This window comes from Bufo bufo, chromosome 4 (genome assembly GCF_905171765.1).
Source record: "Bufo bufo chromosome 4, aBufBuf1.1, whole genome shotgun sequence".
Classification (NCBI taxonomy): domain Eukaryota; kingdom Metazoa; phylum Chordata; class Amphibia; order Anura; family Bufonidae; genus Bufo; species Bufo bufo.
The window spans coordinates 324,371,789-324,515,967 of record NC_053392.1 but is presented as its reverse complement, the minus strand read 5'-3'; positions in this window follow the sequence as shown (position 1 = coordinate 324,515,967).

Here is a 144,179-nt window from a genome sequence, read left to right as displayed (position 1 = left end):
TCCTGTTTTTGAGGCTCACCAATGGTTTACATCTTGTGGTGAACCCTCTGTATTCACTCTGGTGAAGTCTTCTCTTGATTGTTGACTTTGACACACATACACCTACCTCCTGGAGAATGTTCTTGATCTGGCCAGCTGTTGTGTAGGGTGTTTTCTTCACCAGGAAAATAATTCTTCGGTCATCCACCACAGTTGTTTTCCGTGATCTTCCAGGTCTTTTGGTGTTGCTGAGCTCACCGGTGCGTTCCTTTTTTTTAAGAATGTTCCAAACAGTTGTTTTGGCCATGCCTAATGTTTTTGCTATATCTCTGATGGGTTTGTTTTGTTTTTTCACGCTAATGATGGCTTGCTTCACTGATAGTGACAGCTCTTTGGATCCCTTCTTGAGAGTTCACAGCAACAGATTCCAAATGCAAATAGCACACTTTAAATGAACTCTGGACCTTTTATCTGCTCATTTTAATTGGGATAATGAGGGAATAACACACACCTGGCCATGGAACAGCTGAGAAGCCAATTGTCCCATTACTTTTGGTCCCTTAACAAGTGAGAGGCACATATGCAAACAGTTGTAATTCCCACACCGTTCACCTGATTTGGATGTAAATACCCTCAAATTAAAGCTGACAGTCTGCAGTTAAAGCACATCTTGTTTGTTTCATTTCAAATTCATTGTGGTTGTGTATGGAGCCAAAAAATTTTGAATTCTGTTGATGTCCCAATATTTATGGACCTGACTGTATATATATTCTTGAATCCCAGGCAAATTATGTGGGGGATGTATGTAATGGTTGGGGACTTTGACCAGAATACTGAATAATGTTTTCAGTTTATGTAGATATAAACAAAAATACCTAAATATATTTATGTGTGTGTGAAATGTATGAGATCATCCGGTGACATCATACATCAGTACCGCACTGTGTGTATAAAAATATATTTACAATCTCAGTGAGGTAGAAATGTATGATGTAACCAGAAGATTTTGTACATGTCACACCAGGTATTAAGTAATCATTTGAAAAGGGATGAAATACGGATGTAGTAGAGTTAACACACATGCTTTATGAGACGTGTTATGTAAACTTAATGCAATTAAATACGTTAAGATATTTTATAAAATCGCTTTTGTTTCAAGATTACGTGATGAGTTAAGAAATTTGAGCTAAGAGGTTGTGTGTTAACCCTACTACATCTGTACGGAGTAGCAGCATAACTGAATATATACATTACTGAGTGTTGTAGAGAGAAATACAAAATTCATGTAAGCATTGTACCTGGGCATAATCGCCCACTGTAATCTTCAACCCGATCTGGGTGTAGGCGTTTGAGGTTGCAATACTTTTTTTGAATGGCATTGTGGTCGTGCCATATGCCGCTTTTTAATTTTTATTCCGCCCGGACAGACCATACAATGGCCTCTTTTTCAACCCTTTTCCGGGTCCAATGATATCCCCGCTCAAGAAAGCGCTGATAAATAAAGATGAAAGCATATAATCACAATTATTTTTATTATACAAATATTCAAAAAAATATCCACTACAAAAAAGCTAAAAGTAGTTACGTCTTTAAAGGGGAAATATTAGATTTAAAGTTACCGTTATAAGATTGGATTGTATTGTGATTATATGTATGTGAGGTCTGAGAAATCAGATATTGGCCAGCTAATTTGTGATGTACCTGTCTAGTTAAGTGACAGTACGGTATTGGGTGTACTGCTGGTTCCCCTACCCGTGGTGCACCCTGGGTAACGCTAAATGAACCAGCAAATACTTTTGGTCTGACAAAAAAAGCTCATTGACATAAATTTAAATCTATATATATTGTGTGTATGGTATATAATGTGTGGTATATATTGCATGGCAGGAAAATGGACGTGCTATGTGCATGTGATAGATATTTATCTGTTGTCCATATATACATGCTACTGACATAATGCTGCGAAGTAACAAGAATACTCAGTGCACCAATAAGTAGTATCTACTATTGGGGGGGGAAGGCGGGCAGCGGAGGAAAAAAATAAAAATAAAAATTGTATCAATGTAGTTCTTATTCGCATACACGAATATTTAGCAACACTCAATCTACATATAAATACAGTGGAATGCGAAAGTTTGGGCAACCTTGTTAATCGTCATGATTTTCCTGTATAAATCGTTGGTTGTTACAATAAAAAATGTCAGTTTAATATATCATATAGGAGACACACACAGTGATATTTGAGAAGTGAAATGAAGTTTATTGGATTTACAGAAAGTGTGCTATAATTGTTTAAACAAAATTAGGCAGGTGCATAAATTTGGGCACTGTTGTCATTTTATTGATTCCAAAACCTTTAGAACTAATTATTGGAACTCAAATTGGCTTGGTAAGCTCAGTGACCCTTGACCTACATGCACAGGTGAATCTAATTATGAGAAAGAGTATTTAAGGGGGTCAATTGTAAGTTTCCCTCCTCTTTTAATTTTCTCTGAAGAGTAGCAACATGGGGGTCTCAAAAGAACTCTCAAATGACCTGAAGACAAAGATTGTTCACCATCATGGTTTAGGGGAAGGATACAGAAAGCTGTCTGAGAGATTTCAGCTGTCTGTTTCCACAGTTAGGAACATATTGAGGAAATGGAAGACCACAGGCTCAGTTCAAGTTAAGGCTCGAAGTGGCAAACCAAGAAAAATCTCGGATAGACAGAAGCGACGAATGGTGAGAACAGTCAGAGCCAACCCACAGACCAGCACCAAAGACCTACAACATCATCTTGCTGCAGATGGGGTCACTGTGCATCGTTCAACCATTCGGTGCACTTTACACAAGGAGATGCTGTATGCGAGAGTGATGCAGAGGAAGCCTTTTCTCTGCCCACAGCACAAAAAGTGCCGCTTGAGGTGGGCTAAAGCACATTTGGACAAGCCAGCTTCATTTTGGAATAAGGTGCTGTGGACTGATGAAACTAAAATTGAGTTATTTGGTCATAACAAGGGGCGTTATGCATGGAGGAAAAAGAACACAGCATTCCAAGAAAAACACCTGCTACCTACAGTAAAATATGGTGGTGGTTCCATCATGCTGTGGGGCTGTGTGGCCAGTGCAGGGACTGGGAATCTTGTCAAAGTTGAGGGACGTATGGATTCCACTCAGTATCAGCAGATTCTGGAGACCAATGTCCAGGAATCAGTGACAAAGCAGAAGCTGCGCCGGGGCTGGATCTTTCAACAAGACAACGACCCTAAACACTGCTCAAAATCCACTAAGGCATTTATGCAGAGGAACAAGTACAACGTTCTGGAATGGCCATCTCAGTCCCCAGACCTGAATATAATTGAAAATCTGTGGTGTGACTTAAAGAGAGCTGTCCATGCTCGGAAGACATCAAACCTGAATGAACTAAAGATGTTTTGTAAAGAGGAATGGTCCAAAATACCTTCAACCAGAATCCAGACTCTCATTGGAACCTACAGGAAGCGTTTAGAGGCTGTAATTTCTGCAAAAGGAGGATCTACTAAATATTGATTTCATTTATTTTTTTAATTATAGCACACTTTCTGTAAATCCAATAAACTTCATTTCACTTCTCAAATATCACTGTGTGTGTCTCCTATATGATATATTTAACTGACATTTTTTATCGTAACAACCAACGATTTATACAGGAAAATCATGACGATTAACAAGGTTGCCCAAACTTTCGCATCCCACTGTAATTTAGACGTAGATCGAGTGTTGCTAAATATTGTTCTGCCATGCATGCAATATGAAATAAAATACAGTGCTGTAATACAATATTACTTACAGTGAAAATAACTTCCTCTTCTTTTTGAAATCGAATTTGCCCCATTTTTGATCACCGATTTTAATACAGAAAGAACGAAAACTCCACTGGTAGCAAAAGCGAAACCGAAACCAGGGCACATGACACGTGACAAGATTACGTCACTCATAAGATCGCGTCCTCACGCGATCATTCATAACATTCCCGATTTTCGGCTAAAAATCGGGAGTTTGAATAACAAGATTGATACCTGTTTCTTGCACTATAGCGAATATTCGAAAAAAATTATGTAGAATCAATCAATTTAGCTAATATAGTGGTATAATCTTCTTTGTCTAATAGTTGTAACTTTTTTTCTCTTGTGAACTTCAGATTTAAAAAAAATTAAGACGCTTAAAAAAAGATTATAGCACTATATTAGCGAAATTGCTCTATGTTTGTATTTTACGAATATTCGCTAAATTGCTATATATTCTTGTTTTAGAATATGAGGAATATTCTAAAAAACAAATATATAGCAATATAGCGAATATATTTGTTATTTAGAATATTCGTAATTTTTTTTTTATATGAAAAAATTATTCCTTCCAGCTAAATTTGCTTGTGGGCCAATGACTCATTGGCCCACAAGCGAGAAGCAGTGAGGGATCATGTTTTCAGATGTTTAAAATTCACGAATATTCAATATAGGGAATATACAGCACTATCTTCGAAATATTCGCAAATTCTCGAAGTTGCGATATTCGCTAAAAATATTCGTTATTTGAATATCCGCACTCAACACTAATGACTACATGTATTCAGTGAAAAAAACGCGCAAAGAATCTGATGGAGTGAATGCAGCAAAGTAGAGCCTCCGGCACTATGAGGGCCTGTAGTGCGGGCGATTCCAGCGTTGTTTAAAAGGAGAACTCTCCCCCCACTGACCTGCCAAGTCTCCAGAGCAGGAGCCAATGAGGTGCATCTGTACTGGCTGCCACACCTTCTCCTGTCATTCATCTCTCGCTATCGGCGTCAGGGACAATTATGATACTGTGATCCTCGCTTAAGTAACCGTAAGTTTTAGGGGACATTACGCCTCTTCAAATAAAGACCATGTCTAATATAAATCCTATTGCAGGAAAAAATCGCAGCTATTCATGGTGTGAAGCATACACGCTGCGCTTTAAAAGTGCCGATTCGGGAACAAATTGCTACAATAACTAGAAACATAGTGGCATTTGGTACACTAGTCCTGCATATCCATATCTACTAGCACACAAATACAATGTGTGATAGGACATGAAAGGCAGTGGTGATATTGAGAACCGCCACAGTCTTGTTGCAGGAAAAAACGCAGCTACTCATAGTGTGAAACATACACTATGCACTTGAATAATATTAATCATAGTGTAAAGTGTCTATATCGCCTCATTTATACAACGCTGGAATCGCCCGTGCTACGGCCCTCATAGTACCGGAGGCTCTACCTTGCTGAACGCACGCCATCAGAGGCTTGCAGAGTTTTTTCCACTAAATACATGTAGTCAGCCCTAAGAATATCACAGGCTGACGTCTTGCATGTCTTCATCACTACACACTCACCATCAGAGTGATGTAGCAATATATCTGAACAACACCCTCTATGATAGGTTGCTATTTGCTCCTGAGGAAATAACGATCAACATCGGCAGGGAAACTCATCAAGCAATATAGAGGGCCTTTCCATGTTCAGCTTTAACAGATTAACACCAGTGCAGAGCCGCTAATTTAGTGGAGAGGCGGGATATTTAAATAATATTACCAGAGTTTTTTAAAGGATAGACCACACATGAACTGGTTTGGACCGAACCCCCCCCCCACTATCCCTGTGGGCTTTATGTAGCTCCTACTTACTTTAAGGGAGATATGTTTATGGTGGTGTGAGCTGTGGAGTTAGTATATATATATACATTTTCTATACTCTGACTCGCACCCCAGCCTGATTGGTAGATTTGGTGAAGAACCAATTTTTAATAAATACTTAATAAAATGTTTTTAACGTACTTTAATCAGGCAGTTAACAGTTTGTACTTGTAGTACGCTAATTGGTTACCAAGAAGTAGTTAATCCATATACCTGATTACACCAAATATTGATTGAGGGGTGCTATATACCTGTTTCCGCCAAATACTGATTGAGGGGTGTCATATACCTTCTTCCACAAAATACTGATTGAGGGCTGCGATACAGCTGCTTTGACAAAATACAGATTGAGGGGTGCCATATACCTGTTACTGCCAAATACTGATTGAGGGGTGCTATATCCCTGTTTCCACCAAATACTGATTGAGGGGTGCCATATACCTTCTTCCACAAAATACTGATTGAGGGGTGCTATTGCTATATAGATTCTTCCACCAAATACTGATTGAGGGCTGTGATGCACCTGCTTCCACAAAATACTGATTGAGGGGTGCCATATACCTGTTTCTGCCAAATTCTGATTGAGGGGTGCTATATACCTGTTTCCACCAAATACTGATTGAGGGGTGCTATTGCTATATACCTTTTTCCACCAAATTCTGATTGAGGCCTGCGATATACCTTCTTTCAAAAATATTGCTCTTCTCTACGGACGTAGGCAGAGGGTCATTTAGAAAATGACAGGCAGAGGAAAAGGCAGACCGTTCCGCAGGATTGGTAGGGGTCAGGCAGGTGCACCAGGCCGAAGCCTAAGTGGGAAGTTGAAGAAGGTGTGTGCGATAACTTCACACACCAGAATTGGTTGAGTGGCTCAACCTTCGGCTTCTGCATCCTCCTCATCCTCTGTATCTGCACCCTCCTCACTCTCTGCTGTGTGCACCCCCAAAGACACCACCACCACCACCATAGCCCCTCCACTCGAGTCAGAGGAATTTTTTTCCAATCCATTCCCAGACGTTACCGATGCGCAGCCATTATTGGCATCGGATTAGGAAGAGGAGGTAGCAACGCCCGCCACCCAGCGGTCTGACGACAGTACCCAGCTCAGTCGAAGGAGTGTGGTCCCCGCTGTTGCTTCCTACTCCGAGATCTCTAATGTCAGTGGTGGTGAAGGTGACAACGATGACGTGTCGATGGACATCACGTGGGTGCCCACAAGAGAGGAAGAGGAGGGGAGTTCAGAGGGGGAGACAGAGCAGCAGATAAGGAGGAGAAGTAGGCAGAACTCGCAGTGCACAGGAGGCAAAAAGCAGACTGCAAATGTATCTGGAGCAAGCCATCCACCATGCACGGTCACATCTTGCGCTCCCAGGACGCCGGCACATGGCTCCGCAGTGTGGGCTTTTTTTAACGTGTCAGCTGCTGATAATAATGTTTCCATCTGCAGCCTGTGCTGTCAACGGATAAGTCTCGGTAAGCCCAACACTCACCTAGGGACGACCGCCATCACCGAGCTCATTGGGAGCAACGCCGTCAGAACCCACAAAGCCACACTCCTTGCGCCTCATGTATTGCCTCTTCTCCTTCTCCTCTGTCCTCCCATTTGTCCTCCACTCATCTTCCACCGTGCAGTCATCGCGTTCATCTGGCACAAGGAAGACTTCCATGGGCCAAATATTCGAGCGTAAAAAAATGATGACGCTGGATAATCCTCTTGCCCAACGGCCGACCGCTGGCTTGTCAGAACTGCTAGCCCCTCCAACTACTGCCATATAAATGGTGTACTCGGAGGCCTTTAGAAAATATGTTGCCATTGGCACACCGCAATAGAAGGTCCCCGGAAGGAAATATTTCTCCCAGAAGGGCATCCCTGAACTATATGGCCACGTTCAGCTGCAAGTTAATATATCTCTGGCACACAGTGTCGGTGCCGAGATACATCTGACCACAGACACGTGGTCTAGCAAACACAGGCAGGAAAGGTACATAACTTTTACTGCCCACTGGGTGAACCTTCTGACAGCCGTCAATCATGTAACCCGTTGCACCCGTGTGGATTTGGTGTTACCGCCACAAATTGCATACAGGCCTGCCTTTTCTTCTCCTCCTCCTCCATCCTCTGCCTCCTCCTTGGCTGACCCTTCCTTTTCCACTGCTACCGCCTCTTCCACTGCACCCCCAAGCTCCCCAGAACCTATTTGACGTGTCAGATGAGATGTTGCCATGCTGTGCTGCGGCTGTTGTGCCTGGAAGCCAAGAGCCGACTACATCGGTTTAACGGCCAATGTGGACGCTCTGAGAAGCGAGGAACCCCTTGACTACTGGGTTTTCAGGCTTGACATGTGGCCAGAGCTGGTGCAATTTGCCATGGAACTCTTGGCTTGCCCCTCGTAGAGTGTCCTGTCTGAAAGGATGTTCAGCGCAGCAGGGGGGATTGTGACCGATAAGCGCACTCGCCTAGCTCATGACAGCGTGGACTACCTCACATTTTTAAAAAAATAAATGAAGCATGGATCTCGGAGGCATTCAACACCTGTGATGACCACGTGTAATGGAATTCCTCATGCCAGCCCACACATATCAGCTACCTGCCAGAACAAAGAATGGTCCTTGCATTATGTATATACAGCGGCATAAAAGGCTTTTTCTGTCAAGGGAATGCCTAATTTATGGGGCCTGTACTGGCCGACAGTTACATATTTATCCTTTGAGAAAAAACGTAAGACGTACAGCGGCTCACCCCTGTAGCGTATGGATAGGTGCTCACCCTCTGGTCCTACCCTCAGGACCCAGAAGAGAAAAATGAAAAGATATGGAAATGAGGGGGCACTCTCAAAGGGGATCAGTTGATATAATCAGATATTTATTATATTATTAAGAACAAACCCTTAAAAATCATTAAAATATACATAAAACAAATGTGCAAAACGTCATTGGTGATGCTCCTACCACCAACTCTGGATGCGGATAGGAAAATGCCAACAATATGTGACAATATGATGGCTAAATGAATGTCCCAATAAGCGTTCTGTTCCACACAGGTGTAGGAAAAGCACTAAAGCCAATGACGTAGAACAATAATGATATAATCACTGCCGGCCCTGTGGCACAGTCCTAATGGGGCGATGATAGAGTTAATGTCCCTTTATCCAGTATTCTGAACATACAGAGGTATACGGCAGGTTCAGTACTCACAATCTCTTGTCGCTTGCGATGTTCCGGTCTTACCCTTCTGGCTGACTCTCCACAGCGCTGATTTTCCAGGCGGCCGTACACTCACAGCGTCCCGCGTAGTGTACACGGCCAAGACGTGGCGTCCCACGTGACCTGGTAGTCTAGGGTGCCGGCTGGACGCTGAGATGATGTCACTAATATGCGACTTGAACTCCGGTACAGTGCTGGAGATGAATCTCGTATGCCAGTATCTTTCAAATGAAGAGCTTTCTTGTTCTTTTCCAGAATCCACGCTCACTCTGTCTTTTGCCAGACGCGTTTCAGGGTCATGCACCCCTTCCTCAGTGGCCAACTGAGTGAGTGGATTCTCACTCCTTATATATGGGTTTTTGTCTTTCCCACAATCCCACTTTTCTGGGCTAATCCCAATACGTGGGATGGATTACATTATTGCTTGCTTATATCGCTGTTTGCAGTATAAAACACATTTAAATGAAAATTATGACCATAAATAGCATCCCATACATTTATTACTAATAAAACCAGGTCTATGGAGAAGACTGCACAGTCAGAATGACATTTTGAAGAGAAACGCATCAAAACCGCATCCAAAACGCAATCAATGTGAACTGCGTCCTACATGTGTTTTCGATATTTTGATGCTTTACAGGGTCTTACAGTGAAGCCTATCTATATGTATTATTTTGGCATATATCAATTGGTGGTTTTCTTGCCATATTCATTGATTGTATCAAAGAGGAGCCTTCCCGTGGGGAGGGGAGATCACAGCACCGATAGTCGGCAAACTGCGATATCCCATCTCCACCGGACGACCCCCCATCAATCATAGAAACCCAAACACCTCCATCTCGGCATTGAGGCCTCTGGGAACAATGGTGTCATATTCGAAGATTCTGCGGGATTCTTGCCTAGACATGTGTGCAATATGGTTACCCCAGAAAAGTGGGATTGTGGGAAAGACAAAAACCCATATATAAGGAGTGAGAATCCACTCACTCAGTTGGCCACTGAGGAAGGGGTGCATGACCCTGAAACGCGTCTGGCAAAAGACAGAGTGAGCGTGGATTCTGGAAAAGAACAAGAAAGCTCTTCATTTGAAAGATACTGGCATACGAGATTCATCTCCAGCACTGTACCGGAGTTCAAGTCGCATATTAGTGACGTCATCTCAGCGTCCAGCCGGCACCCTAGACTACCAGGTCACGTGGGACGCCACGTCTTGGCCGTGTACACTACGCGGGACGCTGTGAGTGTACGGCCGCCTGGAAAATCAGCGCTGTGGAGAGTCAGCCAGAAGGGTAAGACCGGAACATCGCAAGCGACAAGAGATTGTGAGTACTGAACCTGCCGTATACCTCTGTATGTTCAGAATACTGGATAAAGGGACATTAACTCTATCATCGCCCCATTAGGACTGTGCCACAGGGCCGGCAGTGATTATATCATTATTGTTCTACGTCATTGGCTTTAGTGCTTTTCCTACACCTGTGTGGAACAGAACGCTTATTGGGACATTCATTTAGCCATCATATTGTCACATATTGTTGGCATTTTCCTATCCGCATCCAGAGTTGGTGGTAGGAGCATCACCAATGACGTTTTGCACATTTGTTTTATGTATATTTTAATGATTTTTAAGGGTTTGTTCTTAATAATATAATAAATATCTGATTATATCAACTGATCCCCTTTGAGAGTGCCCCCTCATTTCCATATCTTTTCATATTTATCCTTTGACTGCCTAATGCAACTCCAGCCACAGAATCCAAATTTCTGTGCTGTCAGGTGAATGCCTATTGGCTGATTTTTGGTGCCTGTACTGGCTGACAGTTACATTTGTATCCTGTGTGACTGCCTAATGCAACTCCAGCCACAGAATCCAAAGTTATTTTCTGTCAGGTGGATGCCTATTGGCTAATTTTTGGGGCCTGTACTGGTCGACAGTTACATATTTATCCTGTGGCCACCTAATGCACCTCCAGCCGTAGAATCCAAAGTTCTTTTCTGTCAGGTGAATGCCTATTGCTTAATTTTTGGGGCCTCTATTGGCCGACAGTTTACATATTTATCCTGTGACTGCCTAATGTACCTCCAGCCACAGAGTCCAAAGTTCTTTGCTGTCAGGTGAATGCCTAATGCCTAATTATTTGGGCCTGTGCTGGCTGACAGTTACATATTTATCCTGTGACTGCCTAATGTACCTCTAGCCAAAGAATCCAAAGTTCTTTGCTGTCAGGTGAATGCCTAATGCCTAATTATTTGGGCCTGTACTGGCTGACAGTTACATATTTATCCTGTGACTGCCTAATGTACCGCCAGCCACAGAGTCCAAAGTTCTTTGCTGTCAGGTGAATGCCTAATGCCTAATTTTTTGGGCCTGTACTGGCTGACAGTTACATATTTATCCTGTGACCGCCTAATGTATCTCCAGCCATAGAATCCAAAGTTCTTTGCTGTCAGGTGATGCCTAATGCCTAATTTTTGGGGCCTGTACTGGCCGACAGTTAAATTTTTTATCTCTAGCTACATAATCACACTGTTGTCTCACATCTCTGCATCTCATTATGGTGGCGTATGAACCGCATTCACCATAAGGACCTTCTAATGTCACAGGCTCATGTGACTGTGCCCTCCATCCCGTACTGTGCCCCTCACCCCATACCGTGCCCCCTTATACCCTGCATTGTGCCCTCTTACCACACCCTGTGCAGTGCCCCTAGTCATTCCCTGTACTATGCCCTCTTATACCCTTTTATCCAGTCATGGTATGGCGGTGTTATCCGGTCAGTGTACAGAGGTGTTATCCGGTCAATGTATGGCGGTGGTATCCAATAACTGGATGGCCATAACTGTATCCCTTTCCCTGCCCATCCTTTTTTAGACCTGGCATGAGTGGGAATAATATGCAAATTGCGTTGCTAAGGACCTTTGCGCCACAATCTGTGTAAAAAATACGCCTAAGGCCTCATGCACACGGCCATTGTTTTGGTCCGCATCCTAGCCGCTGTTTTTGCAGCTCGGATGCGGACCCATTGACTTCAATTGGGCTGCAAAAGATGCGGACAGCACTCCGTGTGCTGTCCGCATCCGTTGCTCCGTCCCATGGCCCGCTAAAAAAATATAACATGTCCTATTCTTGTCCGCGCTTTGCGGACAAGAATAGGCATTTATATTGAAGGCTGTCCGTGCCGTTCCACAAATTGCGGAACGCGCACTGACGCCATCCGTGTTTTGTGGATCCGCAATTTGCGGACTGCAAAACACACCAGGGTTCTGTGCATGAGGCCTAACATAGACGTATTTCTATATAATAAGTCACCAGCTAATTGTATTATTATTCGGGGGTAGGGCTAATATCTTCATATTATATAGATTTTAGTGTATTATACTGTGCCCTGCATTTCCCAGTAGAAAATGATCTTTGGGAAACACAGTCCTCATCCCTGACCACCAGGACCAGGTAGTGCTCTGTCAGTACATGGCGGCCTCCCCTCTCCGCCACGCTGCTCCGCTGTGTACTGGTGCTTATTCTGACACATTAGGGCTGGGTTTACATCTTATTTTTGCCATCCATTTAATGCATACCAAAAATGTGTGCGTTAACAGATGCCTCAGACTGATGCCGTACAGTGGCATCCTTTCACCATACAGTTCCATGGTAGAAAAAAAAATTACGTTAACTTATGCATTTTTTTGGACTCTGCAGGATACAAAAACGTGGACTGCTGCACATTTGTATACATTAAACCTTTAAGATGCATAAAAATCTCCCCTGATTAAAATACATATTTTTTGTGGGAATTTTTGCCAACAATCCCCCTCTGGTATATCATTGTCCATGAGACTATTTGTGTACTTCTAGTAAGTGTTTGCTGTCTGCAAATATGACCTGAAGGTTTTTCAGGTTCGTCTGCCATTAACCCCTTAAGGACATAGGGCGTATCGGTACACCCTATTTCCCAAGTCCTTAAGGACCAAGGACGTACCGGTACGTCCTAACTTTAAATAGGCATTCCGGCGCCCCAGGGGTTAATCTGAACAGGATGCCGGCTGAAATCATTTAGCCGGCATCCTGTCACAACGCCAGGGACCGCGGGGATCAGAAACTTTAGAGTGCCTAAAATCTATATTTTTCACCCCCCCCCTGCACCCCTGCACGATTTGATGCCGGCGGGTGGTGCGGGGGGGTGTCGCAGGCGGTGGGGGCGTTGCGGGAGGTGGGCAGTGCGGCAGGCGGGATCGCGATTCCCCGCCCGCCTCCCCATGAATGATCGTTGGCTTCTAGTGGTTATACCAGGGTGCCAGCACATTGCTGGCACCCTGGTATAAACGGCTGACATCTGTGCAGATGTCAGCCGTTTAACCCTTTCCATACCGTGGTCCGTACGGACCGCTGTATGGAAAAAGTTAACTGTCATCGGTCAGGGAGCTCCCTCCCTCTCCATCGGGGGGCTGCTGTGCCTTTGCAGTCCCCCGATGGAGAGGGAGAGAGCCCCCCTCAGCCCTGTGCTTACCCTTCCCCGTCTGCGAAGTTGTGGCAGACGGGGAAGGTTCCCATGGCAACAGGACGCCTGCTCAGGCGTCCTGCTGTCCATGGTGCTGAACAGATCTATGCTAAAAGCATAGATCTGTTCAGTGTAAGTAAAATACAGTACAGTGCAATATATATTGTACTGTACTGTATTATACAGACATCAGACCCACTGGATCTTCAAGAACCAAGTGGGTCTGGGTCAAAAAAAATGTAAAAAAATGTGAAAAAAGTTAAGATAAAAAAAAAACATTTATCACTGAATAAAAATTAAAAAAATAAAATACACTACACATATTAGGTATCGCCGCGTCCGTAACGACCTGATCTATAAAACGGTCATGTTACTTTCCCCGCATGGTGAACGCCATAAAAATAAAAAAATAAAAACTATGAGAAAATGGAAATTTTGCCCACCTTACTTCCCAAAAAAGGTAATAAAAGTGATCAAAAAAGTCGCATGTACGCCAAAATAGTACCAATCAAACCGTCATCTCATCCCGCAAAAAATGAGACCCTACTCAAGATAATCGCCCAAAAACTGAAAAAACTATGGCTCTTAGACTATGGAAACCCTAAAACATAATTTTTTTTTTTTTTTTTAAATGAAATCATTGTGTAAAACTTACATAAATAAAAAAAAAGTATACATATTAGGTATCGCCGAGTCCGTATAGACCGGCTCTATAAAAATATTACATTACCTAACCCCTCAGGTGACCACCGTAAAAAAATAAAAATAAAAACGGTGTAAAAAAAGCCATTTTTTGCCATCTTACGTCACAAAAAGTGTAATAGCAAGCGATCAAAAAGTCATATGCACCCAAAAATAGTGGCAATCAAACTGTCATCTCATCCCACAAAAAATGAGACCCTACTCAAGATAATCGCCCAAAAACTGAAAAAACTATGGCTCTTAGACTATGGAGACACTAAAACATTTTTGGGGTTTTAAAAATGAATTTATTGTATAAAACTTACATAAATAAAAAAAATGTAATACATATTAGGTATCGCCGCGTCCGTGACAACCTGCTCTATAAAATTACCACATGATCTAACCTGTCAGATGAATGTTGTAAATAACAAAAAAAAAACGTGCCAAAAAAGCTATTTCTTGTTACCTTGCCGCACAAAAAGTGTAATATAGAGCAACCAAAAATCATATGTACCCTAAACTAGTACCAACAAAACTGCCACCCTATCCCTTAGTTTCTAAAATGGAGTCACTTTTTTGGAGTTTCTACTCTAGGGGTGCATCAGGGGGGCTTCAAATGGGACATGGTGTAAAAAAAAAACAGTCCAGCAAAACCTGCCTTCCAAAAACCGTATGGCATTCCTTTCCTTTTGCGCCCTGCCGTGTGCCCGTACAGCAGTTTACGACCACATATGGGGTGTTTCTGTAAACTACAGAATCAAGGCCATAAATAATGAGTTTTGTTTGGCTGTTAACCCTTGCTTTGTAACTGGAAAAAAAATATTAAAATGGAAAATCTGCCAAAAATGTGAAATTTTGAAATTGTGTCTCTATTTTCCATTAAATCTTGTGCAACACGTAAAGGGTTAACAAAGTTTGTAAAATCAGTTTTGAATACCTTGAGGGGTGTAGTTTCTTAGATGGGGTCACTTTTATGGAGTTTCTACTCCAGGGGTGCATCAGGGGGGCTTCAAATGGGACATTGTGTCAAAAAAACAGTCCAGCAAAATCTGCCCTCCAAAAACCAAACGGCGCACCTTTCACTCTATGCCCCGCTGTGTGCCCGTACAGTAGTTTACGGCCACATATTGGGTGTTTCTGTAAACAGCAGAGTCAGGGCAATAAAGATACAGTCTTGTTTGGCTGTTAACCCTTGCTTTGTTAGTGGAAAAAATAGGTTAAAATTGAAAATTAGGCAAAAAAATGAAATTCTCAAATTTCATCCCCATTTGCCAATAACTCTTGTGCAACACCTAAAGGGTTAACAATGTATGCAAAATTAGTTTTGTATACCTTGAGAGGTGTAGTTTCTTAGATGGGGTCATTTTTGGGTGGTTTCTATTATGTAAGCCTCGCAAATCGACTTCAGACCTGAACTGGTCCCTAAAAATTAAGTTTTTGTAAATTTCTGAAAAATTTCAAGATTTGCTTCTAAACTTCTAAGCCTTATAACATCCCCAAAAAATAAAATATCATTCACAAAATAATTCATACATGAAGTGGACATATGGGGAATGTAAAGTCATCACAATTTTTGGGGGTATTACTATGTATTACAGAAGTAGAGAAACTGAAACTTTGAAATTTGCTAATTTTTCCAAATTTTTGGTAAATTAGGTATTTTTTTGTGCAAAAAAAATAATTTTTTTGACTTCATTTTACCAGTGTCATGAAGTACAATATGTGAAAAAACAATCTCAGAATGGCCTACGGCCTGGATAAGTCAAAGCGTTTTAAAGTTATTAGCACTTAAAGTGACACTGGTCAGATTTCCAAAAAATGGCCTGGTCCTTAAGGTGAAAATGAGCCCGGTCCCTAAGGGGTTAAAGTGAATGGGGCCCGCGTTCGCGAATCGTCCCGGCCGATGTTCGTCCATTACTATACAGGATCCTAGGATGCTGCCATGGGTTGTAATAGAGCCTTAGTACCTATGTTTGTGTTTGAATGCCTATGGCTTATTTTAATCCAGTAGATTTTGCACAAGGTTGTGGTTTTGTGTTTTTGAGTCCTGACCCTCCCCACCACTTTTATCAGACTGTGACATCATGGTGGGCTCCTTGGCCCCCCTCCTCACTATCAGCTATGTACTTGGTCCGAGTGTCACTGTCACTACCACTGTGCCCACCGCCAATACTGTGGCTATAGGTGCTAGTATTACCACCACCACCACCACAAACATAGCTATGCATTATGTCCCCCGCCTCCCCCTGAACCTTCTCCTCAGGGCAGTCCAAACACTGACTGCTCTCACACAACCTCAACAGGGAGATTTTCTTATCAAAGGGCGTGGTGGGGTTTTTATGCCTCTAGGAGGAGGCAGTGAAGACATAGAGTACACTACTAAAAGGCTTCTCTCGGGCTGCAAGTAGGAGAAGCAAGAGAAGTGCTGTTTCCCCTTGATCCAATTCACGATTTTAGAGGTGACCTCCATGTCATCCTGCTGTTACTGAGAATAGAATTGAGCTATCAAATCCACAATCTCAATCTCTTTCTCCTCAATAATAATGTTGCACTTTTCTGAAGCCAGTGAAACCTATGGCCTAGAGGCCTATAACTTCTACTACTACTACTACTAATAATAATAATAATTTTGGCTGGATAGCTGGTGGTGCTACTACCCACAAACTGGCTTTGGGAAGACTCAGTATTTTATTTTTAATAAAAAGTCACAGGTTTGATACACAGTAAAACAAAGTATGGAACAGTTATAGTAAAATTGTAAGTGTATTGTCTGTCATATAAAGATAGAGGCACAATTAATTGTCCTTCCTCTTCTACAAACACAGTGAACACTGCTATTGACAATTTAGTTTGGGAATAATGCAGTGTTGGCACCAGTAAGATTTCTGCCTACTGTGTAATGTTTGTTTAAATACACAGAGTGAAAAATATGTTGTAAACCTAGTATGAGAATACTCCCACCCACAACAGCAATATAAGGATGAAAGAAAGGCCGTTAAAAGATTTCTGCCTACTATCTTATGTGCATTTAAATATGCAGAAACAAAAAACAACCTTTTTAATGTAAAAAAAACACATTGTAAACCTTGAATTAGATTATTCCCACCCACAAAAGCAATATAAGGCTAAAGGAAAGACAGGTAAAATATTTCTTCCTACTGTCAATGTTTGCAACTGAATGCTATTGGTGTGCTGTGCTAGCAATAAGTCCATGTAAAAACTTGAGGTTTTAAAAAAATAAAAACAAAGCTGTCTCTATGTTTAAATGAGGAAAAAAATATATTTTTCTTGTAGGTGGCTGGTTTTTGAGGTTCTCCAGCAGCTGTATGCCAGTCCCTGTATGCAGGTCTGCGCCCCAGCCCCTTACCCCATCAATGTTTTCCCTGATCAAAGTCCTTGCTATTCTACACAATAATTTACTTCTATTTGGTCCCTACACTGTCCCTGTAACACTAGAATAAAGGCTTGCTTGCAGCTATGTATGCTGTATAAGATTGTTTTCTGTCAGACACTGAATATACCCATCCACCCACATCAGTAGCTTAACACAGAATGATGTTATGCTCGTTCTGCAAGGGCACTTCCTTGCAGCCTGCCCCACTAATCAGTTGATGAGGTTCTTTTTCAGCATGTGAGCCAATCAAGGCAAGTCCTCCCCTTACTTTATCCCAGGGTTCATGTGAGCATCCTTCTTCTTCCTCCCTTATTGTTTTTACCGCCAATATGTGCATTAACATGTGCGGCTTCACTGTATTCATCATTAAAAAAGGCAAGAAAGAAAAAATTCCATGATTAAAAGAACACAACCCCAATTTTGGTGAATTTTATGGCGTTTTAACAAGTCAGAAAAACACAGAGAAAAAAAACTGCGTGGCAGCACCCTAATCAGCTCAGAATAGTGCAACAAGGACTTTTCATCAAAGCAAAAGAGAAAAAGATGACGGAGAAAAGAATGCTATTGGGTTAGACATAGTCACTAGTTACACTATTTAAATTACCTGCTTCAATTAAAGAGCATGTCAAGGTACTACTCTGTGGTCAAGAAACACAGTACATTACTGGTTTTGTAGGCTCTCAACTCGAATATGCCTGAAAACAAAATTATTCCACTGTTGCCTATAGAAACATTGAATACAAGTGGACCATTTTATCTTTACCCTAATAGATGCATTTATTTACATATTAATAATCCTGTGGTCCAAAAATCCTCCCTTTTTTGGGAGCAGCAGCAGTACAGTATGTAATGTGATGGATAAGCAGGAGATATGCGGCTGAGTAGGGGTAGTAGTAGTGACAGTAGGCAGTGCAGCAGCTGCAGCAGCAATACAGTTCAGAACATGATGTATAAAATAAAAATTTAACTGGGCCACGGTCTGCTATGTCCTAGTTATTCACTGGCATCAGCCCGATATGTGTGTAAAAATTGTTGCAGATCCCTCCATAATTCTTTTTTACATATGTGAAATTCAATTTTTGTCATTTTTGGTGTGGCATCTGAATATTATCTCAGACAGTACACCTTTGGCTGGACAAGACAGTACATTGATAGAAAACTATGCCAGTTCTGGCCACTGTTCCAATCTGCCTCCCCAGAAGTCCATGGGGCCAGGCAACAGGATATGTGCCGGAGAAAGGGCACTGTCCAGGTACAACTGAACCTAGTTGTTCATTCAACACATTGAAGAAACTGTTCCATCTTGTTCAGCAAACAGAATTGGCTGCTGCTATGGCTTCTGCCACTTGTTGTAGCGGTCACACTGGCAAAGGCAACAGGAGGTTAGTGACTTAGAGGCCTATTGGTCAGACATATGGGCAGGCATCTGTTTAACCAAATCTGTGGCAAGCTGGGTATTGTCCGTATCCTGGTAATACAAGAATTTTGCCTCCCTTTCAGTATCAGGAAAACACTCTCCCATTTTGCTTTCTTAACTAGGGTCTAAAAGAATGGCTAATGAGAAGCTTGTTAGCTTATAAGCAACCAAGCATGCAGCTTTCCATGCTCATCAGAATATACGACTCAGTTGTTTCAGGCTCCGCCATGGCAAGTGTCATCATCATCTTCATCATTAACCTTCTAAGCACGTGTCATAACATTTACTGTTAGCATGCTTTGTGATGTGGTGTCCTGGTGAATGTAATCATTGACAGCTTTATGCTGCTCGTAAGGCCAGTACAGCATATGCAAGGTGGAATTCCAGTGAGTTGTAATGTCTCAGATTAAGCGGTGCAAAGGCAGATCATGCTGTCTGGAGGGTTTTCCTAGCCACATAAGAATAACTGAAATGCATACACATTCTCCTGGAAATGGTGTGCAAATTTTTTATGTGCATCCTGAAAGATGCATATACCTCAGATGCAGTGCAACCACAGTGTTCCTGCCATTGTTGCTGACCATGTTGCCAGATCAGTTGTATGCTCGGTGACATTCTGCAGCTGCCAGTGATGTGAGAAAAATGTTTATGGTAAAACTTAATTGTAGAAACTTTTCAACAGGCTTTTGGGGAAAAAAATACGCAATTGCAAAACTTCTGCAGCCAAAATATATGGTGACACTAGAAAATATGCCTGTTGTAAAATTATCAATTTCAGTTTTTTGGGAAAAAATTTACAATTGGACAACTTCAGTGGCCAAAATTCATCCTACTTAAATACACTTATTTGTATACTTATTAACTGTAAAATAATTGCAACAGGATTTGGGGAACAAATGTGCAATTAAATATCCTCTGTGGCCAAAATATACCAGTCAACCAGTAAAATCCTCTAGTACATTTTTTTTTTTTTTCAGTAGTGAACAAGTGCAGAAAGCACTTTGAAGAGCTCAAAAAAGAATATAGTAAAGACATGCTGGAATTAAAAATGCTACGTCAGAGAGTCAATAAGAAAGAGAAGGAAATGGAGAAAAAGTACCTTCTCAGATTTAAACAAATGGACAAGTTATTATCGGAGCTCCAAAAGTTGCCCTAGAGGCATGTTTTGTTATTATGTTTGTTATAAAAACCGTTTTTCAGTTTGATACAGCGTGCTTTAGTTTTTTATAATGTAATGTTAAGGTGTAATTTTATAAGATAGCTGTAAGGCCACTTTATTCCAGGGTCAAACTCATCTTGATCAGAACAGACAGCAGTAGGTACATGGTAACACTGTAGTATACGGCCCACACATAACTCAGAAGTGTCAGGAAAGACTTCAGCATCAGCAGCAGGTAGATGTTAAGGGTCCAGTATAAGGCCTACACATAGCTTGGCCTAACTCGGCACGACAGCCAGCAGCAGGTTCGAAGTGTGCAGCAGGAATTTGTTCCCAGGAATGGGCCCCCACCAGACCAGGACAGCAGCAAAAATAAACCAAGACACCTCTGACAGCATCATGTTGTAAGTGTGCAGCAGGAATGGGCTAACATGAAAAAAATACACTATTTGACTTTCTAAAATTTTTGTTTAAATAAATAATAATTTAAGAAAAAGAAGTACAAAATTAGCTACACACGACACGACACGTTCCTCCGACTGCTAGAACTTTCAAGACCAGGCACATCGAGTCTGTGGCAGATAAATATTTTTAATAACATTTTAACAATAACAATTTACAACTTTTTAACAATAACTGTCCTTTCGGGCTACTTTGTTAGTTTGTCATGGAAATCCACTATATCTTTCATTATTTGACGATTCCTCTTATCCATCTTCCGAACCTTCTTCTAAACCCGCCGCATCAGCTTATGGAGAGCCAATTGATCCTTTAGAACAGGGGTCCTCAAACTACGGCCCGCGGGCCACATGCGGTCCGCCGAGGAATCTGATCCGGCCCGCCGGGTCTGTTTAACAGTTAACCTTTAAGCATGCTCAGGGCCTGCGCACCTCTGCTCTCCTCCTCCTGTGCCCTGGCTCCCTCCCTCCGATGTCAGCTCTGCTCCGGCGGTACGTGACTGCTCACTGACGTCACTCGCCTGCTCCTCTCAGGCGACGCAGGTGACGCTGGCGCGTGACCTACAGTGAGCGAGTTAGTGCCGCCGCCGCCCGCCCGCTGTCTGCTTCTCATATCACCGCCCGGAGCAGAGAGAAGAAGCCTCAGGCTCAGGGACAGCCTGGACAACTGTAGGTGCGTCAGTGTGGCACTTAACATTTTAATATTAACAATGGGGAGACAGTGTGTGGTGGGCATTTTTTACAATGGGGGGGGTGGCGGGGCCGATGCGGGGGACATGAAAATGGCGGCCACTTGTCTGTGGGGGACATGAAAATGGTGGCCACTGTGACAGTGGGAAAAAAAAAAACGGGCAGTTAGCTGGGTTGGCATGCTCTCATTTCATACTCAAAGAGACTTGGATAACAAAATGCCAGTCTGCCTGTCAACAGGTCAGTCAGAGTGACACTTGGATAATGAAATATCAGGATGCCAGTCTGCATTTCAATAGGTCAGAATCTGACCTATTGAAATGCAGACTTGCAGCCTGATATTTCATTATCCAAGTCTCTTTGGGAAACAATTGAGAGCATGCCAATCCAGCCAACTGCCAGTTTTCTTTCCATGGGGCAACCATGATAATAAAATAGCATCCTACTTATATACGCATTTCCTTTTAGGCCCGTTATATAGGGAGAACCCCGTCAGGGACTGATCTTGTCTTCATAGAAAAGACTGCAAGAGGTAAGTGTCCACGTGGGGGGGCAGAGGCCTGTAAGTGGGGGTTCTGGTTTGGAATGGCTATATAAGCAGGAAGATCCTATTTTAGTGTCATGGTTGTCCCATGGAAAGGATCTTCCTGCTTATCTAGCTATTCCAAACCAGAACGTCAACTGAAGTGTAAAATAGATTACTGATTAAAGGGGTCTCCTTGATAGAAATACTAAGATTTGATAAGCGTTTCATTTTCAGTGTTTGGATTTAGAACGTATCAATTTGGCCCGTTATATAGGGAGATATAACAGAACCCCATCAGGGACTGAGCTGGTCTGCATAGAAAAGCCTGCAAGAGGTAACTGTCCACACTGCCCCCATTGTCCTATAGGTGCAGGTCCCACCGCTGGGACCCGCACTGATATAGAGAACAGAGCCCCGAAAGTGAAGGAGGGCACACTGCGCATAAGCAGCCGCCGTCCATTCATTTCTATGGGGCTGCCGAAAATAGCCGAGCGCTGGCTCGGCTATTTCCGCCAGCCTCATAGAAATGAATGGGAGCATGGGCAGTGCATGCGCAGTATACTCCCATTCACTTTCGGGGCTCCGTTCTCTATATAGATGCGGGTCCCAGCAGTGGGACCTGCACCTAACGATATTCCCCTATTGTCCAAGATGGGAATACCCCTTTAAAAAATATAGTCCGGCCCTCCAATGGTCTGAGAGACAGTGAAGTGGCCCCCGGTTTAAAAAGTTTGAGGACCCCTGCTTTAGAAGCTCCTTCTGGAACTTGGCCATTCGTTTATGGCATTTAGAGATTACTGTATGTTTAAAATAAAATAAAATATTAATTCTATTTTGTTTAGCAGACAATTAGTGCATTGTGTGGAGTAGGTGTATAAACACTTCAGATTTACATCAAAATCCAGAAGTTACACATGTTTATGGTCATTATTGTGTTTTGGATTAGAGATAGTTCGGATACAGTTTAATGTTATTTTTTTGGGTAGTAACAGCATCAATAGTAACCTATAGTTAATATACATTATTGCCATAATAACCTATGATGCTGCGCGCTCCCGTGCGCACATTGTATGCCACTCCGGGACATATGGTATGCTCATGGACCGTATGTCTCGAAGGGCATACGGTGGTGTGCAAGTGGCGTAAGTGTCTAAGGTAGTTAAAAAATCTAAACTATAAACAAATATAATAAATCGAATATTATTTGAAAAAAAAAAATTTAATCTTGATTTCGATTATTGCACCCGGCCGTTGTCGTACTGGTGTTTATTTCTTCTTGGCCTGCCTGACCGAGGTAATAGTCTAAGCCCGTCTAGCCACAATTTTGTTTATCAAACTATTAGAGATCGGCTGAATATTGCTATATATTCTTCATATTGGAATATCTACGAATATTCTAAAAAACAAATATATCGCAATATAGCGAATATATTCGTTATTTAGAATATTCTAAATATTCTAAATAACGAATATATTCGCTATATTGCTATAACTTTGTTTTTTAGAATATTCATCATATTCTAAAACAAGAATATATAGCAATATAGCGAATATTCGTAAAATACACATATAGACTGCAATTTAGCTAATATAGTACTATAGTATTTTTTTTAATAGTGTAAATTTGTTCAAAATCGGAAGTTCAGAAAGAGTCAAAAAAATTTGACTATAAAAAAAAAGATTATAGCACTATATTAGCTAAATTGCAGTCTATGTCTGTATTTTACGAATATTCACTATATTGCTCTAACTTTTTTTTTTTTTATATTTGTCATATTCTAAGACAAGAATATATAGCAATATAGTGAATATTCATAAAATACAAATATAGACTGCAATTTAGCTAATATAGTGCTATAGTATTTTTTTTAATAGTGTCAATTTTTTCTAAATCTGAAGTTCAGAAGAGACAAAAAATTAGACTATAAAAAAAAGATGTTCGCAGTTTAAGGAATAAGATCAATGAACTTGAGGCTATAATGACATCTGAGAATATAGATTTACTGGCTGTTACTGAGACGTGGTTCAATGTAAGTAATGACTGGGATATAACAATACCAGGGTTCTCTCTATATAGGAAAGACAGAGAAGGCAAGAAGGGAGGAGGGGTGGCCCTGTATGTGAAAGATAGCATAAAATCTAATTTAATACAAGTTAGCGTGACCAATTTAGAGTCAGTTTGGGTTACCTTGCAGCTTGATAATCATAAGGTAACTCGTGTAGGTGTGATATATAGACCACCTAGCCAAGTCAAAGAATTAGATGATCTACTAGTTGAGGAAATAGCTAAAATGACATTGAAGGGGGAAATTATCATTATGGGAGACTTCAATCTTCCTGATCTTAAACTGGAAAACCAAAATAGCTAGTTCTGCCAGGAGTACAGATATTCTAAATTCCCTACTGGGATTATCTCTCCAGCAAGTAGTTGAGGAGCCAACCCGGAAGGAGGCCATTTTAGATTTAGTATCTGATATTACTGTAGGGGAAAGCTTGGGATCTAGTGATCACCAGTCAGTGTGGTTTACTATAAGTACAGTGACTGATTCACACTGCACAAAAACAAAAGTTTTAGATTTTAGAAAAACTGACTTCTCTAAAATTAGATTAGTGGTATATGAGTCCCTATCAGATTGGAACAGTTTCAATGGAGTCCAGGAGAAATGGGACTACTTAAAAGTGACACTATTGAAGGCAACAGAAAATTGCATTAGGCTTGTCAGTAAAAGCAAAAAAAAGGAAGAGACCACTGTGGTACTTAGCAGAAGTGGCCAAAATCATTAAAAACTAAAAGATAGCATTTAGTAATTCTAAAAAAAAAAAAACGAGGATGACAGGCAAATTTATAAGATTAGGCAGAGAGAGGCCAAACAAGATATAAGAGCTTCTAAAGCGTAAGCAGAAGAGAAATTAGCTCAGTCAGTGAAAAAAGGCGATAAGACATTCTTCAGATACAAACATGAAAAAAGGAAACTAAAACAAGGAATTACCAAATAAAAAAAAAGAAGGAAGGTATATGGAAGAAGATAAAGAACTAGCTGACTGCCTCAATGAATACTTCTGTTCAGTTTTTACAAAGGAAAATAAAGGAAAAGGACCTCAGTTAGGAAGGAAGACTAATGAATCTTTTGATGCATGTGTCTTTACAGAGGAAGAGGTTCTAAGTCCGCTGTCTAAAATTAATACAAACAAGTCACATGGGCCTGATGGGATACACCGAAAGCTATTAAAAGAGCTCAGCGGTGAACTAGCAAAACCATTAACAGATTTATTTAACCAATCACTGGTAACAGGAGTTGTCCCAGAAGATTGGAAATTAGCAAATGTTGTGCCCATTCACAAGAAAGGTACAGTCCTGATCAAAAGTTTAAGACCACTTGAAAAATTGCAAAAAATCATATTTTACATTGTTGGATCTTAACAAGGTTCCAAGTAGAGCTTCAACATGCAACAAGAAGAAATGAGAGTGAGAGAAAACATTTTTTGAGCATTCAATTAATTGAAAATAGCGATTAAACTGAAACAGGCTGTTTTTCAGCTGATCCAAATTTTAGGACCACATGCTTTTAAAAGGCCAAATCTGTGCAAAGATGTGGATTCATTGCCATTTTCTGTCAGGTAGTCACATGTTGTGATAGCAAAGGCAAAAAAAATTCTCCCTTTTTTTACGTGGTAGGGTTGTTGGACTGCTTAAGCAGGGTCTCTCACAGTTCGCCATCGCTGCTGAGGTGTCACCGCCAGTTCTGTGAGAAGGTCTGGCAGACGTTCTTCTCTACCTCTTGTATGACGTTCTTTGTTTTGGTTTCACTTTGTCATCTCCTTTCCTGCCAGGTGTCACTTATTTAGACTAATCGTCTTCCTTTATATTCCCTCCAATGCCGTCTTACTTTGCGGTTTATACTACTTCCTGGATGAAGTGTTCTCTGCTGGAGGCTGCTGCTGCTGTTTGCTCAGATAAGTATTTTCCTTTATTGTGTTTCCTTGCTGGCTTGATTCTAGGTGACCCTGACTCCGTCCGCATTATGTGCAGGGAGCCGGTGGTCGTGTCCCCTCACTATTATAGGGTTTTCAGGTGTCACACAGTCTTAGGTATGTGGGCATACAATTGTCTACCATAGAGACCCTTGCATGTGCATAGCAGTCAGGGAGAGCTTTTAGGGTTTTACAGGGCTCGCCTATATGCTCCTTAGTTTGGGATCAAGCCAGTCGGTCGTTTATTTATACGTTCCATCTATCTGCAACTTCATCTGTGACATTATAAACTGCCATAACCGTCTTAAGCATGGATCCGGTTTCAGCCTTGATTGACCGCATGCAAGGTCTTTCGCTGGAGGTAGCAGATCTCCGTAAAACTGTATCTCAGTTTCAGGTGACCGGTTCTGATGGCGTTCATGGAGTTTGTTCCGAGCCTAAGATCTCGCTTCCGGATACGTTCTCCGGGGGTAGTGAGAATTCTGTTCGCTTTAGAGAGGCTTGCAAACTCCATTTTTTCCTACTTCCCCATTCCTCTGGTGATGAGGAGCAGAGGGTGGGGATCATCATCTCGCTGCTCAGGGATAACGCTCAGTCTTGGGCCTTTTCGCTGCCGGTGGGGGCACAGCCCCTCAGATTGGTGGATGAATTTTTTGTAGCCCTGAGGCAGATATATGATGACCCGGATCGTATTGCTCTGGCTGAATCTAAACTGTGTCTTTTATGCCAGGTTAAACAGTCCGCAAAGATATATTGTTCTGAATTTTGGAGATGGGCAGCTGATACTGGTTGAAATGATGCTGCACTCCGAAGTCAATTTTGTCATGGTCTTTCGGAAAGATTGAAAGATGCATTTGCTTTTCATGAGAGACCAGCGTCGTTAGAGTCTGCCATGTCTCTAGCTGTTCGTATTGACAGGCGTCTTAGAGAGAGAGAGGATACTACTCTTTCCTGTCATATTCAGCCCAAGGACAGTGGGGCTGTCTAATTCAGTGCGCAGGGGTCTCAGTCTGTCTCAATCCCCTCTGAGGAGGAGGCCATGCAGCTGGGTTTGCTTGCCTCTGATAGTAGAGGATTCAGCTCTCAGAGGAGGGTTTGTTTCTGTTGTGGGGGTATAAATCATTTGGCTAATGTTTGCCCCTCTTTTTCTGAGGGTAATAAAAAAAAGAAAAAGAGAAACCCTCTAAAAACTTTCCTTTTGCTACTATTGGCAAGGTTGATGCGGAAATTGAAGGTTTGCAGTTTGCTTGTAGTTTCCGTTTTCTCCTACCTGCCAGGGTGGCGCTAGACAGCAAGAACATTGTTTGTGAGATTGTTGTAGATAGTGGAGCAGCTGTCAATCTCATTGATAATCAATTTGCAACAACGCATGGTTTCCAGGTGTGCACTTTGGAAAAGGATATACCTGTTTTTGCTATCGATTCTACTCCACTTTCTCAAAGATCGTTAAAGGGCATAGTTCACAATATCCGTTTGACTGTGGGTGACGCTCATGTTGAGGATATGTCATGTTTCGTCTTAAGCGGATTACCTACTCCTCTAGTGTTGGGGCTACCCTGGCTCACTAAACATAACCCCACCATTGATTGGCAAGCAAGGCAAGTTAATGGTTGGAGTGAGTTTCGCAGAGAGAATTGCCTCACGGCGTCTCTTTCAGAGGTTTCTACCAAGACTGTGCCATCTTTTCTCTCAGAATTTTCTGATGTGTTTTCCGAGAGTGGTGTCCAGGAGTTGCCCCCTCACCGGGAGTACAACTGCCCTATTAATCTCATCCCAGGCATCAAGTTGCCAAAATCACGATTATACAATCTCTCCCAACCTGAAAGAGTCGCTATGCATACTTATATCTCTGAGAGCCTGAGAAAGGGACACATCCGACCCTCGAAGTCACCTGTAGCCTCAGTTTTTTTTTTTTTAAAGAAAGAAGATGCTTCTTTAAGACCTTTACAATCGTAAAAACACAAATGCAATAGCACTCTGCAACCAGCACTCTGCCCTGCCTCCATGCTGGATGTTGAATGAGGCATTGGTGTACATTTTGGCCAAAGAGTAATAAGCCACTCACCACATCAAGGTCGCCTCTATGAGTGGTCCCTAACACTAGTTCCTACCTGTTTATGGGCCATGATAGCCACACAAAGTCCAGGGAGCGCAGGTACAGCATGCACGCCAGGCACACTCTGCTTTTAACCCCGTCCGGTGCCGTGACAGCTTTCATCGGATCCAGGGATGCAAGTACCAACATGCATGCTGAGCCCACTATATACTTCTCCTGGAGCCAAATGGCTACTGGTAGGCGCTGTAGAAGTAGACTCAGTTTTATACTGACTTTAAAACCAGCCTGACTAACTGGTCAGGTGTGCATGACTGCATGGAGATCGCCACGCCTCCAATATATACTACAAAGAAAAAATGTGGGGGATTCAGTCAGCACAACCCTGTATGCAGGTGCACATCGCTATGGCGAAATACACATACAATCGTAAAAACACAAATGCAATAGCACTCTGCAACCAGCACTCTGCCCTGCCTCCATGCTGGATGTTGAATGAGGCATCCAACATTCAACATCCAGCATGGAGGCAGGGCAGAGTGCTGGTTGCAGAGTGCTATTGCATTTGTGTTTTTACGATTGTATGTGTATTTCGCCATAGCGATGTGCACCTGCATACACGGTTGTGCTCACTGAATCCCCACATTTTTTCTTTAAGACCTTGTCTGGATTTCAGGGAGCTGAACCATATCACGATTCGTGACCCATATCAGCTTCCTCTGATCCCGGACCTGTTTAACCAGATTGTTGGTGCTAAAGTTTTTTCTAAGTTGGATTTAAGAGGGGCATACAACCTAGTCAGGGTCAGGGAAGGAGACGAATGGAAGACGGCCTTCAATACCCCTGAGGCTCATTTCGAGAATTTGGTTATGCCCTTTGGTTTGATGAATGCTCCGGCCGTCGTTCAACATTTTGTGAACAGCATTTTTTATCATTTAATGGGGAAATTTGTACTGGTGTATCTTGATGACATTTTGATTTTTTCTCCTGATTTCAAGACTCATCGGCACCACCTATGTCAGGTCTTGCTAATTCTGCGGGAGAATAAATTGTACGCTAAACTGGAAAAATGTGTGTTTGCGGTTCGGGAGATTCAATTTCTTGGTTTTCTTCTCTCTGCTTCTGGTTTTCGGATGGACCCTGAGAAGGCCCGCGCTGTGCTTGATTGGGAGCTTCCTGAGAATCAGAAGGCGCTGATGCGGTTTTTGGGTTTTGCTAATTATTACAGAAAGTTCATTTTGAATTATTCCTCTGTTGTTAAACCACTCACTAATATGACTAAAAAGGGGGTGGATTTTTCCTTGTGGTCGGTAGATGCGCTTAAAGCCTTTTCTAGTATTAAAGAGAGTTTTGCTTCCGCTCCTATTTTGGTACAACCTGATGTCTCTCTTATTGTTGAGGTGGATGCTTCTGAGGTGGGTGTGGGTGCGGTCTTATCTCAGGGTCCCTCTCCTGCCAAATGGCGACCGTGTGCCTTTTTCTCAAGGAAACTCTCCTCTGAAGAGAGAAATTACGATGTGGGAGATAGGGAGTTGTTGGCCATCAAATTAGCTTTTGAGGAATGGCGCCATTGGTTAGAGGGAGCCAGACACCCTATTACCGTGTTTACCGACCATAAGAATCTGGCCTACTTGGAATTGGCCAAGCGTCTGAACCCGAGACAGGCCAGATGGTCTTTGTTCTTTTCTAGGTTTAATTTTGTTGTTACGTTCCGCCCTGGGGTTAAAAATATGAAGGCAGATGCCCTGTCACGTTGTTTTCCGGGAGGGGGGAACTTTGAAGACCCGGGTCCCATTTTGGCTGAAGGGGTGGTAGTCTCTGCTCTTTATCCTGATTTGGAGGCAGAGGTTCAGGCAGCCCAGGCAGAGGCTCCTGATCTTTGTCCTACTGGGAGGTTGTTTGTGCCTCTCGCTTTACGACACAAGGTTTTAAGGAGCACCACGATACTGTCCTTGCTGGGCACCCGGGGATTAGAGCCACAGTGGATCTCATTGCTCGGAGATTCTGGTGGCCGGCTCTTCGTAAGACAGTTGAGGGTTTTGTGGCAGCCTGCGAGACCTGCGCTAAAGTGAGAGCATCTTACATCCTAAAAGTAGGGCATCGGATGATGTCCAAGTGCATATCATAGGGACCTATGACACAGCACGTAGAGAAATTTGGGCACTCCTGGAAGAACATTGGGATATTTTGAGATCTGATTCAGATGTGGGTGACCTGATGGGGGAATACCCTCGGGTTACATATCGCCGTGGCGGGTATTTAAGGGACAAACTGGTCCATAGTGTATTAAGCTCCCCGATCAGTGAAACCTGGTTGACCTCGAGAAAACCTAATGGCATTTATAAAAGTGGCAGTTGTGTGGCCTGTAAGGCATTCTGGAAAGGGGGTCAGTTTACAGGCTCTGTCACTGGACGCAGTTATAACACCAAGTCCTTCATTAACTGCAGAACAGTGGGAGTGGTGTACTTGGCAACATGTGTGTGTGGCTTACAGTACGTGGGAAAACTTAAACGTGAATTTAGGAGACGCATAGCGGAAGACCTATTAAAGTTCAACAATCGAGGTGATACCCCTATTGCACAACATGTTGCGACCAACCACCACACAATGATGAACTGTGTAATGTTTCAGGGTGTGTAACATGTAAGAGCACCACCCAGAGGGGGCGATATAGACACTTTACTCCTCAGAAAGGAGGCTCAATGGATTTTTACCCTTGACACGATTAAACCTAAAGGTCTTAATGACTCAATATCCTATGCATGTTTCATTGAATAGTAGTGGAGTCTTTAGATTTTTCCTTTGGTGTGTCATGTGTATATCATTCCTTTGTCATTTGCCAGGTCAGGTGGATACTGATTTGGAACATATACATCCCTGGGGTTCCACTGTCCATGAATCGGTACCATGATTGCGCATAGTGCATGTTTTACACTATGATTTGTATTATTCAAGTGCATAGTGTATGTTTCACACTATGAGTAGCTGCGTTTTTTCCTGCAACAAGACTGTGGCTGTTCTCGATGTCACCACTGCCTTTCATGTCCTATCACACATTGTATTTGTGTGCTAGTAGATATGGATATGCAGGACTAGTGTACCGAATGCCAATAGTTATTGTTGCGATTTGTTCCCGAATCGACACTTTTAAAGCGCAGCGTGTATGCTTCACACCATGAATAGCCGCAATTTTTTCCTGCAAAAGGATTGATATTAGACATGGTCTTTATTTGAAGTGACGTAATGTCCCCTAAAACTTACGGTTACTTAAGCGAGGATCACAGTATCATTATTGTCCCTGACGCCGATAGCGAGAGATGAATGACAGGAGGAGGTGTGGCAGCCAGTACAGATGCACCTCATTGGTTCCTGCTCTGGAGGCTTGGCAGGTCAGTGGGAGGAGAATTCCCTATTTATACCTCATAGTGCCAGAGGCTCTGCCTTGCTGAACGCACGCCATCAGAGGCTTGCAGCGTTTGTTTCACTGAATACATGTAGTCAGCCCTAAGAATATCACAGGCTGACGTCTTATATGTCTTCATCACTACACACTCACCATCAGAGTGATGTAGTAATATATCTGAACAACATCCTCTATGATAGGTTGCTATTTGCTCCTGAGGAAATACCGATCAACATCGGCAGGGAAACGCGTCGAGCAATATAGAGCGCCTTTCCATGTTCAGTTTTAACAGAGTAACACCAGTGCACAGCCGCTGATTTAGTGGAGAGACGGTCCATTTAAATAATATTACCAGGGGTCATATCCTTTACTCCGGAATCTACAGAGGAGATTGGAGTTTTTTAAAGGATAGACCACACATGTACTGGTTTGGACCGAACCACCCCACTATCCCTGTGGGCTTTATGTAGCTCCATACTTCAAGGGAGACGTGTTTATGGTGGTGTGAGCTGTGGAGATAGTGTATATATATACATTTTCTATACTCCGACTCGCACCACCAGCCTGATTGTTAGATTTGGTAGAGAACCAATTTTTAATAAATACTTAATAAAATGTTCTTAACATACTTTATTCAGGCAGTTAACAGGAAACAGGTATATGCCACCTCTCAATCAGTATTTTGTGGAAGCAGGTGTATCGAAGCCCTCAATCAGTATTTGGTGGAAAAAGGTATATAGCAATAGCACCCCTCAATCAGTATTTGGAGGAAACTGGTATATAGCACCCCTTAATCAGTATTTGGTGGAAACATGTATATGCCACCCCTCCATCAATATTTTGTGGAAGCAGGTGTATTGCAGCCCTCAATCAGTATTTGGTGGAAGAAGGTATATAGCAATAGCACCCCTCAATCAGTATTTTGTGGAAGAAGGTATATGGCACCACTCAATCAGTATTTGGCAGAAACAGGTATATAGCACCCCTCAATCAGTATTTGGCGGAAACAGCTATATGGCACCCCTCAATCAGTATTTTGTGGAAGCAGGTGTATTGCAGCCCTCAATCAGTATTTGGTGGAAGCAGGTGTATTGCAGACCTCAATCAGTATTTGGTGGAAGAAGGTATATAGCAATAGCACCCCTCAATCAGTATTTAGTGGAAGAAGGTATATGGCACCCCTCAATCAGTATTTGGCAGAAACAGGTATATGCCACCCATCAATCAGTATTTTGTGGAAGCAGGTGTATTGCAGCCCTCAATCAGTATTTGGTGGAAGAAGGTATATAGCAATAGCACCCCTCAATCAGTATTTTGTGGAAGAAGGTATATGGCACCCCTTAATCAGTATTTGGCGAAAACAGGCAAAAAAAAACTGTGAGGTAGAAACCAATTTTTCCCACTTTAGGGGAATAAAAAAATTCCTTCCCGACTCCAATCAGAATAACTCCCTGGATCAACGACCCCTCTCTAGTAGCTATAGCCTGTAATATTATTACACTCCAGAAATACATCCAGGCCCCTCTTGAATTACTTTATTGTACTCACCATCACCACCTCCTCAGGCAGAGAGTTCCATAGTCTCACTGCTCTTACCGTAAAGAATCCTCTTCTATGTTTGTGTACAAACCTTCTTTCCTCCAGACGCAGAGGATGTCCCCTTGTCACAGTAACAGTCCTGGGGATAAATAGATGATGGGATAGATCTCTGTACTGACCCCTGATATATTTATACATAGTAATTAGATCTCCCCTCAGTCGTCTTTTTTCTAAAGTGAATAACCCTAATTTTGATAATCTTTCAGGGTACTGTATTTGCCCCATTCCAGTTATTACTTTAGTTGCCCTCCTCTTGACCCTCTCCAGCTGTCACGGCCATGGTCATGGCCGTGACTCCATTACCGCATGCGGTTGCCTGCGGTCTGGTTTAGTTGTTCAACCACAGGTGAGGGCTGCTAGTGTGTAGCCTCACTTGTGGTTGCCGCGGGCAACAAGTAGTTGGGTATTGTCGCAGTAGAGCAGCCTGAGCTGGTGCTAGGCAGCTTGCGGCAATGTGCATGCGGTTGCACCTAGCAACCTCTCTGTTAGGTGTGTGTGTGTATGTTATGCACTTTGTATGTCTGGTGTGCACTAGGTTTATGTTAGGTGTGCACTGTGACACTTCCCCTTCACTGTGGCTGCCCGTGGCAACGTTTGGTATGTGTACATGTGGTGGCAGTGTCTCGGCCTTCTGGCTGACTCCCAGGACATGGTTGCCACCCATGTCGTTGCCTGCGGTAACAGCTACAGTGTGATGTGCATTTGGACACTTCCCCTTTAAGTGGTTTCACTCCCTGCTAGTGTTGGAAGGGTTAATTCCCTCTCCTGTGTGTGTCTGTGTGGGTGTGGCCACTTTGGGCTATAAAGCCTCTTTAGAGATCTGAGGCTGAGGGGTTCTTCAGCCATGCTTTGCTGGAGAAACCCTCCTGGTATTTCCATCTGCCAGTGGGGGCCACCCTTGTGGTCATAAACAAATTGTTATGTATTGTTTATACACGATGTATTGAGGATGTGTTTGTGTGTCATGTCTATTCTTTGCAGCGTATGGTTTCCTGGTGTCCTGTGTGGTGTGTGTGCTCTGTCGTTTGTGCTTGTGGACAGCAGCACTGATACTTGGGTCCCAGGCCCTGTGTCTGTGGCAGGTGGGTGTTAGTACTAGTTGCACTTACCTGCCATTGCCATATGCCTGTTTCCGTTTCCCCTGTCTTTATAGTTTGGCCATCTTTAGACTCCTATTTCTCCATGTCCAGGAGGAACAGGTAGTCTACCCAGCTCCTAGCGTAGGGACCGGCGGAGGGCAAGTAGGGACCCGAGGTTCCAGTGCATGAGTCCTCCTACCTTCAAGGTCAGCTCATGTCACTAGGAGTTAGGGTCAGATTAGGGAGGCAATAGGAGGTGACCTGCTCCCTAGTTCTGTGGTTCTGGCCAAGACGTGACTACCATCCTCTGTCATCGCACGGCTGAGGGTTTTCCCCATCCTCAGCCGTGACACCAGCTCTGCTATGTCTGCCTTGTTCACAGGAGCCCAGAACTGTACACAGTACTCCATGTGTGGTCTGACTAGCGATTTGTAAAGTGGTAGGACTATGTTCTTATCACGGGCATCTATGCCCCTTTTGATGCAACCCATAATCTTATTGGCCTTGGCAAGCAGCTGTCTGACACTTGTTTTCACAGTTTAGTTTGCTGTCCACTAAAAATCCTAAGTCCTTTTCCATGTCAAGGTCACCCAGTGTTTTATCATTTAGTATGTACTGGTGACTTGTATTATTCCTTCCCATATGCATAACCTTACATTTGTCAGTGGTAAACTTCATCTGCCACTTCTCTGCCCAAGCCTCCAATCTATCCAGATCCATCTGTAGCAGTACAATGTATTCAAGTCTTACTAAAAGCCCTCAGTATGTGTGTTAATTTGGGGCCCCCAATGATTGGATTACTCCATACTCCTAGAACCATTAATCTGGCCTAGCCAGGATAGCATCTCTTAAAAAAACAACTTTAAAAATTTACTAACAATAGAGATTCAACTTACAGGCCTATAGTTTCCAGGCTCGCTTTTTGACCCCTTTGTGAATGTTGGTACCACATTTGCTATGTAGAACACCAGCTAGGTAAAATACCTAAAAAATATTAAAAGACAAGAGCATTAAAGACCTACAATATGGGTTGTACAGCACAGGACAATATTTATCGGGCATGGTATGATAGGGAAACCTTATATTTGTCATTTATCTGCACACAGATTTTTAATTTATTAAAGGGAATTAGTAAGTAGTTTCGACTATACTCATTAGGGGTTGAAGAGAGCAGTAGAAAGACAACTTTTGTGAATGTTTTTCTCATTAGTAGTGTGCATTTGAACGTTTTATTCAGCCAGACTCTTCTCTTTAAAGGAGTATTCCCATCTTAGACTTTGATGGCATATCCAAGCATCTGCGCTCGGCAGTTCTCTGAACTCTAATGGAAGGTTATGAAGAGAGACAAGCATATACAGCCACCTTTCTATACACTGCAGCTGGCAAACAGGGTCCTGTTCTCAAGATACTGTAGATGCAGGTCCCATATGGGATATGCAATAAAAGATGAGATGGGAATACCCCTTTAAGTACACTAGAGACAGAGCTGTAATGTGCAGGAAAGCACTATAGCTGTCATTCAGAGCAGAAGGGAAGATGCAGGGAGCAGAGTGCACCTCACAGTGAAGCTCTATCTCCAGTGCACTTGAGCAGAATCTGTCACAATAAAAATTCATATTCACACTGCTCCTGATGATAAAAGGTCCATAAATGTTATGTTTGTACTGTTCCCCCCTGCCATTATCTAGTGCTGCCAGTATGTGCAGTTCCTGGATGTGCCCTGCTTGTTTATCAGTTTGATGATTATCTCCCCATCTCATCCACCAACTAATTTAATAATAATGTTTTGTGTAGCCATGTTAAGTATGGTATACACAGTAGATCAAATTAGCAAGCCATAACCATGAACACCAAATTCAGTTAAAATAGTGAGAGACATTTTCTGCTGCGTAAAAGAAGAAATTAAAATATGTCAAATGCACTGTCAGTTTTATATTATTAAAATCATGCTCAGGTAACTGGGAAACCGGACAAGTTGACAAGTGGTGTAACTCATGCTGAAGGACTAACACAGATTATGCTTTGTAGACATGACTGAATAATACAGTAATCCTATAATTATTTTTTTCTGAATACTATGGTAGATCAGGTCAGATCATAAATATTCATGATGATTTAGAGCACTAACACCAAGTATTACCTCTCTAGTTACCTCACCCATTGGCACTGCATAACTGTGTACTCATGTAATTTGCCTTGCCTTGGTGGCAGAGTTGAGATCTAATCAAACCTTTCCCTGATCAACCAGAATTACATGCATGTAAATGTTTGACCATTAAGTATACACACACTTATTACATACAGTATTGACACAATCATAAAATATGATAAAATACATAGAAATACGGGTTACAATTGGTGGTACATTATATGTTAAAATCTAACTATGGCAGTGACTTATGGAAAACATTAACAGATTAAATACTTTACCCGTTCTGAAAACCACCATCACAGGATGGTACCTTTCCAAATCATTACTTAGTCATATTTCCACCCTTCTTCAGTCAAAGTGATAACATCCAAGGGTGACAACAATCCAACCATCAAGCAACAGACCAAAAAAGCTTATAGAACATGAACAATGTGGTGAAGTGCCTGATAAGTAATTGAATCAACCATAACAAGTTCCAGCCTACCCATGCAAGCCAAGTTATCTCAATAAGTGCTCTTCTAAAGCTTCATGGAATGGGTTGCCATGACTGAAAAGCTGTGCACAACCATATGTTTATTGTGCACAAACCCAAATATTGGCTGGCACTCCTATTGTAGTCCACAGCAGTAAAAAAAAAAAAAAAAAAAAAAAGCATAGTGTGAGTAATTTGGCTCCCAGTAATCTTCCTTCTGGTAAATTGTTTGTCCCTCCAAATCTTCATCAGTTTTGGAGGAGTCTTCTTATTGTTCTGTACTCAATGGTCATCCGGGTATTGCCGGTTCTAGACATTTGGTTTTGCGAAGTTTATTGGTGGCCTACTTGGTCACAAACTGTGGTTGCCTGTGTCTCTGCATGTAATGTTTGTGCAAGTGCCAAGGTACCCACGAGATGTCCTGCGGGTCTACTTTGCCTCTTGTCCATTCCACAGAGACCTTGAACCCACATCTCTTTTTTTATATATTTTTTTTATAAAATATTTATTTTCTTTTTTTAAAAACACTGTGAAAAACAGTACATTATTGTAAGCAAGACAATCAACACAGGGTAGCCATTATAAGCAACAATCAACTACCCTATAAAGAGAGGCAGGATCCTGCCTAAATTATAAATATCACTATAGCCCCAGTGTTTAATTAGGATAACTTTTGCCGCCAATAAACCCCTCATCCAGATCTGTCTGACCCGGACCGGGATTACCATTTCTGGAGCAAAGTATCCCAATATCAATGTCAACATCCCAGGATTATATATCATAGAGGACTCCTTTTGTAGGGTTACAAAGACCTGTTCCCAGTACTTTTTTAGTTTACTACAATTCCAAAGTAGGTGGCCGTAATCCGCATTCACATATCCACATTTAGGGCAGCAGCAATCTCTGCCTTTATTTTGGGGGAGTTTCGCTTGCATATTTGGCATATAATACAATCTGTGCAAGATCTTAAATTGAATTAATCTGTGAGCATTGGAAATTGTAGCCTTTCTTACATTTCTGTAAATGGTGGTCCACTGTAGTGGAGGGCAATACAACTCTTGCTCCCACTTGCTTGGGCTTTTAAAAAGTGTTACAGTTGCCAATGCCATTTCGGAATTTGCAGTATAATCTAGATATCCTAACCTTCTCATCTTTCTGGGCATAACAATAATCAAAGAATAAATTCTCTCGTGGAAAAATGTAGCCTTTATTCCTAGAGGCCTCATGTATGTGTTTTAAATGTGAATACATGAACAGATCTAATGATGAACTATCAGTGCAATTAAATTCCAAAAACGATTTAAAATGTCTCAAAGAAAAAAGGTGACACACATTGACAACCCCCTTACGTAACCAGTAAACAAAATCTGTGATTTTGAAGAATTCCACCAGACTCCTGTTCTCCCACAGAGGGGTGAAAGCAAAAGAACAGGAAACTTTTAGAATCTCCTTAAGCTTATTCCAAACCCTCTGTAGGGTCCAAGGGATCAGTAGGGACTTCCTCAATCCCATATACCCAGACTCCAAACATGTGAAGATATTCTCTATTGGTTTATCCATAACCTTAGTCAAATATCGTGCAAGTGAACTCTCTTTAAAGTTACAACATCGCTGAATCTGTGCACATAAATAATATCCTTGAAAAAAGGGAAATGATAACCCGCCCTCTGACTCCGACAGCCATAAATATCTTTGTTTTATGCGCACCCTCTTCCTTCCCCAAATTAGATCGTTAATAAGAGTCTCCAATCTATGGAAAAAAATATCATCTATCCAAACAGGGGAAGCACACATCGGTACATCACAATAGGCAAGATAATCATTTTAACCAATGCTATTCTATCTGTCTGTGCCAATATCAATTTCTGCCAAGCGCATATTTTAGACTTAACTTTATTCAAAACCGGGGCCAAATTTAGCTCATAAAACCTATTTATGGGAACCCCACTCTTAACCCCCAAGTAGTCCAAAGTATCATTAGGAGCAAGAACGCGGACTTCACTCCACTCATCTACGGCCTTACGGTTCAGCGGGAGGAGCGATGACTTAGTCCAGTTAATCAAATAACCCGATAATTTACCAAAATCCTCTATTGCTTCCATCACATAGGGAAGGATTTTCCATCCCTGATCCAGGAACAGAATCACATCATCAGCATAGAGGCTTATTTTATCGCTCACTCCCGCCACCCCGAAGCCGTCTATACGGTTATCTAAACGGATCTTGCATCCCAGCGGTTCAATAAGTAGGGCAAAAGGGGGCATCCCTGTCTCATCCCTCGCCGCATCATAATGGGAGAAGAACTAATACCATTGATATTAATACATGCTAACGTCTGTTGATATAGCATTTGAGTCATTTCCATAAATATGTTCCCCAAACCAAATTGACACATAGTAGCCCACAAAAAAGACCACTCCATCCTGTCAAACGCCTTTGCGGCATCTAAAGACAGGATGGAGTGGTCTATACTACCCCCAACAGAGAGATTCAGATACACCCTATAAAGACTCATCTGTATTTGCCGGCCCGGAATAAAACCCATCTGATTAGGGTGTACCAGAGAGGCTACGACCCTCTTCAAGCGATTAGCCAGAATTTTAGCAAAAATTTTGTAGTCCGTATTTAAAAGCGATATGGGTCTAGATGACCCCATATCGCATATATCTTTATCCTTTTTCAACACCAAGATGATCACTGCCTCTCTAAATGATGGAGGTAAAGAGCCAAATAAACAGGATTCATTCAAGACCCGCACAAGAATAGGAAGGAGCGATTTAGCGTGGTACCTATAAAGTTCAAATGGCAAGCCATCTGGACCAGGGGATGAATTATACTTTAGGGATGGGAGTATTGCTTGCAAATCCTCCAAAAGAATAGGGCGATCCAGCATCTCTCTGCCCTGTGAATCTAACTGGGGAAGCTCCAATTGTTGTAAATATTGATCCATATCATTCCGACTAAACATAGAATCAGACTGATAAAGAGTAGAATAGTATTTCACAAATTCCTCCCTAATCTCCTCTGAGGCCCTCACCCTATTACCTTTTGAGTTCCTAATCTCCCTCATACTAGTAGCCTCTCTCTGATTAGCCACTAATCGTGCAAGAAACTTGTCCGTTTTACCCGATTTCACAAAAGCTATTTTGACCTTGGAAAATAAGCTTATGTTGTGCTTTACTGTACAGAAGTGTCTTAAGCTGTAGATTGGCCTCCTTTAACTAAGTTATATATTGCTCATTATGATGAGCAATTAATAAAGCCCATAGGCTCCTAATTGCCTCTGTCAGGTGTTGTTCCCTTCGACGAAGTTCAAATCTATACCTATTGATTTTAGTAAAGTATAAGCCCCTTATATGGGCCTTCAATGCATCCCACACATAGTGTATATGTGTTGAGCCTACATTAAAGCCCCAGAATTCCTGTATATCCAGATCAATTCGGCATTGCTCCCCTATCACATCAAACCAATGCGAGTTCAGTTTACAAGTTCTACCCGAGACTGGAGCGTCCGCCTCTCTGAACATAATCAGAACTGGGGAGTGGTCTGAAATTCCATGAGGTTCATACTTCATTTTCACAATTTGATTTGACTTGATCACGACTTGCAAAAGCCAGATCAATACGGGACATTGACCCATAGGACTGGCTGAAGCAGGAAAAGATTTTCTTATTGCCATAGAGGTGGCGCCAGATATCAACCAGCGCCAGCTCCTGGCAAATAATACTCAGAGGCGATCCAGTCTGACCTTGCCCAGAAGAGGTGGAGAAACGATCCAACTCAGGATCAAGAACTGAGTTGAAATCTCCAGCTACTAAAAATGCACATTGATTTTTTGTGGCTATGTATTTAGCTAATAGAGAAAAGACAGTTGATTTGTATGGTGGAGGAATATAAATAAACGCCAATATAATCTCCTGCCCTTTCCAAAAACCATGGAGGAATACAAATCATATTAGCTACAGGCTGAAACTCCATCCCGCGGTGAATATATATGCTGACCCCTCTTGCGTACGAAGAGAAGTAAGCGTGATATTCAAAAGAAGTCCATTTCCTTTTCAATGTATAGAGCCTATCTACTGTTGCGTGGGTTTCTAGTAATACCACATTAGCCGGCAAATGACGGGCCACGGGATCATACACCACCGTCCTCTTCACTCTGTCTCCCAACCCTCTCACATTCCAGAATAGAATATTACATGGCATAAGCGATGTATAAATGCAAAGCCCAGTCCCCCATCTAGGAGAGAGACGCGTAGACCTGAAAAGCAAGTGACGACAGCCAATCCCTCCCTTACACCCACCCCCAGAAAACCTCCTACATGGTTGACAAGGTATTTCACGTTACCCATCAACCTCTTTCCTTCCACCAAACCTCCCCCCGGCCATTTCCCCCCTTAACCTCCCTCCTCCCCACTTTTACATTCTCTTCATAGCCCCATCGAGTCCAGCCATTGCACAGCATCCGTCTGTGTGGAAAAAAAACTAACAGAATCATTGTGTACCACCCTCAATTTGGCAGGATATAGCATTGAGTACCTAATGTTGGCTGCGGCCAATCTTTTTTTTGCGTCAAAAAAAGATCTTTTAATCTGGGAATATTGATATCAGATTACCATCAAAATGTGTATCTGATCCTTCTCTTTTACGTCTAAGTACAAACAAATTTCGCCAAAATTGACCTAGGGGGGGCCCCTGGAGGAGGTTTTTTAAAGGGAATTCTGTGGGCCCTTTCCACACAGAAGGTAGATGCATCATGATCTGGCCCCTCAATTTTCAACCAACCATTTTTAGATGAAATTCGGAGGATTATCCTGTTCTGCCCCTTCTGGGAACCCTACCAGTCGCAAGTTGTATCTACGGGACCTATCCTACAGATCTATCACTTTCTTTCTAAGCCAAAAGCGATCTTCATCTACCTCTTCTAATCTCTTTTTTAATATACCGTTCTCTGAAGTGACAGAATTAACTGCGGATTCCAATTCCTTCACCTTCAGTCTCAGCTTTGTCATTTCATCTCTAATTATCGTGACATCTCCTTGTACTACTGAGAGGGAAAAGGTCAGCTCTGCAATTGAGGTGCTAGTGGAATTTACTACTCCCAATATATCCGCAAGTTTTTTATTAATACTCTCAAAACCTTCACTCTGGGGCGAACTGGTCTTTAACAAGCCCAATTCTAACCGGTCCGTATTAATCAATTTCAGCTCAGGCTGTAGGACAGATCTTTGCACACCTCCCCTTGTTTTGGGTGGTGGTGACTTCAAAAATGTATCTAATCGAGCCTGGGAGCTCCCCCCGAACCACCTTTCGGCGAGGACACCCCTCCTGATTTACGATACTTTGGCGGCATTTTTATAAAACTTAATAGGTAACCACTATACAAACAATTCAGAGATAAAAAAAAGGGGGGGGTGAGTAATTTTAGAGCCAGGCAATATGAAATACAAAAGGATTTCCAGTACCAGATCCACTAATAATCCGAATCTGCCTAAGGCAATACCCCACTTTACTATAAGACCCAGGCGGCTTATTTCGTGCTCATAGAGACATTAATATCCCACAGACTGATATATCATATGTACATACAATGCCTGGTAACCAAAAACGCCGAATACATATAGAAGGAGAACATAGAAGCTGGATACATATAGGTTAAGAACACAAAAAAGAACATGTTCAGCTGAGTACATAAACACCCCAAATGTCAGACTGGTTCGGCTTGTCAGAATTCATACAGGCAGGAGCCACTGTATATCCAGATAACTTGTTGGAGTGAGAGTTTGTCATATAATTTGTATGCGGTGAATAAGGCAAATAAGGCAAAGGCCTCTTACAGACCTCACCGTCCTGCCCTCAAAAGGAAGCCCCCAAATGTGTCCTTTCCACCGACTTGTCAAACCACCCAACTGAATGGCCCCCTACCGCATGATATTTTCCAGGCGCAAATCCATCCAAACTCACAAACAGGGCGCCTGTCAGTCGGCGGGCATCATTAGAGACGTCAGCAGGCATTCGTCCGTGACCTCGACCCCTCTCAGGCACACAGAAGGAATCAGTACCTCAGACTCCACGGCATCCACCTCCAACCTCCACAGAAGATTACAGCGGCATCCGCAGCTAAACACCGCAATCCACCGGAATCCCCAGAAGGCTCCACCAACGTCCTAGAAGAGAGAAGGAAAGCACAGCAGCGCCTACACGCCAAGCGCACGAGGCCTCTACCATCTCCTGTCACCACCCGGAGGTAAGTATCCGCACCACAAACTTTATCACACTCCAGCCGAGAGTGCAAGCCGTACCATCGAGGGCAGCGTCCCAGCGTCTCAGGACACATGCCTGCTCCAACATCAAATCGGCCCCTCTACGCTCCACAATCGGCAGGCGACGGTCATGGCAGGTCACAGCTGGGCTCGGCGTTCCTCGGCATTCCTCATTGAGGCGGGAGGCAGGGAGAGAGGGGGAAAGGACGACAGGAGGAGGAGCGCGGCACGCACACCTACGTCATGCCGCCTCGTCTCACTTAAGCCACTTGAACCCACATCTCTATGGACTTCATAACTGACCATAGGCGTGTGCACGGGGTGTGCCGGGTGTGCCTGGGCACACCCTAATCAAGCCGACTTGAGGTTTACAATGTGCGGCACTGCAGGCAGCAGACCAATACAGCTGATGCCTGAAATCTCCAATAACAGAGCTCTGTACATTACAGAGCTCTGTTATAAGGGAGGAGGCTGCTGATTGGCCAGTATCAGCTTGCTGCCCTGCCATTGGCTGATCCTCTCACACCCCCTTCTCTCGGGAGCTGAACACAGCAGCAGTAGCTTCCTTTTCAGTTATTATGAAGACAGGAAGCGCGCCGCCCCTGCTGCTGAGGAAGTGCCAGGGACAGCATAGGAATGGAGCCATCACCATGTGCCCAGGTGAAGTGCCCATGCGAAGTGTCCTGCAGGCTTCTATCTACTGCTGGGTGGGAGCTCAATGTGGAGCTTTATTAATGGAAAAACTAATAGCCAAGACAGAGGCTAAAAAAAACCTGCTTCTGACCCTTATGTTAAAACATAACTTTCATTTGATTGCTTTAACACCTAATGGAAAGAAATCATTTTAAAAAGCTGCTGTTTCTCTAGATGACATTATAGTAGTGGTAATATAGTCTCAGGGGTCTATAAAAGCAGCTACACTATTTTTACAGACCTTTGAGACTCTATTAACACTACTATTAACATAAGGTCATCTAGAGAAAAAGCAGGTTTTTTTAATTCTTTTTTTTTCCGTTTAGGTGTTAGAGCAATCGAATGAAAGTTATGTTTTAACACCTAAAGGAATTTTTTTTTTAAAAACCTACTGTTTCTTTAGATGACCTTATGTTGATAGTAGTGTTAATAGAGTCTCAAAGGTTTGCAAAAATAGTGTAGCTGCTTTTATAGACCCTTGAGACTCTATTAACACTACTATAAACATAAGGTCACCTAGAGAAAGAGCAGCTTTTTAAAAAAATACATTTTTTCCTTTAGGTATTAGAGCAATCAAATGAAAGTTATGTTTTAGCATAAGGGTCAGAAACAGGTTTTTGTTTAGCCTCTTGGTTATTAGTTTTTCTATGTAAGTTCTCTGGATCAATGAGATTTTTCCCCCCGTATGGTTTTTATATGGAGAGCAATGTCCAGTGATAACAGAGAGGACTATACTGTATATTGTACGGGATGGTGCAGGGGTTATACTGTATTGTACGGGATGGCACAGTGGTTTTTATGCTCTTTGAAGTGACAATTATCTTAGGTTTTCCTATCGCCCACCTTTGATGGCGCTGTGCCCAGCTCTGAGCCGATCCCGCTCAGCAGCTGCCAAGGCTTAGAGGGAACACTGGTTCTGTCACCCCCGTGCTGCACTTTTTCGCCCCATAAGATGCATTTTTCCCCCCAAAAGTGGGGGGAAAATGCCCCTGCGTCTTATGGGGCGAATACTAATCAAGTTATTAGTACCAGAGGGCCAGGAAGCGCTATACTCACCTCTTCCTGGTCCTCATGCGCTCCACTGTGAAGGCTGCGCACAGTGTGAGGCCGCGCTGTGACCTCAACCTGTGCGTGCCCACACAGCATACTGTACAAGAGGATTACCGAGCGCGAGCGGTGAAGAGCGGCAGCGTCCGGAGCAGGAAAGTGTTTTTTTTTAATTTTTATATGGGGATTGATATGAGGCACTGGGGGCTGATATGAGGCACTGGGGCTCTTATCTGAGGTCTGATTGGGGGTCATTCACATTGGGGTCTGATCTGAGGTCTTATTGGGGTCTTATTGACATTGGGGGTCTGATTGGTGGTCTGACCTGAGGTGTAATGAATTTTTTTTTCTTATTGTCCCTCTCTAAAACCTTATAGGGCGAATAGAGCGTCTTATAGGGCGAAAAATACGGTAAGTTTAAAAATGATTTCTTCTCCCTTCATTATATTGATAGTTCAGGTCTGTATGTATGTATACAGAGTGTATTTGTGTATATATATGAGTGTGCATGTGTATATAATATATATATACATACATACACAGGTGCGTGCGCTGCGTCTGTGTTTGTGCTTTAGGGTGCACACCCTAAAGCAATAGGCTGCGCACGCCTATGTAACTGACCTTCCTTCCTCCAAGTAAATACATAAAAAAAATTGATTCAGGATATTTGAAGGCACTTCCCAGACTCAGACGAAATGAAAACTTCAGGATCAATGTTTATAAAAAACAATGATCTTTATTTGATAGTAGTCTACGCGTTTCTGGGGCTGGATTGCCCCCTTCATCAGAACTATGTACATAAAAGGGTTTCACAGTACATTTAAAACAAAGGTTTTTTGTGCGCAGGCCAGGGGAAGGATCGTGGGCATGTTTTGATCATGTTAACTGACATTTTTCTCTTGCTGTGTCACATAGCGCTGGCTCATGTACAAACCGGATTCCAAAAAAGTTGGGACACTATACAAATCGTGAATAAAAACTGAATGCAATGATGTGGAGGTGCCAACTTCTAATATTTTATTCAGAATAGAACATAAATCACGGAACAAAAGTTTAAACTGAGAAAATGTACCATTTTAAGGGGAAAATATGTTGAATCTGAATTTCATGGTGTCAACAAATCCCCAAAAAGTTGGGACAAGGCCATTTTCACCACTGTGTGGCATCTCCCCTTCTTCTTACAACACTCAACAGACGTCTGGGGACCGAGGAGACCAGTTTCTCAAGTTTAGAAATAGGAATGCTCTCCCATTCTTGTCTAATACAGGCCTCTAGCTGTTCAATCGTCTTGGGCCTTTTTTGTTGCACCTTCCTCTTTATGATGCACCAAATGTTCTCTATAGGTGAAAGATCTGGACTGTAGACTGGCCATTTCAGTACCCGGATCCTTCTCCTACGCAGCCATGATGTTGTGATTGATGCAGAATGTGGTCTGGCATTATCTTGTTGAAAAATGCAGGGTCTTCCCTGAAAGAGATGACGTCTGGATGGGAGCATATGTTGTTCTAGAACCTGAATATATTTTTCTGCATTGATGGTGCCTTTCCAGACATGCAAGCTGCCCATGCCACACGTACTCATGCAACCCCATACCATCAGAGATGCAGGCTTCTGAACTGAGCGTTGATAACAACTTGGGTTGTCCTTGTCCTCTTTGGTCCGGATGACATGGCGTCCCAGATTTCCAAAAAGAACTTTGAATCGTGACTCGTTTGACCACAGAAAAGTCTTCCATTTTGCCACACTCCATTTTAAATGATCCCTGGCCCAGTGAAAACGCCTGAGCTTGTGGATCTTGCTTAGAAATGGCTTCTTCTTTGCACTGTAGAGTTTCAGCTGGCAACGGCGGATGGCACGGTGGATTGTGTTCACTGACAATGGTTTCTGGAAGTATTCCTGAGCCCATTCTGTGATTTTCTTTACAGTAGCATTCCTGTTTGTGGTGCAGTGTCGTTTAAGGCCCTGGAGATCACGGGCATCCAGTATGGTTTTACGGCCTTGACCCTTACGCACAGAGATTGTTCCAGATTCTCTGAATCTTCGGATGATGTTATGCACAGTTGATGATAGAGGCAAGGTCTTTGCAATTTTTCGCTGGGTAACACCTTTCTGATATTGCTCCACTATCTTTCTGCGCAACATTGTGGGAATTGGTGATCCTCTACCCATCTTGGCTTCTGAGAGACACTGCCACTCTGAGAAGCTCTTTTTATACCCAATCATGTTGCCAATTGACCTAATTAGTGTTAATTTGTCTTCCAGCTCTTCGTTATGCTCAAATTTACTTTTTCCAGCCTCTTATTGCTACTTGTCCCAACTTTTTGGGGATTTGTTGACACCGTGAAAATTGGAATCAACGTATTTTTCCTTTAAAATGATACATTTACTCGGATTAAACGTTTGATCTGTCATCTACGTTCTATTACAAATAAAATATTGACATTTGCCATCTCCACATCATTGCATTCAGTTTTTATTCACAATTTGTTTAGTGTCCCAACTTTTTTGGAATCCGGTTTGTAGAACTGTGATATTAACATTGATAGATATATGAGTGGGCAGTTAGATAAGTATAATAAATGGATCTGTTATATTTATTTATGTATGGATGTCTTTATTTATATTTCTTAGAGCAGGGATCGCTCTATGTCTCCGCTGGGGAAAAAGAGAATGCGGGAGGGGACAGTGTCAGCAGGGAGAGGCGCCCTGTGCTGCAGTGTGAGCTATGGCCTGGGCATAGTGGTGACCTGGTCTTTCAGACCTCCTGGCAGTGGTATAAAATTGAAAATGTATATAGTGTGAATCTGTGTATATGTTCCTTGGTGTTAATAGTGGATAAATAAATAAACATAAGTATATAAATCAGGCATCCTCAAACTGCAGCCCTCCAGCTGTTGCAAAACTACAACTCCCAGCATGCCCAAACAGCCTACAGGTATCAGCCTACAGCAGGGCATGGTGGGAGTTGTAGTTTTACAACAGCTGGAGGGCCGCAGTTTGAGGATGCCTGATATAAATAAATAAAAAATAAAATAAATAATAAAAAAATAATTAATATTAAATAAAAATAATAATTATTAGCTGAATCATTTATTTTAGGTGGAAATAGTTTGATTTGTTGGCTGCTGTTTGTTTGTTTATTTACGGTGTTATTGATGATTAGGTAGGAGCGCAATGTCTGCTATTAATTGGGTTACCCTGGGTATGGTCTCCTGTCTTCTTTTTGGGGTGTGGGGTGCGCACTGTAGTACGTATTTCTACTAATGCACTGTGGCACTCCATAACTTGGGGAAGTCTTGTATGCATCTGTCCTTTTCCATCAGGATATCTATCAAAATATCACTGTTGTGAGGTGGGTATGAGGTGCATTAGGGGGTATTTTTATTTTTATTATTTTTATTATTCGTGGACTTAAGGTACTTCATGTTCATCTCATGAAGGTGCTCTTAATAAAAAGGTAGAAATTGTCGATGCGTCCTGGTATCATTAACATGATCAAAACACACCTACGATCCTCCCGCTGGCCTGCGCACCAAAAACCTTTGTTTTAATTGTACTGTGAAACCCTTTTATGTACATAGTCCTGACGAAGGGTGCAATCCAGCCCCAGAAATGAGTAGACTATTATCAAATAAAGATCATCGTTTATTATAAACATTGATCCTGAAGTTTTCATTTCCTCTGAGTCCGGAAAGCGCCTTCAAAGATCCTGAATCAATTTTTAAAATGTATTTACTTTGCCTGCTGATTGCCCTGGAGCAAATGCAGAGGATCACGGCTGCAGCCTAGGACAACCTCCTGCTTGCCGGGACATGAAATAACCAGCCAAGGGATCTACAGTTGTAATTTCTCACAACATCCGGTAAGCAAATTCTTACCTTTTATCCTTACACCAAAACAACTGATACCGCACATGTGGCACCCTATTCTCCCTATTTTTATTGTCACACACTTCCTTCCTCCCAGGGGAGAAAGATCATCTGGGTGGCCAATGACAGGTTCTCAAATAAGTATCATCTAATTCCGTTGAAAAAACTATGTGAAGCTAAGAAATTAGCCAATTTGTTTATTGACCATATCCTCAAATTAAATGATATACCCAGTTCATTGTCTCAGGGAATGTAGTTTATCTCAAGATTCTGGAGAGAATTTAGTAAAAGATTGGTGGTAAAACTGTCCTTCTCTTTAGCTTTCCATCCTGAGACAAATGGACAAAGTGAAAGGGTTAAACAAGTTTTGGAGCAGTTTTTTAGGTGTTTTATGTCTGATTGTCGAAACAAATGGAAAAGGTTTTTGTCTCTAGTGGAGTTTGCTATCAACAATCATGTCAGCTCCTCTAATAGCATGTCACCTTCCTATTGTAATTATGAGTTTAAACTGCATTTTTCTTCTGTATCCAAGTTGAATTCTGAGTCTTGCAGTGGATACCATCATGAATTATCTGTGCACAGTTTCGTCCCAGGCTCGCAAGAGCTTGGAAAAAGCTCAATGCATCCAGTATGTACAAGACAATTAGAAACGTTCCTTGAGTCCAAATTTTGTCTTGGGAGAACTTGTATGACTTTCCACTAAGAATTTATGCCTTAGGGTCCCTTCTGATCTTCACTGTTATAAACCCAGCATCTTTCAGTCTTCAATTGTCATCCTTGTTCAGGATACATAACACTTTCCATAAATCATTGCGCCAGAAATACATTCCTCTGGTTATTGCTCTATTTATCCCTGCAATAGGCGTATGCTGGGGGACATTAGCAGTGGGCTGATTAGCTCAGCTGCTCTATTACTGTGTACTAGGGTTTCTGACTAATGGAGCTCCAAGTCATGGACCTATCAGGTTCTCATGCAGGTACTCAGCGCTTTATTTAAATCCCGTCCTGGCCATGCACTATTGACAGTGATAGTCTTGTTTGGCTCACTAGCTAGGTTCCTGGTTTCTTGTTTCTGTTTCACTTATTGATATCCTGTGTTTCTGACCTCGGCTTGTCTTCTGACCACTCTCCATCTCCCATTCTGGTACTGCATAGCCCATCTGGTTCTGACCTGTTTCTAACAACTCTGGTATTGTGTTTGTCTGTCTGTGATTGTTTATCTGCACTTAAGTAGCTTAGGGACCATCAACCAGTTGCATTCTAGCTATCTAGAATTTGTACTGCAAGCAGGTAAGGACAGTTGGGGGTTGCTGTGTCCAAGGCCTCACTGTCCTTGTCCATATCTACTGATGTGACACATACAGTCTCAGAGCTGTGGGAACATGTAGCAAAAATCTGCAGGTGTCAACAAAGACTGCCTTTCCCTTCCCCCTGCTCTGCAAAGGGAGTGAATTAAATTGCTTCCCTGCCTGCAGTCTGGCTGTGTCACGGATGATGTTGCAGATAGCTGGAACTTATGAATAAACGTCCGACTGGCTTGATCCCAAACTAAGAAGCATATAGGTGAGCCCTATAAAACCCTAAGAGCTCTCCCTGACTGCTATGCAAGGGTCTCAATGGTATACGATTGCATGCCCCACGTACCTAAGACTGGGTGACACCTGAAAACCCTATAATAGTGAGGGGACACGACCACCGGCTCCCTGCACTTAATACGGACGGAGTCAGGGTCACCTAGAATCCAGCCAGCAAGGAAACACAATACATGAAAAGACTTATCTGAGTAAACAGCAGCAGCAGCCTCCAGCAGTGAACACTTCATCCAGGAAGTAGTATAAACCGCAAAGTGAGGCAGTATGGGAGGGAATATAAAGGGAGATGATTAGTCTAAATAGTTGACACCTGGGAGAAGGAAAGGAGATGACAAAGTGAAACCAAAGAACATCATGCAAGAGGTAGAGAAGGACAGCTGCCAGACCTTCTCACAGAACTGGCGGTGACAGGCTGTTTGGATACTCGTGTATGTGTGAGTCCCAGCTGTACATGATTTTTCCCCTACCTCTTCCTATGCAATGCACTGCAGACACCACTTCACAGCCAGCATAAGAGTACAGAAGAGTGAAATCCTCTGGTCTTTGTTAGCTATATGTTTGCAAGGTGAGAAGTGAGGGATTATCCTATATACAACATTTATCTCTTCAGTGCCTGGAGAAAAGGAAACCCTGCAGCTGGACAGTGCCTTATACAGAGCCTCCAACCCTGAGTATGTGCTGCTGATGGTTGAAGGGTTTAAACTTTGCCAATAAATCCAGTGGGAGAGGAGACACAGCGCAGACAGCTCAGCCAGCAGATCGGGCAGTGCAGGGGGCATGACTTGTTGATCCAACCAGCACAGCCTTCACAGTGACGTTCCATGAACAGAGGCAAACATGCTCCCTGACATCATCAGAGCAGGGAAAGCAGCCAACATTACAGGTCATGTGACTCTAAGCTAAATGGGACAACAGGACCACTGTAGATGAAGACAATGAATTGGAAATACCTTACATTTTATTAGAAATAGAAAGATGCAAAGAACAAACAAATAACTTGGACAACCCCTTTTCGTGAGATTGCCCTTATAGGGGAAGCTATTCAACCGTAGACAGGGCCCTTGACTTTGTAGGGTTTTAAAGGGGTATTCCGGTTTTGAAATTTTCACATTGACAGGAAACATCACATGTATCAATTACTAATAGTGATTGTTTATCTGCAATGCCCTGCAATAGTATGACATGAATCAGATACCTCCACGTCCACTGCTAGCTCTGCCTCTGCTACTTCAGACACTATAGCCCTGGCTTTCTATTTTATATATTTTATATCTATATCATGAACTCATGATGGATTGCGCCCACAATGCATTGATTTCTGAAAAGCATGCAATGTCATCAAACATCTCAAACTTAAAAAGAACAAATTTTCATTATCATTCAGTTGTTTACAAGGGCGAAAGTCTGTTTTCTTCCACTACACTGATTGAATACATGCCTTAAGTGCCAGCCTTGACAGAATACTCATTGTATCAACTGTTATGTTGCATTGTATTTCTGCCAGCGAAATAAATCCTTCTGATACATAAATGCATTGCTAAATATACGTCACTGTAATAACCTGTCAAAAATGAAGGATGCTAAAGAAAGTTCATGGTCCATGAATCATGAATTTTAGATGTATTAGCCTCGATGACATTCAGGCACCTGTGAGATGGGCTTGGTGATGATTCTGTATTATGTTATTCAGAGCGGTGTATCAAGGCTTCCTGAGCTACTCAGACATTTCGCCTGTTAAGATGCTGTATACTTCCTTACTTATTATGCAAATAAATCGAATTTAGAAATAGTTGCATTAGGCAGACACGTTAAACATAACCAAACTGCCTGACACATTTACATTTAAAATGTTGTGCACAAATCCCATTTACCATCTCATACATTGTGAATGACAGCCATACTGTGTGAACTGCATTATTAACTTTCACTAAGGATAACTAATATATACACAGTCAGCACATACATAACATATAATTGCAGACTAATGTAGCATTGCTATTATTATCCTAGGCTTTCGAGGTACATTTTCTAGTCCTGTAAATATGATGTACAGTGCATCTACACTATGTGTTTATAGATTACGTCTACACTACTATACTAGAACATAGGAATCATCACTTTGTACTATGTTTTTCTACTGGCAGACTGTGAGAATACAGCTACATGTGTTAATCTTTGAATATACTATTCTGTACTCGTAGATTTCCATGCATGCTAGGAGACATAGAAGATAATAATATTTCTAAAAGTGGGTATCAATGAATCTAAATCCAAAATGTATAGATAAATATTCCGTGTTACAAAGCCTATGCAACTGGCTTGGGTACTATTCATAGTGTGATGCTCCTGTATATGCTTATATCTGTTTTTTTTTTATTTGTTTGTTGTGTAATGAAAATGTATACAGTTTTTTCTTGTGTGCATATTTTATTTACATGATTATGGGGAAGCTTTCTTGCCTTAGTGACTACTAAATAAGGTTGCGTTCACACAACAGAAAAAAAATGGCAAAAAATTATTTTGACAATTATGTCAAGCATTAAGTTTTTGTAAGTTTTTCACAGGAGAAATAATCCTGTGTGTTGTACAATGTGAGACAAACTGAGCACAATTGATGTTCAAAATAACCCATTTAAACAAATGGAGATTAAAACAGATCATTTTCCCCCCCAACTTTCTGTTCCTCTGGCAGAACCAAAATATGGAAAACACAATGCTGATGGGAATTCAGCCTTAGCTGTTCCCATCATCTATTGCCAATCCTGTGCCTTCAACTTGCTAATGGAGATACTTACCACTGTCATCCTGTCTGTGATTATAATAGGAAGACTACTGGGAAGTGAACTTTGCATAGCAGGAAGTGTCACCTTATGTCCCATTATGTCTCTCTCATCTCTATATGTCCTGTCCATCCTCCGAAAAAAGACTTTTTATAATATACAAATTACCACCTAGGTGCAATGAGGGCAGTACCTTGTCTTCTAAGCCGCACCCCCCTCCCGACCACCACCACTGTGATGGACAAGCCAAGCAGTCCCTGAAGTTTCTCAGTCCCTTTGAATCCAGAGGAAAAAAAGCAGGCTGGTTTGAGAGCTGCATTTATATAAGCAGGCAAATAACGCGAGTTTGTGAGCGTTCGCGTGTTTGATTTTCAAGTGTGTGTTTGTATTAAGTGTGTGACTTTAGATTACGTGACTTGAGATTCAGGGACTTTAGGAGGGGACTACAGTAAGTTAGATTCTTATCACTGCACTATATTGTATTTTTCTCTTTTCTTGCGTAATCCCCATTTAGTATATGTTTCTTTATTGACAGTGCAGTCCAGTGCACATCTTGTCTAATGTATGCAGTCCTAGAACAGCCGTTTGACAGTGCATATCTTTGTTCAAAATGTGAGCAAATTGCCCATTTGGAATCACACATCGAGTGTCTAAACTGGCGAATTTCAAGACTGAGAAGCGTTGACAATTTGGAAAAGAGTTTGCTGCTCACTGAGCAAGCACTCTATGGGGTAGATGTGGGGGAGGGTGGTAGCGAGGAGGCTCAGGAAAGTGAGGTAGCTAGCTGGGTAACAGTTAGAAAGTGGGGTAGAGGGAAGAGTGCCAGGGAGGCTAGCTCTGATCTGACACACCCCAACAAGTTTGCACGGTTGGCAGATGAGAGGGATATAAGTTCAGGGATAGCACTGCTGCAGCCAGAAACTTCCTCTGCCAGTCAGGGGAAAGTCAGCTCCAGTAAGCAGGGGACCAGGAGAGCAGGGCAGGCCAGACAGGTGCTGGTAGTGGGAGGCTAAATTATTAGGGGTACAGATAGGGCAATCTGTCACAAAGACCGGGATCGTCGAACAGTGTGTTGTCTTCCTGGCGCTCGAGTGCGACACATTGCGGATAGGGTTGACAGATTACTGGGAGGGGCTGGAGAAGATCCAGCGGTCATGGTCCATATCTTAACCAATGACAAAGTTAGAGGTAGGTGGAGCGTCCTTAAAAATGATTTTATGGATTTAGGTCAAAAGCTTAGGGCAAGGACCTCAAAGGTAGTATTTTCGGAAATACTACCGGTACCATGAGCCACACAAGAAAGGCAGCGGGAAATTAGAGAGGTTAACAAGTTGCTCAAGAACTGGTGTAGAAAGGAGGGGTTTGGGTTCCTAGAGAACTGGGCCGACTTCTCTTTTGGCTACAGGCTCTATCGTAGGGATGGCCTGAACCTCAATGGGGAAGGGACAGCTGTGTTAGGGGAGAAGATGGCTAGAAGATTGGAGGAGTGTTTAAACTAGGGACTGGGGGGGAGGGTAATTACATTATAGGATGGGAAGATAGTGCAGATAGATACCAGGGGCAAGGTAATGGGACTGGGGGAGAAATGGAAGGAGGGACTAGAACAGCTCAGAAGGAAGAGTGTAGGGTACAAAATATACATAAACCTCTTAATTGTATGTATACTAATACCAGAAGCCTGACTAATAAAACTGGTGAATTGGAATTAGTGATGTGTGAGGAGGACTATGACATAGTGGGAATAACTTAGACATGGCTGGATGATAGCTATGACTGGGCGGTTAATGTGCAGGGTTACAGTCTGTTTAGAAAGGATCGCCAAAACCGGAGAGGGGTCTGCCTTTATGTAAAGTCCTGTATAAAGCCCACACTCCGGGAAGATATAAGTAAGGGACATGAACATGTGGAGCCACTTTGGGTAGAAATAAATGGAGGCAAAAACATTAATAAATTACTAATAGGAGTTTATTATAAACCACCTAATATACCAAAGTCCACAGAAAATCTGCTACTAAACGAGATAGACGAGGCATCAAATCATAATGAGGTTGTTATTATGCGGGACTTCAACTACCCAGATATAGACTAGGAAACTGAAACTTGTATATCTCATAAAGGAAACATGTTCTTGGCAATAACCAAAGACAATTACCTTTCCCAACTGGTTCAGGACCCGACTAGAGGGACGGCCATACTAGACTTAATATTAACCAATAGACCTGACAGAACAACAGATGTGTAAGTTGGGGGACATCTGGGAAATAGTGACCATAAAGTAATAGCCTTCCAATTATCATTCAAAAGAGTGTTTCTTCAGGGAGCAACAAAAATTTCAAACTTCAAAAAAGCTAAATTTAGCCAACTAAGAGAGGCCGTAGGCCTAACTAACTGGGACAAAGTCCTCAAAAATAAAAATACAGCCACAAAATGGGATATTTTTAAAAGCATCCTAAAATCTAATTGTGAGAGGTACAAACCGGATTCCAAAAAAGTTGGGACACTAAACAAATTGTGAATAAAAACTGAATGCAATGATGTGGAGATGGCAAATGTCAATATTTTATTTTTAATAGAACATAGATGACAGATCAAACGTTTAATCCGAGTAAATGTAGCATTTTTAAGGAAAAATACGTTGATTCCAATTTTGAGTGTCAAATGTTGAGAACATTTGGCGCATCATAAAGAGGAAGGTGCAACAAAGAAGGCCCAAGACGATTGAACAGTTAGAAGCCTGTATTAGACAAGAATGGGAGAGCATTCCTATTTCTAAACTTGAGAAACTGGTCTCCTCGGTCCCCAGACGTCTGTTGAGTGTTGTAAGAAGAAGGGGAGATGCCACACAGTGGTGAAAATGGCCTTGTCCCAACTTTTTTGGGATTTGTTGACACCATGAAATTCTGATTCAACATATTTTTCCCTTAAAATGATACATTTTCTCAGTTTAAACTTTTGTTCCGTGATTTATGTTCTATTCTGAATAAAATATTAGAAGTTGGCACCTCCACATCTTTGCATTCAGTTTTTATTCACGATTTGTATAGTGTCCCAACTTTTTTGGAATCCAGTTTGTACATACCTTATGGGAATAAAAGGTTAAGGAACCAAAAAAGATATGTGGATAAATATAACTGTAAAGAAAGCAATAAATGACAAAAAGAAAGTATTTAAAGGGAGTCTTTCACGCAGATTCACCATAATAACAGTGTTATGTCCATGGCACCCCCCCCCTATTAAAACGGTGCTTACCGTTTGTTCCTTGCTAGCATCATTGTGGAGAAAAACACTTTTAATCCGCATGCAAATGAGTCTGTGAAGGTGCCCAGGGGCGGCGTTACAACGGCCGGTGCCCAGGCCCCTGGGTCATTTTCATACGAAGGCACTCCCCCTCCGCCGCGTCTGCCCGCCCTTAGTCTCTGTTCTAACCTCCCTCCTCCCGTCCGTAATCCCGCCCATGTGCACGCTAAACTGAGATGGCCCGGCCCGACAGTGCTCATTCAATGCGCACGCGCCGATATTGCGTTCATCGGCGCATGCGCGGGATTACGGACGGGAGGAGGGAGGTTAGAACAGAGACTAAGGGCGGGCAGACATGGCGGAGGGGGAGTGCCTTCGTATGAAAATGACCCAGGGGCCTGGGCACCGGCCATTGTAACGCCGCCCATGGGCACCTTCACAGACTCATTTGCATGCGGATTAAAAGTGTTTTTCTCCACAACGATGCTAGCAAGGAACAAACGATAAGCACCGTTTTAATAGGGGGGATGCCGTGGACATAACACTGTTATTAGGTTAATAGGGTGAATCTGCGTGAAAGACTCCCTTTAAATCACTAAAACAGGAGGGAAGCCAGGAAGCACTGAAACACTACAAAGAAAAAAATAGAATATGTAAAAAACAAATGAAAGCAGCCAAACTAGAGACCGAGAGATTAATTGCCAAAGAGAGCAAAACTAACCCTAAAATGTTTTTCAATTATATAAATGGTAAAAAGTATAAATCTGAAGGTGTCGGCACTCTAGAGAGTAATGAGGGGGGAGTTGCAGAGAGCGATGAGGAGAAACAAAGCTATTAAATATTTTTTCACCACTGTATTCACTGAAGAAAATAAACTGTCAGATGATATGCGGAATGTAAAAGTTAATTCCCCATTACAAGTGCCCTGTCTGACCCAGGAAGAAGTACAGTGGCGTCTTAAAAAGATTCAAATAGACAAATCGTCAGGACTAGATGGCATACACCCCCGCAGCTGTCTTATACATAGCTGCTCTACCGGTGTTCCCAATTTCAATAATCGGCAAGGGCACCAAAGGGCTGTGGAAATGGGGCATAGGGGCTGTAATCCCTAAATGGCCACCCATAATGTGTCCATGTGCCAGATCCAGAACGGTTATCCTGTAGGGCTTTGGAACCACTAACTGCTGTACCACATCCTCTCCCTTCTTGTCTATCTGATATAACAATTAATTCTCTAGATCCATGTAGGGAAAAGCAAGCTTAGAACCAGACTCCACAGGATTTTCATTTACCACTTTTATATTCTCTCTGGCTCGCGTAAGGGTAAGGTCCTTCATTTGCTCACTTTGAAAGTCGTATCTCCTAACGTCTAGGTCAGTCATACCCTGAAATGTTACCCCTTCAGTCTCAGTCTCTGACGCAGACTCATCTAGGTCTCCTGCCATAACAGAGAATGGAAAAGGGATGGAGCTATCTGCCGATACCTCAACTACATCCCCCTAGTGGGGAATCCCCTAATGGTTCTGGGCCTATATCAGATGCTGTCAATATCTGCGGTGCACCTCTTTTTGTTTCCTACTTGGACTCCCATAATTTCCAAAAATGTGGAACATCTCTCCCAAGAATAATCTCATGCAGTAGCACTGGGATGAATCCAACTTTATGAAGCACCGGCCCATAGGGAGTTGTAATATAAGCAAGGGTTGTCTGGTATTCACATGTATCCCAATGCACACAAGTCACAGTGAACATGTCTGATTGACTGTCAGGGGGACCCATAAGGCCTGCTTTCACCAGAGTTACTACACTTCCTGAGTCTAGCAGCGTAGTCACACTTTGATCATTCACTTTCAATTCACACAAATGTTTTTCCCCGCTGTCTAAACCTGCAGCAGTACACACCACTTGCGCAAACATAGACATGCGTTTTTTCATAAAGGCAACATCACATTGAATAGGTTCAGTAGTCATAGGACAGTTGGCTGCAATGTGTCCCAACTCGTTACACCGAAAACATCTTATTGGCCCTTTGTTTAGTTCAAAATTATATACCTTGGGCTTACCTGAGCCCACAGTCTCATTATCTTCTTCATTTAAAGTCTTCACATTTCTCCCAGCAACCTTAAACCCTGAAACAGTCTTACTAGCGACTCTTGGAATACTTGGGTTTGAGGGCTGAGAGTTATTTAGAAGATCCTCAGCCGCAGAGTATCATTCCACCAGGTCAACCATCTGTTCTGCTGTTTTGGGGTCCCCATGGCTCACCCACTTCCTTAGGGCTGGGGGTAGCGATCTCAGAAACTTGTCAAGGACCACCCGCTGCACCACGTCAGATGCTGATAACATCACTGGTTGTAGCCATTTCCTGGTCAAATGGATGAGATCGAACATCTGCGAATGTTGCTGATTTATCCATTTTATATGTCCACTGATGTACTCTCTGTGCTCTGACTGCTAGGGTAACACCTAGCAGAGCCACGAACTCCGACTTAAGTTTATCAAAGTCCTGGACAGCCACAGATTCCAGGCCAAAATAAGCCTTTTGCGCTTCACTTGCAAGAAACAAGGCAAGCAGTCCTGCCCACCATGCCTTTGGCCATGCTTGCCCCACTGCAGTCCTCTCAAATGTAGCCAGGTAAGCTTCCACATCATCCTCTGCTGTCATCTTTTGAAAAAAATTACCCACATAGATAGTTGTCTGCTCTTTTCCTGGCTGTATCAATGGAAGACTTGCCACACGCTGCACCACTTCCTGCAAGACTTGGCGGTCTTTATTCGTGGCCTCTAGCGGGGTGGTTAGCTGTACAGGCAGTAAGCGGTTTGCTTCTTGCTGGGTTGCATTTGTGCGCTGTTGTTCTCATGTTGCCTCCTGCTGGGCTGCTGCAAACTGTATCAGGGCCTTTACCACGTCATCCATTTTCAGACTTTTAATGTGTTGCCTGCATCTTCCACCACTTGTGAGGGGTTATGCTCGGGATCACTTTTGGTGGGGTCAAAAGACACTTGTCTGTTCCATCCAATTCAGATCAAACACTGGGGTATAAGTTTTAAGCTGACTTGCAACCAGGTTCATTAATAAGGTTGCAGAAAACCTCACCTGTCCGACACTTACCATACATAAGATGTCCCTGTCTCCTTGCTGGAAGGCTTCTCCCTGTCAGCTCACAAAACAAGGCTTTCAGCAACCTTTTACTCACGTTTAGCTCCTTCACACAGACAGACTTTCTGTGTCCCCAGGCAGAGAGAGACTGACTTCCTGGCTCTGTTATATCCCCACGCTCAGTGCTGCTTCATTAATTTTCTCACAGGTGAGATTTTTCCACCTACTACTTCACATAGGAGAGGAATCTTGGGGAAATATACCTCCCTTCCACCACCAATCCTGCCTTGGTGTCACAATAAATTATATATATATATATATATATACACAGTACAGACCAAAAGTTTGGACACACCTTCTCATTCAAAGAGTTTTCTTTATTTTCATGACTATGAAAATTGTAGATTCACACTGAAGGCATCAAAACTATGAATTAACACATGTGGAATTATATACATAACAAACAAGTGTGAAACAACTGAAAATATGTCATATTCTAGGTTCTTCAAAGTAGCCACCTTTTGCTTTGATTACTGCTTTGCACACTCTTGGCATTATCTTGATGAGCTTCAAGAGGTAGTCCCCTGAAATGGTTTTCACTTCACAGGTGTGCCCTGTCAGGTTTAATAAGTGGGATTTCTTGCCTTATAAATGAGGTTGGGACCATCAGTGGCGTTGAGGAGAAGTCAGGTGGATACACAGCTGATAGTCCTACTGAATAGACTGTTAGAATTTGTATTATGGCAAGAAAAAAGCAGCTAAGTAAAGAAAAACGAGTGGCCATTATTACTTTAAGAAATGAAGGTCAGTCAGTCAGCCGAAAAATTAGGAAAACTTTGAAAGTAAGGGCTATTTGACCATGAAGGAGAGTGATGGAGTGCTGCGCCAGATGACCTGGCCTCCACAGTCACCGGACCTGAACCCAATCGAGATGGTTTGGGGTGAGCTGGACCGCAGAGTGAAGGCAAAAGGGCCAACAAGTGCTAAGCATCTCTGGGAACTCCTTCAAGACTGTTGGAAGACCATTTCAGGGGACTACCTCTTGAAGCTCATCAAGAGAATGTCAAGAGTGTGCAAAGCAGTAATCAAAGCAAAAGATGGCTACTTTGAAGAACCTAGAATATGACATATTTTCAGTTGTTTCACACTTGTTTGTTATGTATATAATTCCACATGTGTTAATTCATAGTTTTGATGCCTTCATAGTCATGAAAATAAAGAAAACTCTTTGAATGAGAAGGTGTGTCCAAACTTTTGGTCTGTACTGTATATATATATATATATATATATATATATTGTAAGAAGGTACAAGGAATCATTGTGGTTTATAGGTTCCTGGCCTTGGTGGAGTAAGAGCCGGTTTTTATGTGTCAGCAGCAGTTGCTGTTTGACACCTAAATACTTAGTATGGCTGTACAGCTGATCCGGGACGGCTCTTACTGGGAGTAGTCAAAGTGCCGGGTGCTGCCAGGCCTAAAAACCAGCCAGCACTGCCAGGTGAGTAGGATTACCTCTGTCTGACAGTGGAGCTCAGGAGGTGTGTGTGCTGGGATCTGAGGCTTGTGCCGTGCAGGAGGGATGAGACCAGTCTGTAAGGGAAACGGGCCCCCCCTGCTATGGACTGCTGGAGGCAGAACTGCCAAAAAGGAGATTTATGCTATGTGGACTTTCCATTGTCTGTAAACTAAACACCAAGACTGCAAAGTGACGTTTTGTTTTTGCTTTATGTGTGAATAAACACGGAATTTTGATTTAAGAACTGGTAATTTCTCTCTCTCTCTATATATATATATATACTCACCATTCTGTCCTCAATGTACTATTTCACTCTACTAATAAAAATCTTACACTTCGTGTGTTGTACAGTTTACTTCCCAGTAGTCATTCTATTATCATCACAGGCAGGATTACAGTGATAGTTAAGATCTCTAGTAGCAGGCTAAAGGTAGGTCATCAGACAATAGATTCCCTTTCAAATCTGTATAATGATGCTTATACTGTATTGGCTCAAGTTATTCTGACATAGAAGCGTTAAGAAAAATTTGTTAGTGTCTGCCTAGGTCTAGATTCAGTCATTTTAACTAAAGATTGGCTGCCTAGAAAAAGATTGATTTCCTTCAATCTACTACTTCTATTGGCAATATGCATAATTATCCAATCACTAAAGTATGCAGTTTAATGTAGAATTCATCTGAAAAATGACAGTTGCTTCTTAGCAACCAACTACTGACTATTACATTGCTAGTAACAGAACATGCTGACAAAGCGGCAGTCTGCAGTATGTTTCTAGGAGACATTAACATTATTTTTTTTGCAATCTATATAATTAAAATGGACATTTTTCTTTTCAGATGAAGAGGCATCTTTATAAAAAGGGACTAAACACCATTGTTATATTTACACTGAGGTAAGAGAGCAGCAAGTGCAGTGCAAGAGGTAGGATAATAGCAATGAGCTGGTATGATTGCTAGATATATAGTAAACTTTACATTATTTTAATATTCCCTCAGATATGCTATACATTGAGAAAGAATTATGCCTTTCATTCCAACAAAGGGACTGAAAGCGGTTGTCCAGTTTCTGATATTGATAACTGTGCATGAGCAAATCGACTTTGGATGCTACATCCGAAGTCGATTCGCATAAAACTTCCTTGTAATACCTTGGTACCTTGGAACCGAACCCGAGTTCGGTATCAACATTTTTTACAGTAATAATTAATTCACAAAGTTATTACATTAAGTCTTGCGAGACTTCACAAACTAATAACTTCAGCTCATCAGAGCCAATACATTATAATACTGTATTAGCAATACTGATTAGCTCTTTGAAAAGGCTGCAGATCTTGAACAGTTGTAGCTATTCTCTGTCCTATTCAGGTAAACAGTTAAAATAATGCAGCACTCATACAAGTGCTATGGTCTCTTCAAACATCGGCGGGGATGCTGGAAGTCGGACCCCCGTCGATCTGATATTGATGACCTATCATGGGGATAGGTCATCATTATTGGAAACTGGACAGCCTCTTTAAAATAAAATACCGTGCTAACTCATATTCACTCCACGAATCTACTCAGCAACAGTCTATAAATGGGGTTTCTGGGAATTAAACACTGATGACCTTTCTTCAGAATAGGACAATAACCCCTTTAATGACTTCCAATACACCTTTTTACAGTGATAAATAATGGGCCTTATTTTTACGGTGGCCTAGAATAAGGATTGCATGGGACTCCTGTGCAACGGAGAGTAGGAGATTGTCTCTCATATGACAGCTGGGCCCCTTTCCCAACAGCTTGGATCAGGAAGTGCCGATCTGGCCATTTACCCCCTTAGATGCCACAGTTAATAGTGATAGTGGAATCTTAGTGGTTTGAGAGGGATGGGACTCCCTCTGTCAGGTATTGGCACCCCGCAAATGAGATTGTAGGGTGCCAATGTTTTAATATGGTAGCCGGGGGCCTAATGAAGGCCTCCAGGCCTGCCCTGTGTATATGACTATTAGGCAGTGTCAGAGGTTCAGCCTAATAGAGTGCCTGTCAGTAATGTACTGAACTGACACTATATACTACACTGTACCACACAAAAATGGTACAGTGTAATATGTTAGTGATCAAAGGATCAAAATCCACTTGTGGGACTAAGAATGGTAAAAAAAAAAAAAAAAAAAAAAGAATTACAGTTTTACTCGAGGAGGAATGGAAGGAGGGACTAGAACAGTTCAGAAGGAAAGGTGTAGGGTAAAAAATATACATAAACCTCTCAAATGTATGTATACTAATGTTAGAAGCCTGACTAATAAAACTGGGGAACTAGAATTAGTGATGTGTGAGGAGGACTATGACATAGTGGGAATAACTGAGACATGGCTGTATGATAGCTATGACTGGGCAGTTAATGTACAAGGTTACAGTCTGTTTAGAAAGGATCGTCAAAACCGGAGAGGGGGGGTAGGCCTGTCTAAAGCCCACACTCCGGGAAGATATAAGTGAGGGACATGAACATGTGGAGTCACTGTGGGTAGAGATACATGGTGGTAAAAACTATAATAAATTACTAATAGGAGTTTACTATAAACCACCTAATATACCAGAGTCCACAGAAAATCTACAACTAAACGAGATAGACAAGGCGGCAAATCATAATTAGGTAGTTATTATGGGGGACTTCAACTACCCAGATGTAGACTGGGAAACTGAAACTTGTATATCTCATAAAGGAAACAGGTTCTTGGCAATAACTAAAGACAATTACATCGCCCAACTGGTTCAGGACCCGATTAGAGGGACAGCCATACTGGACTTAGTATTAACCAATTGGCCTGACAGAACAACAGACGTGCAGGTTGGGGGACACCTGGGAAATAGTGACCATAAAGTAATAACCTTCCAATTATCATTCAAAAGAGCGTTTCTACAGGGATGAAAAAAAATACCAAACTTCAAAAAAGCTAAATTTAGCCAACTAAGAGAGGCCATAGGCCTATCTAACTGGGACAAAGTCCTCAAAATAAAAATACAGCCACAAAAAAGCATCCTAAAATCTCATTGTGAGAGGTACATACCGTATGAGAATAAAAGGTTAAGGAACAAAAAGAAACCAATGTGGATAAATAAAACTGTAAAGAAAGCAATAAATGACAAAAAGAAATCATATAAATCACTAAAACAGGAGGGTGGCACGGAAGCACTGAAAAACTATAAGGAAAAAAATAGAACATGTAAAAAACTAATAAAAGCGCCAAACTAGAGACCGAGAGATTAATTGCCAAAGAGAGTAAAACTAACCCTAAAATGTTCTTCAATTATATAAATGTTAAAAAGTATAAATCTGAAGGTGTCGGCCCTTTAAAGAGTAATGAGGGGGGAGTCGCAGAGAGCGACGAGGAGAAAGCAAAGCAATGTATTCACTGAGGAAAATAAACTGTCAGGTGAAATGCTGAATGTAAAAATAAATTCCCCATTAAAAATGTCCTTTCTGACCCAGGAAGAAGTACAACAGTGACTTAAAAAGATTAACATAGACAAATCGCCAGGTCCGGATGGGATACACCCCCGTATCCTAAGAGGAATTAAGTAATGTCATAGCCAGACTCTTATTTCTGATATTTGCGGACTCTATACTGACAGGGAATGTCCCACAGGATTGGCGCAAAGCAAATGTGGTGCCAATATTAAAAAAGGGTCCAAAAACAGAGCCTGGAAACTATAGGCCGGTAAGTTTAACATCTGTTGTGGGTAAACGGTTTGAAGGTTTTCTAAGAGATGCTATCTTAGAGTATCTCAACGGAAATAAGCAAATAACGCCATTATCACGACTGGCATGCCGATCACATACGTGACGCAAAGGGAGGGAAAAGGGAAGACCCTGTCCAAGGGAGAGGGAAAGGTGGTGACCCCTAACTCACCTTGAGGCTGGCACCTGACTGCCCTGACGTCCCTAGACGGATTTCTCACCCGTACGCCGATCACGTGCCTAAACCCTGGCTTTCCCTAAGATGAGCCCTAAGTAGTGAACAGGGCGGTGGGGACACTAGTCCTCACCACTAACACAAAAATAAAACACCAAGGAGAGGACAGACAATACAGACAAAACATATAATCCCAGGTGGGCGACAACAGCGGACAACAAAAGCCCAACAGGGATTCGGAGGGTAACGCTCTGGAACGACAACCAGGAATCACAGCTACACAGTTCCAGTGGGTCAGTATAGAAGTCCAGGCAGGAAGCTCTATATCTGGCAACGAGAGAAGTAGGAGGGAGAATATAAGGAGGTTGGGAGTGACGGACAAGAAACAGCTGAGGAGAAGAAGCTACGGATCCCTGAGTGAGACAAAAAGGATTGCAAAGCAAAGACAGAAAGCTATCATTAAGAAACAGAGCGATCTTTAGACATAGAGCGCGCAGCCAACAGCTGCGACTTCCTGACCCCGGGTATAACGGAGTCAGACGTGGCTCTTGACACCCTCGTGACAGCCATATCAGCATGGCTTCATGAGGGATCGGTCATGCCAAACTAATTTAATAAGTTTCTATGAGGAGATAAGTTCTAGACTTGACAGCGGCAAATCAATGTATGTCGTATATCTGGACTTCTCCAAAGCATTTGACACTGTACCACATAAAAGGTTAGTATATAAAATGAGAATGCTCGGACTGGGAGAAAATGTCTGTATGTGGGTAAGTAACTGGCTCAGTTTATAACTGGTACACACTCAGATTGGGTCACTGTCACTAGTGGGGTACCTCAGGGGTCAGTATTGGGCCCTATTATCTTCAATATATTTATTAATGGTCTTGTAGAAGGTTTGCATAGTAAAATATAAATTTTCGCAGATGATACTAAACTGTCTAAAGTAATGAACACTGAAGAGGACAGTATACTACTACAGAGGGATCTGGATAGATTGGAGGCTTGGGCAGATAAGTGGCAGATGAGGTTTAATACTTACAGATGTTAGGTTATGCACATGGGAAGGAATAATGCAAGTCACCTGTACATACTAAATGGTAAAACACTCGGTAACACTGACATGGAAAAGGATCTAGGAATTTTAATAAACTGCAAACTAAGCTGCAAAAACCAGTGTCAGGCAGCTGCTGCCAAAGCCAACAAGATAATGGGTTGCATCAAAAGGGGCATAGATGCCCGTGATAAGAACATAGTCCTACCACTTTACAAATCGCTAGTCAGACCACACATGGAGTACTGTGTACAGTTCTTGGCTCCTGTGAACAAGGCAGACATAGCAGAGCTGGAGAGGGTCCAGAGGAGGGCAACTAAAGTAATAACTGGAATGGGACAACTACAGTACCCTGAAAGATTATCAAAATTAGTGTTATTCATTTTAGAAAAAAAACGACTGAGGGGAGATCTAATTACTATGTATAAATATATCAGGGGTCAGTACAGAGATCTATCCCTTCATCTATTTATCCCCAGGACTTTGACTGTGATGTGGGGACATCCTCTGCGTCTGGAGGAAAGAAGGTTTGTACACCACAAACATAGAAGAGGATTCTTTACGGTAAGAGCAGTGAGACTATGGAACTCTCTGCCTGAGGAGGTGGTGATGGTGAGTACAATAAAGGAATTCAAGAGGGGCCTGGATGTATTTCTGGAGTGTAATAATATTACAGGCTATAGCTACTGGAGAGGGGTCGTTGATCCAGGGAGTTATTCTGATTGCCTGATTGGAGTCGGGAAGGAATTTTTTATTCCCCTAAAGTGGGGAAATTGCCTTCCACCTCACAGTTTGTTTTCTTTTGCCTTCCTCTGGATCAACTTGCAGGATGACAGGCTAAACTGGATGGACAAATGTCTTTTTTCGGCCTTATGTACTAAGTTACTATGTTACTATGTTACTTAAAAAAAAATATATCCAAGCTATTTTTTTCCCATTGAAAAAATGTTCTTGAATGGAAATAAAATTAAATCACTTCCACATATTTGGTATCATACCAAACTAATACAATTTTCATGTAATTTATCCCGCATGTTGAATGCTGTAAAAAAAAAAAAAAAAAAGTTTTTTGCATATCCACCTCATCAAACGAAAAATTTGAATATTGTGCAAAGTTCATTTATTTCAGTAATGCAATTTAAAAGGTGAAACTAATACATGAGATAGACTCATTACATGCAAAGAGAGATATTTCAAGCCATTATTTGTTATAATTTGGATGATTATGGCTTACAGCTTATGAAGCCCCAAAGTCACAATTTTGAGGTACCCTTTGCTCAGGGGATATGGATTAATTAGCTGACTAGAGTGTGGCACTTTGTGCCTAGAATATTGAACCTTTTCACAAAATTCTAATTTTAAGCTGCATTAATGCAATTTCTTTTAATTTGCATTACTGATATAAATGGACTTTTGGACGATATTCAAATTTTTCGAGTTTCACCTGTAAGTCATCCAACAAATATCAAGTCCTCACACAGCTCTGTAGAATAAAAATAAAAAAGTTATGGGTCTTGGGATGCGGCTATGAAAAAACATTTTCTTTTTAATTCATAAAAGCGGTTTTATTATGCAAAAGTAGTAAAACATCAAAAAAAATATACCTTTGGTATTACTGTAATCATACCGTACTGACCCACAGAGTAATGTTATCATGTTTTTTATGCTGAAAAATGAACGTAACAAAACTTATAACTAAGGTTGAGCGAACCCGAACTGTAAAGTTCGGGTTCGTACCGAACTTTTGGATTTTTGGTCCCCGAACCCGAACATTTCTGTAAAAGTTTGGGTTCGGTGTTCGGCGCTTTCTTGGTGCTTTTTGAAAGGCTGCACAGCAGCCAATCAACAAGCATCATACTACTTGCCCCAAGAGGCCATCACAGCCATGCCTACTAATGGCATGGCTGTGATTGGCCAGAGCAGTATGTGACCCAGGCTCTATATAAGCTTGAGTCACGTAGTGCTGCACGTCACTCTGCTGTTACAAGTGTAGGGAGAGGATGCTGCTGGACTTGTGATGTCTGGGAGAGAATCTAACTCAGCGATCTACATAGAAATAGTTGTGTGGGTGCAGGACACAATCGTTTTATCCTGCCATTGACCAAAAAAAAACAACTTTTATAATTCTGTTAGTTAGGTGGGTGGCGGCGGCCATTTTATGCAAGCTCTGTGCACCAGCACTGCATCTGAGCTTTTGGGACATTGCAAATCACCATTCTTTTTGGCAAACTACAACATCTGGATTAGTCAGCGTGCAATTTAAGGTAAAAATACACCCATCATTTTCTGGGGTTTTAAAAACACACTATTTTGTTTCAAAAAACTGTATTTTCCAGATCTTCAAGAGTTAAATTCAAGTTTAATTTATACAGCTTTTATATTCTGTTACCAAAAAAAGACTTTTTGGCGATCTACAACATCTGTATTAGTCAGTGTGCAATTTAAGCTAGAAATACACCCATAACTTTCTGTGGTTTGCAAAACACACTTTTTTATTCAAAAAACAGTATTTTCCAGATCTGCAAGTGTTAAATTCAAGTTTATTATACACATCTTTCATATTTCTGTTACCAAAAAAACACAATTTTGGGAATCTACAACATCTTGATTAGGCAATTTAAGCTAGAAATACACCCATCATTTCCTGGGGTTTCAAAAACACACTTTATTGACAAAAAACACTATTTTCAGACCTTGCAGCATCAGCATGTGTGAAATTAAAGGCTTAAATACTGCTGTGAAATTCAGTTTTTAAACAAACACTCATTTGGGCACAAAAATTTTAGTTGGCAGCCTTTGATGCAGATGTCATTGTGAGATACACCCTTAATACATTTGGGTTACATTCAGAGATTTTGAATACTGCCATTTGGTGCACCAATATTGAATTCAGGCCTACATGGTGTGAGATACCCCCTCTACATACAGGGGTTTGAATCAGGGATTTGAAATACAGCCATTTAAATACAGCCATTTTGGGCAAAGAAATATTTACTTCAGGCCTACACTGGTTCAGACCATGCGAGATACCCCCTCTACATACAGGGGTTTGAATCAGGCATTTGAAAAACAGACATTTGAAATACAGCCTTTTTGGGAAAAAATATATTTACTTTAGGCATATACTGTTTCAGGCCCTGTGAGATACCCCCTCTACATACAAGGATTTGAATCAGGGATTTGAAATACAGCCATTTAGGGCAAATAAATATTTACTTCAGGCCTACACTTGTTCAGGCCCTGTGAGATACTCCCTCTACATACAGGGGTTTGATTCAGGAATTTGAAATACAGCCATTTGAAATACAGCCATTTTGTGCAAAGATATATTTACTTCAGGCCTACACTGGTTCAGGCCCTGTGAGATACTCCCTCTACATACAGGGGTTTGATTAAGGGATTTGAAATACAGCCATTTGAAATACAGACATTTTGTGCAAAGATATATTTACTTTAGGCCTACACTGGTTCAGACCGTGTGAGATACCCCCTCTACATACAGGGGTTTGAATCAGGCATTTGAAATGCAGCCATTTGAAATACAGCCATTTTGGGCAAAGAAATATTTACTTCAGGCCTACACTGGTTCAGGCCATGTGAGATACCCCTTCTACAAACAAGGGTTTCAATCAGGAATTTTAAATACAGCCATTTAAAATGCAGCTATTTTGTGCAAAGATATATTTACTTCAGGCCTACACTGGTTCAGACCGTGTGAGATAATCAGGGATTTGAAATACAGCCATTTGAAATACAGCCATTTTGGGCAAAGAAATATTTACTTCAGGCCTACATTGGTTCAGGCCCTGTGAGATACTCCCTCTACATACAGGGGTTTGAATCAGGGATTTGAAATACAGCCATTTGAAATACAGCCATTTTGTGCAAAGATATATTTACTTCAGGCCTACACTGGTTCAGGCCCTGTGAGATACTCCCTCTACATACAGGGGTTTGATTCAGGGATTTGAAATACAGCCATTTTAAATACAGCCATTTTGTGCAAAGATATATTTACTTTAGGCCTACACTGGTTCAGACCGTGTGAGATACCCCCTCTACATACAGGGGTTTGAATCAGGCATTTGAAATGCAGCCATTTGAAATACAGCCATTTTGGGCAAAGAAATATTTACTTCAGGCCTACACTGGTTCAGGCCATGTGAGATACCCCTTCTACAAACAAGGGTTTCAATCAGGAATTTGAAATACAGCCATTTAAAATACAGCCATTTTGTGCAAAGATATATTTACTACAGGCCTACACTGGTTCAGACCATGTGAGATAATCAGGGATTTGAAATACAGCCATTTGAAATACAGCCATTTTGGGCAAAGAAATATTTACTTCAGGCCTACATTGGTTCAGGCCCTGTGAGATACTCCCTCTGCATACAGGGGTTTGAATCAGGGATTTGAAATACAGCCATTTGAAATACAGCCATTTAGGGCAAATAGATATTTACTTCAGGCCTACACTGGTTCAGGCCCTGTGAGATACCTCGTCTACATACAGGGGTTTGAATCCGGCATTTGAAATACAGCCAGTTGAAATTCAGCCATTTTGTGCAAATATATATTTACTTAAGGCCTACACTGGTTCAGGCCCTGTGAGATACCCACTCTACATACAAGGGTTTGAATCAGGGATTTGAAATACAGCCATTTAGAGCAAATAAATATTTACTTCAGGCCTTCACTGGTTCAGGCCCTGTGAGATACCTAGTCTACATGAAGGGGTTTGAATCAGGGTATTGAAATACAGCCATTTGAAATACAGCCATTTGAAATACAGCCATTTAGGGCAAAGAAATATTTACTTCACGCCTACTCTGGTTCAGGCCCTGAGATACTCCCTCTACATACAGGGGTTTAATTCACGGATTTTAAATACAGCCATTTGAAATACAGCCATGTTGTGCAAAGATATATTTACTTCAAGCCTACACTGGTTCAGGCCCTGTGAGATACTCCCTCTACATACAGGGGTTTGATTCAGGGATTTGAAATAAAGCCAATTTAAATACAGCCATTTTGTGCAAAGAAATATTTACTTCAGGCATACACTAGTTCAGGCCCTGTGAGATACTCCCTCTACATACAGGGGTTTGATTCAGGGATTTAAAATACAGCCATTTTGGGCAAAGAAATATTTACTTCAGGCCTACACTGGTTCAGACCGTGTGAGATACTCCCTCTACATACAGGGGTTTGAATCCGGCATTTGAAATATAGCCATTTGAAATACAGCCATTTTGTGCAAATATATATTTACTTCAGGCCTACACTGGTTCAGGCCCTGTGAAATACCCCCTCAACACACAGGGGTTTGAATCAGGGATTTGAAATACAGCCATTTAGAGCAAATAAATATTTACTTCAGGCCTTCACTGGTTCATGCCCTGTGAGATACCTCGTCTACATAAAGGGGTTTGAATCAGGGTATTGAAATACAGCCATTTGAAATACAGCCATTTAGGGCAAAGAAATATTTACTTCACGCCTACTCTGGTTCTGGCCCTGAGATACTCCCTCTACATACAGGGGTTTGATTCACGGATTTTAAATACAGCCATTTGAAATACAGCCATGTTGTGCAAAGATATATTTATTTCAAGCCTACACTGGTTCAGGCCCTGTGAGATACTCCCTCTACATACAGGGGTTTTATTCAGGGATTTGAAATACAGCCAATTTAAATACAGCCATTTTGTGCAAAGAAATATTTACTTCAGGCATACACTGGTTCAGGCCCTGTGAGATATCCCCTCTACATACAGGGGTTTGAATCAGGGATTTGAAATACAGCCATTTGAAATACAGACATTTTGTGCAAAGATATATTTACTTTAGGCCTACACTGGTTCAGACCCTGTGAGATACCCCCTCTACATACAGGGGTTTGAATCAGGCATTGTAAATACAGCCATTGTAAATACAGCCATTTTAGGCAAAGAAATATTTACTTCAGGCCTACACTGGTTCAGGCCCTGTGAGATACCCCCTCTACATACAGGGGTTTGAATCACGGATTTGAAATATAGCCATTTTAAATACAGCCATTTTGGGCAAAGAAATATTTACTTCAGGCCTACACTGGTTCAGGCCCTGTGAGATACTCCCTCTACATACAGGGGTTTGATTAAGGGATTTGAAATACAGCAATTTGAAATACAGCCATTTTGTGCAAATAAATATTTACTTCAGACCTACAGTGGTTCAGGCCCTGTGAGATACCCCCTCTACATACAGGGGTTTGAATCAGGGATTTGAAATACAGCCATTTGAAATACAGCCATTTTGTCCAAAGATATATTTACTTCAGGCCTACACTGGTTCAGGCCCTGTGAGATACTCCCTCTACATACAGGGGTTTGATTCAGGGATTTGAAATACAGCCATTTTGTGCAAAGCTATATTTACTTCAGGCCTACACTGGTTCAGGCCCTATGAGATACCCTGTCTACATTAAGGGGTTTGAATCAGGGTTTTGAAATATTGCCATTTGAAATACAGCCATTCAGGGCAAAGAAATATTTACTTCAGGCCTACACTGGTTCAGGCCCTGTGAGATACTCCCTCTACATACAGGGGTTTGAATCAGCGAGTTTAAATACAGCCATTTGAAATACAGCCATTTTGTGCAAAGATATATTTAAAACAATCAAAGGGAACCCGCGCTTCCTTCTTTAATAGAACAAAGTGTAATATATACGGTGCACTGAGTAACACTCCTAGGAGTGTGCCGCTGCAGGTTTATACTAGGGAAAATGCCTAAACCCTAGAACAAGTGAGAAGAATAAAAAAAAACAATATGATAAACCGCGCTGGCTATCCAGTGTGAATCTACAGGTTATGTGTCTGGAACAGGGTATGTATGCTATGAACTTGCCTTACTACCGCTGGCTGTTAGGGATTCCTTACAGAGCTTCCTGATGCTTGTGTTCAGGGATAGTGGTGACGGCTGTGTCTTCAGGTTTCCACTTTCAAACGCGCGCGGTCCCGGCCGGTGACTCGTGCGCGTGAAGGAAACCCAGGCTGATGATCAAGGAGGACGCTACTATCCCTGAACACAAGCATCAGGAAGCACTGTAAGGAATCCCCAACAGCCAGCGGTAGTAAGGCAAGTTCATAGCATACATACCCTGTTCCAGACACATAACCTGTAGATTCACACTGGATAGCCAGCGCGGTTTATCATATTGTTTTTTTCAAAGATATATTTACTTCAGGCCTACACTGGTTCAGGCCCTGTGAGATACTCCCTCTACATACAGGGGTTTGATTCAGGGATTTGAAATACAGCCAATTGAAATACAGCCATTTTGTGCAAAGAAATATTTACTTCAGGCCTACACTGGTTCAGGCCCTGTGAGATACCCGCTCTACATACAGGGGTTTGAATCAGGGATTTGAAATACAGCCATTTGAATTACAGCCATTTTGTGCAAAGATATATTTACTTCAGGCCTACACTGGTTCAGGCCGTGTGAGATACCCCCTCTACATACAGGGGTTTGAATCAGGCATTTGAAATACAGCCATTGTAAATACAGCCATTTTGGGCAAAGAAATATTTACTTCAGGCCTACACTGGTTCAGCCCCTGTGAGATACCCCCTCTACATACAGGGGTTTGAATCAGGGATTTGAAATACAGACATTTGAAATACAGCCATTTTGTGCAAAGATATATTTATTTCAAGCCTACACTGCTCAGGCCGTGTGAGATACCCTCTCTACATACAGGGGTTTGAATTAGAGATTTGAAATACAGCCTTTTAAAATACAGCCATTTTGGGCAAAGAAATAATTACTTCAGGCCTACACTGGTTCAGGCCCTGTGAGATACTTCCTCTACATACAGGGGTTTGATTAAGGGATTTGAAATACAGCTATTTGAAATACAGCCATTTTGTGCAAAGATATATTTACTTCAGGCCTACACTGGTTCAGGCCCTGTGAGATACCCCCTCTACATACAGGGGTTTGAATCAGGGATTTGAAATACAGCCATTTAAAATACAGCCATTTTGGGCAAAGAAATATTTACTTCAGGCCTACATTGGTTTAGACCGTGTGAGATACTCCCTCTACATATAGGGGTTTGAATCAGGCATTTGAAATACAGCCATTTGAAATACAGCCATTTTGGGCAAAGAAATATTTACTTCAGGCCTACACTGGTTTAATCCCTGTGAGATACCCCCTCTACATACAGGGGTTTGAATCAGGCATTTGAAATACAGCCATTTTAAATACAGCCATTTTGGGCAAAGAAATATTTACTTCAGGCCTACACTGGTTCAGGCCCTGTGAGATACCCCCTTTACATACAGGGGTTTGAATCAGGGATTTGAAATACAGCCATTTGAAATACATCCATTTTGTGCAAAGAAATATTTACTTCAGGCCTACACTGGTTTAGGCCCTGTGAGATACCCCCTCTACATACAGGGGTTTGAATCAGGGATTTGAAATACAGCCATTTGAAATACAGCCATTTTGTGCAAAGATATATTTACTTCAGGCCTACACTGGTTCAGACTGTGTGAGATACCCCATCTACATACAGGGGTTTGAATCAGGCATTTGAAATACAGCCATTTTAAATACAGCCATTTTGGGCAAAGAAATATTTACTTCAGGCCTACACTGGTTCAGGCCCTGTAAGATACCCCCTTTACATACAGGAGTTTGAATCAGGGATTTGAAATACAGCCATTTGAAATACATCCATTTTGTGCAAAGATATATTTACTTCAGGCCTACACTGGTTCAGACCGTGTGATATTCACCCTTTACATACTGTCGTTCTATTCTACTATTAATTAAACACCCATTTAGGGCAAGATCCTAAATTTGAAAAATATGAGGAGAGCGTCAAATAAGGGACGTAGCCCAGGTCGTGGTGCTGCTGGTGGAGCTCCTGTTGCAGGGAGAGGACGTTTTCAATCTGTGCCAGCTACACACACAAGTGAAACCCCTTCCTCAGGTGCAAGTAGGCGACAAAACCTGCAGCGGTATTTGGTCGGGCCTAATGCTGTTCTACGAATGGTGAGGCCTGAACAAGTACAGGCGATAGTAGATTGGGTTGCTGACAGTAGATCCATTTCCTTCACATTGTCTCCCACCCAGTCTCCTGCTGAAAGATCAGAGTTGGCACCTGCAGTCGATGTCCATCAGTCTTTCACCTCACCACCGTGAAAATCAGCCAAGCAGTCTGAGCCCCAAGTCATGCAGCAGTCTCTTCTGCTTTTTGATGACTCTGTTAGCAGGGTTTTCCAGAGCCATCCACCTAGCCCTGCCCCAGAAGTGGAAGAGATGCCCATCCACTTATCTTTCAAGATGAGTACATGGGAGGACCATCGCAGCACGTCTCGGATGATGACGAAACACAGGTGCCAACTGCTGGGACTTTCGAAAGTGTGCAGACCGACAAGGAAGGCAGTGGTGAAGACTAAGTGGAAGATGATGTGGAGGACGATGAGGTCCTCGACCCCACATGGAATCAAGGTCATGCGAGTGTCCGATGTAGTTTGGAGGAAGAGACGGTGGTCGCACAGATCCACCAGCACAGCAGAAGAGGGAGCAGGGTGCAAAAGCGGAGTCGCCGTCCTCTAGACAGTACGCCTGCTACTGCCCACCGCAGCAAGAGACCGAGCACACCAAAGCCAGCTCCAAGGAGTTCTCTGGCGTGGCAGTTCTTCAGACAATGTGCTGACGACAAGACACGAGTGGTTTGCACGCTGTGCAATCAGAGCCTGAAGCGAGGCATAAACGTTCTCAACCTGAGCACAACCTGCATGACCAGGCATTTAAGTGCTAAGCACGAGCTGCAGTGGAGTAGACACCTCAAAAAGCAAGAAAGGTCTCTGGCTCCTCCTGTTTCCTCTTCTGCTGCTCTTTCATCCACCTCTGGAGTGACAGTGCCACCTGACACCCCGCAAACAGAGTCTCTACCAGCAACACCAACACCTGGGTCACCAAGCATCTCCACAATGTCCCACGGAAGCGTTCAGCTCTCCATATCCCAAACGCTGGAGAGGAAGAGGAAATACCCCCCTACCCACCCGCGATCCCTAGCCCTGAATGCCAGCATTTCTAAATTACTGGCCTTTGAAATGCTGTCATTCCGTCTGGTGGAGACGGATAGTTTTAAAGGCCTTATGGCGGTGACTTTCCCACAGTTCGTCGTGCCCAGCCGCCACTACTTTTCAAGGCGAGCCATCCCTTCCCTGCACAACCAAATAGGGGACAAAATCAGGTGTGCACTGTGCAATGCCATCTGTGGCAAGGTGCACCTGACTACGGATACGTGGACCAGTAAGCACGGTCAGGGGCGTTATATTTCCATAATTTCACACTGGGTAAATGCAGTGGCGGCTGGGCCTGAGGCGGATAGCAGTTTGGTGCATGTCCTTCCACCACCAAGGATTGCAGGGCGCTTCAGTTTGCCTCCTGTTGCTTCCTCCTCCTACTCTGCTTCCTCATCCTCTACCAGCTCCTCATCCGGTCAGCGTAACACCTTCACCACCAACTTCAGCACAGCCAGGGGTAAATGACAGCAGGCAGTTTTAAAACGTATCTGTTTGGGGGACAAACCCCACACCGCGCAGGAGCTGTGGATGGGCCTTGGACCACAGACCGATGAGTGGTTTGTGCCAGTCAGCCTCAAGCCCGGCCTGGTGGTGTGCGATAATGGGCAAAATCTCGTAGCAGCTCTGGGACTAGCCAGTTTAACGCACATCCCTTGCCTGGCGCATGTGCTGAATTTGGTGGTGCAGAGATTCCTTAAAAATTACCCCGACATGTCAGAGCTGCTGCATAAAGTGCGGGCTGTCTGTGCGCTTTTTCGGCGTTCTCACCCTGCTGCTGCTCGCCTGTCAGCGCTGCAGCATAATTTCGGCTTTTACCGCTTACCGCCTCATATTCGACGTGCCCACAAGGTGGAACTCCACCTTGCACATGCTGGCCAGACTATGGGAGCAGCAGCAGGCTATAGTGGAGTTTGAGCTGCAGCACGCACGGGTGAGTCGCTCGGCGGAACAGCACCACTTCACCACCAATGACTGGGCCTCCATGCGAGACCTGTGTTACTTGTTGCGCTGTTTCGAGTACTCCACCAACATGGCCAGTGCTGATAATGTCGTTCTCAGCGTTACTATCCCACTTCTATGCCTCCTTGAAAAAACGCTCCTGGCGATGATGGAAGAGGATGTGGCACAGGAGGAGGAGGAGGAAGAGGGATCATTTCGTAGGGTTTCCGGCCAGTCATTCCCAGGTGGCTCAGAGGGTGGGTTCCTGCACCCACAAACCCAAGGTACACAATTGTCTAGCCAGGGCACAGTTCAGGAGGATGACGAGGTGGATGATGAGGAGGATGAGATGGAGGAGGAGGAACCATGTTCACAGCAGGGTGGCACCCAGACCAGCTCATGGCCATCACTGGTGCGTGGATGGGGGGGATACAGACGACACAGACGATACACCTCCCACAGAGAACAGCTTTTCGTTGCCTCTGGGCAGCCTGGCACACATGAGCGATTACATGCTGCAGTGTCTCCGCAACGACTGCCGAGTTGCCCACATTCTAACTTGTGCTGATTACTGGGTGGCCACGCTGCTGGATCGCCGTTACAAGGACAACGTACCGTCCTTAATTTCGTCACTGGAGGGTGATCGTAAGATGCGTGAGTACAAGCCCACGCTGGTAGACGCGCTGCTGGTGGCATTCCTACCTGACAGCGGGGGCACAGTGGAAGCACAAGACAGAGGAAGAGGTCGCCAACGCAGCTGGGGCACCGCCAGCACCTCAGAAGGCAGGGTTAGCATGGCCAAAATGTGAAAAAGCTTTGTCAGCACGCCACAACAACCAGCACTACCAGCTGATATGGAACGTCTTAGCAGGAAGCAGCATTTCACCAACATGGTGGAGCAGTATGTGTGCACACGCCTACACGTACTGAATGACGGGTCTGCCCCATTCAACTTCTGGGTCTCTAAATTGGGCACATGGCCTGAGCTTGCCCTTTACGCCTTGGAGGTGCTGGCTTGCCCTGTAGCCAGTGTATTATCTGAACATGTGTTTAGCACGGCAGGGGGCGTCATCACAGACAAGCGCAGCCGCCTGTCCACAGCCAATGTGGACAAGCTCACATTCATTAAAATGAACCAGGCATGGATCCCTCAGGACTTGTCCGTACCTTGTGCAGAATAAACATGTATACCGGCACTAACCAGCCATTGTTATACTGCAGCGCAATTGCTCATGTTTGTATTTTGGATATTTCACACTCTTTTGGAGTGTACCTTGTGACAAACTGCCATTTGCCACTGGGCATTGTAGAGGACTTATGGCTAGCCTCCTGCCCTACGACTATGGCCCCGGGACATATTACCCTTCAAGAACAGAACTATTCCGCATGTCTGGACTGTTCTTAGGACCGAACGCGGTCAGCGGTGTATACTAAACAATCTATGGAACTGTTTTGGGCAGGAAATTGTGCTTGCGGTCGGTCATAAAGGACTTCCACTTAACTTTTGATCCGCTGGATGGATTTGTGTGATTTTTGGAAGTGTTTCTGTTTGATGTTTGCTGAGTTTAAATATGTAATTTTTATGGAGATAGAATGTATGGTTTTAAAGTTACAGTGTATGTTTAAAAACTGTATTTTTACTGTCTGTGATAGCTATGTTAATCCATAATTATATCCCAGACAGAAGGGAGGATTTTGTGTATTCGGGTGGGGATTCCTCTCCTATTGTTCCCACATGTGTATTGGTGATCTCCCTTTGTCCTGGGAGATAATTGAATTGCACTTCGGGTGTCTCCAGGGCAGAGAGGAGGAAACCATGATGCATTGTGGGGACCTGCATAAATACGGGCGGGTAGCCCTCAATAAAGAGTTCAGTTCAGTTCATGTTTTTCTACCCATCAAAACGCAGCCTCGTCTCGTTATTGGAGGGAATTGCTGTATCACGCTGGGGATTGCTATGCTCTGCATATTCCCTGGAGGAGAGATCTTTCCCACACGGTCCTGAATGCTGGAGGTTCATTCAGGGTGGAAGGAAGACGGCGCGGCTCCAGTTAAGCTACGGCGGTTGTGGAGTCTTGTGGTGTCCAGTGCGGTGCTTGTGGTCCTCGGCGCAACCTAGGAAGCGTCCATTAACAGAAGGGGATCCGTTACAAACCTTAATTTTATAAAATTTAATTAAAACCAAAAACCTGTGTTGGCTATTTCGTCCTCCTCCACCGCCGCTTCCACCTACTCCGCTACGTCCACCGCGTCCTCCAACTCCTACTCCATATGAAACTCCACCTCATAAATCCATATTTTTTTTTTGTACGTGTTTTATTTTATATAATTTCACTACTTTGTCATTTACATTTCGGGTGAAATTTACCAATTTTTGGGTGTATAGTACCACTGCTATACCTAGTAGACCGGTAAAAAAATAAAAATAAATTGTCAGTTACATTTTATGGTGAAATTAACAAATTTTTGGGTGTATAGTACCACTGCTATACCTATACATTTCTCGTACTTTTTTCCATTGGGGGACACAGACCATGGGTATAGCTTAGAGGTATTAGTAGGAGGGACACTATGCAAATATAAAAGAGAGCTCCTCCTCCTCGGGCTATACCCCCAGGCTCCTCCAGGAGGAACTCAGTCTTTGCTTAGTGTCTGGTGAAGGAGGTTGACACTTATTGATTCGACTCCTTTTTTGTTATTTTCTTCTAGATGGGGACACAGGTCGGCATAGCGCCTTCCTGGTCCCCCGTGTAGTGCCCGCCGCCGTCTTTTGGACGCTGCCTGGCTGCCTCCATTTTCCCCCAAGAAGACAAGTGGATCCGGGCTCGACCTGTTAGCTCCGGTATCCCACCAGCTCCTGGGTCACCTGATGCTGTCCTCCACCAGAGCACTGTACTCAAGGAGTCAGATGTCTGGAGAGGTGAGCCCTGCTGGTACTGAACAGAGGGAGAAGACTGCAGGAACAGATAAGTATAACTGCAATCTCTCCCCTCCCCCTACTTGCATGATGTTGGGCCGCCTGGTGAATGGGGACTGGATGTCTTTCTGTCAGGGGGGTATCTGGAGGCACTACACTGGACTTTTGGGACTCTCCCTGCTGGGGGCAGCTGTGGCTTCTATGGGGGGCACGGTCAGCCTGGCGCCGGTGCGTCCTCCCTCCTACCACTCGCAGCAGCATCTGCCGGCAGCGGGCCTCCTGCTTTCTTTGGGGACGCGTCTCCCTTCATTAACCCCCGCTACGCCGTTCTTTCGCACTTCTATGGGGGGCGGTGTGGTGCGTCGTGGGGGCGGAGCTTCCGCGCTTCGCTCATCCGTCTGCCGCAGCTTGTTGAGAAGCTCCTCACTCGCGTGGCTGCTCCCTGCTCCTCCGGTCGGTGCTGTTGCCTAGGTGGTAGGACTCTTAATTTTGTACTGGTTGCCATCATGCCTAAGCCTGGGGCCCCCCTTAAGTCTTCCAAGACCTCTTCTAGGACCACAATTGGGTCCTGTAAGGAGTGTCTTCTTCCACTGTCGGTCTCTGGTGTCTGTGCCCCCTGCCCTGCTCCTGGACAGGATCATCCTTCTCCTTCTTCGCTTGCCCAGCCCAGCCCTCCCCCTGTTCCTGCGGAGCCTGCGGTTCCCGCTTGGGCTTCTGCCTTGTCCAGCGCGGCCGGTGATTTGGCCTTAGTCGCCAAGGCAGCCATGTCCTTTATGGAACATATGGCAGTTTCCGATCCTGTGGCACCAACCACTCCATATCCTCACGGTGGTTCCCGCAGGGGCAGCGTGAGCGGCAGCATCCATCCTTGGATGACTCCGTTTCCACCCCTTGTCTAGAGGGGCGTTCGGACGACTTCCCCCCCCCCCTAGGGAGCGCAGGTCTGAAGGGGAATTGTCCGGCTCGGACGAGGTTATGGAACGGGACCCCCCGCCTAAGCTCTTCACCATGGTGGCTGACTTAGTGGCGGCTGTCCGCGACACCTTTAATCTCCAAGGGGACTCTCCCCCCTCTACTAGTCGGGAGTTTGCCCTTTTTCTGTCCAAGAAGTCGGAGGCTGCCGCTTTTTCTGTCCATGAGGAATTTTTCGCTGTATTATCCAGGGCCTGGGACCGTCCTAATCAAAGGTTCTCGGCCACCAAACACATGGATACGCTTGGCGCTTCTTCGCACCAGGGGCATTCCTTTACTGCCCTACCTGGACGACATCCTGATAAAGGACCCCTCGCTTCCTCAGGCCGAGGACAGTGTCCGGATCACTGTTCAGACTCTGGAACAGTTCGGCTGGCTGATCAACTTCTCAAAATCCTCTCTCCTCCCTTCCCAGAAGCTCTCCTTCCTGGGAATGGTCTTGGATACCTCGGCCGCCAAAGTGTTTCTTCCAGACTCCAAGTCCTCCCAGATCCAGGGGTCGGTGTCACACCTGCTGCGCTCCCCGTGTCTCTCCATCCGTGAGTGCATGCGGGTCCTGGGTCTTATGGTAGCCTCTTTCGAGGCCGTTCCATATGCCCAGTTTCACACTCGTTCGCTACAACGGGAGATCCTCTCCCTCTGGGATAAGACCTCTCGTGGTCTGGACGCTCACATCCGCCTGTCTCAGCGGGTTCGGGCTGCTCTCCCTTGGTGGCTGTCCCCGATCCTGGACGATCGTCACCACTGATGCCAGCCTCCTGGGTTGGGGCGGCGTTCTCCAGTCCCGCACGGTTAAGGGGGTTTGGTCGGCAGAGGAATCTCGCCTCCCGATCAACATTCTGGAGCTGAGGGCAATTTTCCACTCCCTCTCCCATTGGACTCCTCTCCTTGCGGGCCGCCCAGTGAGGATTCAGTCGGACAATGCCACGGCTGTGGCTTACATCAACCATCAGGGTGGGACCCGCAGCCGGACAGTGATGCAGGAGGTGACGAGAATTCTGCTGTGGGGGCGGAGTCGCACGTTCCGGTGTTGTCAGCGGTGTACATTCCGGGAGTAGACAACTGGACAGCGGACTTTCTCATCCGCAACAAGGTGGATCCAGGCGAGTGGTCTCTGCATCCGGATGTATTCGAAGACGTCTGCCGCAGGTGGGGCCGACCGGATGTGGACTTGATTGCGTCCAGGCTCAACAACAAGCTCCCGGTGTTCCTGGCTCGCGCCCGGGATCCGAAGGCGTACGGGTTGGACGTACTGGTGTCTCCGTGGCAGAACTTCAGCCTCCTCTATGTCTTCCGACCGTTCTCACCGCCCCAGATTGGCCTCGCCGCGCATGGTTCTCGGACGTGGCTCGGATGCTGACGGACGCCCCATGGCCTCTTCCCAACAGAGAGGATCTGCTGTCTCAGGGCCCGCTCTTCCACCGGAATTTACAGTCTCTTCGTTTAACGGCGTGGCTGTTGAAACCGGCATCTTGATGAAGAAGGGGTTCTCGGATTCGGTGGTTAGAACCATGATCAGAGCAAGGAAGCCGGCTTCCTCCCGGATTTACTATCGTACCTGGAAGGCCTTCCTGACCTTTTGTGAGAACTCGGGTTTCCCTCCCTTTCATTTTTCCATCCCTATGGTGCTATCGTTTCTTCAGTCCGGACTTGAGATGGGACTGTCGCTGAGCTCCCTGAAGGGTCAAGTTTCGGCTCTGGCCGTATTTTTTCAGAAGTCCCTTGCTCTTCTGGGTCCTGTGAGGACCTTTCTTCAGGGGGTGGCGCATTCTGTACCTCCGTACGTCCCCCCTTTGCCTCCTTGGGATCTCAATTTGGTCCTGCGCGCTCTCCAGACGGCCCCCTTCGAGCCTCTGAGGGAGGTCTCCCTGACCTTTCTCACCTGGAAGGTGGTCTTCCTTGTAGCCATAACTTCCATCAGGCGGGTATCGGAGCTGGTCGCACTTTGCAGCCAGGAGCCTTTTCTGTTTTTTCACCAGGATAAGGTGGTGCTCTGTCCAGTTCCCTCCTTTTTGCCCAAGGTGGTCTCTCCCTTCCACCTTAACGAGGATCTTGTCCTGCCCTCCTTTTGTCCTTCTCCGGCAAACCCCAAGGAACGGGCTCTCCATTCCCTGGATGTCGTCCGGGCTCTGAAGGTGTATCTGACGGCTACCGCCTCCGTCCACTGTTCAGACTCCCTCTTTGTTATTCCCGAGGGACCTCGTAAGGGTCTGGTGGCCTCCAAGGTCACTGTGGCGTGATGGATTCGCTCGGCTATCTCCGCGGCTTATCGCGCTCGTGGTAGGGTTCCCCCGGCTAGGATTACCGCTCACTCCACTAGGGCGGTGGGAGCTTCCTGGGCAAGGTGCAATCGTGCCTCTGCGTCTCAGCTGTGTAAGGCGGCCACCTGGTCGTCCTTACATACTTTTACGAAGTTTTATCAGTTGCATTCGCTGGCTTCGGCTGATGCTGTCTTTGGCCGCAGGGTTTTGCAGGCTGTGGTTCCTGTTTGACCGTCGGACATTCCTCCTGGCGGTGCTGCTAATTTCTCCCACCCCATGGACTGCTTTGGGATGTCCCATGGTCTGTGTCCCCTAATGGAAAAAAGTAAGAGAAAAGGAGATTTTTTGTGAAACTCACCTGTAAAATCTTTTTCTCGTCTTTTCCATTGGGGGACACAGCTCCCACCCATTCTGCCTGTTGCAGGAGGGGTTTTCAGTTCAGTTCTGTTTGAGGTTGGACCTCATGGGCTCTGGTCCGATGGCTTCCATTAATTTTTCTTGTCTCCTTCTCCTGCTGCTTTTGCAACGACTGAGTTCCTCCTGGAGGAGCCTGAGGGTATAGCCCGAGGAGGAGGAGCTCTCTTTTATATTTGCATAGTGTCCCTCCTACTAATACCTCTAAGCCATACCCATGGTCTGTGTCCCCAATGGAATAGACGAGAAAAAGATTTTACAGGTGAGTTTCACAAAAAATCTCCTTTTTAGGGTGAAATTCACCAATTTTGGTGTGTATAGTACCACTGCTATACCTAGTAGACCGGTAAAAAAAAAAATTGTCAGTTACATTTTATGGTGAAATTAACAAATTTTTGGGTGTATAGTACCACTGCTATACCTAGTAGGCTGGTTAAAAAATAAATAAATTGTCATTTACATTTTAGGGTGAAATTCACCAATTTTGGTGTGTATAGTACCACTGCTATACCTAGTGGACCGGTAAAAAAAAATAAAAAAAATTGTCAGTTACATTTTATGGGGAAATTAACAAATTTTTGGGTGTATACTACCACTGTTATACCTAGTAGACAGGTTAAAAATAAATAAATTGTCAGTTATATATTCTGGTGAAATTCACCAATTTTTGGGTGTGATGTACCACTCCTATACCTAGTAGACTGAAAAAAATATAAAAAATTGTCAGTTACATTTTTTGGTGAAATTCACCAATTTTTGGGTGTAATATACCCTACTCTACCTAGTTGACAGCTTAATAAATTTCAATAATTTTTCTGTTACATTCTTGGGTTGACATTATACAATTTTAGATGTGAATAAACACCTGCTATGCATAGGTAACAGGGAATAAAATTTAATAAATTATTCAGTAATTAATGCGCACCACATCCTTTCATTCAATGCTTAAACTTTGAAAAGTTGTCACACTTTTATGCTTTAATAATTTCTCCCATATTTCAACTCTAATTTTAAATTTGAAAAAATGAATCCTCCCTTGGATGTGGTCTCTCTTTCTCAAGCTCCCTCTCTGGCCTGGAACCCTGATTCCCCGCCACCCGTGTTCACCATGGTAGGCGCATAAAAGAACATCAAAAGTTGATAGAGCAGATATCAAATTGGATCGTGAACATCATGGGGACGTGCGACATGGTGGGGCAGTAAGTGTGCACACGCCTACACAAACTGACTGACAGGGGTCAGCCCCTGCAACTTCTGGGTCTCCAAATTGGGCACATGGTCTGAGCTTGGCCTTTACCCCTTGGAGGTGCTTGCCTGCCCTGCATCCAGTGTATTGTCTGAACGTGTGTTTAGCATGACTGGAGGGGGTTATCACAGGTTATATTTTCCAATGTTTTGGGGTGTACCCTAATTTTAAAAATTTAATTTAAAACCAAAAACCAGTGTAGGCTACCTCCTAATCCACAGCCGCTTCCACCTACACCGCCACATCCACCGCCTCCTCAACCTCCTACTCCATATGAACCTGGTCCTCCTAGATCAGGGCTGGCCAACCTGCGGCTCTCCAGCTGTTGCAAAACTACAACTCCCAGCATGCCTATACTGCTTACAGCTATCAGCCTACAGCAGGGCATGGTGGGAATTGTAATTTTACAACGGCTGGAGAGCCGCAGGTTGGCCAGCCCTGTCCTAGATCAAGATTATTATTTTTTATTTTTACGTATTTTCTGCTATTTAAAGTCATTTCCCGATCCTCATTTGTTTGCAGAGCACTTACCATGCTCTTAACCACATTTTGACGACATTTGCAGCCCTCTAGCCCTTTCCATGACATTTTTACAGCCATTTTAGTGCTCAAAAGTTCGGGTCCCCATTGACTTCAATGGGGTTCGGGGTCAAGTTCGGGTTAAGTTCGGGTCCCGAACTCGAACTTTTTTCCGAAGTTCGGCCGAACCCGTCGAACACGAACATCCAGGTGTCCGCTCAACTCTACTTATAACATAAAAAGTCAATGGTGGTATTGATGTTTCTTTCCATTCCTCCACAGAAAGAGTTAATAAAAGCAAACCAATGAGTTATGTGTACCCCAAAATGGTGCCATTGAAAACACCAACTAGTCCTGCAAAAAAATTAAAAAAAATTATAGCTCTTGGAATGAGCTGATAAATTTTTTTTTCAACAATTGCTTGGTCACTAAAGTGCAAAATGCTTACCAGGGAAGGAGTTAATATCTGGTCTGATCAGCTTTGGAAGAGGCCACTACACTCCCAGAGAATCACTGTCTCTGAGAAATGTTTGGAGAGAGAAAAGCATCTTTACCTCAAAGTGTTCCAGGAAATGAGAAAGGACTAGAAGCTCCAAAATTTGCATGGCCAAGCACTGGAGTCAGTCACTAAGGTATTTGCTGCTTAAGGCCTGTTTTACACGGTCAGTATTTATTCAGTATTTTGCATCAGTATTTGGTCAGTATTTTTAAGCCAAAAGCAGAAGTGGAACCTACAGAGAAAAGGTATACTATAAATATTTGTACTTTTTTATGTGTTTTGGACCTACTCCTGGTTTTGGCTTAGAAAGGAGGTCCAGCTACAGCATAACCGTTTACAAAAATATAATATAAATGGATTTTAATATATCAAAACAGCAACCATGTCCCTGTATGTCCAGACCCACACCAGGCCACCCAAAGGATACTGCCAGGGAGTGGGGTAGTTGACCCTAATAATGTATACTAAAGCTTGGCCCTAAGCCCAGGGGCGGCCCCTAGTGGTGGAGCCCCCCTGTCCTCGAACCTGGCTAACAACTCCTATTAGGCCCTAGGGTGATGAGTATAGGTAGAAATACAAAAAGTGGTGGGCTGGTGTGGGCATGGACAGAGAGGATCAAAAGGATGCTAATGAGGCACCGTATATACAGCCCTGATGGTAAGAACTACCATCCGGTACACGGTGCACACGACTACAGAATAACATAAATTACTAAAATAAGATACAAAAGATGCCACAGAGTAAAACCTTGGCCCCTGGGCTTAGGGCCAAGCTTTAGTATACATTATTAGGGTCAACTACCCCACTCCCTGGCAGTATCCTTTGGGTGGCCTGGTGTGGGTCTGGACATACAGGGACATGGTTGCTGTTTTGATATATTAAAATCCATTTATATTATATTTTTGTAAAGGGTTATGCTGTAGCTGGACCTCTATTGTTTGACCTCTGACCCAATAGATACGTATTTGTAAATGCTGGATGTTGATTTTGGCTTAGAAACACTGATGCAAAAATACTGTGCAAATACTGACTGTGTAAAATAGGCCTTAGGCTGATAATTTTTTTTACTGCAGTGAGAGGGACATTGCTAAAACACCCTTCATCTTTAGTCACAGATCTGGCCAAATGTATCTCAATCTTGCAACCTTCAGGTGAGAACTACAGCCGCCGTTGCAAGAGTAATATTGCAAGCCTTCGATTCTGCAGAGAGGGACTTTGATGAGACAGAAAGAGGGAGTACTACAATCCCCATCCTGGCCTATATCCTTACATTGGTATCTGGGAAGATTTGCACTGAGGATTTTTTAGAACTGTGTTTTGATAACATTGGATGAACTACAACTCTTTTAGTAAAGAAAGACTTGTTTATTTTCTACAACTGGCCTGGTTACTGACTCCAGCGCCATACCTCTATGCCAAAGCCTCCTGCCTTGCACCAGCACCAAACCCACAACACCAAGAGCACTGCCAACTACAGTAGCCCCAACGGAAGAAAGGATACGCCCTCCTATTACTGCCCAGGCCTTAGGGAGCATCCGTTTTAGGATTGCCACTGTAAATAATTATTGCAGCAAGAACCACTACTTCTATCCTCTGTTTCTGCTCCTCTGGGGGTGCAGCACTTGGATTGACAAGTCAACACGATATTCCCTTGGACTGTTTTGAAGTTCTTAGGATGCTATTACACATGTGACTTGACAGGGTTTGACTGAGAACTTAAAGTGGCCAAAGAAAAAATACTAAAAGTTGCCCTATATTCTACGTGAGTCCAAATTGACAGAAAGTAGAACAACAGATGGACCAGCAGTATCGCAGTGGAGCACAAAATATTGCCTCAGCAGAACCAAATACCACAGTGCAGCACAATATACTGCCTCAGCAGAACCAAATACCACAGTGCAGCACAATATACTGCCTCAGCAGAACCAAATACCATAGTGCAGCACAATATACTGCCTCAACAGAACCAAATACCACAGTGCAGCACAATATACTGCCCCAGCAGAACCGAATACCACAGTGCAGTGCGAAATACTGCCTTGTCAGAACCAAATACCATAGTGCAGCACAATATACTGTCCCAGCAGAACCGAATACCACAGTGCAGTGTAAAATACTGCCCCAGCAGAACGAAATACCACAGTGCAGTGCAAAATACTGCCACCCATGCCTGTAATGACCGGCGTCACGCACAGGGAGGGAAAAGGGAAAGTCCTGCCCAAGGGAGAGGGAAAGGTGGTGACCCCTGACTCACCTTGCGGCTGGCACCTGACTTCCCTGACATCCCTAGACGGGTTCCTCATCCGTGCGGCGATCACGTGCCTAAACCCTGGCTTTCCCTAAAATGAGCCCTAGATAGTGAACGGGCCAGTGGGATCGCTAGTCCGCACCACTGACACTAAGAGGGAAACACCAGGGAGAGGACAGACAATACAGACAAACATATAATCCCAGGTGGGCGACAACAGCAGACCACCAAGGTCCAACAGGGATCCGGAGGGTAACGTTCTGGACCAACTACCAGAGAACGCAGCAACACAGCTCCAGAGGGTCAGAATAGATGTCCAGGCAGGAAGCTCTATATCTGGCAACCAGAGAAGTGTGAGAGGGGAATGTAAGGAGGTTGGGAGTGCTGGACAAGGAACAGCTGAGGAGAAGGAGCTACGGATCCCTGAGTGAGCCAAAAGGGTTTGCAAAGCAAACCCAGAAAGCTACCATAAGGAAACAGCCCTATGTTACATAGAGCGCGCAGCCAACCGCTGCGACTTCCTGACCCCGGGTATAACGGAGTCAGGCGTGGTTCTTGACACCCTCGTGACAATGCCACAGCATGAAACTGTATCATTGTTCAGAGCACGGCAACACAGTTGAACTCAGCAGAGGGCCAGGTGCAGAAGTGCCTGATGCTCCTACATTATAGGTGAAGACGAACTTTGCCATGTCCCGTCTAGTGTGCTTTCTTTCACTAGTAAATATAAATCACAGCAGAATTCTGTTTCTTTGAGTTCGTCTTTAATTACTCAATTTGCTCGGTACATATAGTTGAACGGCAGTGTGTAACACTGCCGTTCAACTATATGTACCGAGCAAATTGAGCAATAAAAGACAAACTCAAAGAAACAGAATTCTGCTGTGATTTATATTTACTAGCTCCTACATTATAGAAGAGGGTTTGGGTGGCCCCCTGGTCATCGGCCCACCTAGAAATTTGCCTGTAGGGTCTATGACCAGTCTTTCCATGAGACTTGAGCTGAAGGTACTGCAGGTCCAGGTGTGGTCTGGCAAAAAGCAGTAACCGTCGTACTTGTGGCTGGAGCCCCGCAAGTGATGGCACTCTAATAATGGTAATGCCAGAACACATTACAATCTGTTGGCAGGTTTTTATAAAATGATTGTAAATTTTATTGTATTAGCTGTTCTTAAATTGATTGGCTTGTTTACCCTGGCAAAAAGTACACTTTTAGGTGCATTGTTTATCCTGAGAGCAATTCTTAATGACGCTGTGCGCCTTTTACTATTTACTTTTGACAGATTCATTGTTACTAATCAGAAGCTTACATTTGCCAGCATTCATTAATATCAAACATTAATTCAGCCTCAATCTGGCTTTCTTGCTTAAGACTAACAGTTATATTCATCAAAGTGACTTATTTATCTTACATGCGATAAATAAGATATTGTGCTAACATATTCAATGAGGCTTATTCATTAGTGTCTAAATCGCTGTTTGATGAATAAGCCCCACAGAATACTATAGCAGGGCATCTTATTTACCTTACAAGAGATAATTAACGGTCTTTGATGAATAAACATCTAAGTACCATTCAGCCAGTAAAATAACTCATTACACCGCCCCGGAATAGGCTTTTTCGCAGCAACAAAAAAACAGTGATACAAGCAAAGAAAAAGCTATAGTCTGATATCTGATATCCAGAGTACTCAACTCATTCTCTACACAGATGATTGCTAGCACCTTGAATGGCTGATGATTTTCAATCCCTTATCAAGAAAATTACATTTTATACTTAGTTTACTTACTTTTTTTTATTTATTTTTTTGCTTTTTTTTATCTTTACATCAGTTTCCACATTTTCTTGCTTACACTAACACATGCAATTTTATTATATTTATATACTTTATTCTACACAGCATATCCTCAACATGGCAGCATTAGATAGATAGCATATGGCAAGGATTAAAACATGAACGTGTCATAAGCTGCAGTATATATCCCAAGGGTGCTAGGGTTCTCAACATATGTACCGGCAGGGCAATATGTAGAGGTCTTGCTGCCCTAGGCACTGTGGTTCAATATGCCCCAGTTAAATACGTATTTATACTTGCCAATCACCGCCTTGATTCGCTGATTTCTGCACAAGTGTAATATTTAGAGATTAATTGAAAAGTTTGATTCTGCTGATTCGCCGAATTCTACCCCAAAATTTTTTTGTAAGTAGTGGGTGCAATGACAGGGAGCTGCTATAGCACCGCCGCCGTCATTTTACCCCTCAGATGACGCGTTTTTACATGATCGCGGCATCTGAGTGTAAAAACTGTGTAAGATTAACAATTAAAAAAAAAGATAAAATCAAACTTACCGCCTCCATTTGCTCGCACACGGGGCGGCCGCCGCCATCTTGCTTGAAGATCTGGAGCGAAATCTCACGCGGTGTGCGAGATTACATCATCACGCACAGGATTTCAGCCGAGATCTACAATCAAGATGGAGGCTGGCGGCCCGTCGCGAGCAAATGAAGGAGGTACGTTCAAGTTTTTTTGTTTTTTTACACTATTTCAGATTAAATCGATTCGCTGACACGAAGCACGAGGAAATTTGTCTTTGATGCAAATCGAATTTATCCTGAAATTCGGATTGAATTCCATTTCGTGGGATTTGATTCACTTATCTCTAGTAACAATAATATGGTCAGTGTTCACAAAGGAGTAGTTCATTGGTACACTATAATTTATCATTGAACGTCAGTTGCCACAAGTAATAAATGCAATCACTGCTCCCTGTGACTTATTGCATAGCCTGATCCTGGCGATTAGTGGTATGGACTGTGTTCTTTAGGGCTCATTTGCTCTATTGGGAAATATATGTCACACTACGATATAATATAGCGCAATCTATATACTGTACATAGATTAGCCCAACCTCCAAATGTTAATACATTTGGTGATGTAGAAAGGAAAAAGGGGCCGTCATTGATGGTAGGTATTTGTCACCGAGGTTCCTGGCCTCGGTGAGGTAAGAGACAGTTTTTTTCAAGTGTCATTATTGCAGATTGCCTTCTGACACTTCAGCTGTTTAGTATGGTTGTAAAGCTGATCCGGGACGGCTTTTACTGGGAGTAGTTAAAAGTGCTGGGTGGGTGGCTACCCCTCACATTCCAGGCCGGGTCTTGGCAGGTTTATAAAGCAGTCAGCACTATCAGATGGTGTGGATCTATCTCCATCTGACAGTGAAGCTGTGGAGTCCTCTGTGCTGAAGAATGAAGACTGCAAACAGGCGTGCAGGCCGCCTGGAAGCCTGCCAGTGAACTTTTCTGTGGCTGAGCATTCAGCCGGGTGTGAACTGTCACCTAGGATTCCAGGTGAACATTGTTTTGTTTTGCTGTGTATGAACAAGCACCAAGACTGTTTTTGTTTTGCTGTGTATGAACAAGCACTAAGATTGTTATGTTTTGCTGAGTGTGAATAAAACACTGAATAATAAAAATAATAATAAAATGTATTTATATAGCGCCACCATATTCCGCAGCGCTTTACAAATTCATAGGGTTCATGTACGAAACAAAACTAACTGGCTAATATGCAATGAAACACTAGGAGTCAGGGCCCTGCTCGCAAGAGCTTGCAATCTATGAGGAATTGGGGGTGACACAAAGTAGTTGATTGTGATAAGTAGGATTTGAGCCATTATTGAACTGACAGGAGTGGTGCCGGACGATCTGCTTTGGGTTTGGGACTACTAGAGGATCGAGTTCAGGCCAGAGAAGTTGGTGGGGGGAGGTTTAGTCGGGGAATAGTAAGTTTAGGTAGCTTGATAAGCCCGCATGAAAAGATGTGTTTTTAAGGCACGTTTGAAGGTGGAGAAGTTGAGAATTGACCTAGTATTCCGGGGCAGAGTATTCCAGAGAGTAGGTGCAGCTCGAGAAAAATCTTGAAGATGGGAGTGAGAGGTACAAATTATGGAGGTTATTAATCTTAGGTCGCTAACAGAATGGAGAGCACGAGTAGGGTGGTAGATGGAGATGAGGGAGGAGATATATGGAGGTGCAGCACTGTGGAGAGCTTTGTGGGTGAGGGTGAGAAGTTTGAACTGTATTCTGTGGTGGATGGGCAACCAGTGAACTGACTGGCACAGACTACTAGCATCAGTGTAGCGGTTGGATGGATAGATGAGCCTGGCTGCAGCATTTAGGACAGACTGAAGAGGAGAGAGTTTAGTGAGAGGGAGACCGATTAGTAATGCATTGCAGTAGTCAAGACGAGAATGAATCAAGGCAACAACAAGAGTTTTTGCTTTTTCCACAGTAAGAAAAGGGCGGATTCTGGCGATATTCTTGAGGTGCAGACGACAAGAGCGTGTAAGTGATTGAATATGGGGAACAAAGGAAAGATCAGAGTCAAATGTGGCCCCAAGACAGCGGGCATGTTGCACAGGAGTTATGATAGTGCTGCAGACCGAAATTAAAATATCAAGTTTAGGTGAGTTAGTAGATGGTGGAAAGACAAGAAGTTCAGTTTTTGAGAGGTTCAGTTTTAGATACAGAGAGGACATGATGTTAGAGACAGCTTCCAGACAATTACTGGTGTTTTGGAGTAAAGCAGGGGTGATGTCAGGGGATGAAGTGTATAATTGGGTGTCCACAGCATAGAGATGGTATCGAAATCCAAATCTACTGATAGTCTGTCCGATAGGGGCTGTATAGAGGGAGAAGAGTAGAGGACCTAGTACTGAGCCCTGAGGAACACCGAAATCAAGAGGAAGAGGAGAAGAAGAAGAGCCAGCGAATGACGTTTTGTATTCCGTGTACCCAGTGGCCATGTCTGCTGTTTTGTATGTTCAATAAAAGAAGAAGCTTTTAAGAGGATTTCCAATGCTTCCGAGACCTTTCCTTCCAAATTACTTCCAGCGAATGATACCCTAAAGAAGCGACCAGAGAGATAGGAAGAAAACCAAGAGAGAGCAGTGTCCTTAAGGCCAATTGAGTGGAGCATGGTGAGGAGGAGTTTATGGTCTACAGTATCAAACGCTGTAGAGAGATCCAGCAGAATCAATAGCGAATAGTCACCATTTCTTTTTGCTGTTAGGAGATCATTAGACACTTTAATAAGGGCAGTTTCTGTATAGTGAAGAGGGCAAAAGGCAGATTGTAAGGGGTCAAAAAGAGAGTATGCAGAGAGATAGCTTATTAAGCAAGAGTAGACAAGACGTTCAAGGAGTTTAGAGATGAAGGGGAGGTTAGAAACAGGTCTGTAGTTAGCAGCACAGGTCGGGTCAAGAGATGGTTTCTTTAGTAGTGGGGTGATAATACAGTGTTTGAAAGAGGAGGGGAAAGATACCAGAAGAGAGAGAGAGGTTAAAAATTGTGGTTAGGTGAGTGATGACAGCCGGGGAGAGGGACTGGAGGAGGTGTGATGGAATAGGATCACTGCTACAGGTTGTGGGTCGAGAAGAAGAGAGAAGCCTGGAGACATCTTCCTCTGTTATAGGATCAAAAGAGGAGAGATGGCATGTGGAGGAATGGAAGGGAAGAGGATTGAAATTATTTGGGGACTGGGAGATTATTTCCTGCCGGATACTGCCAATCTTGTCTCTGAAGTAAGTGGCCATGCCATCAGCGCAGAGGTCAGTGACAGGTTCTGGAACTTTAGGGTTTAGATGGGTTGGGTTATTTGAGAGTGAGGAGATGAGAGAGGTGAAGTACTTTTGTTTGGCAATGTTGAGAGCCGAATTATATGTTTTGAGCATAAATTTATAATGGAGAAAGTCTGCTGATATTTGCGATTTTCTCCATAAGCGTTCTGCACATCTGGAGCAGCGCTGTAGAAAACGTGTTTCAGGTGAGGTGTGTGCCAGGTGAGTGACTGGATAATACCACAATTCTGTGACTGAATAATACCGCCATACAGTGACTGAATAACACTACTAGTGTTGAGCAAGTCACTTATTATGACATAATTGTGACTTCAAGAAAACTAGGTGTGAATAACATGAATACAATGAAAAAAAAGTCCCAACCAATTATTGCATATTTGCATAAATGAATGTAAAAGTCAACAAATAATAATAATGACAATAATAATCTTCAGCATACATCATTGAACAATAAAGTAACAGACACGAATTTATCAACATTAATGTGTAAAAAAAGAAAATAAAATCACACTGTCATTCTATTCTTTTTATAACCACTCACTTGGGGGGTACCTCATGCACACCTTCTCAAACCTGAGAACTAGACTTATGACTGTATTACGTTTAGCGATCCTACAGACGATTGTTGGGAATGAAGCGTTCCCTCCCAGCAATCGCCTGCTCACTAGTGGAGGAGACCGCTGCTATTGCTATTATATGCAGCAATCTCTTCCACAGTATGAGTTATGCCATTGCTCATCCCCATGCTAAGTAAACACATTGCTCGTCCCCATGCTGTATCGTTGTCTGACGGCATCAGATCGTGATCTTTAAGCATTTACTCGTTCATAAGGTAATCGGCAGCAGTATTTGGGCTCATTCACACGACCGTGGTTTGGTTCCGCATCCGAGCCGCATTTTTTGCTGCTCGGGTGCAGACCCATTCACTTCAATAGGGCCACAAAAGATGCAGACAGCACTCCGTGTGCTGTTCTCATTGGTTGCTCTGTTCCGTGGCCCCGCATAAATTATAGATCATGTCCTATTCTTGTCCGTTTTGCGGACAAAAATAGGCATTTCTATAATGGGCCATCTGTTCCGTTCCGCAAAATGCGGAAGGCACACGGGCTGCATCCGTGTTTTGCAGATCCGCAATTTGAGGACCATAAAACATGGCACGGTTGTGTGAATGAGCCCTTAGACTGCGTTACTAGGAACACTCGTTAGTGATCATCTGGCAGACAATCTGCCCGTGTAATACAGCTCTTACGTTTGCCCAAGGAAATAGGGGAAAGAGGAACAGGCCGAAGAGGAGGAGGCAGAGGCTGAAGTATATTGTGAACAGATAAGGTAAATGTGTGTATAGCAGTACTGCAGCCATTAATGGAATGGATGGTCACAGGATTGGACAGTTTATTCAAGATAGGGTGCAAAAATGTGGAAAAAGTGGAGCTTACCGTATTATTACAATGAACTATAGCAACAGCTATAGTAGAAGATGGTAACATCAAATCTATCAGTGTATATGAGTAATCCTTGGAAACACCGAAGTCATACAGTTTGAGGATGCCACTAGCTCTAGAAGAATCCAATTCATGACTGGAAATAACAAAGGGATCTCCTGAAACAGATGCAGAAACAATTGGGATAGATTTATTACTAACTATGGTTTCTTTGGAGACGAAGTGGATCTGGATCTAGTATATGGCGGATGTTTATATTTGAAATTAACTATGGTCTTTCTAGCAGAAACTCTAGGCACTTTGGATGGAGAAACTTGCAGGGATGGAGACAAACCTGGAGTGGAGCCAGAATTAACCACTTCATGACCGCCCATAGACTATAAATGTCTTATGGGTGGTTGTTTATCTCTGAATGGACATTTTAAAATGTCCATTCAGAGATGGGAGCTGCACGTTTATTGTGCAGCTGCAGAGCGGGGGGCTGCTGTCAGTGACAGCAGGACACCCACGAGAGAAGGTAGGGACAGTTCCCAGGTGTCCCTGCCTTCTAGATCACTGTATACACAGCGCTCAACGAGCTCTGTGCATACAGATCAGGAAGCGCTATGCACTTCCTGTCCCAGTGGTCATGTGACTGCCGGAACCGGGAGAGTGCAAGAGCTGCACTGAGACTGTACAGCACAGTATTATGTATCACAATAATCAAAAAGGCATATGTCCAACAAAATGGTACCATTAAAACTGTCACCTCATCCCGCAAAAAATTATACCCTACATAAGAAAATCACAAAAAAAATAATATGACTCTTAGGCAATGGAGACACTAAAATATGATTTTTTTTGCTTCAAAACTGCTATTATTGTGTTAAAGTGAAATAAATAAAAAAAAGTTGACATATTAGGTATCGCCGCATCCGTGACAACCTGGTCTATAAAAATATCACATGATCTAACCTGTCAGATGAATGTTGTAAATAACAAAAAATAAAAACGGTGCCAAAACAGCTATTTCTTGTTATCTTGCCTCACAAAAAGTGTAATATAGAGCAACCAAAAATCATATGTACTCTAAACTAGTACCAACAATACTTCCACCCTATCCCGTAGTTTCTAAAATGGGGCCACTTTTTTGGAGTTTCTACTGTAGGGGTGCATCAGGGGGGCTTCAAATGGGACATGGTGTCAAAAAAACCAGTCCAGCAAAATCTGCCTTCCAAAAACCGTATGGCATTCCTTTCCTTCTGCGCCCTGCCGTGTGCCCGTACAGTAGTTTATGACCACATATGGGGTGTTTCTGTAAACTACAGAATCAGGGCCATAAATATTGAGTTTTGTTTGGCTGTTAACCCTTGCTTTGTTACTGGGAAAAATGGATTAAAATGGAAAATTTGCCCAAAAATTTAAATTCTGAAATTTAATCTCCATTTGCCAATAACTCTTGAGGAACACCTAAAGGGTTAACGACTTTGTAAAATCTGTTTTGAATACCTTGAGGGGTGTAGTTTCTTAGATGGGGTCACTTTTATGGAGTTTCTACTCTAGGGTTGCATCAGGAGGGCTTCAAATGGGACATGGTGTCAAAAAAACAGTCCAGCAAAATCTGCGTTCCAAAAACCGTATGGCATTCCTTTACTTCTGCGCCCTGCCGTGTGCCCGTACAGTAGTTTACGACCACATATGGGTTGTTTCTGTAAACTACAGAATCATGGTCATAAATATTGAGTTTGGTTTGGCTGTTAACCCTTGCTTTGTAACTGGAAAAAAAAATTGAAATGGAAAATCTGCCAAAAAAGTGAAATTTTGAAATTGTATCTGTATTTTCCATTAATTCTTGTGGAACACCTAAAGGGTTAACGACGTTTGTAAAATCAGTTTTGAATACCTTGAGGGGTGTAGTTTCTAGAATGGGGTCATTTTTGGGTGGTTCCTATTATGTAAGCCTCGCAAAGTGACTTTAGACCTGAACTGGTCCCTAAAAATTGGGTTTTTGAAAATTTCAGAAAAATTTCAAGATTTGCTTCTAAACTTTTAAGCCTTGTAACATCCCCAAAAAATAAAATATCATTCCCAAAATGATCCAAACATGAAGTAGACATATGGGGAATGTAAGGTAATAACTATTTTTGGAGGTATTACTATGTATTATAGAAGTAGAGAAATTTACCTGACAATAGTTTAAACTGATTTCTATTTCTTGAAGACGTACAGAAATGAGCATTGTGCAGGTGCGTTGCTGAGCTGAAGGTTCTGAGCACAAAGAAGTGATAAGTAGTATTAGTCGAGCATGCTCGGCTCAACTGCTGTTCGGCTCGAGCATCGCTATGCTCGGCAGATCCGAGTGCTCGGCCAAATAATTCGGGTGCTCGAATACAATTTAATACAATGGAAGTCAATGGGAGAACCCCAGGCACCCTCTGCTCAGAAAAGAGGGTGTCTGGTTCATAAAAAAAATGTTAGAAATTGATAGAAACCCTATCAAAATGGTTTGGCAACAGCATTAAGAGGATAGCTGGATGTGTCTTAGACTCCTATTATGTACTACTTAGGCTACTTTCACACGAGCGTTCGGAGCGGATCCGTCTGATGTTTCATCAGACGGATCCGCTCCGATAATGCAGACCTTTGGATCCGTTCAGAACGGATCCGTCTGCATTATTACTTAGAAAATTTTCTAAGTCAGAAAGTAGCCTGAGCGGATCCGTTCAGACTTTACATTGAAAGTCAATGGGGAACGGATCCGCTTGAAGATTGAGCCATATGGTGTCATCTTCAAGCGGATCCGTCCCCATTGACTTCCATTATAAGTCTGGACGTATCCGCTCGCCTCCGCACGGCCAGGCGGACACCCGAACGCTGCAAGCAGCATTCAGGTGTCCGCTCACTGAGCGGAGCGGAGGCTGAACGCTGGCAGACTGATGCATTCTCAGTGGATCCGCCTCCACTGAGAATGCATTAGGGCCAGACGGATGCGTTCAGGGCCGCTCGTGAGCCCCTTCAAACGGAGCGCACGAGCGGACACCCGAACGCTAGTGTGAAAGTAGCCTTACATGTGTATCTATTATTTTGTAACATTTTCCTGCTATTACATTGTATGAGTAACTATTATTTTATAACATTACTTTCATAGGTATAGAATAAAAATGTATTTAGTAATTTGCTACCTCATCATCATGCCAATCATTTCAGATTGAAATTTAAAAGGATATTAGTAGGGCTACCAGGCTATTGAAGTTAGTTTGGATAACTGGTTTAACCCATATCTAGGGAATGATTCTTGGAGTCTTCTTTTTCTTCTGTTTCAATCATATGTTAATGGTGTCCACTAAATTTAAGATATTTTCCTGTAGCATTATAGTATTTTAGCAATACTAATTGAATTTAATGCTGAAATTGTAGCTCATTTCCTCTTCTGCTTCACATAATGTTGGTTAACTTTCTGAATTGGAAGCAGCTATCTCATGTCATTATTTAGTGTATTCAATATTCAGTAGCAGTATTGTTAACAGTTATTCTAATAGTTGGATTAACACTAACTTAATATTGACTGCTCCATTTCCTTGAAATGCCTCAGCCATTAATGTTTAAGTGCAAGGCCAATGACCCAGAGAATGTTCCAATAGTTTATATTACAAGAAAAGCCCCATATCTAGAACATATTATAGCAAAAATCTGCATATTACTGTTACTGGATCCTTTTACTTAAATATAAAGATAGTTGATACAATCTAGATGGAAAGCATAATTTTTAATTAGACTCAGTAGTTATCTTTAACTTTGCATTTTGTAAAAGACAAGCACTTTAGGAACAATCCATACAACTAAATCTGCCCAGGAATATCGAAAGTTGCTGTTTACAAGCAATGTTTGTGGAACCACTGTGCCAACTAACTGGTTTGACGTTGGCCTTGTCCTGACGGCATTATCCCCTGTTTTTTACCATTTAACCTCTATACAGGGATCTGGTCTTCACTGCAGGGGAGCCACCAGGCTGCTACCTCTTGGAATGATCCTGGTGTAGTTGACAGTTGGCACACTGGGGTCAGAGACTCCAGTGCAAAGCACCATAGACATAGGCAAAGCACACAGACAGAACCAAGCAGAGAACAGACTGGCAGAGTCCATGAATCCTAGGCAAACAGAGACTGAACCAGACAAGGGTCAGGCAAACAGAGTGCAAACTAATCCATGGAACAAACACAGGGTAATGGTAGATGGAGCTAGATCATAATTCAAACACAGACAGAGCCTGAACAGATCCAAACACAATCTGGAGAGAACATAGAGACAGGTAAAAGCTACAACACAAAACAAGCAGACACGATCAGAATAGACCCAAACAGTATTTGTTGCACAACCAGGGGCAGAACATACAACCCAGAAAATATATACAGGTAGAAGGGAAAATAAACACATTAGTCAAACAGGAAGGATAAGCCTAGCATTACTGAACTGAAGAGAGATACAAAGCACAATGGCCCTAATTCTCACCCACAAGAAGCCAAGGCCAGAAAACACAGAACAATGGCAAACATGAACCAACTTTAAACACAATGGCCCTAATTCAACCCTACAAGATGCCAGAACCTGAGCAATAATGAAAAGTGAATAATCGTTAACAGTTGCTTATTCAGAATGTTACTTTTATTTAGCGCTTTTATTAATATAAATGTGGATGCTATAGAGATTGATGAATTATTTCAAAGACAGTTCATTCAAGAGCCTCACAAGCCAGAACATTGTGATGTCTAGGCCTCACCAGTGGTCAAAGCCCATGCTAGAATTTAAAATATAACCATCTTTCAAAATTAAAACACTGTATAAATGTATTAGACGTACACCAGAAAATAGCTCATATGTAACATTTTGCTTCTGGCAGCTCCAGATGCTGAGGTCACTATTAACTACAGCATTTGACGGTTAAATGACCAGTCTCAGCACTATTTTCAGTCATTGCAGCCAGGGGCCAGCTGTATTATATAGTTGGCACTCACCGCATATAGAGCTAGCTCAGTGTGTGTGCACGCTCCATACACTTACACAGCACCTACGACATGCAGTTACGTTGTGGTGCAGGGGCGTAGCTAAAGGCTCATGGGCCCTGGTATAAGAGTTCAGCTTGGGCCCCCTTCCCTCAGTGCTTTGTGGCCAGGGGCAGGGAAGCACATAGCTTTCGTCCTGCCTGAGGCAAAAATTGAGATGGCACCTCCCCTATGCCAAATTCTTGACCTAACCCCTTCCCTCCAGTCAGAGGTGTAACTTGACCAGCATGCACTTTCTATAATACTGGTGTCTTCTTATGTGGCACAAGGGTCTTTGGGCCCCCTCAGGCTCCTGGGCCCGGTAGCGACTGCTACCTCTGCACCCCCTATAGCTACGCCTCTGGGTGCATGTAAGAGTTAATCGGCACAAATCTAGCAGGTCAGAAATTTCACAAAAGTAGCATTCAATGACAGTACCACGCACCAATTTCAATGAATTCTTTATACTACTGACATTGTTTATGTATGGAGATGGCATGGCTATGTGGCTGATTTTATGTACCTGCTTGAAATTGGTGCATTTAAACACCTGAATTCAGTAATTAGAAGAGGGATATTTTTCACCATACAGTTGGACAGAAAAAAGCTCAATGCAACATTTTTCTGTCCTGCACAAAGATTTATTCAGCATCAGTGATAGTGTTCCATGTTCCAATGAGAAACTTTGGGATGATTTTTGTTATCAGTTACCCCTAAATTGGTTGGCCTACAAAAAATATTCTACAGTTTTCAAACCAGCACCTGGATCTGAATACTTTTGTAATTATATGTAAAAATTTAGCATAGCCACTGAGCTATTAAATTTTTTTTATCTGTAGCCACCTGCTGTTTTTTTTCTTATTTATTTGTCCTGTTCAGTGAGATGGCCGCACATGCTCAGTTTCTTCTTTCAATTGCCTCCTAAGCTGCAGCAGAAAAGACACTCCTCTTGACCTGTCAGCTGGATATAAATCTAGCCGAAAAATGTATTGGGAGATCTCTGGATCCATGTGAGGTACAGGGCTGGTTTTAGTTTTGCAAGAAAGAGGTTGTCATGTACTATACGATCTCTTATTTTAATTTTTTACATTAGTCATGGGATAACCCCTTTAAGGGGTTTTATGTACTACAGTAGGCCAGAGTGAGTCAAAATGGGGAGGACAGATATATGAAAAGAACACTTAGTATTACATTAGTCATTTTCATGATATTTTATTGAAGAGGAAGTGAGAAATATCTAGAATATTTGTGGATCTAGTATAATTTTTACATAATATCTGCTATTTGCTTTAAGAAGAGTTTCTGCAGAAGACTTACAGTAAAATACTAGATACAGAATAGCATTTTTACCTGACAATAGTTTAAACTGATTTCTATTTCTTGAAGACGTACAGAAATGAGCATTGCGCAGGTGCGTTGCTGAGCTGAAGGTTCTGAGCACAAAGAAGTGATAAGTAGTGTTAGTCGAGCATGCTCGGCTCAACTGCTGTTCGGCTCGAGCATCGCTATGCTCGGCAGATACGAGTGCTCGGCCGAATAATTCGGGTGCTCGAATACAATGGAAGTCAATGGGAGAACCCCAGGCACCCCCTGCTCAGAAAAGAGGGTGTCTGGTTCTTAAAAAAAGGTTAGAAAATGATAGAAACCCCATCAAAATGGTTTGGCAACAGCATTAAGAAGATAGCTGGATGTGTCTTAGACTCCTATTATGTACAACATACAATAGACAACCACACATAGGCTATATGCCAAAAGTCACATTTTGATGGGGTTTCCATTGATTTCTAACCTTTTTTTATGAACCAGACACCCTCTTCTCTTCCAAGCAGGGGGTGCCTGGGTTCTCCCATTGACTTAAAGGTGTTGGCCACTCTTTAAATATTCTCCACTACAGTGTGGCAGGCAGGGAAAAAATGAAGTCCCTAATATACTTCATTAAACACATCTGCCTGCTTCTCTTTCAGTTATAAGCCACTCCCCCTCAGCCCTGCTCTACCTTGCAGCTGAGTTTGTCCATGGCTGCACGAGACATGGAGGAGCTTGAGAGGAAGCTCGTCCATGCGCATGTGCAGTTTGCTCCTGTCAGTGGTCGGCTCCCTGCTGCCCGCTCCAACTGTGACAGGAATCAGCTGCTTGTTCCCTCTCTACAAACAGCTGATTCCTGTCAGAAGCTGGCTGTGATAAAAACCTTCAGAGTCCCTACTGCAAAAGCTACTTAGTCAATCCCCATCCCCCCTGCACTATCACCACACAGCCGACCCGCTAAGCCTAGCCCACCGGTTCCATTAGGCCACATCCCATGCAACCAACAGGGGAAGCAGGACATTTAGCCAGTAACTATGATTTTGTGTGTGTGTATGTATGTATATGCAGGGCCGGGCCGACACAGAGGCTGGGGAGGCTCCAGCCTCAGGGCGCAGGCCAGCTCCCCAGCCTCTGGGCTGCACGCAGGCCACTGACTATGTCGCTGCTGCTGCCGTGCCTGCCGGGCTGGGGTGGGGTGGATGTCTGATTAATAACAAACATACATATCCAAATGGCGGGGGGGAGGCGCACTTGGGCAGCTCAGCCTCTGTTGGTGGTGGACTTTGTCCCAGCCCTGCTTGCAGTGCTGGGGTCCTAGATTCGAATCTGACCAAGGACAACATCTGCATGGAGTTTGTATGTTCTCCCCGTGTTTACATACTGATAGGGAACTTAGATTGTGACCCCCACTGGGGACAGCTTAATGCTAATGTCTGTAAAGTGCTGTGGAATATGTCAGCACTATATAAGTGCATAAAATAAATAAATGCTCCATGAAAAATATTCTACCCTATGAGCATTGCTTCTAGGAGATGCTATAATATACACTATATGGCAAAAAGTAGGACCTCCCTCCTGAATATTGAGCTCAGATGTTTTAGCCGCATTGATCGTAAGTATATTTATAAAATGAAGCACATAGCCATGGGATCTCCATATTACGAAGTGTCTGTAGATCTGGTGTGCCACAAAAACAAATTTGTTTGGGCCTATTTCTAAGGCATTATCTTAGTGTCCCCCCTAGTATTCACCATTTAAACCCTACACAGGAATCTGGACTTCGCTGCAGGGGAACCACCTAGCTGCTAGCTCTTGGAGTAATCTCTCTTTGGTTGAGTGTTGACTGTTGACCAAGTCAAAAGACACCGGTGCAGGGGACCAATGCATCAGGCATAACTGTAGTGAGGGACAGGCCAAGGTCAGGACAAGCAGGTCAGTACAGAGATTTAGGCAGAAGTCAGAACAGGCTAGGGTCAAAAAGTCCAAAGAGTCAGGGCCTGCAGTAAACCAGTGTGCTTCTTTATTGGAGGAACTCAAGTGCAAAACAATACAGGCGAGGCACTGAGCTGGCTTCTCCAGTCTCCTGTCTGGCAGCAGAAGGTTCTGTGCTGAGGAAATGCCTGAGCTAGCTGTCCCTATCGTGCTCAGAGGGATGGTTCCATGGCCAAACGTTGGATACCCAGGGTCTGTGGCTCAGTCGTCCGGCTGCCTCCATGGTCACAAAACTGGTGATCCAGGAACTGTGGCAGAGTATTCCTGTCTCAGCGCCTTCTTTTAGTCACTCATGCAGTCTGGCAGAGTCTCTTCTGCTAAACACTGTTCCCTATCTACAGACCACTAAGGGTTTCTCTCCTTCTATACAGTTTCTAGCTAAATCAGAACCTTCTAAAGCAGGGATGGCCAACCTGCGGCTCTCCAGCTGTTGTAAAACGACAACTCCCACAATGCCCTGCTGTAGGTTGATAGCTGTAGGCAGCATGGAATGCTGGGAGTTGTAGTTTTGCAACAGCTGGAGAGCCACAGGTTGGCCATCCCTGTTCTAGAGGGAGGGGTGAAGTGGAGAAGTGCAGCATAAGGACTTGTGCACATGAACATAAGGGCTCTATACCCGTGATCTGGACCATAAATAGCAGTCCGCAATGCATGGGCACTGGCCGTGTGCACTCTGTTCTGCGGACGCTGACACATTGACTTGAATGGGTCCGCGATCTGCAAGCTACTGCAAAAGATAGGACATGTCCTATTTTTTGTGTTGCGGAGACATGGACCTGAAAAACCATGGAAGTGCTTCAGAGTGTTTCCATGGGCCTCTGCTCTGCAAAAGGTAGGTCATGTCCTATCTTTTGCCGTATCTTGCAGTTCGCGGACCCATTCAAGTCAATGGGTCCGCATCCGCAGGACAGATTGCACACGGCCAGTGCCCATATATTGCGGACCCACCGTTTGCGGTCCACAATACATGCACAGAGCCCATGCGTTCATGTGCATGAGCCCTAAACAGAAACATTGTTGCAGTTTCTGTGTGTGATAGATTAGTATAGAGCCTTAATGCAAGTCTATGGGAATGATTAAGCAGACATAAAGAAGCCTTCAGACAGGTTAGTGTGTCATTTTTTTCCATGTCATAAAGTCTCTTGCTATTAGCTGACTGTGCAGTAAGCCTTTCCACAGTGCAGTGCAAATATAATGTAATCACAGTGCAAATGAACAGGACATACGGTATTACAATATATAAATGCAGTTCAACAATGTGAAACAGTATAAGAGTAAACAACGGCATAAATCACAGTGCAAGTTAACCCTTCAAAGTGTAATAAAGAAGTGAGTTGATAGCTTTTCAGGGTATAGGGAATCAAATATGGCTGGCTGGGATTGCTGGTACTTGTTGTGCGAGCACTGGGAAGTGATAACGATGCCTGACTGTGGTCAATAACTGATCTTACAGAGAGCCTGTGTCATGTGTCAGTTCCTGATCACGCCCCTGGCTCTTTACTGAGCGCTATTACTATTTCCACCTCAATAAAGCGTCACTATTTTATTAGATATTCATGTGTGTGGTTCCAGATGGTAATAACATATAAGAAACTGGCAGGTGTTCTTAAGCCCCGCCCATAGAAGCACCTGGTCACCATAGAAACCCTGTTCTATGATGTCATAAACACTACTGTGATGTCATCACTGCTATATAAAGGGGTGTCACCCAGAATGCTCCGAGGGTTGTATAGGAGAGAAGGAGAGTGGAGTTTGGAGAGATTGCTGTTGTTTTTTTGCTGACGTCATATGGAGAGATTTCTTGTAAGTAGATTTTATTTCCTGGTATTAGGATTATTATATTATTACTGCTGAGATTTCCAGAGATTGTTACAGTCCTGTATTGTAATGTAGAGCGAGGAGAAAATTGAGGATGATTGTAGATTGTCCATAGAACTGTGTGTCCAGGGACAGGAATACGATTTCCAGATGTTGTATTTGCCCCCAGACCCCTCTCCCTGCACCCAGAGCATAGTGACCCGCAGTCCTGAATTTGCAGAGACAGTCTCTGCATATTCAGGCTGTGCTGGGGTAAAATGGGCGGGGCTAAACAGGCGGTCCTGCTCTGTTCTGGGGACTATTTCTCCCAAATTTACCATCTGCAAAGTTAGAGGAGTCAAAAAGGGTAAAAAGATAAGAAAACATAAAGTCTGTTTGTTTGATTTCCACAGTTCAGTTTTCCTCCACCGTCTGTCACCTGGTTACTATAGTAACAGCCATTCTCCATTTACCAGAGTTCTAACCGTGATGTCATCGCTCTTGGAGCCTGATTTTACCCATAATGCTCTGGGGCTTGTATAGGAGCAGATAGTGGGTTTCGCAAATTTTTTACTTTTTTTTGGACAGATTCCTTGTAACTGTATTTTATTTACTGATTGATTAGGATTATTCTGGATTATTACCAGCGGTGCTCTCCAACCATAGGAGCATACTGGGAGTTGTAGTTTTATGACAACTAGAGATTCTCTGGTTGCAGACAAAGCCAGGAGCCCGGTGCTAGCAGAGGACAGCCCTGGTTCCTCGCAGCGCCGGGGCCCTGGGTGCAAATCTGACCAAGGACAACATCTGCATGGAGTTTATATGTTCTCCCCGTGTTTGTGTGGGTTTCCTGATAGGGAACTTAGATTGCGAGCTCCAGTGGGGACACAAAGTGTTGAAAATATCTACAAAGTGCAGTGGGAATATGTGAGTAAAATAAATAAAAATTGATATTGATGGCCAATCCTCTGGATAGGTCATCAATATTTGAACACTGACACACTGCAGATCAGTTGCTTCAGGAGGCTGTTTTGTCCTCTCAATTTACCCAGCGCCATCTATTACACAGTTGGTTGTGCTTGGTATTGCAGCCCAGATCCAGTCACTTAATAGGACTGTGTTGTGCCATGGCCATGTGACCGATGAATGTGGCAGGGACTTTTTTAAACAGCTGATCGGTAAGGAAGTTGGCTCCCCAGAGGTCGGATATTGATAACCTTTCCTAATACCTGGTGGTCTAGGGTATTGAAAGGCAGTATCCATTGTAGTCTTTTGCAAAGAAGGGGTTGAAGGGGTATTTCGGACATTGGGGGCATATCGCTAAAGGTACGAATGGGTGGGCTATTTCCGTCAGCCCCATAGACGTGAATGGAGCGGTAGCCTGGCTCGTGCGGTGGACTTCCCATTGATTTTAATAGAACATCTGAAAATAGCCCAGGAATATATGGAGTGTGGCCATTCTAAGTATAGGTGAGTGTCCCCAGTGTCCGAGATGGGAATGCCTCTTTAATGTTAGAAACTCTGGTTGTGTAGCATGCTTCCCAGTGGAGGACAGTGGAAAACCAAGGGAACGTGTCACCTCCAGGTCCTATTAAGTGCAGTAATACATGAATAGTTCTGCTCCTACTGACTGCAGATCACTCATTTATATGTCCATACTAAACCCTGTGGAGTCCAGGACCCGAAGACATAGCGAGGACTCATGAGCATACACACATAATGGAGGGGACTCCATGACAAGTCCTCTTAATGCTACATATCTGGGTCCAGTGGTCACTTACCTGTGTCGGCTCCAACGTTGTTCTGGGTTGAGCCTAGAATGTATGGGCTCATAGGTGAATCCGGTCCTGCTTCCAAACTACCCCTAGCATCCATGCCCACTACCAGAGCAACCCTAACTCTAACACATACAAAATACCAGATAGATCTCCTAGAAGAAAGTCGCACAGCCCCCTACTTGTCACCACCCCCTGTTCCAGGGTCATATCACCCCCTCCTGTGACCTAAACCTCCTAGGGACCCATAAACTTTAGGTTTTACCGCTGTCTTTGCTGAACCCTCTTGATTCCTCCTGCACCGATAGATATGAGAGCAGAGAGGGGATACAGAGGACTGTGCAGCTGTAACTGTATGGCCACACAGTTCTCACTATGATCAGGCTGAGTGATTCAGGCATGCTCTGCCCTATCTTTAAATGAAGGAGTAGTAAAGATATTGACTTTTCCTGAGTAAAGCTAACTCCTACATAGGCAAAGGGGCTCTTTTAACCATGTAACACTCCCCCTTGCATGCATCATTGTATTTCATTGACCCTAAATTCTGTTTCTTTTTTCCACTACAGAACAAACTAAATCGGCGCGCCCAATTTCAACCTCCGTTCATCGAGGTAGAGGAGTTAGGGCAAGCCAGGATGTCGTTTGAATGCCGCCGAAAGGTACATGGATGTATGATATGAATAAATAAATTGGAGGATGGTTGGTTGGATGGATGGATAGATTGATGGATGGGTGGATGTTGGTTGGTTGGATTTTGAGTTGGGTGAGTGGATAAATGGATGGAGGACAGATAAACAGATAGATATTAGATAGATAGATAGATAGATAGATAGATAGATAGATATAGCCCCCCTTGCATATGTCCCTGTATTTCACTGACATTACATTCTGTTTTCCACCACAGAACAAACTACCTCGGCGTGCCCATATTTACCTTGTGTCCTCTGAGACACAAGTTGAGGAGTCAAGGAGATCTGGGACATTATTTGAAGGCTGCTTTTTTTGGACCAAGGTAAATGGATGAATGATTGGCTGGGTTGGAGAATCGAATGATAGATAAAAGGATATATGGACGGATGGGTGGTTGGTTTCTGCTTGGTTGGATGTATGGATGGATTGATGCATAGATATTTTGATATAAAGACTGATGGGTGGGTGGACGAATTGATGAATATATGGTTGGTTGGATGAATGGGGGATTGGTAGGAGGGTAGATGTATCCTTCCTGTACTCATTATAGAGAGAAGTATAGAGAAGGGATCGGGGTTTCCAACCGTCCAGAAATTTCTAGACAGACCATAAAAATGGGCAACTTTTTTCCTGTGTACGTGAAAAAAAAATCGACGTGTCTATGATTTTTTTAAGGCTTGCGGTGCTTTTATAAATTATTTAGGTGGTAATTATTGGCATTTTACAGCTCCCAGTGAATGCTTTTAATGAGTTCTTACCAGTATATGGAGCTATGGACATGTAATGGAGCACTCTATCCAGTCTTTAATGAGAGGGGCTCAGGGAGTCTGTGCGACTTTTCCTTAGTGAAGCTCCTAGATAGGCAAAGAGAGCTGTTTTTTCTGTCTTTAAGGGGAGCTCTGAGAGTCTGTGAAGCTTGCCCCTACATAGTCATGGGGGCTGTTTTAACCATGTAGCCTATCCCTTGCATAAGTCCCTGTATTTCACTTCCCCTAAATTCTGTTTTCCTCTCTACACCACAGATCAAACTACCACTGCGGCACAACCGTGTTCACCCTCTGTCCTCTGAGGCAGAGGAGTCAGGAAGAGGTGAGACATCAACCAAATGCTGCCGTTCTAGGAACAAGGTAAATGGATGCATGATTGGATGGGTGAATGGGAGGATGGATGGCTGGTTGGATGGATCATTGGATGGTAATTAAATTAATTCATGGATGGATAGTTGATATTTGCTTGGCTGGATGTATGGATGAAAGGGTGGATGGAAGGATGGATTGATGGATATTTGAATAGAAAGATTAATAGGTGAATGGATCGAAGGTCGGTTGGTTGGGTGGATGTATGGATGAGAGGATGAATGAATGTTTGGATTCATAAATGAGAGAAGGATAGAAGGATGGATAGACAGAATAATTAAATAGATACCAAATCTTAAATGATATCCCCCCCCCCCCCCTTGCATAAGTCCTGTATTTCACTGGCCCTAAATTCTGCTTTCCTTTCTCTACCACAGATCACACTACTGCGGAGCAACCGTATACACCCTGTCGTCTGAAGCAGAGGAATTAGGGAAAGTGAGGACATGATCCGTTCTACGAACAAGGTAAATGGATATATGATTGGATGGGTGGATGGTTAATTGGTATAATGAGTGAATGAGTAGATGGTTGGATGGATGGACAGATGGTAGGATTGATAGATAGACTTATACAATTAAATAAGATGGTTGAAATTCGCACCTTTATGTCACCCTTTAAAATCTGTTATTCTGATCTGTCTGGGTCGCTCAGGCTTGTCAGAGTGCTGTATGGTGGTAACATGAAGGGGGCATTTTCCTCTCATTCCCTGATTCCTCCTGCACTGATGATAGAGATAAGAGCATAAAGGGGATAGAGAGGACTGTGCAGCTGTAACTGTATGGCCACACAGTTCTCACTATGATCAGGCAGAGTGATTCCGGCATGCTTTGCCCTATCTTTAAATGAAGGGGTGGTAAAGATATTGAATTTTCCTGAGTAAAGCTAACTCCTACATAGGCAAAGGGTCTGCTCTAACCGTGTAGCCCACCCACCCCCCCCCCCCCCCATTCCCTTGCATGCCGAAAGGTAAATGGAAGTATAATATGAATGAATGAATTTGAGGACGGTTGGTTGGATGGATAGATGGATGGATAGATCATTGGATGGTAGATAATTGGATTGATGGATGGGTGGATCTTGGTTGGTTGGATTTTGCTTGGTTGGATGTATGGATAGATAGTTGGATGGAAAGATTGATAGGTGGATGGATTGATGGTTGGTTGGGTGTGTGAATGAATGGATGGATTGAGGACGGATCGACAGATAGATAGAAATTAGATGGATTTATAGGTAGATTAATGGATAGATTGATAGATATATAGATTATAGATAGATGATATATAGATAGATATAGCCCCCCTTGCATATTTCCCTGTATTTCACTGATACTAAATTCTGTTTTTCACCACAGACTAAACTACCTCGGCGTGCCCATATTTACCTTGTGTCCTCTGAGACACAAGTTGAGGAGTCAAGGAGAGCAGGGACATTATCTGAAGGTTGCTGTTATTGGAACAAGGTAAATGGATGGATGATTGGCTGGGTGGATCATTGGAAGATTCTGCTTGGTTGGATGTATGGATGGATTGATGCATGGATATTTGAATGGATAGATTAATAGGTGGATGGATCAAAGGTTGGTTGGTTGAATGGATGGATAGATGCATGGATGAGAGGATGAATGAATGTTTGGATTCATAAATGAGAGGATAGAAGGATGGATAGACAGAATTATTAGATAGATAGATCGATAGATGCCAAATCTTAAATTATAGCCCCCCTCCTCCTTGCATAAGTCTCTGTATTTCACTGGCCCTAAATTCTTCTTTCCTTTCTCTACCACAGACCAAACTACTTCGGAACAACCGAGTTCACCCTGTCATCTGCGGCAGAGGAACCAAGGAAAGTTTTAATGGATCCATATATCCAGAGTATGTTACCTGGAGGAAGCTGCCTGAAAAGAAGTATATAACAAAATAAAATTAATATCACTTTACATCAAATGTGCAATCTCATATCCTCTTTTAAGTTCCCTGGGCTGTAATGTACTTAGTGTATGTATCCAATAAGCCTCTCTTCGCAGCAGATGCTTTTTCATATCACCACCTCTTCTCGGTCTTTTCACCTGTTCCAGAACTGGGTATTTTAACTGAGAAATGGAGTGGTGATATTGATGAAAGTGAAATGGTAATGGCAAGAAAAGGTATCCTGTTCAGGATGGTCGACTTATGGTGAATTTCAAACCAGCGCAAGCCATATTTAGTTGTTTCAAAGAAGGTTCCATATGCGGAAAATGTTGTCAGTAAATATTTTCCATATCAATTAATGTGCCCGGAAGTGTGTATTATTGTAGACACGGTTTCTTCAAATGATGACATAAATATATTTTTGTAGAGCGGGGCCACATTCGAACCTATCGCGGTCCCCCATTTCTGCAAGTAAAATACATCCCCAAACAGAAAATTGTTCTCAAATAATACTATCTGCCACAGTTTCATCAAAAACTCCTGTTGTGCACTGGTGTAATCACTAGTTTGTAATAGGTTAGATACCGTGTCCATACCTCCATTGTGATCTATGGAGGTATAGGGGCTCACCACATAAATTATTACTAGCCAGCTGTCCTTTGGGACTATTTGCAATTCTCTTATTACATTTTAAAAAATGTGACGTGTCCAAAAGGAAAGATGTAGTCTTTTTGACCAAAGGTGTCAATGCTTTCTCTAAAACCACAGATAAATGAGAAGGTATAGAATTCACTGATGCTGCATTCTGGGGGGGGGGGGGGGGGGTCTACAAGGGTCTTTTGCACTTCAGGAAGCACATAAAATACCAGAATTACATTTTTTCATCTATGCTCCGAAGCTTGCATAGTGCTAAACTACTCTGGTGATTTTAGCTTTAATCTGGAATAACGGATCATTGTCCAAAATCTTATAGGTCCCTTCATCTGACAACTGGCGTGTAACCTCTTGTATATATTTCATCATGTCCATAAGAACCAAGGATCCATCCCTCATCTGCGGCTTTAATCACCAAGTTCTTATCCTCCATTAAAGTTTGTATGGCTAATCTCTCTTGAGAGGTAAAATTTTGTGTTATTTATAGTTTCCCTTTTCTGATGGAATCCATGAGAATCTGGGTGTCCTTAGTGACCAGATGTATAAAGGCCTCAACTGAATAAAAACTCTTCGGGCTCAGGAGCGATTCTGTGGGATCCCAAGATCTACGTCCTTTTTCCCAGAGGGGCAACAGCCGGTGCCCACCAGGGGGAGGGCCACAAACACCGGCGGACAGACTGTGACCAGAGAGATACACAACATACAGGCATATTAATCTTTCCACTCCAATTCTCAGGTTAGGGCTTTATAAAAGGGCCTATGTTTTAGCCCGATCGTTTGGTTTGACAGTTTTCAGTTGGAGATTGATCTGCAGCCCTTTCTTAGAAAAATCTGACTTAAAACACATTTTGCAGAAAAAGGATCTTCCACTGGAGACTGTGAGACCAGCAGAGATAATACAGAGAAACTTACACTAATTGATCTGCGCCTGAGAGTGAAAAGTAATTATATTCCCCATGAGAGTTATCATCCGGTTAAGGCCTTTATACATCTGGTCACTAAGGACACCCAGACACATGCAGTGGAGCACGTTCCTACATAAAAATCATTGCTTTCTTGAAAGATGCTGACTTTTTCCTTCACCACTGCTCGAAGAAAGTGTCTTCTAAGAACTGGCAGAAGGGTTGGGAGTTGATTTTGAGTCCATCTTCAACACAAAAAGGTCCAACTAGCTCAACTTTAATAATACCAGCCCATAGCAGTACTCCAACTTCCCCCTTGCTGGCGTATGAGCTCTGTGGCCATTACTGATTCAGCCACGGGCCCATTCATCTGGTCTGCGAAGAGTCACTCTCATCTCATTAGTCCATAAAACACGTCTCGATGTCTTGTTCAGTGATGGTCGGATTTCAGGCTTCCGTACCTTGGCTATGTCTTCGAACACCTTGTTCTTCTGGCCACTCCAGTTTCAGGTTCTGCATCAGGTAAACTTCCAGAAAGAAAGGTAAACACCTGACTCATCTTATCACATCTCTATTGATTCCAGCTATTCCAAAGTCAAAGCTCTGCCCCCCCAATGTGTACACACCATGAGTTTAAAGTAACTGGCCATGTGATTGAGTGAACTTGTGTTTTAAGTTCGGCGTCTAAAGTTCGGGTTATCAAAGAATCGCGTTATGGATTCTAAATTCCTTTATGGTCCGTGGTAGCGGAATCCATAACGTGATTCTTCGATAACCCGAACTTTAGACGCCGAACTTAAAACACAAGTTCGCTCAACACTAGAAAGGAAGAATTAAAGGGATTTTCCTCTGGATAGATCATCAGCATCTGATCAGCGGGGCCCGGTCACTTGAATGGAGCTTAGTCGCACCCATGCCAGTGATACTAGTCGTGATGTCACTGGGCCTGAGAGCACCCCTATCTTCTCAAACAGCTGGTCGTGGGGGTCCTGGATGTCCGACCCCCACCAATCAGATGCTGATGCCATTGTCTATCCAGAGAATAGATCATCAGTAAAAAAGAACTGCAGAAAACCTTTAAGAGAGAAAACCAAAAATAACAAAAGCGAGAAATGCCAAAGCTCCACTCCCACACCAGAGGTCCAGAAATTATAAATATATACAGGTCAGCTGGAAAATAATAGGCACAGGGCTCATGTACACAATCGTATTATAGGTCCATACAAGCCATGAATAAAGGTCTATGGGCTCACACTATTCTTAAGTATGTCAAATTGTAGCATGCTCCATGGGCAGCACTGTGGCTCAGTGGTTAGAACTGGTGCCTTGCAGTCAGGGCCGGGCCGACACAGAGGCTGGGGAGGCTCCAGCCTCAGGGCGCAGGCCAGCTCCCCAGCCTCTGGGCGGCATGCAGGCCACTGACCACGTCGCGCCTGCCGCGCCTGCCGGGCTGGGGTGGGGTGGATGTCTGATTAATAACAAACATACATATCTAAATGCAGGGGGGGAGGCGCACTTGGGCAGCTCAGCCTCTGTTGGTGGTGGACCTTGCCCCAGCCCTGCTTGCAGTGCTGGGGTCCTAGATTCGAATCTGACCAAGGACAACATCTGCATGGAGTTTGTATGTTCTCCCCGTGTTTACATACTGATAGGGAACTTAGATTGTGACCCCCACTGGGGACAGCTTGATGCTAATGTCTGTAAACTGCTGTGGAATATGTCAGCACTATATAAGTGCATAAAATAAATAAATGCTCCATGAAAAGTATTCTACCCTATGAGCATTGCTTCTAGGAGATGCTATAATATACACTATATGGCCAAAAGTAGGACCTCCATCCTGAATATTGAGCTCAGATGTTTCAGCCGCATTTATAAAATGAAGCACATAGCCATGGGATCTCCATATTACGAAGTGTCTGTGGATCTGGTGTGCCACAAAAACAATATTGTTTGGGCCTATTTCTAAGGCATAATCTTAGTGTCCCCCCCTAGTATTCACCCTTTAAACCCTACACAGGGATCTGGACTTCGCTGCAGGGGAACCACCTAGCCGCTAGCTCTTGGAGTAATCTCTCTTTGGTTGAGTGTTGACTGTTGACCATGTCAAAAGACACCGGTGCAGAGGACCAATGCATCAGGCATAACTGTAGTGAGGGACAGGCCAAGGTCAGGACAAGCAGGTCAGTACAGAGATTTAGGCAGAAATCAGAACAGGCTAGGGTCAAAAAGTCCAAAGAGTCAAGGCCTGCAGTAAACCAGTGTGCTTCTTTATTGGAGGAACTCAAGCGCAAAACAATACAGGCGAGGCACTGCGCTGGCTTCTCCAGTCTCCTGTCTGGCAGCAGAAGGTTCTGTGCTGAGGAAATGCCTGAGCTAGCTGTCCCTATCGTGCTCAGAGGGATGGTTCCATGGCCAAACGCTGGATACCCAGGGTCTGTGGCTCAGTCGTCCGGCTGCCTCCATGGTCACAAAACTGGTGATCCAGGATCTGTGGCAGACTATTCCTGTCTCAGCGCCTTCTTTTAGTCACTCATGCAGTCTGGCAGAGTCTCTTCTGCTAAACACTGTTCCCTATCTACAGACCATTAAGGGCTTCTCTCCTTCTATACAGTTTCTAGCTGAATCAGAACCTTCGAGAGGGAGGGGTGAAGTGGAGAAGCACAGCATAAGGACTCGTGCACATGAACATAAGGGCTCTATGCCCGTGCTCTGGACCATAAATAGCAGTCCGCAATGCATGGGCACTGGCCGTGTGCACTCTGTTCTGCGGACGCGGACCCATTGACTTGAATGGGTCCGCGATCTGCAAACTACTACAAAAGATAGGACATGTCCTATTTTTTGTGTTGCGGAGACATGGACCTGAAAGACCATGGAAGTGCTTCAGAGTGTTTCCATGGGCCTCTGCTCTGCAAAAGGTAGGTCATGTCCAATCTTTTGCCGTATCTTGCAGATCGCGGACCCATTCAAGTCAATGGGTCCGCATCCGCAGGACAGATTGCACACGACCAGTGCACATATATTGCGGACCCACCGTTTGCGGTCCACAATACATGCACAGAGCCCATGCGTTCTTGTACATGAGCCCCAAACAGAAACATTGTTGCAGTTTCTGTCTGTGATAGATTAGTATAGAGCAGGGATCAGCAACCTTCGGCACTCCAGCTGTTGTGAAACTACAATTCCCAGCATGCTCCATTCATTTCTATGAGAGTTCTGAGAAGAGCAGAGCAAGTATGCATGCTGGGAGTTGTAGTTTCACAACACCTGGAGTGCCGGAGGTTGCCTACCCCTGGTATAGAGCCTTAATGCAAGTCTATGGGAATGATTAAGCAGACATAAACAAGCCTTCAGACATAAACAACAGCGCTAAACCTGTCAGAAGGTTAGTGTGTCATTTTTTTCCATGTCATAAAGTCTCTTGCTATTAGCTGACTGTGCAGTAAGCCTTTCCACAGTGCAGTGCAAATATAATGTAATCACAGTGCAAATGAACAGGACATACGGTATTACAATATATAAATGCAGTTCAACAATGTGAAACAGTATAAGAGTAAACAATGGCATAAATCACAGTGCAAGTTAACCCTTCAAAGTGTAATAAAGAAGTGAGTTGATAGCTTTTCAGGGTATAGGGAATCAAATATGGCTGGCTGGGATTGCTGGTACTTGTTGTGCAAGCACTGGGAAGTGATAACGATGCCTGACTGTGGTCAATAACTGATCTTACAGAAAGCCTGTGTCATGTGTCAGTTCCTGATCACGCCCCTGGCTATTTACTGAGCGCTATTACCATTTCCACCTCAATAAAGCATCACTATTTTATTAGATATTAATGTGTGTGGTTCCAGATGGTAATAACATATAAGAAACTGGCAGGTGTTCTTAAGCCCCGCCCATAGAAGCACCTGGTCACCATAGAAACCCTGTTCTATGATGTCATAAACACTACTGTGATGTCATCACTGCTATATAAAGGGGTGTCACCCAGAATGCTCCGAGGGTTGTATAGGAGAGAAGGAGAGTGGAGTTTGGAGAAATTGCTGTTGTTTTTTTGCTGACGTAATATGGACAGATTTCTTGTAAGTAGATTTTATTTCCTGGTATTAGGATTATTATCTTATTACTGCTGAGATTTCCAGAGATTATTACAGTCCTGTATTGTAATGTAGAGCGAGGAGAAAATTGAGGATGATTGTAGATTGTCCATAGAACTGTGTGTCCAGGGACAGGAATACGATTTCCAGAAGTTGCATTTGCCCCCTGACCCCTCTCCCTGCACCCAGAGCATAGTGACCCGCAGTCCTGAATTTGCAGAGACAGTCTCTGCATATTCAGGCTGTGCTGGGGTAAAATGGGCGGGGCTAAACGGGCGGTCCTGCTCTGTTCTGGGGCCTATTTCTCCCAAATTTACCATCTGCAAAGTGTAAGAGGAGTCAAAAAGGGTAAAAAGATAAGAAAACATAAAGTCTGTTTGTTTGATTTCCACAGTTCAGTTTTCCTCCACCGTCTGTCACCTGGTTACCATAGTAACAGCCATTCTCCATTTACCAGAGTTCTAACCGTGATGTCATCGCTCTTTGAGCCTGATTTTACCCATAATGCTCTGGGGCTTGGATAGGAGCAGATAGTGGGTTTTGCACATTTTTTACTTTTTTTTGGACAGATTCCTTGTAACTGTATTTTATTTACTGATTGATTAGGATTATTCTGGATTATTACCAGCGGTGCTCTCCAACCATAGGAGCATACTGGGAGTTGTAGTTTTATGACAACTAGAGATTCTCTGGTTGCAGACAAAGCCAGGAGCCCGGTGAGGGCAGAGGACAGCCCTGGTTCCTCGCAGCGCCGGGGCCCTGGGTGCAAATCTGACCAAGGACAACATCTGCATGGGGTTTATATGTTCTCCCCGTGTTTGTGTGGGTTTCCTGATAGGGAACTTAGATTGTGAGCTCCAGTAAGGACAAAAAGTGCTAAAAATGTCTACAAATTGCTGTGGGAATATGTGAGTAAAATAAATAAAAAATTGATATTGATGGCCAATCCTCTGGATAGGTCATCAATATTTGAACACTGACACCCTGCAGATCAGTTGCTTCAGGAGGCTGTTTCGTCCTCTCAATTTACCCAGCGCCATCTATTACACAGTTGGTTGTGCTTGGTATTGCAGCCCAGATCCAGTCACTTAATAGGACTGTGTTGTGCCATGGCCATGTGACCGATGAATGTGGCAGGGACTTTTTTAAACAGCTGATCGGTAAGGAAGTTGGCTCCCCAGAGGTCGGATATTGATAACCTTTCCTAATACCTGGTGGTCTAGGGCAGGGGTACTCAACTAGTTTTATTAAAGGTCCACATACCAGGGTCTGCAGTCAGGTGAAGGTCCGAGCTGAACGCCAACAGTAAAGATGCCATGCGATCATGTGATACATGCGCGTGGGGCGCTCTGACGTTATAGTGGAGCGCCCCGGGTAAGTCCCAGAATTAGTAATGGCCACATTAGTGCCCCAGTAAGAATAATGTCCCCATTAGTGCCCCCAGTAAGAGTATTGCCCCCCTTCTCTGCTTTTGCAAAAAAAAAAAAATAATTAGCATTCACCTGGCTGCGGTGAACATTCGCTGCTGACTGCAAACTCAGGACCGGTGCTCCAACGTGATGACGTCTTGTAGGTCCTGTCCTGAGCTTCTAGTCAGCAGGGAGTGTTCTCCACAGCGTGAGCAAATGGAGGTGGAGGTACCGTAATAATATATATTTTTTTTTACTAGCACAAGTAGCGGTGGAGGTAAAGGCTGTACTAATGGGCGTTCCATGATGGAAGCGCTCATTAGTAAGGGTACTTTCACACTTGCAGCAGGACGGATCCGACAGGCTGCTCACCCTGTCAGATCCATCTTGCCACTACTTCGCCGTGCCGCTGCTCTGTGCCCATCGACTATAATGGGGATGGGGGCAGAGCTACGGCGCAGCACGGTGAGAGGCCGCCAGACTAAAAGTACTACATGTCCGACTTTTTCGTCTGGCGGCCCCCTCAATATAATAAACATTGGTGGCGCAGTGTGCCCCCCAATATAATAAACATTGGTGGCGCAGTGCGCCCCCCCTCAAAATAATAAACATTGGTGGCGCAGTGTGCCCCCCCATCTCCCCAGTATAATAAACATTGGTGGCGCAGTGCGCCCCCCCCTCAATATAATAAACATTGGTGGCGCAGTGCGCCCCCCCTCAAAATAATAAACATTGGTGGCGCAGTGTGCCCCCCCATCACAATAAACATTGGTGGCGCAGTGCGCCCCCCCTCAAAATAATAAACATTGGTGGCGCAGTGTGCCCCCCCATCACCCCAGTATAATAAACATTGGTGGCGCAGTGTGCCCCCCCATCACCCCAGTATAATAAACATTGGTGGCGCAGTGCGCCCCCCCTCAATATAATAAACATTGGTGGCGCAGTGCGCCCCCCCTCAATATAATAAACATTGGTGGCGCAGTGTGCCCCCCAATATAATAAACATTGGTGGCGCAGTGTGCCCCCCAATATAATAAACATTGGTGGCGCAGTGTGCCCCCCAATATAATAAACATTGGTGGCGCAGTGCGCCCCCCCATCACCCCAGTATAATAAACATTGGTGGCGCAGTGCGCCCCCCCCCAATATAATAAACATTGGTGGTGCAGTGGGCAGTGCCAATGAGGGTTAAAAAATAATTTACTCACCTCCTCCAGTTGATCGCGTAACTGCTGGTCTCCAGTTCTTACTTCTTTCTTCAGGACCTGTGGTGACATCACTGAGCTCATCACATGATCCATCACCATGGTAATGGGCCATGTGATGAGCTCAGTGACGTCACCACAGGTCCTGAAGAAAGAAGTAAGAACTGGAGACCGGCAGTTACGCGATGAACTGGAGGAGGTGAGTTAATTTTCTTTTATTATTTTTAACCCTCATTGGCACTTCCCACTGAGCCACCAATGTTTATTATAATGGGGAAGGGGGGGGGGGCGCACTGCGCCACCAATGTTTCTTATACTAGGGGGGGGGGGGCGCACTGTGCCACCAACGTTTCTTATACAAATAGAGGAGGCGGGTGCCGGAATCAAATAGCCGGCACCCGACCTTTGTGACAGGGGGCTGCGATCAGCTACAATTAACCCCTCAGGTACTGCACCTGAAGGGTTAACTCAACTGCAGCTGAACGCAGCTCCCTGTCACAGAGGTCGGGTGCCGGCTATTTGATTCCGGCACCCGCCTCCTGTATTTGTAATACAGGTCAGTTTTCTTCATTGGTGGCGCAGTGGCCACAGCCCCTCCCCTCCTTCTCCTGCCTCTTCTTATTGGCAGCGGCGGGGACAGGGGGGAGGGAGAGACTCCTCCTGCGCTGCTGAGAACTATCAGCTCCTGTGCTCCGCCGCTGTATTGAGCAGAGCTGCCAGAGTGTGCAGGAGGAGGAGCGCTACATGTGGAGGAAGCCCTGTCTCACTGCGCTGTGGGACAGGTGGAAGTGCGCCGGTAAGCTCCTCCTCCTGCACGGCACAGTATGCAGGAGAGGAGCAGCGCTCTGAAGGATGGCCGGGGTCCGGACAACTACAACTGGCGGCCGCGGTCCGTATTTGGACCGCGGTCCGCCAGTTGAGTACCCCTGGTCTAGGGTATTGAAAGGCAGTATCCATTGTAGTCTTTTGCAAAGAAGGGGTTGAAGGGGTATTTCGGACATTGGGGGCATATCGCTAAAGGTACGAATGGGTGGGCTATTTCCGTCAGCCCCATAGATGTGAATGGAGCGGTAGCCGGGCTCGTGCGGTGCACTTCCCATTGATTTTAATAGAACATCTGAAAATAGCCCAGGAATATATGGAGTGTGGCCATTCTAAGTATAGGTGAGTGTCCCCAGTGTCCGAGATGGGAATGCCTCTTTAATGTTAGAAACTCTGGTTGTGTAGCATGCTTCCCAGTGGAGGACAGTGGAAAACCAAGGGAACGTGTCACCTCCAGGTCCTATTAAGTGCAGTAATACATGAATAGTTCTGCTCCTACTGACTGCAGATCACTCATTTATATGTCCATACTAAACCCTGTGGAGTCCAGGACCCGAAGACATAGCGAGGACTCATGAGCATACACACATAATGGAGGGGACTCCATGACAAGTCCTCTTAATGCTACATATCTGGGTCCAGTGGTCACTTACCTGTGTCGGCTCCAACGTTGTTCTGGGTTGAGCCTAGAATGTATGGGCTCATAGGTGAATCCGGTCCTGCTTCCAAACTACCCCTAGCATCCATGCCCACCACCAGAACAACCCTAACTCTAACACATACAAAATACCAGATAGATCACCTAGAAGAAAGTCGCACAGCCCCCTACTTGTCACCACCCCCTGTTCCAGGGTCATATCACCCACTCCTGTGACCTAAACCTCCTAGGGACCCATAAACTTTAGGTTTTACCGCTGTCTTTGCTGAACCCTCTTGATTCCTCCTGCACCGATAGATATGAGAGCAGAGAGGGGATACAGAGGACTGTGCAGCTGTAACTGTATGGCCACACAGTTCTCACTATGATCAGGCTGAGTGATTCAGGCATGCTCTGGCCTATCTTTAAATGAAGGAGTAGTAAAGATATTGACTTTTCCTGAGTAAAGCTAACTCCTACATAGGCAAAGGGGCTCTTTTAACCATGTAACACTCCCCCTTGCATGCATCATTGTATTTCATTGACCCTAAATTCTGTTTCTTTTTTCCACTACAGAACAAACTAAATCGGCGCGCCCAATTTCAACCTCCGTTCAACGAGGTAGAGGAGTTAGGGCAAGCCAGGATGTCGTTTGAATGCCGCCGAAAGGTACATGGATAAATGATATGAATAAATAAATTGGAGGATGGTTGGTTGGATGGATGGATGGATGGATGGATAGATTGATGGATGGGTGGATGTTGGTTGGTTGGATTTTGCTTAATTGGATGTATAGATTAATAATTGGAAAATATGAATGGGTGGATGGGTGGATGGATTGATGGCTGGTTGGGTGAGTGGATAAATGGATGGAGGACAGATAAACAGATAGATATTAGATAGATAGATAGATAGATAGATAGATAGATAGATAGATAGATAGATAGATATAGCCCCCCTTGCATATGTCCCTGTATTTCACTGACACTAAATTCTGTTTTCCACCACAGAACAAACTACCTCGGCGTGCCCATATTTACCTTGTGTCCTCTGAGACACAAGTTGAGGAGTCAAGGAGATCTGGGACATTTTTTGAAGGCTGCTTTTTTTGGACCAAGGTAAATGGATGAATGATTGGCTAGGTTGGAGAATCGAATGATAGATAAAAGGATATATGGACGGATGGATGGTTGGTTTCTGCTCAGTTGGATGTATAGATGGATTGATGCATAGATATTTTGATATAAAGACTGATGGGTGGGTGGATGAATTGATGAATATATGGTTGGTTGGATGAATGGGGGATTGGTAGGAGGGTAGATGTATCCTTCCTGTACTCATTATAGAGAGAAGTATAGAGAAGGGATCGGGGTTGCCAACCGTCCAGAAATTTCTAGACAGACCATAAAAATGGGCAACTTTTTTCCTGTGTACGTGAAAAAAAAATCGACGTGTCTATGATTTTTTTAAGGCTTGCGGTGCTTTTCTAAATTATTTAGGTGGTAATTATTGGCATTTTACAGCTCCCAGTAAATGCTTTTAATGAGTTCTTACCAGTATATGGAGCTATGGACATGTAATGGAGCACTCTATCCAGTCTTTAATGAAAGGGGCTCAGGGAGTCTGTGCGACTTTTCCTTAGTGAAGCTCCTAGATAGGCAAAGAGAGCTGTTTTTTCTGTCTTTAAGGGGAGCTCTGAGAGTCTGTGAAGCTTGCCCCTACATAGTCATGGGGGCTGTTTTAACCATGTAGTCTATCCCTTGCATAAGTCTCTGTATTTCACTTCCCCAAAATTCTGTTTTCCTCTCTACACCACAGATTAAACTACCACTTCGGCACAACCGTGTTCGCCCTCTGTCCTCTGAGGCAGAGGAGTCAGGAAGAGGTGAGACATCATCCAAATGCTGCCGTTCTAGTAGCAAGGTAAATGGATGCATGATTGGATGGGTGAATGGGAGGATGGATGGCTGGTTGGATGGATCATTGGATGGTAAATAAATTAATTCATGGATGATAGATGGATGGATAGTTGATATTTGCTTGGCTGGATGTATGCATGAAAGGGTGGATGGAAGGATGGATTGATGGATATTTGAATAGAAAGATTAATAGGTGAATGGATCGAAGGTCGGTTGGTTGGGTGGATGTATGGATGAGAGGATGAATGAATGTTTGGATTCATAAATGAGAGAAGGATAGAAGGATGAATAGACAGAATAATTAAATAGATAGATACCAAATCTTAAATGATATCCCCCCCCCCCCCCCCACCCTTGCATAAGTCCTGTATTTCACTGGCCCTAAATTCTGCTTTCCTTTCTCTACCACAGATCACACTACTGCGGAGCAACCGTATACACCCTGTCGTCTGAAGCAGAGGAATTAGGGAAAGTGAGGACATGATCCGTTCTACGAACAAGGTAAATGGATATATTATTGGATGGGTGGATGATTAATTGGTATAATGAGTGGATGAGTAGATGGTTGGATGGATGGACAGATGGTAGGATTGATAGATAGACTTATACAATTAAATAAGATGGTTAAAATTCGCACCTTTATGTCACCCTTTAAAATCTGTTATTCTGATCTGTCTGGGTCGCTCAGGCTTGTCAGAGTGCTGTATGGTGGTAACATGAAGGGGGCATTTTCCTCTCATTCCCTGATTCCTCCTGCACTGATGATAGAGATAAGAGCATAAAGGGGATAGAGAGGACTGTGCAGCTGTAACTGTATGGCCACACAGTTCTCACTATGATCAGGCAGAGTGATTCCGGCATGCTCTGCCCTATCTTTAAATGAAGGGGTGGTAAAGATATTGACTTTTCCTGAGTAAAGCTAACTCCTACATAGGCAAAGGGGCTCTTTTAACCATGTAACAGTCCCCCTTGCATGCATCATTGTATTTCATTGACCCTAAATTCTGTTTCTTTTTTCCACTACAGAACAAACTAAATCGGCGCGCCCAATTTCAACCTCCGTTCATCGAGGTAGAGGAGTTAGCTAAAGCCAGGATGTCGTTTGAATGCCGCCGAAAGGTACATGGATGTATGGTATGAATAAATAAATTGGAGGATGGTTGGTTGGATGGATGGATAGATTGATGGATGAGTGGATGTTGGTTGGTTGGATTTTGCCTAATTGGATATATAGATGGATAATTGGAAAATATGAATGGGTGGATGGATTGATGGCTGATTGGGTGTGTGGATAAATGGATGGGGGACAGATAAACAGATAGATATTAGATAGATAGATAGATAGATAGATAGATAGATAGATAGATAGATAGTTAGATAGATAGATAGATAGATAGATAGATAAATAAATAGATATAGCCCCCCTTGCATATGTCCCTGTATTTCACTGACACTAAATTCTGTTTTCCACCACAGAACAAACTACCTCGGCGTGCCCATATTTACCTTGTGTCCTCTGAGACACAAGTTGAGGAGTCAAGGAGATCTGGGACATTTTTTGAAGGCTGCTTTTTTTGGACCAAGGTAAATGGATGAATGATTGGCTGGGTGGAGAATCGAATGATAGATAAAAGTATATATGGACGGATGGATGATTGGTTTCTGCTCGGTTGGATGTATAGATGGATTGATGCATAGATATTTTGATATAAAGACTGATGGGTGGATGGACATATTGATGAATATATGGTTGGTTGGATGAATGGGGGATTGGTAGGAGGGTAAATGTATCCTTCCTGTACTCATTATAGAGAGAAGTATAGAGAAGGGATCGGGGTTGCCAACCGTCCAGAAATTTCTAGACAGTCCATAAAAATTGGCAACTTTTTTCCTGTGTACGTGAAAAAAAAATCAACGTGTCTATGATTTTTTTTTTAAGGCTGCGGGTGCTTTACTAAATTATTTAGGTGGTAATTATTGGCATTTTACGGCTCCCAGTAAATGCTTTTAATGAGTTCTTACCAGTATATGGAGCTATGGACATGTAATGGAGCGCTCTATCCAGTCTTTAATGAGAGGGAGTCTGTGCGACTTTTCCTTAGTGAAGCTCCTAGATAGGCAAAGAGAGCAGTTTTTTCTGCCTTAAAGGGGAGCTCTGAGAGTCTGTGAAGCTTGCCCCTACATAGTCATGGGGGCTGTTTTAACTATGTAGCCTATCCCTTGCATAAGTCCCTGTATTTCACTTCCTCTAAATTCTGTTTTTCTCTCTACACCACAGATCAAACTACCACTTCGGCACAACCGTGTTCAACCTCTGTCCTCTGAGGCAGAGGAGTCAGGAAGAGGCGAGACATCGACCAAATGCTGCCGTTCTATGAACAAGGTACATGGATGCATGATTGGATGGGTGAATGAGAGGATGGATGGCTGGTTGGATGGATCATTGGATGGTAAATAAATTAATTCATGGATGATAGATGGATGGATAGTTGATATTTGCTTGGCTGGATGTATGCATGAAAGGGTGGATGGAAGGATGGATTGATGGATATTTGAATAGAAAGATTAATAGGTGAATGGATCGAAGGTCGGTTGGTTGGGTGGATGTATGGATGAGAGGATGAATGAATGTTTGGATTCATAAATGAGAGAAGGATAGAAGGATGGATAGACAGAATTATTAGATAGATAGATAGATAGATAGATACCAAATCTTAAATGATATCCCCCCCCCCCCTTGCATAAGTCCTGTATTTCACTGGCCCTAAATTCTGCTTTCCTTTCTCTACCACAGATTACACTACTGCGGAGCAACCGTATACACCCTGTCGTCTGAAGCAGAGGAATTAGGGAAAGTGAGGACATGATCCGTTCTACAAACAAGGTAAATGGATATATGATTGGATTGGTGGATGGTTAATTGGTATAATGAGTGGATGAGTAGATGGTTGGATGGATGGACAGATGGTAGGATTGATAGATAGACTTATACAATTAAATAAGATGGTTGAAATTCGCACCTTTATGTCACCCTTTAAAATCTGTTATTCTGATCTGTCTGGGTCGCTCAGGCTTGTCAGAGTGCTGTATGGTGGTAACATGAAGGGGGCATTTTCCTCTCATCATTCCCTGATTCCTCCTGCACTGATGATAGAGATAAGAGCATAGAGGGGATAGAGAGGACTGTGCAGCTGTAACTGTATGGCCACACAGTTCTCACTATGATCAGGCAGACTGATTCCGGCATGCTCTGCCCTATCTTTAAATGAAGGGGTGGTAAAGATATTGACTTTTCCTGAGTAAAGCTAACTCCTAGGCAAAGGGGCTGTTCTAACTGTGTAGCCCCCCCCCCCCCCCCATTCCCTTGAATGCCGAAAGTTAAATGGAAGTATGATATGAATGAATGAATTTGAGGACGGTTGGTTGGATGGATAGATTGATGGCTAGATCATTGGATGGTAGATAATTGGATTGATGGATGGGTGGATCTTGGTTGGTTGGATTTTGCTTGGTTGGATGTATGGATAGATAGTTGGATGGAAAGATCGATGGGTGGATGGATTGATGGTTGGTTGGGTGTGTGAATGAATGGATGGATGGAGGACGGATCGACAGATAGATAGAAATTAGATAGATTTATAGGTAGATTGATAGATAGATTGATAGATATATAGATAATAGATAGATGATATATAGATAGATATAGCCCCCCTTGCATATTTCCCTGTATTTCACTGATACTAAATTCTGTTTTCCACCACAGAACAAACTACCTCGGCGTGCCCGTATTTACCTTGTGTCCTCTGAGACTCAAGGAGAGGAGTCAAGGAGAGCAGGGAAATTATCTGAAGGTTGCTGTTATTGGAACAAGGTAAATGGATCATTGGCTGGGAGGATCATTGGATGATAGATAAACGGATATATGGACGGATGGATGATTGGTTTCTGCTTGGTTGGATGTATGGATGGATTGATGCATGGATATTTGAATGGAAAGATTAATAGGTGGATGGATCAAAGGTTGGTTGGTTGGATGGATGGATAGATGCATGGATGAGAGGATGAATGAATGTTTGGATTCATAAATGAGAGGATAGAAGGATGGATAGACAGAATTATTAGATAGATAGATCGATAGATGCCAAATCTTAAATTATAGTACCCCCCCCCCCCCCCCCCCTTGAATAAGTCTCTGTATTTCACTGGCCCTAAATTCTTCTTTCCTTTCTCCACCACAGACCAAACTACTTCGGAACAACCGAGTTCACCCTGTCATCTGAGGCAGAGGAACCAAGGAAAGTTTTAATGGATCCATATATCCAGAGTATGTTACCTGGTGGAACCTGCCTGAAAAGAAGTATATAACAAAATAAAATAAATATCACTTTACATCAAATGTGCAATCTCATATCCTCTTTTAAGTTCCCTGGGCTGTAATGTACTTAGTGTATGTATCCAATAAGCCTCTCTTCGCAGCAGATGCTTTTTCATATCACCACCTCTTCTCGGTCTTTTCACCTGTTCCAGAACTGGGTATTTTAACTGAGAAATGGAGTGGTGATATTGATGAAAGTGAAATGGTAATGGCAAAAAAAGGTATCCTGTTCGGGATGGTTCACTTATGGTGAATTTCAAACCAGCGCAAGCCATATTTAGTTGTTCAAAGAAGGTTCCATATGCGGAAAATGTTGTCAGTAAATATTTTCCATATCAATTAATGTGCCCGGAAGTGTGTATTATTGTAGACACGGTTTCTTCAAATGATGACATAAATATATTTTTGTAGAGCGGGGCCACGTTCGAACCCATCGCGGCCCCCCATTTCTGCAAGTAAAATACATCCCCAAACAGAAAATTGTTCTCAAACAATACTATCTGCCACAGTTTCATCAAAAACTCCTGTTGTGCACTGGTGTAATCACTAGTTTGTAATAGGTTAGATACCGTGTCCATACCTCCATTGTGATCTATGGAGGTATAAGGGCTCATCACATCAATTGTTACTAGCCAGCTGTCCTTTGGGGCTATTTGCAATTCTCTTATTACATTTTAAAAAATGTGACGTGTCCAAAAGGAAAGATGTAGTGTTTTTGACCAAAGGTGTCAATGCTTTCTCTAAAACCACAGATAAAGGAGACGGTATAGAATTCACTGTTGCTTCTATCAGGCATTCTGGGGGGAGTCTACAAGGGTCTTTTGCACTTCAAGAAGCACATAAAATACCAGAATTACATTTTCTCATCTATGCTCCGAAGCTTGCATAGTGCTAAACTACTCTGGTGATTTTAGCTTTAATCTGGAATAACGGATCATTGTCCAGCATCTTATAGGTCCCTTCATCTGACAACTGGCGTGTAACCTCTTGTATTTATTTCATCATGTCCATAAGAACCAAGGATCCATCCCTTGTCTGCAGCTTTAATCACCAAGTTCTTATCTTCCATTAAAGTTCGTATGGCTAATCTCTCCTGAGAGGTAAAATTTTGTGTTATTTATAGCTTCCCTTTTCTGATGGAATCCATGAGAATCTGGGTGTCCTTAGTGACCAGATGTATAAAGGCCTCAACTGAATAAAAACAGTTCGGGCTCGGGAGCGATTCTGTGGGATGCCAAGATCAACGTCCTTTTTCCCAGAGGGGCAACAGCCGGTGCCCACCAGGGAGAGGGCCACAAACACTGGCGGCCAGACCGTGACCGGAGAGATACACAACATACAGACTCGCTCACAGGTACGGCCTCTTCTTTGAATATTAATCTTTCCACTCCAATTCTCAGCCCCATACAGGTTAGGGCTTTATAAAAGGGCCTATCTTTTAGCCCAATCGTCTGGTTTGACAGTTTTCAGTTGGAGATTGATCTGCAGTCCTTTCTTAGAAAAATTAGACTTAAAACACATTTTGCAGAAAAAGGACCTTCCACTGGAGACTGTGAGACCAGCAGATACAATACAGAGAAACTTACAATAATTGATCTGGGCCTGAGAGTGAAAAGTAATTATATTCCCCATGAGAGTTATCATCCGGTTGAGGCCTTTATACATCTAGTTACTAAGGACACCCAGACACATGCGGTGGAGCACGTTCCTACATAAAAATCATTGCTTTCTTGAAAGATGCTGACTTTTTCCTTCACCACTGCTCGAAGAAAGTGTCTTCTAAAAACTGGCAGAAGGGTTGGGAATTGATTTTGAGTCCATCTTCAACACAAAAATGTCCAACTAGCTCAACTTTAATAATACCAGCCCATAGCAGTACTCCAACTTCCGACCTTGCTGGCGTCTGAGCTCTGTGCCCATTACTGATTCAGCCACGGGCCCATCCATCTGGTCCGTGAAGAGTCACTCTCATCTCATTAGTCCATAAAACACGTTTCGATGTCTTGTTCAGTGATGGTCGGATTTCAGGCTTCCTTACCTTGGCCATGTCTTCAAACACCTTGTTCTTCTGGCCACTCCAGTTTCAGGTTCTGCATCAGGTAAACTTCCAGAAAGAAAGGTAAACACATGACTCATCCTATCACATCTCTATTGATTCCAGCTATTCCAAAGTCAAAGCTCTGCACCCCCAATGTGTACACACCATGAGTTTAAAGTAACTGGCCATGAGTGAACTTGTGTTTTAAGTTCGGCGTCTAAAGTTAGCGTTATCAAAGAATCGCGTTATGGATTCTAAATTCCTTTATGGTCCGTGGTAGCGGAATCCATAACGTGATTCTTCGATAACCCGAACTTTTATGGTCCGTGGTAGCGGAATCCATAACGTGATTCTTCGATAACCCGAACTTTAGACGCCGAACTTAAAACACAAGTTCGCTCAACACTAGAAAGGAAGAATTAAAGGGATTTTGCAGTTCTTTTTTTACTGATGATCTATCCTCTGGATAGATCATCAGCATCGGATCAGCGGGGGCTCGGTCACTTGAATGGAGCTTAGTCGCACCCAGGCCAGTGATACTAGTCGTAATGTCACTGGGCCTGAGAGCACCCCTATGTTCTCAAACAGCTGGTCGTGGGGGTCCTGGATGTCCTACCCCCACCAATCAGATGCTGATGCCTTTGTCTATCTAGAGAATAGATCATCAGTAAAAAATAACTGCAGAAAACCTTTAAGAGAGAAAACCAAAAATAACAAAAGCGAGAAATGCCGAAGCTCCACTCCCACACCAGAGGTCCAGAAATTATAAATATATACAGGTCAGGTGGAAAATAGTAGGCACAGGGCTCATGTACACAATCGTATTATAGGTCCATACAAGCCATGAATAAAGGTCTATGGGCTCACACTATTCTTAAGTATGTCAAATGGTAGAATGCTCCATGGGCAGCACTGTGGCTCAGTGGTTAGAACTGGTGCCTTGCAGTCAGGGCCGGGCCGACACAGAGGCTGGGGAGGCTCCAGCCTCAGGGCGCAGGCCAGCTCCCCAGCCTCTGGGCGGCACACAGGCCACTGACCATGTCGCTGCTGCTGCCGCGCCTGCCGGGCTGGGGTGTGGTGGATGTCTGATTAATAACAAACATACATATCTAAATATTGGGGGGGGCGCACTTGGGAAGCTCAGCCTCTGTTGGTGGTGGACCTTGTCCCAGCCCTGTGTATATGTATATATATATATATATATATATATATATATATATATGAGTGAATAAACCGTCCACTTTTTTTCATCACTATTTGGAGTGCTGCCTGCTTTTGCTTTTTTATCCATACTTGGGATCTTGGTCACAGGTCCCTCAGGAGGATTTTCTTGCACCCATATACCTTCTTTGTGTGCTGCTTCTTTCCTTTTTATATATATATATATATATATGTATATACATACACCTTTACCTTGCAGCGCTGCCTGCTTTTTGGATTATATATATATATATATATATATATATATATATATATATATATAAACATCGCGTCCACATGGGTAAATAATCTTTTTTTCTATTTTTATCTAATGAGAGGGCTGTTGTTTTGCTTTATATATACATATATATATATATATATACACTCACCTAAATAATTATTAGGAACACCTGTTCCATTTCTCATTAATGCAATTATCTAGTCAACCAATCACATGGCAGTTGCTTCAATGCATTTAGGGGTGTGGTCCTGGTCAAGACAATCTCCTGAACTCCAAACTGAATGTCAGAATGGGAAAGAAAGGTGATTTAAGCAATTTTGAACGTGGCATGGTTGTTGGTGCCAGACGGGCTGGTCTGAGTATTTCACAATCTGCTCAGTTACTGGGATTTTCACGCACAACCATTTTTAGGGTTTACAAAGAATGGTGTGAAAAGGGAAAAACATCCAGTATGCGGCAGTCCTGTGGGCAAAAATGCCTTGTGGATGCTAGAGGTCAGAGGAGAATGGGCCGAATGATTCAAGCTGATAGAAAAGCAACGTTGACTGAAATAACCACTCGTTACAACCGAGGTATGCAGCAAAGCATTTGTGAAGCCACAACACGCGCAACCTTGAGGCAGATGGGCTACAACAGCAGAAGACCCCACCGGGTACCACTCATCTCCACTACAAATAGGAAAAAGAGGCTACAATTTGCACAAGCTCACCAAAATTGGACTGTTGAAGACTGGAAAAATGTTGCCTGGTCTGATGAGTCTCGATTTCTGTTGAGACATTCAAATGGTAGAGTCCGAATTTGGCGTAAACAGAATGAGAACTTGTAGCCATCCTCTGATGGCTACTTCCAGCAGGATAATGCACCATGTCACAAAGCTCGAATCATTTCAAATTGGTTTCTTGAACATGACAATGAGTTCACTGTACTAAAATGGCCCCCACAGTCACCAGATCTCAACCCAATAGAGCATCTTTTGGATGTGGTGGAACGGGAGCTTCGTGCCCTGGATGTGCATCCCTCAAATCTCAATCAACTGCAAGATGCTATCCTATCAATATGGGCCAACATTTCTAAAGAATGCTATCAGCACCTTGTTGAATCAATGCCACGTAGAATTAAGGCAGTTCTGAAGGCAAAAGGGGGTCCAACACCGTATTAGTATGGTGTTCCTAATAATTCTTTAGGTGAGTGTATATACAGTATATCTGTCATGATACAAATTCCTCTTGGCTTTAGTTATTGTCTGGGGCACTTTATTGTTTTTTATACTTATGGTGGCCAACCCCTTTAATTTGTGCTTAGCAGAACACACGAGCATACCAATGTGTTCGGCCAAAGCACACGAGCACTTCAGTGCTCGCTCAACACTAGTGATAAGTTGTTGTTCTGTCTTCATACATGTTCACACAGACAGTTTTTTGTAGTGTAACTTGTTTATTGGTCAACAGGTCATACATATGTGATTGACTGATTATATACGATTGATTGGTAAAACAGGATTGTTTTGTAAAACTATAAGAATACAAATAACATGTATAAGTATTAAGCATAGCATGTACTATAACATTACATTAACACTGAAACACATGGTAAAATGGCTGCCTGTACATAAGATTTCATGGCTAGCTAACAGTAATAACAACTCCCTGAGTAACAATTACTGGAGACTTCTCTTTCCCAGGATGTTTTGCACCCCCACAATGCAGTGCACCACTCACAATGCAGTAGTATTGTAAAAGGAAAAACAAAGTGTAATACAACTTCACACCCCTAGATGGTGCTATAACCACACTAAACACTTCATAAATACCAAGACTGAGGCAGACATGATCTGTGATAATTCTCTAACCCTGCTGGGCAGAACACTCCCCATCTGGCATCAACAGACGCCACCACTAGGTCCCTCAGGTGAAAACAACAAAACAAGTTCCGCTACTGGCCTGAGGAATAGCTTACACTCGCCAATCTTCCAAACCTTGAACTCGGCCAAGCTTCCAAACCTTGACAATCAAGAAGGAAGTGGCAAACTAACAAGCTGAACATCAGACCTGGGGACGTCATGCTCATGAAAGACAGCCAGTCGCACCGGAATGAGCGGCCACTGGGCCTCATCACCAACACATTCCCAAGAAAGGATGGGAACGTACACAAGACCTGAGGAATAGCTTACACTCACCAAGCTTCCAAACCTTGACCTCGGCCTTGTGTACGTTCCCATCCTTGCTTGGGAATGTGTTGGTGATGAGGCCCAGTGGCCACTCATTACGGTTCTTGATTGCAACGTAGAGATATACTGCTTCATTTACCTGTCCCAGAAGGCATTAGAAAGATTTTGCACCTGCCTCCATTGTCGTCTATAGAGGTATTTGCCTTTAAATTCTCCAAGAGGAGCATTCAGGGTGCTGAGTAACATGGCAGGAGTGAGGATAGTCAAATCTTCAGGGTCGCTGGAAAGGGTAGTCAACAGTCTTGCATTCATGATGGCTGAGACTTCCGCCAAGAATGTGGTCATACTTTCATGTGTGAGTCTCGTACTCCTTACTTGCAAGAAGATTGAATCCAAGATTTTCTTGCTATTCCCATCATCCTTTCCCAGACGCCGCCCATGTGAGAAGAATACGGTAGATTAAAGGTCCAGGTGCATCCTTGCTTGTTTAAGTATCTTTCCAAATTGGTAGTTTCCAAGTTGGAAGGAATTTGAAGTTCTTTCACTACCCCAACAAAATTCGTGAATATGCTTCACAGGCCCTCTAAGTGTCCATGGATTCGATTACCTCTATATGGACAGCTCTGTTGGATATACCAGTAAACATGACCACCCAGCGCTTTGTACTGGTGTGAATACCTCTAGGATGTCGTGTAGCCACTGACCAACGACCGAATACATCCAGACCAACATTGGTAGAAGGAGGATCTGTACTGAGTCTCTCAGTTGGGAGACTGACCATCTTTGGGTTCTGGAACATTCCATAAAGTTTGCTACAGGTAACGCAGTTTAAGATGAGCTTGCTCACACACCTCTTTGCTCCAACTATCCATAGTCCGGCAGGTCGTAGATTCCCTTCGGTAAACAATCGGCCCTGGTGTTTCACTTGAACGTGGTGATGTCCCAGCTATTTCAGCAATGAAGCCATCTATGCTTCTCTTGATTGATCCATTTTCTAAATAGACAGCAGAGCACTGAGTACAAAATGATGCACGCATTCCCAAGCACTTTCATACATTCCTTACACTGTCATTTCATCCTTTAAGTCCTGGTACTTAGCATTTAGAGTAGAAATTTATTTGGCTTGCTTCACAGTTTAACTTGCTGTTCACATTCTGTTTACTCACATTATAAAGAATCCATTTAAAGATAGTTCTTTTATAATCATTATTACCTTTTAATAGCTGACATGTCAGTGTCCTCAAGTGAGGGTATACTGTCTTCATAAAATAAACAGCATTAAAGGTTCAAGAAATGTGTTTTGCTGGGATGAAATGAAGCATTACTGCATATGCATCACATTTTATATTGAATTGTTCCTTACACAAGGATGTTGTTTTATTAATAATATAGAATATTTATAGGCAGATTTATAGTAGTAAGTATTTAACCCCTTCAGGACCAGGCCATTTTTCACCTTCGTGACCAAGCTCAATTTTACAAATCTGACAGGTCTCACCTTAAGTGGTAATAACTTTGGAATGCTTTTACTTATCCTTGCCATTCTGAGATAGTTTTTTGTGACACATTGTACTTCATAGAAAGTAATGTCGCACTAGAATGGGGTGGAGATCCAACAGAGGTGCTCCCACTAACAGACAACACCCAGTCTGATAGAAATAAATATAATAAAGAATAGAAGTGGGGCACTCTCTATAAGTAAGGGGATCTTTTATTAAACATAATAAGATTTAACAATAAAATTGGCAATAAATATCACAATAGAAAATCAACAGTATTATAAAACATCAGCAAAGGATAAATGGTTAATACTAGTGGTGGAATAATTCAGTGGTAAGCTAAGATCTAAAACAATAAAATCAAACAATAAAGTCAATATAAATATAGATCCCAATATGCGAATAATTAAAAGATAAAAATATTCAAATACTCGATAATAATCGAGAGAATGTTCATAAGAATATTATTCACTGGTAATACCTCGGTACATTATTCCAATGCGAAATGTTAATGATGTAAATAGTCGCTTGTTGCCGAATATGATAATCGGCTTGTGGCCAGTCATTTAACACACATTGATAGTGATAGCCAGAGTTCCAAGAGTATGCAGCCTTAGATGGTTTAGACAAACAATGTTTCAGCTGCTCATACGCACAGCGGCATCCCGCTGTATTTGTTTAGAAAGCGATCGCTTGAATAGGATATGCACAATCTTACCAGAAGGTCTTTACACTGGACAGTAAGCCCTCGACTCGGCGTATTATATTTTAGGATTCCGGTCTCAAGGGCTGTTTATTCAAACTCGAATTTGGCGCCAATGGAATTGTTTGCTACACGTGATCTTGATACCTTTCGTGTGATACTGTTTCCTCGCTTTGGCAATTCGTTAATTATATGGTGGTGTCCAGGCCTCCTCAGTCTCGCAGTATCCTTTTTCTTGGTGGGGGGATTAATACCAGACGCGTTTCGGGGATTTAAGACAATGACCCCTTCCTCAGTGGTTAGCATCCCCCTGCTCATACTCCACCTTTATAGTGGGTAAGGAATGTGTGAAGAACTGGTCTGGAATACGAACTTTTTTTTGAGAATTGGGATCTATAAGTACTGTTTCTAACTTTAAAAACATATATTGATGTTATTATTCTTTTCCAACATATTAGCCATCTTGAAAGGAAGTAAAGGGATGGCACTCAGAACATTTGTGTTGTATGGGTGAATAAATAATTATATTTATTAAGGGGTGGCTGAATATGCCTAATGTAGTAAAAATGGTAAGATAGTCAAAAGGTTGTATCAAAATTGTAAAAAATTGTAAAAATACATACATATAATACCAGTGTAAAAAAAGTACATTATAATACCAGCATATCAATTGTATAAAAATCCTGTTAAAGGAGAAGAATAAAAGTCCTATAAGTCTGTATGAAAATGGATCTGTTAAGAAAATTCAGTCTTAGGTAAAAAGAGTTGATAAAGTATCTTCATATACAATGGCTTGGTCAACCATAACATAAATGTCACTTGTCCTTATAGATCATAAATATCATAAAATGTCAGATTGTGAAAGAATCCTATTGAGGAAGGGGGAATAGGAAGAAATATCTTGAAAACCTGTAGGGGGAAAGTCCAGTTTCAAACTCCGGTATCCGGCAGTATATTGCAGTATAGTCTCCTGAAAAATCAAGCTTCCTATAAGAAGTAATGCAGAATAGGTATCTCCTTGCTATTGGGAATCAATCTCATCCGATTTGGTACATGGAGTTATTGATGTGCTATGTAGTCATCAATTACTGTTATTAAAGCAGATACATTACCCTCCTGGTGGCCGTCAATGGATCGGGGAGCGGCTCCTGCCTGCAGGTCGGCGTCCACGTGTACTATTCGCGCCCGCTGTATGATCCGGCCGTTGGTTGCTGTTGCTCTCGTCACTTCTGGTGATGTCACATACGTGTGAGAGATCACCCGCTCAATTCAATTCAATTTTGTCTTGCCACGTGGAAATAGGTGGCGGGAAGAGACGTTACAGCTTACAGGAGGGAAAATAGGCTCCGGAGCTTCTCTTTGGTTGTAGGATCCTGGTGCTAGCTAGTTAATAGGCTGACTCAATGCCCTATACGCGTTTCGGAGCTTGCTGCTCCTTCATCAGTGGGAATGAGTAGCCCATTTCTTTTTGGAAATTTATATGGATCTAATTGGATCCAATTAGTAGTTGTAGGAGTGGTCAGGAGATTTTCCCTTTTTTTTCTTTTTTTTGGGTGTTGAATAAATTGTGTTCTGGACTTCCATGGACAAGATTAGGATGGAGAACATATCTCAATAGATATATATATATCTAGTTTAAAATCAGTGCATTTATGACAATGGAATAGGAATAATATGAAAGCATAATATAAATATAATAAAGGCATGGTATAAATGAAATAAAACTATATTCAATCAGGTGGGAATGATATAGATAAATATATCTGATATATTAATTGATAATGGTGTAGGAGGGAAAATATGGATCAATAGATAAATATAGATATGGATAAATATATATAATACATCAATATATGGTATAACAATCTATTATGTTCTCCTCACTATAATTGTTAATTTTATATATGTGAGTGATATGTTGCGTCATAGTGATTTCCCAGATATATTGTAGATGGAGGTAGATTGGAATAATTGATAGGGAATATGGGGAGGGGCCCACCCAAGGAAGAGGGGTCGGAATGCTGGTAAACAGCCTGACTACGATCCCAATTCCTAAAAGGGGGCACCTCGCCAAAGTCAACGTGGTGATGTGTTGCAATTCTGGCTTTTTATAAGAAGCCAAAGATTTCCATCTCTGCATTGAGACCTCTCGGAATCATTGTATTAAATTCAACTATTTTCCTGGATTCAGACCTAGACATGGCGGCTATATGGTTGCCGCCTCTCCATTGACGTGGGACTCTCTCTATGGCTGCGTAAGTGAGTGTTGATGGATCTCAGTTATGATATTCCTTATAATGTTTAGAGACTGAGTGCAGTTCATAACCCTTTTTGATGTTCGATATATGTTCGGATATTCTCGTTTTGAGTAATCTCTTTGTGCGTCCCACGTACTGTTTGAGACATGGGCATTGTAGGATATATATTACATTGTTGGAGTGGCAGGAAAGGTGTTCGCGAATTTCGTGTTTGTATGAACTGTTAGTTGAATTGACTGTCGTTGTCTTTTTCGAAAAGTTAGTGACTTTGCAATTGTTGCATTTACCGCACCTGAAGAAACCCTGTAGTGTTAACCAACTTTGGTTAGGTGTAATCTTATTAATTTTAATTGTTGGTGCTAGGCGTAAGCCGAGATTGGGGGCTCTAGTGTAAGTGATCTGTGGTTTATCTGGTAATAATTGGCCTATAATTTTGTCGCTTAAAATATGGTGCCAGTGTTTGTGAATACTCGTCTCTAATTTTTTGTAATGTGCATTATACGGTAAAATGATGCGGGGAGTTTCTTCCTTTTTGGTCATTCTTATGATATTTGCGTTGCTATTGTCAAAGAACTTCGTCCTGTCCATTGTTCTTACTTTCTCTAAAGATCTATCAATCACTGTCATCGGATAGTCTTTTGCTAAGAATTGTTTCTTTAAATTTTTCCGCTTCTATCTCGAACTGACTGTCAAGTGTACAGTTTCTTTTTAAACGCCTAAAATGGCTAGTTGGGATGTTTAATAGCCAACTAGGTAGGTGACAGCTAGAATGTAGGATGAAATTGTTTTTCATCACTGGCTTTTGGTATGTCCTACATTGTAATTTATTTTCTGTTGTCTCGATTAATAAATCTAAAAATTCTATTTTTGTTTGACTAATGGTGGTCGTCAGTGTTATATTTCTATCGTTTGTGTTGATGTTCTCTAAAAAAATGTCCAGTTTCTCCCTCGTGTCACTCCAGATAAAAATGATATCATCAATGTATCATCGCCATAGTACCAGGCTCGTCCCCAGTAGTGGTGTGATGTAATCATGTTCCCACTGGGCCATAAAAATATTGGCATAACTGGGGGCGAACCTGGTACCCATGGCGGTCCCACATTGCTGTAAAAAAAATGTTGAGTCAAACATAAAATAGTTGTGGGTAAGGATAAAAATAACACCATCTATTAAAAAATCTATTTGGTCTATGTGGAGGGTCTGATAGTGATTTAGTCTTTCTCTCAAGGCAGTGGTGCCTTGGTTGTGGTTGATAATAGTATACAAAATATTTTATAAAAAATCCTATAACCAGAGATAATCCCCGATCTTCAATATATATTCATACGCATCTGAAAACAAAATCGACAAAATACCCCAAACAAGAAATGGGAGATAATATAGCCACATTCCGTAAATGTATAGAGTCCGACATTAGGAGAATGAATTTGAATAAAACACAATACAACATTACTAAAAGGTAGATACATGCAATTAAAGAGATCCAATCGACCTTAAATTTAACCATAAGACCAGCAGATAAAGGTGGAGCGATTGTCTTACAAAACACAGAGGACTACATGTCAGAATGTAGAAGACAACTATCAGACCAACAAACATACACGACTCTTAAAAAAGATCCTACTGAAGACTTCTATAGAGAATTAGTGATACTGACACAAATTGGGAGAGAGAAAGGCATTTTGAATGAACAAGAATTTACATTCATTACAAGCCCACAAAATAGAATCCCTATCTTCTACTATTTACCGAAGATTCACAAAAATCCAACCCACCCACCAGGCAGACCAATTATTTCAGGAATTGGATCCCTCACCTCCAACTTCTCCCAGTACATAGACAGATTACTACAGCCTACAGTCAAATTAATATCATCATACATAAAAGACACCACAGACATTGTAAAGACAATTGAACAGATAGAGTATGAAAACCAGTGGCTATTATGTACAATGGACGTTAACTCACTGTATACTATTATCAACCACAACCAAGGCACCACTGCCTTGGGAGAAAGACTAAATCACTATCAGACCCTCCACATAGACCAAATAGATTTTTTAATAGATGGTGTTATTTTTATCCTTACCCACAACTATTTCATGTTCGACTCAACATTTTATTTACAGCAACGCGGGACCGCCATGGGTACCAGGTTCGCCCCCAGTTATGCCAATATTTTTATGGCCCAGTGGGAACATGATTACATCACACCACTACTGGGGACGAGCCTGGTACTATGGCGACGATACATTGATGATATCATTTTTATCTGGAGTGACACGAGGGAGAAACTGGACATTTTTTTAGAGAACATCAACACAAACGATAGAAATATAACACTGACGACCACCATTAGTCAAACAAAAATAGAATTTTTAGATTTATTAATCGAGACAACAGAAAATAAATTACAATGTAGGACATACCAAAAGCCAGTGATGAAAAACAATTTCATCCTACATTCTAGCTGTCACCTACCTAGTTGGCTATTAAACATCCCAACTAGCCAATTTAGGCGTTTAAAAAGAAACTGTACACTTGACAGTCAGTTCGAGATAGAAGCGGATAATTTAAAGAAACAATTCTTAGCAAAAGACTATCCGATGACAGTGATTGATAGATCTTTAGAGAAATTAAGAACAATGGACAGGACGAAGTTCTTTGACAATAGCAACGCAAATATCATAAGAATGACCAAAAAGGAAGAAACTCCTCGCATCATTTTACCGTATAATGCACATTACAAAAAATTAGAGACGAGTATTCACAAACACTGGCACCATATTTTAAGCGACAAAATTATAGGCCAATTATTACCAGAAAAACCACAGATCACTTACACTAGAGCCCCCAATCTCGGCTTACGCCTAGCACCAACAATTAAAATTAATAAGATTACACCTAACCAAAGTTGGTTAACACTACAGGGTTTCTTCAGGTGCGGTAAATGCAACAATTGCAAAGTAACTAACTTTTCGAAAAAGACAACGACAGTCAATTCAACTAACAGTTCATACAAACACGAAATTCGCGAACACCTTTCCTGCCACTCCAACAATGTAATATATATCCTACAATGCCCATGTCTCAAACAGTACGTGGGACGCACAAAGAGATTACTCAAAACGAGAATATCCGAACATATATCGAACATCAAAAAGGGTTATGAACTGCACTCAGTCTCTAAACATTATAAGGAATATCATAACTGAGATCCATCAACACTCACTTACGCAGCCATAGAGAGAGTCCCACGTCAATGGAGAGGCGACAACCATATAGCCGCCATGTCTAGGTCTGAATCCAGGAAAATATTTGAATTTAATACAATGATTCCGAGAGGTCTCAATGCAGAGATGGAAATCTTTGGCTTCTTATAAAAAGCCAGAATTGCAACACATGACCACGTTGACTTTGGCGAGGTGCCCCCCTTTTAGGAATTGGGATCGTAGTCAGGCTGTTTACCAGCATTCCGACCCCTCTTCCTTGGGTGGGCCCCTCCCCATATTCCCTATCAATTATTCCAATCTACCTCCATCTACAATATATCTGGGAAATCACTATGACGCAACATATCACTCACATATATAAAATTAACAATTATAGTGAGGAGAACATAATAGATTGTTATACCATATATTGATGTATTATATATATTTATCCATATATCTATATTTATCTATTGATCCATATTTTCCCTCCTACACCATTATCAATTAATATATCAGATATATTTATCTATATCATTCCCACCTGATTGAATATAGTTTTATTTCATTTATGCCATGCCTTTATTATATTTATATTATGCTTTCATATTATTCCTATTCCATTATCATAAATGCACTGATTTTAAACTAAATATATATATATATATCTATTGAGATATGTTCTCCATCCTAATCTTGTCCATGGAAGTCCAGAACACAATTTATTCAACACCCAAAAAAAAGAAAAAAAAGGGAAAATCTCCTGACCACTCCTACAACTACTAATTGGCTCCAATTAGATCCATATAAATTTCCAAAAAGAAATGGGCTACTCATTCCGACTCATGAAGGAGCAGCAAGCTCCGAAACGCGTATGGAGCATTGAGTCAGCCTATTAACTAGCTAGCACCAGGATCCTACAACCAAAGAGAAGCTCCGGAGCCTATTTTCCCTCCTGTAAGCTGTAACGTCTCTTCCCGCCACCTATTTCCACGTGGCAAGACAAAATTGAATTGAATTGAGTGGGTGATCTCTCACACGTATGTGACGTCACCGGAAGTGACAAGAGCAACAGCAACCAACGGCCGGATCATACAGCGGGCGCGAATAGTACACGTGGACGCCGACCTGCAGGCAGGAGCCGCTCCCCGATCCATTGACGGCCACCAGGAGGGTAATGTACCTGCTTTAATAGCAGTAATTGATGACTACATAGCACATCAATAACTCCATGTACCAAATCGGATGAGATTGATTCCCAATAGCAAGGAGATACCTATTCTGCATTACTTCTTATAGGAAGCTTGATTTTTCAGGAGACTATACTGCAATATACTGCCGGATACCGGAGTTTGAAACTGGACTTTCCCCCTACAGGTTTTCAAGATATTTCTTCCTATTCCCCCTTCCTCAATAGGATTCTTTCACAATCTGATATTTTATGATCTTTATGATCTATAAGGACAAGTGACATTTATGTTATGGTTGACCAAGCCATTGTATATGAAGATACTTTATCAACTCTTTTTACCTAAGACTGAATTTTCTTAACAGATCCATTTTCATACAGACTTATAGGACTTTTATTCTTCTCCTTCAACAGGATTTTTATACAATTGATCTGCTGTTATTATAATGTACTTTTTTTACACTGGTATTATATGTATGTATTTTTAAAAGTTTTTTACAATTTTGATACAACTATCTTACCATTTTTACTACATTAGGCATATTCAGCCACCCCTTGATAAATATAATTATTTATTCACCCATACAACACAAATGTTCTGAGTGCCATCCCTTTACTTCCTTTCACTTTATCTCTACTACAAGCGTTGGGTACGCTTGTCAGGATTGAGCACCTAACTCCATCTTTTTGGCTTATAGAGAGCCGCCCTATTCTTATATCACATATTAGCCATCTTATCCTTACAAACAAAAAACATGTTACATAAATAGTAAAATCAAAAATAAAGAGTATATATAAAAACATTAAAAAGGTGGTAATAACACGTAGTTACATAAGAAATCTTTCATACAGTTGTTTAGCACCTTCTTTGGAATCACGTCGTATAAAAAACGCATCAGTATCGCATGCGATTTCAGTGCGGTTCTGATGCGTTTTTTCTGGAAACTTAATATTTCTCAAAGATTCTTCAAAAGGGATCCATTTTACAAGTCCCATCTACTTTGCAGTAATTTAGAAGGTAAAAACACACATTTTCTTTCTCTAGAAAATGGGGCAATTTTTCATTATGTGGGTATTTCTTTATGGTGCGTTTTACACTAATGTAGAGTTATTGGATGGGGGCCAAGTGTAGAGGAAAAACTGGACGAGTTTAAAATATCGTCCAGTTAATCATCGACAGATGGCGCCCATCCTATAATAAGCCAAATAGTTCAAAGTCTGCATTCAGACCCGACGGTTGTAGTGTATTTAATTCAAAGATTCGCTTTGTTTCTAAACGTGACATTTTCTCTACATGGTTCCCACCTCTCCAATCCTTTTGTACTTTGTCAATTGCTGAAAACCTCAAGCATGAGGGGTCTTGATTATGTGTTGTTTTAAAATGATATGATAGTGAGTGGTTTTCAAAACCTTTCTTTATGTTGCCAATGTGTTCTGCAATGCGTTTTTTTAGCATTCTCTTAGTTCTTCCTACGTATTGGAGCTTACATGGGCATTCTATCACATATATTACATCTTCTGTACTACAGGTAATAAATTCATTAATTTTATGACAATGTTTGTTTGTGGTTGATCTAATTTCAGTTGTTTTTTTAGGAAACGAGGTTAGTTTGCAATTATTGCATCTGCCACAACGGAAAAAACCCTGAATGTTCGCCCAAGATTGAACTGTTGGAGTACGGATTCTCTTCTTCTGAACAGTAGGTGCTATTTTAATGCTCAGGTTGGGGAACACAATTTTAGGTTTTAGGTTTAGATGGTATCAGTGTGCTTAATATCTTATCTTTTTTCAACAAATGCCAATGTTTATTGACAATAGATTGGATTTTCCTGAAGTCCCCATTGAAAGGCAAAATCAAACGTAAATTAGAATCCGCTGTCTCAACTTTCTTGTCTTTTTTATAAATAAAGAACTCCTCCCTGTCCATTTCTTTATCTTTATTAAGGGCTACATCCAGAATTTCTATAGGATATTTTTTGTCTAAAAATTGGCCTGTCATAATTTTGGCTTCCTTTTCAAATTCCACATTCAATGTACAATTACGTTTTGCCCTACGTAGTTGTCCTTGTGGAATATTGATTAGCCAATTAGGAAGATAACAACTATTAAATAAAATATAACTATTACAAGCTGTAGGTTTGACAAAAGTTGTACATTGTAATTTACCCTCTCGATTTAAAATCCTTATATCTAAAAATTCCAGTGATGTTTGGCTAGTATTACCCGTAAAAGTCAGATTCCACTCATTTACATTAATATCATCTAAAAATTGTTTCAAAGAGTCCCTATCTCCCTGCCAAATAAAAAATATATTGTCAATATATCGTTGCCAGAGCACCAGGTCCGTCCCTAGTCTGGGTTGGATGTTTTCGTGTTCCCACTGTGCCATAAATAAATTGGCGTAACTAGGGGCGAACCTGGTGCCCATGGCTGTCCCTTGCGTCTGTATGTAGAAATCTCCTGCAAAATTAAAATAATTGTGGGTTAAAATGAAATTTATGGCATCAACTACATACTCAATTTGTATTTGATTCAAGGTACCCTCCAACGACAGTTGGGATGTGACAGATTTTTTGCCCTGTTCATGTTTGATCACAGTGTAGAGTGATTGAACGTCAAGGGTACCCATAATCCAATTCTCATTGAAATCCAATGATTCTATAATTTTTATGATTTGTGTGGTATCCTTGACGTATGAGGGGACTTTCTTTACTCTCGATTGTAATATCACATCTACATATTTAGATAAATTTGAGGTCAGTGATCCAATCCCTGATATAATTGGACGACCGGGTGGGTTGATTTTATCTTTATGAACCTTGGGCAGGCAATAAAAAACAGGGATACGTGGGGACCTATTGATTAAAAAATTCTGTTCATCTTCATTTAAAATACCAATTTCTCCACCTCTAGTACAAAGTGCTTTCAATTCTACCAAAAATGATTCTGTTGGATCATTTGGAAGTTTTTTATATGTACTACTGTCTTAAAGTTGACGTAGACATTCAGAATTATATTTCTCTAAATCCTGCACCACAATTGCTCCTCCTTTGTCCGCTGGGCGGATAACAATATTTTCTTCTTTTTGTATTTCTTTTAGAGCTTTAACCTCAGCATTTGTTAGATTGTTACGTTTATATCTAATTTTTTCTTTTAATTTGCGGATATCGTGTTCAACGCATTCTTTGAAACTAGCCATTTCTTGGCTTATCTCATTTCTTGGATATTTTTTTGAGGTTCTCTTGAGGTCAGTATGGACAAATGTGTTGTTATTTGTCATTTCCCGACTTATAGGGTTCTTTAAAAAATATTTTTTTGGACAGAGACGTCTCATGAATTTTTCGACACCAATAAAGGTGTCGAACTTATTTAA